The sequence below is a fragment of the Mesoplodon densirostris genome, chromosome 1 (genome assembly GCF_025265405.1).
Source record: "Mesoplodon densirostris isolate mMesDen1 chromosome 1, mMesDen1 primary haplotype, whole genome shotgun sequence".
NCBI classification, from domain to species: Eukaryota; Metazoa; Chordata; class Mammalia; order Artiodactyla; family Ziphiidae; genus Mesoplodon; species Mesoplodon densirostris.
In genome coordinates, this window is record NC_082661.1 from 101,431,161 (window position 1) to 101,575,339 (window position 144,179).

Genomic DNA, 144,179 nt, shown 5'->3' on the forward strand with positions numbered 1-144,179 from the left:
ACACTGATCTGTGTCTGTTTTTATGCTAATACCACACTGTTTTGATTACTATAGCATTGTAATATAGTTTGAAATTGGGAGGCATAATGCCTCGTACTTTGTTCTTCTTTCTCAAGATTGTTTTGGCTATTTGGGGTGTTTTGTGGTCTCATGAAAATATTAGGATTGTTTGTTCTTTTTCTGTGAAAAATTCCATTGGAATTTTGATGGAAACGACATTGAGTCTCTAGATTACTTTGGGTAGTGTGGAAATTTCAACAATATTCTTCTAGTGCATGAGCATAGAATGTCTTTCCATTTACTTGTGACTTCTTCAGTTTCTGTCATCAATATCTTATAGTTTTCAGTGTATAGATATTTCACCTGCTTGGTTATATTTTTTTCATAGGTATTCTTTTCGATGCAATTGTAATGGGATTGTTTACTTAATTTCTCTTTCTGATATTTCTTATTAGTGTATAGAAATGCAACACATCTTTGTAAATTGATTTTGTATCCTGCTACTTGACTGAATTCATTTATTAGTCTAACATTATTTTGGAAGAGTCTTTAGGGTTTTGTATATACAATATTAGGTCATCTGAAAATAGTGACAATTTACTTCCTTTCCAATTTGAATGCTTATTCTTTTTCTTGACTAATTTCTTTGCTAGGACATCTAATATTACATTGAATACAAGTGGCAAGATGAGGCATCCTTGTCTTGTTTTTGGTCTTAGAGGGAAATCTTTCAGCTTTTTATTGTTGAGTATGATGTTAGCTGTAGGCTTGTCATATATGGGCTTTATTATTTTGATATGTTTCCTCTATACCCTATTGTCAATACTTTTTGTCATAAATGGATGTTGAATTTTGTCAAATGCTTTTTCTGCATCTATTGAGATGATCATATGATTTTTATCCTCCATTTTATGAATGTGGTATATCATGTTAATTGATTTGCAAATATCAAATCACACTTGCAAGCCTGGAATAAATTCTACTTAATCATGGTGTATGATCTTTTTAATGCACTGTTGAAATTGGTGTCATAATATTTTGCTGAGAATATTTGCATCTATGTTTATCAGAAATATTGTCCCCACTTCCGGGTAAGATGGCGGAAGAGTAAGACGCGGAGATCACCTTCCTCCCCACAGATACACCAGAAATACAGCTACACGTGCAACAACTCCTACAGAACACCTACTGAACGCTGGCAGAAGACCCCAGACCTCCCAAAAGGCAAGAAACTCCCCACATACCTGGGTAGGGCAAAGCAGAGAGATTCCGGCAGAGAGGAGCGGTGCCGAGCGGCACTCACCAGCCCGAGAGGCTTGTCTGCTCCCCCGCCAGGGCGGGCGGCGCTGGAGCTGAGGCTCGGGCTTCGGTCAGAGCGCAGGGAGAGGACTGGGACTGGCGGCGAGAACTCAGCCTGAAGGGGGCTAATGTGCCACAGCTAGCCGGGAGGGAGTCCGGGAAAACTCTGGAGCTGCCGAAGAGGCAGGAGACTTTTTCTTCCCTCTTGGTTTCCTGGTGCGCGAGGAGAGGGGATTAAGAGCGCCGCGTAAAGGAGCTCCAGAGACGGGCGCGAGTCGCGGCTGAAAGCGTGGAGCCCAGAGACGGGCGTGGGACGCTGGGGCTGCTGCTGCCGCCGCCAAGAAGCCTGTGTGCGAGCGCAGGACACTGTCCACACCGCCCTTCCGGGAGCCTGTGCAGCCTGCCACTGCCGGGGTCCCGGGATCCAGGGTCGGCTTCCCTGGGAGAACGCACGGCGCGCCTCGGGCTGGTGCAACGTCACGCCGACCTCTGCCGCTGCAGGCTCGCCCCGCACTCCGTGCCCCTCCCTCCCGCCCGGCCTGAGTGAGCCAGAGTCCCTGAAGAGGCTGCTCCTTTAACCCTGTCCTGTCTGAGCGAAGAACAGACGCCCTCCGGCGACCTACACGCAGAGGCGGGGCCAAATCCAAAGCTGAGACCCAGGAGCTGTGAGAACAAAGAAGAGAAAGGGAAACCTCTCCCAGCAGCCTCAGAAGCAGCGGATTAAAGCTCCACAATCAACTTCATGTACCCTGCATCTGTGGAACACATGAATAGACAACAAATCATCCCAAATTGATGAGCCAGGAGTCAGTGCTGTGCCTCTGAGGTGGGAGAGCCAACTTCAGGACACTGGTCCACAAGAGACCTCCCAGCTCCACATAAGATCAAACGGCGAAAATCTTCCAGAGATCTCCATCTCAACACCAGCACCCAGCTTCACTCAACGACCAGCAAGCTACAGTGCTGGACACCCTATGCCAAACAACTAGCAAGACAGGAACACAACACCACCCATTAGCAGAGAGGCTGCCTCAAATCATAAAAAGTCCGCAAACACCCCAAAACACACCACCAGACGTGGACCTGCCCACCAGAAAGACAAGATCCAGCCTCATCCACCAGAACACAGGCAGTAGTCTCCTCCACCAAGAAGCCTACACAACCCACTAAACCAACCTTAGCCACTGGGGACAGACACCAAAAACAACGGGAACTACCAACCTGCAGCCTGCAAAGAGGAGACCCCAAACACAGTAACATAAGCAAAATGAGAAGACAGAAAAACACACAGCAGGAGAAGGAGCAAGATAAAAACCCACCAGACCTAACAAATGAAGAGGTAATAGGCAGTCTATCTGAAAAAGAATTCAGAATAATGATGGTAAAGATGATCCAAAATCTTGGAAATAGAATAGACAAAATGCAAGAAACAGTTAACAAGGACCTAGAAGAACTAAAGACGAATCAAGCATCGATTAAAAACACAATAAATGAAATGAAAAATACTCTAGATGGGATCAATAGCAGAATAACTGAGGCAGAAGAACGGATAAGTGAGGTGGAAGATAAAATAGTGGAAATAACTGCTGCAGAGCAAAATAAAGAAAAAAGAATGAAAAGAACAGAGGACAGTCTCAGAGACCTCTGGGACAACATTAAACGCACCAACATTCGAATTATAGGGGTTCCAGAAGAAGAAGAGAAAAAGAAAGGGACTGAGAAAATATTTGAAGAGATTATAGTTGAAAACTTCCCTAATATGGGAAAGGAAATAGTTAATCAAGTCCAGGAGGCACAGAGAGTCCCATACAGAATAAATCCAAGGAGAAATACGCCAAGACACATATTAATCAAACTGTCAAAAATTAAACACAAAGAAATCATATTAAAAGCAGCAAGGCAAAAACAACAAATAACACACAAGGGAATCCCCATCAGGATAACAGCTGATCTCTCAGCAGAAACTCTACAAGCCAGAAGGGAGTGGCAGGACATACTTAAAGTGATGAAGGAGAAAAACCTGCAACCAAGATTACTCTACCCAGCAAGGATCTCATTCAGATTTGATGGAGAAATTAAAACGTTTACAGACAAGCAAAAGCTGAGAGAGTTCAGCACCACCAAACCAGCTTTACAACAAATGCTAAAGGAACTTCTCTAGGCAAGAAACACAACAGAAGGAAAAGAACTACAATAACGAACCCAAAACAATTAAGAAAATGGGAATAGGAACATACATATCAATAATTCCCTTAAATGTAAATGGACTAAATGCTCCCACCAAAAGACACAGACTGGCTGAATGGATACAAAAACAAGACCCATATATATGCTGTCTACAAGAGACCCACTTTAGACCTAGAGATACATACAGACTGAAAGTAAGGGGATGGAAAAAGATATTCCATGCAAATGGAAACCAAAAGAAAGCTGGAGTAGCAATTCTCATATCAGACAAAATAGACTTTAAAATAAAGACTACTAGAAGAGACAAAGAAGGACACTACATAATGATCAAGGGATCAATCCAAGAAGAAGATATAACAATTGTAAATATTTATGCACCCAACATAGGAGCACCTCAATATATAAGGGAAATATTAACAGCCATAAAAGGAGAAATCGACAGTAACACAATCATAGTAGGGGACTTTAACACCCCACTTTCACCAATGGACAGGTCATCCAAAATGAAAATAAATAAGGAAACACAAGCTTTAAATGATACATTAAACAAGATGGACTTAATTGATATTTATAGGACATTCCATCCAAAAACAACAGAATACACATTTTTCTCAAGTGCTCATGGAACATTCTCCAGGATAGATCATATCTTGGGTCACAAATCAAGCCTTGGTAAATTTAAGAAAATTGAAATTGTATCAAGTATCTTTTCCGACCACAATGCTATGAGACTAGATATCAATTACAGGAAAAGAGCTGTAAATCATACAAACACATGGAGGCTAAACAATACACTACTTAATAACGAAGTGATCACTGAAGAAATCAAAGAGGAAATTAAAAAATACCTAGAAACAAATGACAATGGAGACACGACGACCCAAAACCTATGGGATGCAGCAAAAGCAGTTCTAAGAGGGAAGTTTATGGCAATACAATCACACCTTAAGAAACAGGAAATATCTCGAATAAACAACCTAACCTTGCACCTAAAGCAATTAGAGAAAGAAGAACAAAAACATCCCAAAGTTAGCAGAAGGAAAGAAATCATAAAAATCAGATCAGAAATAAATGAAAAAGAAATGAAGGAAACGATAGCAAAGATCAATAAAAGTAAAAGCTGGTTCTTTGAGAAGATAAACAAAATTGATAAACCATTAGCCAGACTCATCAAGAAAAAAAGGGAGAAGACTCAAATCAATAGAATTAGAAATGAAAAAGGAGAAGTAACAACTGACACTGCAGAAATACAAAAGATCATGAGAGATTACTATAAGCAACTCTATGCCAATAAAATGGACAACCTGGAAGAAATGGACAAATTCTTAGAAATGCACAACCTGCCAAGACTGAATCAGGAAGAAATAGAAAATATGAACAGACCAATCACAAGCACTGAAATTGAAACTGTGATTAAAAATCTTCCAACAAACAAAAGCCCAGGACCAGATGGCTTCACAGGCGAATTCTATCAAGCATTTAGAGAAGAGCTAACACCTATCCTTCTGAAACTCTTCCAAAATATAGCAGAGGGAGGAACACTCCCAAACTCATTCTACGAGGCCACCATCACCTTGATACCAAAACCAGACAAGGATGTCACAAAGAAAGAAAACTACAGGCCAATATCACTGATGAACATAGATGCAAAAATCCTCAACAAAATACTAGCAAACAGAATCCAACAGCACATTAAAAGGATCATACACCATGATCAAGTGGGGTTTATTCCAGGAATGCAAGGATTCTTCAATATACGCAAATCAATCAATGTGATACACCATATTAACAAACTGAAGGAGAAAAACCATATGATCATCTCAATAGATGCAGAGAAAGCTTTTGACAAAATTCAACACCCATTTATGATAAAAACCCTGCAGAAAGTAGGCATAGAGGGAACTTTCCTCAACATAATAAAGGCCATATATGACAAACCCACAGCCAGCATCGTCCTCAATGGTGAAAAACTGAAACCATTTCCACTAAGATCAGGAACAAGACAAGGTTGCCCACTCTCACCACTCTTATTCAACCTAGTTTTGGAAGTTTTAGCCACAGCAATCAGAGAAGAAAAGGAAATAAAAGGAATCCAAATGGGAAAAGAAGAAGTAAAGCTGTCACTGTTTGCAGATGACATGATACTATACATAGAGAATCCTAAAGATGCTACCAGAAAACTACTAGAGCTAATCAATGAATTTGGTAAAGTTGCAGGATACAAAATTAATGCACAGAAATCTCTGGCATTCCTATATACTAATGATGAAAAATCTGAAAGTGAAATCAAGGAAACACTCCCATTTACCATTGCAACAAAAAGAATAAAATATCTAGGAATAAACCTACCTAAGGAGACAAAAGACCTGTATGCAGAAAATTATAAGACACTGATGAAAGAAATTAAAGATGATACAAATAGATGGAGAGATGTACCATGTTCTTGGATTGGAAGAATCAACATTGTGAAAATGACTCTACTACCCAAAGCAATCTACAGATTCAATGCAATCCCTATCAAACTACCAATGGCATTTTTCACAGAACTAGAACAAAAAATTTCACAATTTGTATGGAAACACAAAAGACCCCGAATAGCCAAAGCAATCTTGAGAACGAAAAATGGAGCTGGAGGAATCAGGCTCCCTGACTTCAGACTATACTACAAAGCTACAGTAATCAAGACAGTATGGTACTGGCACAAAAACAGAAATATAGATCAATGGAACAGGATAGAAAGCCCAGAGATAAACCCACGGACATATGGTCACCTTATCTTTGATAAAGGAGGCAGGAATGTACAGTGGAGAAAGGACAGTCTCTTCAATAAGTGGTGCTGGGAAAACTGGACAGGGACATGTAAAAGTATGAGATTAGATCACTCCCTAACACCATACACAAAAATTAGCTCAAAATGGATTAAAGACCTAAATGTAAGGCCAGACACTATCAAACTCCTAGAGGAAAACATAGGCAGAACACTCTATGACATAAATCACAGCAAGATCCTTTTTGACCCACCTCCTAGAGAAATGGAAATAAAGACAAAAATAAACACATGGGACCTAATGAAACTTCAAAGCTTTTGCACAGCAAAGGAAACCATAAACAAGACCAAAAGACAACCCTCAGAATGGGAGAAAATATTTGCAAATGAAGCAACTGACAAAGGATTAATCTCCAAAATTTATAAGCAGCTCATGCAGCTCAATAGCAAAAAAACAAACAACCCAATCCAAAAATGGGCAGAAGACCTAAATAGACATTTCTCCACAGAAGATATACAGACAGCCAACAAACACATGAAAGGATGCTCAACATCTTTACTCATTAGAGAAATGCAAATCAAAACTACAATGAGATATCATCTCACACCAGTCAGAATGGCCATCATCAAAAAATCTAGAAACAATAAATGCTGGAGAGGGTGTGGAAAAAAGGGAACACTCTTGCACTGCTGGTGGGAATGTGAATTGGTACAGCCACTATGGAGAACAGTATGGAGGTTCCTTAAAAAACTACAAATAGAACTACCATATCACCCAGCAATCCCACTACTGGGCATATACCCTGAGAAAACCATAATTCAAAAAGAGACATGTACCAAAATGTTTATAGCAGCCCTATTTACAATAGCCCGGAGATGGAAACAACCTAAGTGTCCATCATCGGATGAATGGATAAAGAAGATGTGGCACATATATACAATGGAATATTACTCAGCCATAAAAAGAAATGAAATTGAGCTATTTGTAATGAGGTGGATGGACCTAGAGTCTGTCATACAGAGTGAAGTAAGTCAGAAAGAGAAAGACAAATACTGTATGCTGACACATATATATGGAATTTAAGAAAAAAATGTCATCAAGAACATAGGGGTAAGACAGGAATAAAGACACAGACCTACTAGAGCATGGACTTGAGGATATGGGGAGGGGGAAGGGTAAGCTGTGACAAAGTGAAAGAGCGGCATGGACATATATACACTACCAAATGTAAGGTAGAGAGCTAGTGGGAAGCAGCCGCATAGCACAGGGAGATCAGCTCGGTTCTTTGTGACCGCTTGGAGGGGTGGGATAGGGAGGGTGGGAGGGAGACGCAAAAGGGAGGGGATATGGGAACATATGTATATGTATAACTGATTAAATTTGTAAAATAAAAAAAAAAACCCAAAAAAAAAAAAAAAAGAAATATTGTCCTGTAATTTTCTTTTATTGTGGCATCCTTGTCTGGTTTTGGTATCAGAGTGATACTGGCCTTGTAAAATGAGTCGGGAAGTGTTCTCTCCTCTTCTGTTTTTTGAAAGAGTCTGAGAAGAATTGGTATTAATTTTTCTTTAAAAGTTTGGTAGAATTCACCAGTGAGCCATGTAGTCCTGGACTACAAATACTGATTCAATCTCCTTACTAGTAATTGTTCTGTTCCAATTTTCTATTTTCATGATTCAGTCTTGGTAGGTTGTATGTTTCTGGTAGGTTATATGTTTCTAGAAATTTATCCATTTATTCTAGGTTGTCCATTTGTTGACATATAATTGTTCATAGTGGTCTCTTATGATCCTTTGTATTTCTCTGGTATCAGTTTTATTATCTCCTCTTTCATTTGTTATTTTATTTCAGTTCTGTTTCTCTTAATCTTGTTAAGTCTAGCTAACATATGTCACTTTTGTTTATCTTTTCAAATAAACAGTTCTTATTTTCATTGATTTTTTTCTATTGTCTTTTTGGTCTCTTGCATTTATTTCTGCTTTGATCTTTGTTATTTCTTTCTTTTTACTAAAGTTGATTTTATTTGTCTTTATTTTTCTAGTTTCTGGAGGTGTAAAGTTAGGTTGTTTATTTGGGATCTTTCTTGTTTCTTGATGTGAGCATTTATTGCTATGAACTTTCCTCATAGAACTGCTTTTGCAGCATCCCACAAGTTTTGGTATGTGGTGTTTACATTTTCATTTGTCTCAAGGTATATTTTGATTTCTCTTTCAATGGTTTGTTTGACCCATTGTTTGTCCAGTAGCATGTGGTTTTATCTCCACATATTTGTGAATTTTCCAGTTTTCTTCTTGTAATTGATTTCTAGTTTCATACCACTGTGGTCAGAAAAGATGGTTGATATAATTTCAGTCTTCTTAAATTATTTTAAGACTTGTTTTGTGTCCTAACATATTATCTATCTATCCTGGAGAACGTTCACTGTGTACTTGAGAAGAATGTAGAGCCTGTTGCTTTTGGATGGAATGTTCTGCATATGTCTTTAAGTCCCTCGGGGGTAAAGTATCATATAAGGCTGATGCTTTCTTACTGATTTTCTGTCTGGATAATCTAGCTATTGATAAAAGGGGTGTATTAAAGTCTCCTACCATCATTGTACTGCTATCTATTTCTCTAGGTGTTAATATTCACTTTATGTGTTTAGGTGCTCCTTTGTTGGGTGCATATATATTTACAAGTTTATATCCTCTTGTTAGATTGACCCCTTTGCCATTATATAATGATCTTCTTTTTCTCTCATTAGAGTCTTTATTTTAAAGTCTATTTTGTCTGATGCAAGCATAGGTATCTCAGCTTTCTTTTGGTTTCCATTTCCTGGGAAGATGCTTTTCCATTTCTTTACTTTCTGTTTGATCATGTGCTTATATCTGAAGTGGGTGTCTTGTTGACAGCACATAGATAAGTCATGTTTTTTTAATCCATTTAGCCACTCTGTCTTTTGATTAGAGAATTTATCCCATTTACTTTTGAAGTCATTATTGATAGGTATGTCCTTATTGCTATTTTGTTCATTGTTTTCTGGCTGTTTTTAAGTTCCTCAGCTTTCTTCTCTTGCTCTCTTCCTTTGTGATTTGATGACTTTCTGTAGTGGTATGCTTATATTCCTTTCTCTTCATCTTTTGTGTATCTCCTATAAGGTTCTTGCTTTGTGTTTACAGTGAGGCTTACATAAAACAACTTATATTTATAACAACCTATTTTAACTAGATAGAAACTTAAGTTTGAATGCATTCTAAAGCTCTACATTTTCACTCCTCTCCATGATTTATGTTTTGATGTCACAGTTTACTTCTGTTAAATTGCTTTATATCTTACTTTGATTAGGGTACTGTTGTTTTTCAGAATCCCCTCCTAAATATAGGAAACACTTTAGGTGGGATGCCAATGTAAATTTTTAAAAATACTTGACACATTTATCTGTGCAAATATTCTCCCAAGTTATTTGAATTTAATAATATCAATTATAAGGAGCTACACTGAGTAACGTTACCTTTATGTTTCAAAATATAAATAAGTATGTTTTACTTTACTGGTGACATTGACTATAATTATAAAGTAAAATGAAATAACTTCATTGAGTGTTTTATATCAGGTACTCACTATGACTATCTCTATGCTGCAAACTTTATATTGATATGTATTGCAAAGAGATAGAATATTTAAGGTATCCATTATTTTCTCCTAGAGAATGTAAGACACAGTAAGATGTATATATGATGGATTTCTGCTTAGTATATTAAAATGCCTGTGGAAAATGCCACACATATATAATTTCCTTGTGCTCATGCTATAACCTGTTCTGTTCTCAATGGAGTTGGTTTTTTAGTCTCTCTAGTCCTCAATGACATTTTTGTTTTGTAAATGACTCTTCTGTTTAGGGTGTGTGCATCCTTTGTCTAGTATCTGTTGCAATGGCATTTTGGAGCAACTCGATATTTTTTTAGATCAGTATTATAGCACACATTTTCCTTTTGTGTTGGGTCTGGGATTGCTAGTGGGTATCTGAATGCATACATATGCAAAATACACTGTGATCAAAGGAAAATAATCACCTAAGTACAGAGTTAGAGTGAGACTCTGCATAACTGTTAACATATCATTTACAAACTCAAACATATATGAAGCATAATTGTCACCCATAATACATCTTAGATGTATATTGTCATTATTTTCCCAAACATTATAAACTATAACAATTGGACCACTCTCTTAAATAAGTATTTATCAAGCTCCTGCTTTAGAGAAGCTAAAGATGCCTTCCCTATACCCATTCTTAAAATTTATTTCATTTAGGAGTATGTAGAAAGAGATGTTAGAATACTAATAATTTTTGTCCCCCCACTCTCATCTCCTACTACCTTCATTCTCTTATATATTCCCCTGCTCATGGCCTTTGAGTGCAGTGGATTTCCTAGTATTTAATCCATCATTTTCCTGCTCAGTCTTTGAATCACTTGCTCTCTGTTCTTAGAATGTTCTTCCACATGCTTGCTGCATTATCTCTTTTACAACTTTGTTTAAGCTCCTTTTCATTGAGTCCTACTCTCACCTCTCTATTTAAAATTGCTATCTCTCCCACAAAATCCACTTTTTTCATCTCTCTTTCCTTGCTCTTATTTTTCCCACAGTACAACTTTTTAATACCTTATAAATGTTCATTGTATTTATTATCATTTTCTCCACTAGAATATTAACTATATGAGGACAAGTCTTTTTTTTGGGGGGGGGATTGTTTTGTTTTTCCAGTTTTCCTCAGACCTGTACCCACCTTGCCTAGAATAGTACTTGTCAGGTAGTAGATAGTCAATATATAATTGTGAAATGAGTGAATAATTACACTTTCTATTAATTAAGTACTCAAATGTAATAAAGTTGCATAGGACATGCCTGAAATGCCATGAATTCATAATTAGGGGGGAATTTACTCTACAGTAACTGTTTTAAATTTGTTTTATTGAAAAGATAATATTAAAAAGTTAAATTAGAACTTTATAATGCCACCATTTTAGTGAGCCTATGTTAACATTTGTATGTTATCTTTATCATGTACATAGTATGCTATTGAGGCAACATACCATATACAATTTTATGTTATATTTTTCCACTGTTTTTAATTTTTTTCCAGTTTTATTGCGATATATTTGACATAGCTGTATGTTTAAGATATACAGTATAATGAGTTGACTTACATATATATATTATTAAATGATTACCACAATAAGTTAACATCCATCATTTCATATAAACACAAGGGAAAAAAGGTTTTTCTTTCCGTGTGATGAGAACTTTTAGGTTTTACTCTCTTAACAGCTTTTAAACGTACCACACAGCAGTGTCAACTATAGACATTATGTTGTACATTGCACCCTGAGTATTTATTTAGCTTATAACTGGAAGTTTGTGCCTTTTGACCACCTCTATCCAATTCCTCCTTCCTCCATCCCCACCTCCAGTAAATACAAATCTGACTTCTTTTTCTATTAGTTAGTTTGTTTTTTAGATTCTAAAGATAAGTGAGATCATACAGTGTTTGTCTTTCTCTGCCTGACTTATTTCACTTAACATTATGTCTTCAAGGTCCATCCACATTGTCACAAATGGCAGGATTTCCTTCTTTTATATGGCTAAAAAATATTTCATTGTTTATATATACCACAACTTCTTTATCCATTTATTCATTGATAGATACTTAAGTTATTTCCATGTCTTGGCTGTTATAAATAATGCTGCAATGAACACGTGGGTGCCTATATCTTTTCAAGTCAGAGTTTTCATTTTCTTTGGAAAAATACCCAGAAATGGAATTGCTGGATTGTATGGTAGTTTTTTTTTTTTTTTTTAATTTTTTGAGCAACAATCATACTGTTTTGCAGAGTGGCTAAATCAAATTACAATCCCACCAACAGTGCCCAAGGATCCTCTTTTCCACATCCTCACCAGCATTTGTTGTTTCTTGTGTTTTTGATGATAATCATTCTAACAGGTGTGAGGTGATGTCTCACTGTGGTTTTGATTTACATTTCCCTGATGATTAGTGATGTTGAGCACTTTTCATGCACCAGTTGGCCATTTGTATATCTTCTTGGAAGAAATGTCTAGCCAGTTCTTTGCCCATTTTTTAACTGGATTATTTTTTCCATTGAGTTGTTTGAGTTCTTTATAGATATTTGGATATTAACCCTATCAGATACATGATTTGCAGATATATTTTCCCCATTCCACATGTTGTCTTTTTATTTTGTTGATTGTTTTTTGTTCTGCAGAAGCTTTTTAACTGATATAATCCCACTTTATTTTTTATTTTGTTGCTGTGCTTTAGGTATCATTGTTGTATTTATAGATTAAATGATCTATAAATTTTATTACATATTTTCTTTAAAATGTTCAAAATGATCTTAAGGTTATAAATATTTTACCAAGTTTCTGTAACATCATTTAATAAATCATGTTTTCTTTGATAACTTTAATTTTTTAACTTTATAAGTATAAAATAGAGTCTCAAAATTCTTTAATTTGCAATCCTTTATCATGGAGAATAAACATTTTTTATTTAAATTTGTCTAATTAGCTCAATTGTTAGTTTTTTCCCACTTAACTGTTGAAGTATTATAGTTTTATAACTTTCCTATAAATTATAGTAACAAAATTGATATATGAACACCTATTAACCCATTGATAGAAGTGTTTTCCTCTTCTATTGTGCTTTTTGAGTTTTATTATATTCACTCTAAGTTTTGTTTTTATACATTACAATCTGCCAATATTTTCCATCATAAATTTTCTGCTGTTTCAAGGTTGAGAATTTTTGTTGATTCTATTATTTGTCCCATTAAATTATATTTTATATTTCTCCTCTTATTCATGAGATTTAGTTAGGAGTAGGATATAAGACAGTACTTGTCAATGCAGAGATCAAAACTATATGCTATCAGACACATGTGGTTTGTTTATACAGATTAAAGCAGTCTCTGGTCTTGAGATCTTGGGAAGTATGTTTTTACAAGTGCCTGAGTTGACACTGAAGAACACTTGAGAACAACTGGCATAAGATGGATAGAACTCAACATTTGCCCCTAAATCACTGACTGTATTAAAATACAATTCTTTATTAAATAACATCCTACACTAACTTATATTAAAATTGTGTATAATCATCAGATATCAGGCTTTATATTTAATGGATTGCGTTCCGAGTTCTGTATTCTGCTAATTTATTTCTCTGTTTGCCTCTACAAAAGAGAAATTTTTAAATGTTTGATTTGAAAGAGTTTAATTTTAAACTTAGTTTCTGAAAGGAAAAGAGTCCAGCTGTCCCATATTTTCTTCCAAATGTCCTACAACATTGTCTTTTTATTTCCATTATGTTTTGTAAACATTCTGTCAAGTTGTAAAAATGTCTTCTTAAAAATTGTCATCTTGGTGTTCTTTAAACTTATATGTTTAACTCAGGAAATAGATATATATATTTTAATATTTAGTGTTTATATCCAAGAATATGATGTATGTCTATTTATTTTCAGATCTTTTGATAATTAAGTCTTTGCCCTTTTTAAAAAACCTGACCATCTTTAGTTTATATTTATGGCTTATTATGTATTATATATTATATATTATTTTTGATATAGTACATGGAATCTCTGTTTTTATTATATCTTATTTAGAGGTATTTTCATGATGTTCAGCAGTTGATCCCTTCTTTGGAATTTTATATGTAGTTCAGATTTCATACTATATGACAAGGCAGAGAAAAATAAAAATTTAGTGGTAAGAAAGAAGTTTATGTAAGTTCCTGGGTCATCCCCCACCCCCTCTTCCATATCTTTCCCACAATATCTCAATAGCCTATCCAACGATGATCATCGTATTTCCATAGAAATTAAGTTTTAACATATATTCAATCATGCAAGCTTTCCTTTCAGTCCCTCATTGCTCCTCCACTACACTAATTTAGTAAAGGGTTGTTTCAGTTGCCCATTGCAATTTTCAATCAGTACACTACTTTGGTAAATGATAGAGTATAGGATAAATTCAGTATATATGATGCTTCTTAGCCCATTGTTATACTGCATCTTTAATAAAAGCAGATGCGTTGGTCAGGTGATATATAAGCAGGGAATCCAACGTGAAATTATATTTTTGACTCGACCTATGGCTGTTGAATCTAGGAGGACGTCTGTCTATATGGGTGGTGAATATCTAAGTAGTTAATTGGTATGATAGGGGTGTTTTGAGGCTAATCTGTTTTGATGGGTGTTTGTTTTAGGTGAGGCGGGGAGAGTGGAATGCTATGTCTATTGTACATATGTACACATATAATATTGTTATGTCCTATTACCGCTGACTGAATTGCACACCATGGATTGTTGCTGCTGGTAAATAACTTTCAGTTGAAGTCCAGCTACAACTTGCTTGACTGTGTTAAGACCTTTTAAGGTCATAGCTGAGTCCAAACATCCCCCCTAAAAATTAAAAAGTACCAAATGCTTGAAATCACAGTTATGTGGGAACATGGGCTGATTAGTCCATCGAGATGTCTTATTTAAGGGGAAAGAGTGGGCGATTTTAGGTGAGATGGCCCTGAAGTAAGAACCAGATGTCTGATATAGTTCATCAGTAGAATCCCCTACAAGTTTTGGGCCCGGAGTGAGAAGAGGGACACCTGCCAAGCAGGTTGATGGTTTCACGCAGCCTGGTGATTAAGCTCGTGACCTAATGGACAGGATGTGCATGTTGACTGGAATTGATTTGACTTAATGTGCTATGTACGATTAATAATCTGTATGTACTATGTAATACTAATAATAAGATGTACATGCTTATAAGCATGGGGTAGATAATGTAATGCATGATTATACATATAATGTAATATGTACGTATGAGGTATATGTACTTATTAATGTGGTAGTACAAGTATGTATGATGTACATAATAGTTTGTGATAAAATGGACTGTTTGATACTAACACAGTTCTTAATAATTTTGTAAATGTCTTATAATATATTTTCAGGGAATAGTTTAAGTAGAATTTCAGTTTTGGGCACTGGCGGTGAAGCTTAGGGCTTCTTCCTTGAGTCTTACAGAGGTGTGTTTTTCTCCTCTTCTGGTTTACAAGACCAGGGTAATGTGATATACTACAAAGACTCTTCATTTCAGGAAATTATTTTCAATGATGCTAGTTACTGGCATTAGCACTAGAATTAAAAGAAAGTATAAAATAGATGCGAGTTGTCTGATAATGATGAGGGTGTGTTCTACAGGTTGCCCTCCAATCCATGTTAGTGTTAGTAGGTCTGCCACTAGCACTCAAAATAAAAACTGGCTAAGAGGTCAGAATATTATGCTTCTCTGTTTGAATGTGTGGAGTATTGGGATAAATGCTAGAATTAGTATTCAGAGTAATAGGGCTAAGACTCCTAGTTTGTTAGGGATTGTTCGTAGAATTGTGTATGTGAATAGAAAGTACCACTCTGGTTTAATGTGTGGTGGCGTGTTGAGTGGACTTGCTGGGATATAGTTGTCAGGGTCTCCTAGCAAGTTGGGTGAAAATAGGACTAGTATTAGTGAGGCTAGGATTAGTAGTAGGGCACCCAGGATGTCTTTGATTGTGGAATAGGGGTGAAATGGAATTTTGTCTGTGTCAGATGGGATTCCTGTGGGGTTGCTGGATCCTGTTTCGTGGAGAACTAGTAGGTGGGCAGTTGCAAGTGCTATAATGATGAAGGGGAGAATAAAATGAAAAGCAAAGAATGGTGTGAGTGTTCCTTTGTTTATGGAAAAGCCGCCTCAGATCCATTCGACAAGAGTGGTTCTGATGTATGGGATTGCTGAGAGCAGGTTTGTAATAACTGTTGCCCCTCGGAATGATATTTGCCCTCATGGTAGTACATAGCCTATGAATGCAGTAGCTATGACTGTAAGCAGTAGAATAATTCCAATGTTTCATATTTCTTGAAAAGTATAGGACCCATAATATAGGCCATGCCCTGTGTGAATGTAAAGGCGGATAAAGAATATGGAAGCTCCATTTGCATGCATGTATCGAATGACTCACCCGTAGTTAATGTCTTGACAGATGTGTGCTACTGATGAGAAGGTGGTTGTTGTATCTGGTGTGTAGTGTACTGCTAGTATTAGACCTGTTAGGATTTGTAGGATCAGGCAAATGCCTAGTAGAGAGCCAGAGTTCCATCATGATGAGATGTTTGATGGGGTTGGGAGGTCAATAAATGTATTGTTGATGATTTTTGTTAGTGGGTGAGTTTTTCGGATGTTGGTCATTGATATTCTTACAGTTGAATGACAACGATGATTTTTCATGTCATTGATCATGGTTGGGACCCGTGTGAGAATCATGATGACATATATTGTATTTATTTTAAGTGTTATTTTTATGATCAGTTCTGTGGGGTGTTCTTCAAAACCTTCACCTATTTATGGGGACTTTGGGTTGATTGTGAGTGGTGGTGTTGGGTGTGGGATCGTGTTGAGCTTTGGTGGTTCATTTTTAGGTTTGATAGTGGTTTCGATTTTTTTAGGAGGGATATTAGCTGTGTTTGATTATATGATGGCTATGGCAACTGAGCCATACACTGAGGTTTGGGTTTCTAATAAGACTGTTTTGGGGGCATTTCTTTCAGGATTGATAATAGAGTTTTTGATGGTATTTTATATTTTAAAGGATGAGGAGGTGGAAATTGTGTTTAAGTTCAGTGGGTTGGGAGATTGAGTTATTTATGATACTGGTGACTCTGGCTGTTTTGGTGAGGAGGCTATAGGGATTGCAGCATTATATAGTTATGGTAGTTGGTTGGTGATTGTTACTAGCTAGTCTCAGTTTATTGGTGTTGTGGTTATTATGGAGGTTACTCGTGGTAATTAAATAAAAGCATGCTAAGGGTGAGAGTAATGAGGAATGAGAGGAAGTATAGTTTGATAAGGTCTTTTTGGCTTGAGATTAGCATGGATCATTTTAGTTGAATAAGGGATGTGGTTTTTGGTAGAATGTTTTCTAGTTAGATTAAGTCTAAAAGGGAGGATGCTGATTTTTGGTTTATTAATAGGCTTAGGTAAGGAGGTAGACAGTGCATGATGGTGGGGAAATATCCTAAGAGACTAGAGAATTTAAGGGAATTTGAGGGGTAGATGAATTTTAAGTTTTGTGTGTTAAGGTTAATTTTGAGTGTTAGTAGGAAGCATAGGGTGGTTACTGCAAGGGCAGTTAGTTCTAGATGTAAGGGTATGGTTATTAGGGGGACTGTGGTTGGGGGGATGTTGTTGGAGATAATGAATCCAGCAGACACTTCCAATTAGTAGGTGTTTGATGGAGTTAATTAAGAGGGGGTTGTTTTCATTGATTGGGGTTTGGGGAGAGAAGTGGGGTTGGCCTAATAGAGAGAAGAAGATGATGTGGGTGCTATAGGCAGCTGTGAGGGAGGTGGCAATTAAGAGTTATTAACAGGGCTCAGGCGTTGGTATAAGACGTGTCGGCGGCTTCAATGATCAAGTCTTTAGAATAGAAACCGGTGAGGAAAGGCATTCCTGTCAATGCCAGACACCCGATAATAAGGGTTGTTGTGGTGAAGGGTAAAGCCTTGAATAGCCTTCCTGTTTTTCGAGTATCTTGTTCGTTGTTCAAGCTGTGGACAATGGATCCAGAGCATATGAATAGCATGGCTTTAAAAAAAAGCATGTGTGCAGATGTGCAAGGATGCTGTTGTTGATGGTGATCGTTACCATTATTTGGCCTAATTGGCCTGAAGTGGAGAAAGTGATCATTTTTTTAATATCGTTTTGGGTGAGAGCGCATGTAGCTGTGACTAGGGCGTTGAGGGCTCCTAAGCATAGTGCTGTTGTTTGAATAAGTTTGTTGTTTTCTGTTAAGGGGTAAAATCGGATAAGTAGACTCCTGCCACAACTATTGTGCTTGAGTGGAGCGGGGCTGATACAGGGGTGGGGCCCTCCATTGCTGAGGGGTGCCAGGGGTGAAGTCCAAATTGGGCTGATTTTCCGGCTGCGGCTAGTACAAGTCCTATAAAGGGGAGTTCTGAGGGACTTCGGTCGAGTATAAAAATTTGTTGCAGGTCTCATGTGTTTGAGTTAAACAGGAATCATGCTATTGATATAATGAGCCTGATATCTCCAATGGGGTTATGTAAGATTGCTTGAAGAGCAGCTCTGTTTGCATCTGCCCCTCCATACCATCACCCAATGAGTAGGAAGGATATCATTCCAACCCCCTCCCATCCAATGAAAATTTGGAAGAGGTTATTGGCAGTAACAAGGATTAGCATGGTGATGAGGAAAAGAAGTAGGTACTTAAAGAACTGATTAATGTAAGGGTCTAAGTGTAGGTACCATCTTGAGAACTCCATAATGGACCACGTAACAGATAATGCTACTGGTACGAATATTATTGAGAAGTAATCTATTTTGAAGCTAAGTGTTGATTTAAGGGTTTGAATAGTGACTCAATGTCAGTTTGAAATGATTATTTCTTGGCCTGTGTGGAGGAATATTATTGTTGGAACTAGGCTGGTAATAAAAGCACGTGAGACAGTATTTTTTACATATGATGGATATTTATCACTTTTGTAGAAATTTGTGTTATTATAATTGGGATGATTAGTATCAGTAGTGTGACCAGGGCAAAACAGGGAAATAGGTTTATTACTTTTATTTGGAGTTGCACCAATTTTTTGGATCCTGAGAACAATGGATAATGACTATCCTTTAAAAGCTTGAAAAAGCCATATTGTTAGGCATGGGGGCATGAATTAGCAATTCTTGCAATACTTTCTCAGTAAATAAGAAGTCTCAGTCTTCTGTTACTAGATTGGCAATCTAGTGGGGTTTTTTAAACTATATTTACAATACAGGGGGCCCAGGATGATTTTGGGGTTTAGTGACAGGAATAGGAGGGGTAGAATGTGGAGGGCTATAAGGGCCTTTTCTCGTGTGAAGGAGGGTGTAATATTATTAATATGGTGTGTGTATTTACCGCATTGTGTCATAATGAACATGTATATAGAATATAGGGCTGTAATTACAGTGTTAGTTCCTATTAAGATAATGGTGAGATTTGATCATGAGAAGGTTGTTATAGCTACAAATAGTTCCCCGATTAGATTGATAGTTGGGGGTAGGGCTAAGTTTGTCAGGCTTGCCAGTAGTCACCAAGTGGCTAGTAGTGGGCGGAGGGTTTGTAGGCCTCTGGCTAAAATTATAGTTCAGCTATGGACTCACTCGTAGTTTGAGTTTGCTAGGCAGAATAATATAGATGATGGGAGGCCACGGGCGATTATTAGAGTGGTGGCTCCTATGTGACTTCAAGGAGTCTGGATGAGGATAGCTGCAATAACAAGTGCTACGTGGCTGGCAGAAGAGTATGAGATAAGTGATTTTAGGTCTGTTTGGCATAGACAGATTGAACTGGTTATGATTATCCCTCCTAAGGAGAGCGTAAGAAAAGGGTATGCTATGAATTCTGTCAGGCAGTACCTATGGTAGTGTGTAAAACACTGGCTTCAGTTACTGGGTGTGCAAATACAAATCTGGAATAAATATATACCCCTGGCAATATACTGGTGATACCTGCTAGTATCGCCTGGAGCCATGGGCAACAGTACAGCTCTGGGCCAACTGTTAACTTCTGTGTTGTGGAACGAATATTTGTTTCCCCCCACCAAATGAATATCTTGAAACCCTAACCCCCAAAGTGATGGTATTAGGAGGTGGGCCCTTGGGAAGTAGTAAGGTTTGGATGAGGTCATAAAGATGGAAATCCCATGATGGGATTAGTCCCCTTATAAGAAAGGGAAGAGACACCAGAGCCTCTGCTTTTTGCCTTGCTAGAATCTAGGAAGAGGGCAGTTGTCTGTAGCCAAGACTGTAATCTACCAGCACCTTGATCTAGGACTTCCCAGACTCCAGAACTGTGGAGAATAGATGTCTGTTGTTTAAGCGCCCCAGTCTGTAGTATTTCATTATAGCAGCCACACTAAGACATTCTTAGTGGGTGACCCATGGCTGTCCTTCTTCTGTCTCTTACGTTTCTGTTGAAAAACAGAACAATCGTTACCACATTTCAGGCTTTTAAGTGCCTTAAATTAGTGGGATGCTTTTCTATCCACCAATTGTTTCAATGATTAAATGCATCCACACCACTCATCTCATGTACAGGAGAGACTTCTTTGAAAGAATGAATACAGGCATCCACTCACGAGTTCCAGTATACTTCTGAAGTTGGAAAAAGCTTCTTTTCAGATTATCAGCATGCCCCCTTTGATTTTTCCTTTTTTTTTTTTCTGCGGTACGCGGGCCTCTCACTGTTGTGGCCTCTCCCGTTGTGGAGCACAGGCTCCGGACGCGCAGGCTCAGTAGTTGTGGCTCACGGGCCCAGCCGCTCTGCGGCATGTGGGATCTTCCCGGACCGGGGCACGAACCCCTGTCCCCTGCATCGGCAGGCGGACTCTCAACCACTGTGCCACCAGGGAAGCCCCCGATTTTTCCTTTTTAAACCCACAAAAATTTTTATAACATAGCGCCCCAAAGTGAAATTTAATTTTCCAGTTATCTAAATCTCATCTTAAACTGTACTGTTAATCCACTGTCTATCACCTGTATTGCTAAAAATATATATACCAGGTAATTATTGTTGTTATCTAATTCTTCTGGATGCCATATAATTATTGTTATTATCTAATTCTTCTGCCCATTAAGCATATTTACCTCTTCCTTCTTTGGTCAAAGTACAGCCCTTAAACAGGGGCAATATAGCTGTTTTCCAAATTAACTGTTGCTACTCCACTCTTGAGCTACCATCTTTAGATTATGTGCTGGTTTGGCATCCTCAGATACTGATCATAGGAAAGGAACTATTTAGCTTTGGGGTTAGTTAACTCCTCAGGGGTATCTAATGTAGGACTCAAAGTCATGCCAGTTACCTGTTTATAAATGCAATATCTATTCCCAAGTGTAACCCCTGTAACAATGTCCTAAATATACCATATCCATTTGACAAGGTAACCCTTCTTTGTATTTCCTTTTCTATTGAAATGTTATTGTGACATAAACCATGACATTATGGGTATGATCTCAAATAATTTTCTCTTCTTCTGGTAATAGAAGTAGTTTCAAGGAAAGCCAAAACATAATCCACTAATTGTCTTTCAAAGGGTATATATGATAAGAATACATAATTAATTTTCTAGTCCAAAATCTTAGCAGTCAGCATGATGTTGAGTTACTGACACTTTTAATATCATTCAAACATTTAGGTCCTAAGAAGGGTGATCAGCTTTCCTGATTTGTCTGGACTGTATAAGTTTAGCACTGAATGCCAGTGCTAAAACCCACCCTAAGCTATAAAAGGTTTCAGTAGTCACTGTAGGAGGCTGAGGAAAAGTATAAAACCCATATGATGGGCCAAATATAGGGACTGAAAGAAACACTGTTTTGGGTGTCAAATGGGTATGGTATAGATTATATAACTTCCATAATCACAGTCACTGATTTTACCTAACTGCTAATATTGGTAACCATGATTTACAACTCACAATAATAAATAATCCATTGTTGAATCATTCGAAATGATGTGATTTAAGTGTGATATGATCACTTGTGGAGTAATTGTTGTGCCTTTTATTGCAATACTGCTAGTTTTATTTATAATATTGTGAATGTTGTGACAGTGTTTTCTGAGAGTTCAGATAATGAATATGTGGATGATTACAATACCAATGCCAGCAAGACTCAGATATCACTGACAAAGAAGGCTAACAACTGGGTTATTTTATTGGCAATGTAAGGACACATACAATGGCATTAGGACCAAAACAGAGCATACTGTATGATGTGCAAAAAAAAATTCAAAATTGGGCAGAGTGGAGAAGGAGGTATAAAATCACATAAAGGAGAATGAATCTCACAAGTCTTGGATGATATGGGCAAGTTCTTCTAAAGCAATGGAAACGTTTATTGTTTCCCCAAATGCTCAGTCCAAAATAGTGAGCACTGAATTAGCTTGGACATACCACATGAGTGAACATGCGTTATCATAGTGCTCTTTTCATTGCTTCCTTAAACAGGATAGAGTTGTATTTCCTGAGTCAAAGATTGTAACTATAATGTCCTATGGGCAAGCAAAAGAAGAAATTTTGATAACAGATGTGTTGGTGTCTTATAGTATTATACTTGGATGACTAGTGTCCCTGAAAATTCATATCTTTCCAAAACCTCAAAATATGAACCTCTTCAGAAGTAGCCTTTGCCGATGTAATCAGGTTCATTTAATCAAGTTAAAATTGGGTGTATTGGATTAGAGCAGGCCCTGAATCAAATGACTGGTGTCCTTATAAGAATGCCATGTGAGGACAGGCAGAGATTAGAATGATGCGTCTATAAATCAAGGAAAACTAGGGATTGTCGACAAACAGCAGAAGTTAGGAAGAGGCAAGGAAGGATTATTTCCTAGAGCCTGCCAAGGCAGCATGGTGCTGTCAGTGCCTTGGTTTTGAACTTCTAACCTCCAGAACAGTGAGAGAATAAATTTCTGTACTGTTAAGCCACTCAGTTTACTGTTATTTGTTATGGTAGCCATAGGAAACTAATACAGTACAGAGCTCATTCTGTCAGATCTCACCAACTATCATGCTTTCTAGGATATATAAAGTGATGTGTTGAATAAGCATCCAAAAATGTTCTCTCTAACTCTTAGATACTTTCACTTCAAAAAAAATGTAGTTTCAAATGAAATTCTTGTTTCTGTGAAGATTTTAGTGAAACCACAGAAAGCATATATCAAAATATTGCTAATATCTTTTCAAAATACAAACTAGACTTTGTTTACCTCTCTCCATATTTGGCAGACAGTGAAAACATAAATTTTGGCAAGTTCCATTCCATTTATAAATTTCATATCAGGGACAGTGAAAACATCTTAGCTGCTTAATGTCTTATACATGTAAAAAATACTGCTAAATAGGGGTGTGGTTTTCTCACCTGTGATATTGAGGCTTTTGTAATGTAAGTCATGGATAAATGTGGTATGTTTAGTAATGTTCCCCAAAGATACCCCGGTCCTAATCTCTGGAATCTGTGACTGTTACCCTATATGGCAAAGGAATTTTGTAGTTGTGATTATTAATCTTGTGATGGTGAGATTATTCTGGATTAGCCAATTAGGCTCATTAAATGTAATCACAAGTGTCCTCCTAGATGTGTTTCTACAAGAAGGCTTTCATTGTTGTGCGCCATAAAAAAGTGCTAAAATGTTGGCCTGCTGCATGGAAATGTTGTTCTAGAAATATCTGTAAAGTGTAGGAAAAATAATTTCCTTCTCTAATTTGGAAATGCAGTGAGGATGAGAATAGAGATTACAAGGCAAGATTATAATAAAATAGAAAGTTGCATGCTGTTTCTCTAAAATGTCTGAGAATTTTTGAGTCCATAAGTCTAGAAAAGAATGAACTAACAGCATCTAAATTGACCAATATTACATGTAGTCTGTGACAAAAATTCAAACTGTGGAAAACAATCAATTTTTTTGGAATAACATTGTTTCAGAATATTTTTTAATCACCAGAAAAGAGACAAGTTAAGTGGGACTTTTCAATTTCTTTACTAAAACTAATTTACCTAGAATGCAAATTAAATTTCACAAGATCAACTTTGTCTGTGCTTTAAAATAATTTTCCCTGAGAAAGAAAGGTTTAACTTTTTAGATAATATCCAATGTGCTTACGAATATTTTTAAAATGCTAGAATTTCAGACTTAGTCTATATAATGAGTTTATAGGTACAAACGGCCTAATTGGCAAACAGCTGATGATCTACCAAAATAAGTCCATGGATACAAAGTGGGCATTTTTGGAGTACTGAACACTAATTTCTTAATCTAAAAATCTGCTCTTGCTAGTAAATTGAATCCCTAAATATTTCATGTTCAAGTGTGTTTTTGAGATTATTTAGCTTGATGTTATCACATTAGATTGACATCAGGACTTGGCGGACTGTGAGCTTCATAAGGGCAGAGCTGCAAGTCAGTCAGTCAATTTTACATTTGACTATACTCAGTTTACCACTACTATAAGTTTCTTTAAAAAAAAAAAAATGGAGGGGCTTCCCTGGTGGCACAGTGGTTGAGAGTCTGCCTGCCGATGCAGGGGACACGGGTTCGTGTCCCAGTCCAGGAAGATCCCACATGCCGCGGAGCGGCTGGGCCCGTGAACCATGGCCACTGAGCCTGCGCTCCGCAACGGGAGAGGCCACAACAGTGAGAGGCCCGCGTACTGAAAAAAAAAAAAAAAGAAAGAAAATGGAATAGACATTTACCTGCTAAATGTCCTTCACACCTATACACTATTATTATAAACAGTGTTATTTGCTACCAAAAAAAAAAAAAAAGGATGCAGGCAATTCAGAGAAATATTATTTGAAAAATAAACTGAGTAAAATTATCTAGTATAATATAGGGGAGAAAGAAACTTATAGTGGCTGACAGACTCTAAGATGGCTGCTATGTTGCCCACCTCCCACTAATTCTCACCCCTTGATTGTGGATGGGACTTGTGACTTGTTTTTATTTTTTATTGACTTGCTTTTTTTAAGAGCAGTTAAAGGTTCACAGAAAAATTGAAGGGAAGGTACCGAGATTTCCCCTCTACCCACCACCCCTACACATGCACAGCCTTCCCTATTATCCACATCCTCCACCACAGTTGTATATTTGTTACAATTGATGAACCTTCATTGACACATCATTATCACCCAAAGCCTGTAGTTTACATTACGGTTCACTCTTGGTGTTGTACATTCCATGGGTTTGGACACCTCTATAATGACATGTCTCCGTCATTATGATATCATACAGGGTATTTTCACTGTCCTAAATTAAAAGCCTCTGTGCTCCACCTCTTCATCCCTCCCCTCTACCCCCAGTTGCTAGCAACCAGTGATCTCTTGATTGTCTCTATAGTTTTGCCTTTTCTAAAATGTCAGAGTTGGAATCATACAGTATGTAGCCTTTTCGGATTGGCTTCTTTCACTGAGTAATACACACTTAAATTTCCTGTATACCTTTTCATGGCTTAATAGCTCACTTCTTTTTAGTGCTGAATAATATTCCATTGTCTTTTTATACTACAGTTTACTAATCCAGTCACCTACTGAAGGAAATCTTGTTGGCTTCCAAGTTTTGACAATTATGAATAAAGCTGCTATAAACATCCATGTGCAGATTTTTGTGTGGACAAGAGTTTTGGACTCCTTTGGGTAAATAGCAAGGGTTGCAATTGCTGGATCTTGTGGTAAGATTAGGTGTTTAGTTTTGTAGGAAATGGCCAAACTCTTCCAAAGTGGCTGCGTCATTTTCCATTTCTACCAGCAATGAAGGAGAGTTCCTGTATTTCCACATTCTCACCAGCGTTTGGGACTGTCATTCTGCCAGATATTGGCCATTCTAATAGATGTATAGTAGTATCTCATTATTGTTTTAATTTGCATTTCTTTGATATGATTTGGAGCATCTTTTCATATGATTATTTTCCATCTGTGTATCTTCTTTGTTGAGGTGTCTGTTAAGGTCTTTGGCCCATTTTTGTTAGGATTATTTGATTTCTTATCACTGAGTTTTGAGTTCTTTGTGTATTTTCAATAAATGTCCTTTATCAGATATATATTTTTTGCAAACATTTTCTCTCAGTCTGTACCTCATCTTCTATTCCTTTGACAGGTCTTTCACAGAGCAGAAGTTTTTAACTTTAATGAGGTCTAACTTATCCTTTTTTATTTCATGAATTGTGCCTTTGGCATTTTATCTAAAAAGTCATTACCATGCCAAAGGTCATTTAGGTTTTCTTCTCTGTTATCTTACGTAGTTTCATAGTTTTGCATCTTAGATTTAGGTCTGTGATCCATTTTGACTTAAGTTTTGTGAAGGGTGTAAGGTCTGTATGCAGATTTACTTACGTGTTTATTCTTACATGTGAATATCTAGTTATTCCAGCACTATTTGTTGAAGAATCTATCTTTTTTCTAATGTGTTGCCTTTGTTCCTTTGTCAAAGATCAGTTGACCATATCTATGTAGGCCAATTTCTGGACTCTCTGTTCTGTTCCATCAATCTCTTTGTTTACTCTTTTGCCAGTACCACATTGTCTTGACTATCATAGATCTTGAGTAAGTCTTGAACTTGGGTAGCATCAGTCCTCCAACTATGTTCTTCTCCTTCAGTACTGTGTTGGCTCGTATGGGTCTTTTACCTCTCCATATAAGCTTTAAAATCAGTTTGTCAATTTCCACAAAATAACTAGCTGGTATTTTGTTGCGGATTACATTGATCTGTAGATCAAATTGGGAAGAACTGACAACACTTGAGTCTTCCTATTCATGAAAATGGAATTTGTCCCCATTTATTCAGTTTTTCTTTTTGTTCATCAGAGTTTTGTAGTTTTGCTCATATAGATCTTGATTTATACCTAAGAATTCAATTTTGGGGGTTGCATTGTATTTTAAATTTCCAGCCCCACTTGTTCCTTGCTAATAAATAGGAAAGTCATTGGCTTTTTTATAGTAATCTTGTATGCTGCCACCTTGCTAGAATTGCTCATTAGTTCCAGGAAGTTTTTTGTTGAATTTATTTTGGATTTTCTACATAGGCGATCACGTCATACGCAATCAAAGACAGTTTCATTTCTTCCTTCCCAATCTAACTTATATTTCCTTTTATTGACTTATTATATTAACAAGGACTTCTAGTATGATGTTTAAAAGTAGTGGTATGTGGGGACATCCTTGAATTGTACCTGATCTTAGTAGGTGAGTTTCAGGTTTCCCACCAGTAAGTACATTATTAGCTGTAGATTTTTTAATATATATTTTCTATGAAGTTGAGATAATTTCCTTATATTCTTAGGTTACTGAAAGTTTTTATCATGAATGAGTGTTGGATTTTGTTTCCTGCATCTATTGATATGATCATGTGATTTTGCTTTTTTTTAGCCTATTTATGTGATGGATTTTATTAACTGATTTTCAAATCTTGAACCTGCCTTCCACAGCTGGGTTAAATCTTACTTGATCATGGTGGAGAATTCTTTTTATACATTATTGGATTCGATTTGCTAATTGAATATTCTAAGGATTTTCCCATTTGTGATGAGCAGTGTACCTCATCCGGAATAATCAGCTACACACTGAAATTCATATGATTAACCAGAATTTGTAACTCAGTCTTAGCTAGACCTACCAATTGAGAATCAACATTATATCATCAACATTATGTGTGTGTGTGTGTGTGTGTGTGTGTGTGATTGTCTGTACTTCCAATTTAATCAAGTATACATCTCATCTCTAGGCTCTGGCAATAAGCCTGAGAATTTAAATATCCCTATGTAAACATACAATATTATAAACCCTAAAAGTATATTTGAGTTTGTCTCATGTGATTGTGCATTGGGTCTGGCTCCCCCCAACTCCAATTTTCTTAAAAAATTTGAAGTAGTTATTGAAAAGAAAGTGTTAGCCAAATTGAACACAGAATACTGATCTGCCTTAGCTTCTTACACAGTTTGAATAAACCACACATTGGGAAGAACTGATGCTATTGAAGGCAAACACTCCATGTAATCTTCTGTAGTCTGAAGTTAATCAGGGGACTTCCCTGGTGGTGCAGTGGTTAAGAATCCGCCTGCCAATGCAGGGGACACAGGTTCGAGCCCTGGTCTGGGAAGATCCCACATGCCATGGAGCAACTAAGCCCTTTCACCACAACTACTGAGCCTGCGCTCTAGAGCCCGCGAGCAACAACTACTGAGCCTGTGTGCCACAATTACAGAAGGCCGTGTGCCTAGAGCCCATGCTCCACAACAAGAGAAGTCACCACAATGAGAAGCATGTGCACTGCAACAAAGAGTAGCCCCCACTCGCCACAACTAGAGAAAGCCCGTGTGCGGCAATGAAGACCCAATGCAGACAAAAATAAATAAGTGAAAATAAATAAGTTAATTTTTTTTAAAGTTAAAGAAAATAAATAAAGTTAACCAGGATCCATCACCTTTTCTCCAGTAGCCATACTGGACTATTAAAAAAATTTTTGGGGGGTACTGATAGACTCTCATCTAATATATCCTTAATTAAAGCTGAAATTTACTGATACTCTCCAGGGTATCTGATATTGCTTTAAATTAACCATTTGAGTGTGTTGAGGTAATTGTAAAAGTTCTTATTTGGCATACACATTAAAATAGTACGAACAGATTTGAAAACAGTTCAACAGCAGATTTGAATGATATCCCTTTTCCAATGGTTTGGAAAAGGACATAGTCTCCCATTCAAACATCTCTCCCATTACAATAATATACTCTGCTGGGTAAGACAGCAATCAGAGATAATATTTGTTCTTAAATTCTTAAAGTCTTACACATACTTTGGAGTCTATTATAGTTGCATCACTATACCCTCTTAACATAATTCTATTGCCCTTTAGGTTTTGATTAGTGGGTTTAGTTATGACAGTGCTTTCTTCACCAGTGTCCAGAAATCCCAGTAAAATTTCTTCACAATACCTAGTCCATTTTATTAAGGCAAATGGACTTTGGTCCTCTGCTGGGGTTGTACTAAGAGATCCTAGCCATCCACTCAAATTATAACATCTCCTTTGCTTCACACCTTTTAACTGGCACTGTTTGGAAGGGACTGTAGGTTCCTTTGTGTTATTATCACTTTTTAAAATTAATCAAGGCTATAGCGAATTGAGTAAGTTCATTGTGGTCTTTGTGCAGTATTAGGGGTTGAGAGTAGCCAAACCACCTATTTTTTATGGCGATCCATTAATTTTTTAATAGCTACTCCATCTATCTCCTCTTTTTTAATGTAATTTTTAATTATCTGAACACTTCTACCTAGTTTAATTGTCCCAAGGATATTTCATCCATTTAATTTGTATTGTTTAGTTGCTCCTTAAATTGTAACTATTTTCCCATTATTCAACCCCATCCTGTGGAAGCTCAGCAAGGGTGTATTCCACAACATCTGTCACATCTCTCTGCCTTATGTGACTTTATTCTGACAATAGAGTCACATAAGGAGTCCAAGCAATTGGAAACTCTTTTGTCACAGCATCTAACATCACTTGGGTCAAAGGAATAGAATTAAGGAATACTTCAGTATCATCATAAAATTAATCCCTATGTGTTTGCTTCTTCCACATTTCAGCAGCCTCAGAAACAGTATTCCATTTAATAGCTTAGGATGGATTTGGACAATTTCTTTCTTAGGCTATATCTCTACTTTATCTCACTCAACAGGTTGGGAGTTTGTCTGGCTATATTTCCTGCAGAAGTTGAGATTAATGAAGATCCTGGGTAAGACCAAATATGCCTTTTCATTTGGTAATATGTAATACAAGGGAAATAGTTCCTTGATCACCAATGATCTATTTCAATAATGTCTTAAAAGTAATGTACTAATAGTGTTACACAAAGTGACTTGACTATTTGAATCAATATTCCCATCTTTTAGGTGTCTCTTAATTCCTGTCTCCTATAATCTATATATTCCTTTCAGTGATTTATTATTGGATGATGGCCACATGTTATTTAAAAAAATATGCCTACCTCTCTTTGGTGTCATGTGTGTCCTCTGAACACACAGATTCATGGGCCACAATTTGAGGGCCTTGGCAACCTTGAGATCTTTATCAGTTACTTTTATTTTCTCCAAAGCAACCAAAGTACCATATTAAGGGGCTGACTTCCTCCTTCTTTGAATTTTTAAAGATCCGTTTAGCTATTCCCCTCTGTTGTGGATCTACCACCTCTGATTCCCACTGATAAATGTTCCTTCCTTTCAGTTGTCACAGTGATTGAGTGAGGACCTCAAAGCAGAGGTTGTCAGGAAGCCATCCTGCCTTGGCAAATTCTCCATTCTGCCATTCCTCGTCCTTCTTTTTCCTAAACCAAGCCTTAGCAATTACTTACATTATAGAGTCAAGTGTATTACAAATAACCTGCTTACAGTGCCAGCTGTAGCAATTAATCAGATAATTGAAAGAACATCCATAGGGTAAACTCATTTATGGTGTTAATAAAGAAAACGTCCAAGCACAGCCTTTAGGGATTTTTCTCAGTTATACAGAATATGCTTCATTTTCAAACTATGTGATAAGTCTTGATTTCAGGGGAGTCAAAGCACAAGTTGACTCTGGGGTTTCCCATATTCCGCTGGTAAAGTACCTAAAACCAGGCTGTGTAAACCAGTTAAAGAAGGTCTAAACCATTAATTAATACATTTTTGGTAAACAATAGAGACAAGAGTATAGAGTTGTCTCCAGGGAAATTGTGAACTTTAAACAGGACATTAAAAGGACTAGCTAGCACAATTTTTGTTTTTATCTTGGCCAAGGGTTAGAACCAGATTTTCAAGTATTATCAAACTTAAGCATGGAGCTACCCCAGACCAGATTGAAGGCAAATCTATTTTTATATACCTTTTCCTAACTTGCAAAGATGTTTTATTTATCATAAAATAATGTTAAATTTTGTCAAATGCTTTTTTCTGCATATATTGAAATAATTAGTTTTCCTCCTTTATTTAGTGGCATGGGGACTCAAATCGATTTTTAAAAATTTTTATTAATAGACCTTATTTCTTAAGCAGTAATGAGTTTACAGAAAAGTGAACAGAAAGTACAGAGAGTTCCTATGTGCTCCATCTCTTGCCACCCAGTTTCCCACAGTAGCATACATCTTGCACTGCTATGCTACATTTGTTACAAGTGATGATCCAACATTGATACATCATAATTAAAATCCATGGTTTAAATTAGGGTTTATTCTTTGTGTTGCATAGTTTTATGGGTTTTGTCAAATGCATAATATCACGTATTCACCATTATGGTATCATACCGAATAGTTTCACTGCCTTAGTAATCTCCTAAACTTGACCTATTCATTCAACTTGACCTCTACTCCAACACCCACCCCAAACCATGGGAAGCTGTTCTTTTTACTGTTTACATTTTACAGAATGCCATATAGCTGGAATCATACAATATGAAGCCTTTTCAGACTGGATTCTTCCACTTAGCAATATGCATTAAAGGTCCCTCCGTGTCTTTTCGTGGCTTGAAAACTCACCTGTTTTTATCATGGAATAATAGTGCATTCTGTGGACATGCCACAGTTTGCTTATCCATTCACCTATTGAAGGACACCTTGGATACTTGGTTGCTTCTAAGCTTTGGTATTGTGAGTAAAACTGCTATAAACATTTGTATGCAGGACATAAGTTTCTTGGTTTGTTTTGGACATAAGTTTGCAACTTATTTGGGTAAACATCTAGGAGTACAATTGATGGATCATATGGTAAGATTATGTTTGTTTGTAAGAAACTACCAAACTGTCTTCCAAAGTGACTGTACCATTTTGCATTCCCATCAGCAGCATATGAGAGTTCCTGTTGCTCCACACCCTCTCCAGCACTGTGTTGTCAGTGTTCTGGATTTCGACCATCCCAATAGTGTAATAGTATCTCATTGTTGTTTTAATTTGCATGTTCCTGATGACCTATGATGTGCAGCATCTTTTCACGTGCTTATTTTCCATCTGTATATCTTCTTTGTTGAGCTATCTGTTAGTCTTTGGCCCATTTATTAATCAGATTGTTTACTTATTGTTGATTTTTAAGAGTTCTTTGTATCTTCTGAATATAAGATTGATTGATTTTTATGTTAAACAAACTTGCATTTCTGGGATAAACTCCACTGGGTCAAAATATATTATTCTTTTTATATATTGTTGGATTTGATTTGGTAATATTTTATTAAGGAATTCACATTGACATTCATGAAATTATTAGTATGAAGTTCATTTTTTGTGATGTCTTTTCCTGGTTTTGTGACCAGAGGAATCTTAGCAAAATGAAATATGTTGCGAAGTACTTCCTACTCATCTATTTCTGGAATGTATTCATCTTGGTTTAGTCTTTGTTCTTAAATATCTGATAAAATTCAACAATGAAGCAATTTAATATTGGAGTTTTCTTCGTGGGAAGATTTCAATTATGATTTCAATTTCTTTAATAGATACAGGAGAATTAAGATTTTTCTATTTCTTTTATCAGTTTTGGTAATTTATGTCTTTCAGGAATTTATCTTCTTCATTTAAGCTGTCAATAGTATTGGTGTAAAGTTGTTCTAATATTCTCTTACACTTTTAATTTCTGTAGGATCTTTAGTGGGGCCCACTGTTTCATTCTTGGCACTGATAGTTTTGTTCTCACTCCTTTTTTCTTAATCATTCAGTCTAGGAGACTGTCAATCTTGTTGATGTTTTCTAACAAATGGCTTTGGACTTTAAAATTTTTTCTCTGTTCATCTGTTTTATATTTTACTCATTTCTAATCTTGTCTTTATTTTCTATCACTCTACTTATTTGAGTTCATTTTCTGACTTCTTAAGGTGGGAGATTAGATAATTAATTTTAGTCTCTTTTCTTCTTTTTCAATAGAAACATTTAAAGTTATACATTTCTCTTTAAGTGCTTTAAATTTTCATGTTTTTTATGATCACCTACTTCAAAGTATTTTCTAATTTTCATAATTATTTTTTCTTTTTACCTGTGAGATATTTAAGTGTGATTTGTCAGACTTCCAAATATTTGGGGTCTTTTCTGGATGTTATATTTATATTGCTTTTTAATTTAATTCTATCAGAGTCAGAAAAGTTTCCTTGGGAGAGTCATTTGATTTTGAAATCTACTGAGACTTATTTTATGGTGCAGCATATTGAATGTGTTATATCTACTCTGAAAAAAATGCACATTCTGCAGTTATTGGATGTAGTGTTCTTTAAATGTCAATTTGACTAAAGTAGGTAATGTTGTCAATCAGATGTTCTATATCCTTACTCATTATTTTTATTAAGCTTCTCTATCAATAACTGACAGAAATGTATTAAGGTCTCCAACCATTATTGTGGCTTTGTTGATTTCTCCCATAAGAACTGTCAATTTTTGCTTCATATATTTTAAAGCTCTGTTATTAGGTGATATACATTCATAATTCAGAAAAGTATATTTAATGTGGTATGAATTTTGGAAACAATGGTCAAAACATTCTGCACATATTTATCAATTTACCTGTTATCTATCTACCTATATAAATATACATACACACATACTTACATGGAGAAAATGTGTATGGAAGAATGCACAAAATATTTGAAAAAGGACAAGAAGAAGGAAGATGGCAAGTAAAACATGCAATTTAGGAGAATTTTTTAATTGAAATTTTACCATACTTACATTGTAATAATGATAGAATATGCTATAATACTAGTTTAGAATTCAAATTATTTTAAATATTTTAAAATTATTTCAGTTAATAAATATATATATCCTTACTCTCATATAAATATTCAGACACCTGCACATGCAGTATGTACACACACGCACACGCACACTGTAATAAGAAGGCAAGATTGAATGTCATTTATTTATTTACCTGAAGAGATGTGGTTTCAAATTAGGAAGGATTAGTGTCTGCATTTTGGTTTGTTTCTATTGTTGCATATTTTAATTACTGTTAATGGTAAGATAATACAACTATTCTTAAAAATTAAATAATCATAAAAACTCATTTAGAAATATTTACTGGGTACCAGGCAATCTTCTGAATGATTTGTATTGTCTTACGAAAATAATTTTCGGAATAAAGAAATGCAATTAGGATAATTGTGTAACTTTTCCCTGTCTTGTATATTTTACCATGCCAAAAGAATAGAAGAAATAGTTGTATTTTTCTCAAATATAAATTTTCTTCTTTATTGTAAAACTGAATCAATGTCATAGTCATAAGAAACAATATTGATCTCTCCAAACTAGCTAAAATTGCCATTCTGAACAGCAAATAAATATGGCTTATGTTTTCCTAAGAGACTTGGTACTTTCCCTTAACTAAATAAGTAGCTCATAATTTGAAGATGGCATTTTATTGGGGGGGGGAAGTAGTATAAAGTCTCTTGCTATATATAGTTTTGCTTGGTAATTTTTTTTTTTATTTTAAAGAAGATGTTGGGGGTAGGAGTTTATTAATTAATTTATTTATTTTTGCTGCGTTGGGTCTTCGTTTCTGTGCGAGGGCTTTCTCTAGTTGCAGCAAGCAGGGCCACTCTTCATCACAGTGCGCGGGCCTCTAACTATCGTGGCCTCTCTCGTTGCGGAGCACAGGCTCCAGATGCGCAGGCTGAGTAGTTGTGGCTCATGGGCCTAGTTGCTCTGCGGCATGTGGGATCCTCCCAGACCAGGGCTCGAACCCGTGTCCCCTGCATTAGCAGGCAGATTCTCAACCACTGCACCCCCACCAAGGAAGCCCTTGCTTGGTAATTTTGAGTTTATTCTAATATGTGTGTACATGAATTTATTATTTATATTAAAATTCCAAATCCCCTCAAAGGAGCAAAAGCTAGAAAAAAATGTTTCTATGTCAAAATATACATGAAACAATTTAAATATTATTCATACCACTGCACTGGATTCATTTCATATTGGAAATCATCTTGATTCTTTAAAAATAAACTGAAAAATTTGATTAAATGGATTTTGAGTTAATGTCAATGCTCAAAGCAAAATGACCATATCTGAAGGACAGTATCACAACTACTGCAAATAGTAAAAATGTATAAATTTGGTATCCATTATTTTTGTAGAATACTAATGTAAACTAGCACATAATCTTTACTTTGATTAGTGCAAACATGTTAATATTTGGATTCATTTACGAATTCAACTCAGTAGAATTAAATAAATATATGTTGAACATCTACAATGTACAAAAACTAGGCTAAATGCTACAAAATATAGAGATGAGCAATTATAGTAAATATTAAATATAATGATAAGCACAGTCAATCGCATTAGATACTCAAACTGCTGTAGATACTTGGAGGAAGGGAAAAATCACATGAAGTTTGATGGGTCCAGAAATTCTGCAGTGTTAAAGAAATGATGGAGGGAGAAAGGAAACGAGGGGATGAGGATAAAGAAGAAAGCAGAAAGATTCTTACTCTGCCAGGATATTTCTTTCTTTATTAATATTCAGAAAAAAACTGAATTGTTGGTACTTTACACTTCATTTGAGAGATGAAGCTTGAAGAATTGAAATAACCTCCTTTCCACGATTCCATTGGTTGAGATGTTTGGAAACTTACAGGGGATCCCACACATATTCCTCTTCTAAAGTCCAGGACAATTTACAATCTATCTAGTTTTCTGTGTTATCCTGTTTCTTCTGAAACAAACCCCAAATAGTCAAGCTATTTCTGAGACTGTCTAGGGAGTGGAACAATTACCTATCAGTAAATACCCTTATTTCCATTGGACACAGATACACAGCCTCTTCTATCACTGTGCACCTTTTTTTGAAAGAGTTTTACAGATATCCCTTTGAGCCACTTTGAAAGGATAAAAAGATACAAATCAGAACAGGGTATTTTAAAGTTGGTATTTCTGACCCTTTTTTACACCCTTTCAGAAGATAGCTGTGGTAGGCAGCCTCTAAGATGGGGGGCAGTGATTCCCACCCTTTGATATTCATGCCCTTGTGTAATCCTCTTCCCTTCATGTGGGCTGAATTTACCAACTCCTTTCTTAGAGAACCAGCAAAAGTGAGGATGTGTCACTTCTGGGATCAGGTAATGAGAATATAACTTCAGTTACTTGAGGAAAACCAGATGCCACATCATGAAGCATCCCTTCATGATGCATTATCCCTTAAGGCAGCATGAGGAGGCCCACAGGGCAAGGGACTGAGGCCTGCCAACACCCATATCAGTGTGCTTGTAAATTGGATCTCTCCCCGCAGTAAGCCTTCAGATGAGACTGCAGCCTCAGCTAAGAGCTAGACTGAAACCTCAAGAGAGACCAAATTCAGAGGCACCCATATCAGTTGTGACCAGATCCAGACCCACAGAATCTGTGGCTAATAAATATGTTATTTTTAAATATTGAGATATTTTGGTACATAGCAATAGATAAACAATACAGTAACATAAAACATCTCTAGACACTCCCACTCTTTCATGTCTTAATGACACAACAATCTTCCCTCCAATCCAACTGTCCCAAATTGTCATAGAGCATCTAAACCTTCTGAACTCAAATAACATTTGAAGTCACTATTCAGTTACCCACATTAGGTAACCAAAGTCAGGAGTAACCATTGGAAATAAATTTGAAATGAGTCAAAATATATGAGAAAAAATATACTATCTTGGGGTTAAGAATGTAATTTGAGAAAATGTTTTGTTTTTATGCATACTTTATGGAAGGACACAGATAATTTAGTTCTTAGTGACCCAGAAAATTTCATTAAAAATCAAAACACTTTAAATGATAATATTACACAGATCTAGTACTTTTACCTTTAGTATCATTCATGTGCTTTTTCTTCAGTAGATGTTGGGATATTTGATATGTTATTGGTAGTGTATATTAACACAATTTAATACAGAATTTGAATTTTGTACAGTGGTGTATTTTATACTGAATATGGTATATGATAATACCAAATATAGATGAGACATACAGCTACAAGCTTTGGAAAAGAATAGAATTGTTAAATATGTTAATGTACTCATCCATTACTTTTACATCAAGTTCATTTTATCTTTTAATTATTCTGTGTCCTGAGTATTTTACAAGGCATTACACCAAGGTCTAAAGCATGTTTTGACTTCCATTTGGAGACAACAAAGGCCACTTTGTTCACCTTCTTCCTGAATCCAATTCTCCAAGACAAGGAAATGAGAAATAGAAAATAATAAAATTGATAAAATTAGGACAAAGCACACAGAAAGGAAGAAAAAAGAACTAAACATGGAGTAAAGTTGCCAACAGCAGAAATTATTGGATCAGAGCAGTAAAGAGAGACAGAGAGAAAATTGTCTCTGTGTATCTAGGTCAGAGTGAGAGGAGCACAGAGAATTACACATTCAGTGTCACTTTCTCAGAGGCCATTGCAAGGTGTCCTTGATTGAAATAGCAATGTCTAGAAAAACAAACAAGGGGATGTTCTTAAACCATATTTATCACAGAGGTGTGTCAGGGGAAAAGGGGCTGGGAAGGACCCATCCATACATACTGTCCTTGAAAGAAGCATGCTTTTAGGAGGCAGGATGAAGCAGCTTTAGGGAGCATGCAGCCCTGCAGTTTTCAATCTTGTCTGCTAAAAAAAAAAGAAAGAAAGAAAGAAAATGCCATGTCAGCATACAATAAGTCTGTGTAGGAAGATTGAGAATCAAGAGGACTGCTTGCTACCTCAAGGACAGAGAAATTTAGAAACCACAGAATAAAAATGTTCAAGCTGGGCTATTACAGCTCATGGACCTTTCCCCTTAAAATCATGTCTACAAAAAGCTGGACCATGGAGAACAGTCTCCATTCAGGGATGAGTGAAATCTAGAAAGGACTGAGCAAAGACACTCCAAAACAAATGGCCTGGAGTGGACGAACAAAAGACGAATTATATCACAAAGTAGATCAAATCTTAAAAATCAACAACGGAAACAAAGAACAGTGAAAGATATGGCCCCTCTGAAATAATTGCCCAAAAAAAGCAATGACAAGGTAACCTAAAGAGATGAAAAGTGAGCAAACTGGTTCCAGAAAATAAATGAAAAGGAAAAAGAAAATATGTAATGAAAATTCAAATAATATTAGCCAATAAAGCGGTCATTGGTCAAAGGTTTGAAAATATACAAAATCAAATTAGAAACAAAGACTGTAAAGAAAGAGAAAGATAATGAGCAATGTGCAAAACAGCATGTAACAAATCAGTGTTTTTAGAGGATAGAATAAATAAACCTAGAAAAATTCATATATATAATCAAAGAAAGAAATTATTTTAAAAGGAAGACTTGTATTATCACCTTAAATAGTCCATACTGTCCCAAAGATTATCAGTACCAATCCTGGTGAAGTTATAGAACTTCAATAACAAATAATAAAATTCTAAGGGAATTTAGATAAAAGATCAAGTCACTTAAAAAAGGGACAAAAAAATAGAGCTCATTGCAGACTTGTAATTAACACCATTCAGTACTAAAAACTGTGGGGTAAATGTCTACAGTGTTCTCAAGGCTATATCAGAAAGCACGACTCAAATATTTTATACTCTGTATGTGCCAATAATTCCATAATTTAGAGGAGGGACTCTGGGTCAGTATGACTGAGTTGAAATTCTTGGTCCACCAGCTATAGCTATATGAACTTGAACAAGTCACTTAAGTTCTCAATATCTCAATTTCCTCATCTCTAAAATGCAGACGATAGTCTTTTTTTCAAAAAAGTTATTTCTAGTATTTAATTAGTTAATACTTATAAAAGACTTAGTATGAAGTCAGGTGAGTATTATACATATGTTAAATAGTTAAGGAGCATTAAAATTAATAAAGCAAGAGCTCTCTGGAAAAATACCAGGAACTTCTACTTATCTATTAGCCAATAATAGATTAAATAGTTTCAATAAAATCAAGTATATAGGAGAAATAAATAGTGTATTTATAGTAAGATACAAAGAAAAAGATACATGTTTGTACTTATATATACTGAACGCATAGAATACACTTCACAAAATATAAAGGCAGTAACACTATCAGCTCTTTTGTAGTATCTGGCAAAAATGTTCAAATGAAAAATGAATACTATTATGCACTTAGCTTACAAGAAAAAGGAAAAAAATGGAAACAAAGGAAAACATTGAGTTTATAAAATACTTAAAAGAACAACAAAACATAACAAAGGAATGGAGAAGAAAGTAACTTTAAAAGATAAAAGCAAGCAAAAATTTATAAAATAGAAATCAGAAAAATGGCAAAGTTTAAGCACAAATTATATTAGAAAAATGAATGGCAGAATACAAAAGACTTATTTTTGACCACTTCTCTCAGCTCCATATGAGTTAATTTGAAAAGCTGGATTGGAAAAACTGTGTCTAAAAGAGATGGAAATCTAAAAGAAAATTCTAAGGAACTGTTTGAGAAAATTGTTAAGGAACTATTCTCCAAAACTCTTATGTCCAGATCTTTTACAGGTGTACTCTTTTTCATTAGGTAACAAACAGCTCCAATTATATTTAAAGAAAGGGGGAGGGGCAAAATAGGGTTATGGGATTAAGAGAAACAAGCTACTATGTATAAAATAGATAAGCAACAAGGATATATTGTACAGCACAGGGAATTATAGCCATTATGTTCTGATAACTATTAATGGAGTATAACCTGTAAAAATACTGAATCACTATGCTGTAGATGTGAAATTAATATAACATTATAAATCAATCTATGATCTAGATGAATTAACTAATTCATCTAGCTCATAGAAAAAAGGAAAAATTTGTAAAATGTTTTTCAGAAAAGTAGGAAAATACTGTCACCAAAAACTTAAAAATGCTAAAGAATAAATTGAAGAAAATTACTGACCAATGTTACTTAAGAATATGAGTCCAATAATGCTAAATGAAAAATGTATTAATACATAAGTATCATCAACTGATTGAATTTTATCTAAGGAATGTAAAAATTCTTCAGTATTAGGACATTTATTAGATTTACTGATTCAAAGGAAAAAAAAGCGAACTCACTAGGTGCTTTTCTGCATTAGTTAATGAAAACAAACACAATAAATATAGACACTCCACCTAAAATAAGGGTAAGATTTGGGAAAATAGCTTGTGATGTCTTTAAAAAATAATTGGGCAGTATATAAGAAATTCAAATACATTATTTCAGCTTAATATCATCATGAAGACTACTCCAAAAATATAATTATTTTGAATATTCTTGATAGGACTAGGTAGTCCAATTACACATGCAGTATATAAATAAGAACACTTTGGGCAGATAGTGTTGTTGTATTTGTCCAAAACTCTAAAGACTCAACCAGAATATGGTTAGAAACGATAAGAAATTGTATTAAAATGGTTAGCTACACAAGTAATAAAGTCAACCATTTGTGTACTGTAACAGAGAAAATCTAACAAGAAAAAAGATTTTATTTGCAACATTTCCTTAAAGAAAGAAAAGAGAGGGAGGGAGGGAGGAAGGAAGAGAAAAAGACAATGATAATATATTGTGGATGTGCTTAGGAATTGCAGATCTACAAAGGAAACTTGAAATATTTGTGTAAGACATAAAATAAGATTTGAGTAAGTGGAATCATAAACATTGTTTTTGCTTATAAGTTCTTCATATTTAAGTATGTCATTTCTCCCCTCAATTAATCTGAAATGTATGTATCATAGCTTCTGGAACTCAACAGTTCTAATGTTAAAATTCTTAACAAAAAATATATATTTTTTAAAAAGGCCAGGATAGTCTAAAGAGAAAAATGAGTAAAGGGTAAGTGGTCTCATCAGATAACTGAAAGATATTTAAAGCTTTAATAATTGAAACACCTTCATATTGGTGCAAAAAAATCTACAGACATTAATGGTACCAATTAGAAAATTAAGAAGTAAACACAAACAAGTATGGGAACATAACATATGATAAACTGCCATTACCAGTTAGTGAAGAAAATACAGATATTCTGTAAATGTTGGATACATGGCTAGCCATTAGAAAGAAATAATGCTGATTTTTAATTCCTCTTGAAACAAACATTAACTGCAAATGAATCAAAGATTTAAATATTTAAAATGGAATCTATAACAGTACTAGAATAAAACAATATATTTTTAAAAGATTCTTAGTTGAGGAAGTCCTTTATAAGCAAAAATTTTTTAATTTAGATGAAAAGATGCCAGGTATGAAGTAAAAAAGAGAAACAATATTCATCCATGTAATTGTAGATTGTGGTAGAGTACTTTTTTTTTACTCGTGTGTGTTCACTGCACAAATGTAACACTTATTCTATGGTTAGTTGCTTCTAATTTTTGACTATTCTGAGTAAAGCTGTTATGATATTCTTTTATGTGTCTTTGGTGGACATGTGCACTCGTTATTATATTCTTTTATGTGTCTTTGGTGGACATGTGCACTCATTTCCCTTGATAATCTGCCTAAGAGAGGAAGTATGTTTGGCAATACTTACTAAACAATATGGTTTTACCTGTTTACAGTCACTAACTATGAAAGAAAATTTCACTTGCTACAGAAATCCTTGCCAACATTTGGTATTGTTAAACTTTCTATTTTAACCACTGATGGATGTATACTGATATATCCTTGCAGTTTAATGTGTATTTCTCAGATTACTAATAATGAGCACCTTTTATATAATTATTATAATTTCAATATATTCTATTGTGAAGTGTCTCAAGTCTTTTGTCCATTTACTATTTAGATTTTTTCTCTTATTTATTCATAGAGTTTCTTTATACAATCTGAATATAAGTCCTTTTTCAGTTGTATGTATTGTAAATATCTTCTAATGCATGACTTCCTTTTCATTCTGGTAACGATATCTTTTGATGAACAGAAAGACTTAAATTTAACAAAGCCTCTTTCCGTTTGCTATTGATGTGAGAGTACCTACCTTCAAAATTAGCAACTTAGGGCTTCCCTGGTGGCGCAGTGGTTGAGTCCGCCTGCCGATGCAGGGGACACAGGTTCGTGCCCCGGTCCGGGAAGATCCCACACGCCGCGGAGCGGCTGGGCCTGTGAGCCATGGCCGCTGAGCCTGCACATCCGGAGCCTGTGCTCCGCAATGGGAGAAGCCACAACAGTGAGAGGCCCGCGTAGTGCAAAAAAAAAAAAAAAAATTAGCAACTTAAAACATTGTATTATTTCCTCACAATTGTGAAACTAGGGAGGGTATGGCAGTCCCTTGAAGTTGCATTTCTTGCTTGGTAACCTGCTTCTGGTAACACAAAAGCAGCACAAATGCCTTGTCCTCCACATTCTTTTAGTTAAAGTACATTACAGTCTACAGTTGTGCAAACACACCCGAAAAAAGATTCTCCTAGTAGCATAGTTTGTATTAACAAAATGCTAGAAACGAATCAAATGCCGGTTAATATAGGGCTCATTAAATGTATCAAAATACAATTGTCTAATGAAATACCGACTCTGCTTCTGCTAAGATAATGAAGTAGATCTAATTTGATGATGTAGAATGAGCCAAAATATATATTGGCTTATTTACTGAAAATTGAAAACTGCATGAGAGGAAACACTTGTGTGTGTGTGTGTGTGTGTGTGTGTGTGTGTATAACATGATCTCATTTTTGTTAAAAAATATAAATGTATTTGGGCATATTCATAGGCAAATTATGGTAAGATACACAAAATAATACTAACAATGTTTGCATATCAAAAAGAGCCTTGTGGAGTCTTCTATAGAAAAGAATCTTTCCTTTTAACCCCTCTTTGTTTATCATATGCATATATTAATTTTCCATTAGAATGTTAATAAAAGTATGTAAATGTGCCATTTCAACATATCAACGTTAGCAAGGTAAATAGTGCTAAATGTGTGTGTGTATATGCACACATGAATTACATGCCTGTCATGAATATGTTGTCATTTGTTGTTTTTGATTTTAAAGTTTAAAGTACTACCTATATGTTTCTGAGTACACAAAAAAAGAAAAAAACTTGATGGTGATAATAAAAACAAAATGAGAATCCCAGTAGAATTTCAACCTAATCAGGAACACCCTCAGGCAAAAATTAATTCTCTGGGAGGATTTTTTTAATGGTTTCAGAAACATACACAGATATTTGAAAATATTATATGTAAAAACACCCACAGGAAGTTGCATAAATTTCATGATGTCACAGAATATGTGATGGAAGTGATAGGAGGCATCACTGTATCTCCTAAGACAGCATCTGTCAGGAGTGAAGTTTGCCTGTTCTTGTTTACTGTGGACATTTAACCTTGACTTTCATAGCCCTGATAGGAACCACCCAGTCTTGCATTCCATATGCCACATTGTGTCACCTGGGAATTAACGAAGATGTGAAAAGGAATTTTTGAGACATTTATGATGTCTATTTATTTATTATGTTAAAAAAATCATTAAAATGCAGTATTTTGGGAGGTTCTAATGTCAACTACCAGTTTCCCCATTGGAATCTGGTATAAATATTGGCCAGTCTTAAGGATTTTCTGGTTGTCTTCCACCTTTCTATCCCTTGTGTACAATTGTGTTTTCTAATTTATCATTTAACTCATCTTTACTAAAATGTCAGATTATTTCTTACTACAGAGTACACAGGAGAGCATTATGCTCCATCACAGAGACTTTAATTATTACCACACCCTTGATTTGAGTCAGTCTCAAATGTCAGCTCTGTAAATACTTTAAAACACTTGTTTTTCTCATTGTTTTTGAGAATTTTTGAATAAGTAGACATTAATATTGATGAGATCTGTGAGGGTCTAGTCCTACTTTAGTACTCCAAAAGATTTTTTTTTAAGGTGTTGGGGGTAGGAGTTTATTAATTAATTTTTATTTATTTTTGCTGTGTTGGGTCTTTGTTTCTGTGCGAGGGCTTTCTCTAGTTGTGGCAAGCGGGGGCCACTCTTCATCGCGGTGCATGGGCCTCTCACTATCTCAGTCTCTCTTGTTGCGGAGCACAGGCTCCAGACGCACAGGCTGAGTAGTTGTGGCTCACGGGCCTAGTTGCTCTGCGGCATGTGGGATCCTCCCAGACCAGGGCTCGAACCCATGTCCCCTGCATTAGCAGGCAGATTCTCAACCACTGCGCCACCAGGGAAGCCCCAAAAGATTTTTTGAAGTCATTTGAATATTTGGGCTGTGGGGCTGGGGAGCAGGAGTGTGTTAATGATAATTTTTTTTAATATAAGAAACCTACAATGTGAATTGGTATTCAGATAAAATCATTGGAAATGCAGAGTTTTAATGCCCTAAATTTAGCCTGGAGCAGAGCTTCTAGGCAAGTTAGGGAAAAAATGGTTTCTATGGACATTTGCCTGTAGGCAAAGTCTTTTGTTACAGTGCTGAACCGGCAGCTGAGTCACCAATTAGGCTCTAGGAGCAATTTGCAAAGTACTAAGGTTTGACTGCATACCCCTCTTTCTCTGTAACCTCTTTCTAGAGCTAGGTGGGAAAAATAAAGTTATAGCCTTGAGAAAGAAAAATGTTCACATTCTACAGCTTTCAACTTTAGAAACTCTGAGCCAGTACTTGTGTGTTGCAGAAGTTTTGATTAGAAGAAAAAAAAAACTCAACACTTTCTGATTCCTGTGATCCTGTTTTTGCAATCACTTGCTTTATGAGGAATAAAGCTATTATTGCTGCTGAGTGAACCAGAAAAATCTAGACTCAGAGCCAGACATAACTTATGACATAAAGTCTAATGTCAAAATGAATTTTCACTTTTTTATTGCTTCATGTATTTTATTTACTGTAATAAACATATAGACCATGAAGACATAAATGTCACATCTTCTCTTCCTAAAAACAACACACTCTAGCCCCTTACAGTTGAAAAGAAATTACTAGTTAAAATGGCAACATTGCTGCTTTAATTTAAACAAAGAAACAGGTTGTTTGGATGCTGCTTTTGTTATTTAGTGTGGACAACAACCTATTTTACGCTTCAGTTACTCTACATTGCAAATGTGGAAAATAATGATATTAAGAACTGATGGAAATAATAAATTACAGATAAAATAATTATGATATAATCTGCAAACACAAAGTACAAAGGCAAATGTAGTAACAGCAGCTTCATGAAATATGTAGAGGGTCACGAAGGCACTTATGGAATTAATTGCCTAGTTCTGAATTGAATAATTCTGTGTAAGCACATTACTCACACAGGTAAGACAGATGTTCCTCAAGGCATCAGTGTAAATATTTAAATCACATATCCAATCCTTAGAATAAAGCAAGAGTAATAAGCAGTACAGAAATGTGTTTCACCCTTGGTTCCTAAGAATGCATGTCTTTTTAGCTTATTATTTATTTTAGGCAATTCATGTCATCAATGGGGGTAAAAGTTAAAAAAAATAGGAATAATTGAAGCCATTCATATAATACCCTGTTCTTACTTTCTATTAGTATTTTTCTATATTTAATTCTTAATATTATCACACATGATTATTTTTGCTTCACTTATATTTATGTTAAAATGAAAGAATATCCAAGACTATACTCACTGTAAAAACAAAAGGAATTTACAAAATATCTTGAGGAAGAAAAAAAAAGAGCATTGATTACAAAAACCAATACCCAATGCAGCTTTATAAACCAAACAACAAACCTTTGAAAATCTCTGATTTTCTGAGTCTATAGATAAGTTAATATGAACATAGACAAGAAAGAATAAAAGAGAACAGCACAAAGAATAGGGAAATGTAAGAATTAGAAACTGGGCACTGAATGATCATAAAAGCTGAAATTGATTGAAAATTTTGTTAGTGCTATGCAGCGTGCTTTGAATGCAAAATTTCTAAATCCCTACATCCCAGCACTGTGGATTTCATTATGTAATTATGTAACCAGGACAAACTATGTTCAGTAAAACTAAAAAACTGGCCTTCAGTTTATTCAGCCAATAGGAGTCAGCACCAGCATCTGAAGGCAAGTTGGCCTCAAGCACAGTGCATGCCTTGCTGCTGGGCTCTTCCTCAAGTTTAAGGAAGGTTCCTGGGCTTATTAGAGAAGAAGAGATAAGTCTCCCAGACAGGAAGAACCTGATCTGGGAATCATCTGACAAAAAAATTCTGATGAATTATATACCAGGATACTAAGTAAAGTTTCAGATAAAGTTACTAAGTGGTTGCATTACTATTGGAAGAATCATGAAGAAGAGAAAGAAGAAAAGATGTAGCTTGTGTTTTCCAAAAGACAAAGAAATTAAATTCTGTTAATTATTAGCAGATGTGATTATACAGGTCCTGGTTAAGTTTCTAGAATTAGGTACTTAAAATTTGTGTGCTTAGAAAATGAAACCATTAATCACTAGGAGTATTAATGGCTTCATTTAGTACATGCCATTATGACTAATTTTCTCTTTTTTCTTATGTGAAATTAGCAAGACATTTGTCAAGGCTTGTCATATAACCTAGTGGATAGGAACAGAAATATGGGTGACACAGAAGTTTAGAGAGGCATTTTTTCATAACATTTTAGCCAATAATATGAATAAAGACATTGAATACATTTTGCAAAATTTTCAAATAATAATGGTCATTAGTGACAGTAATTTAAATCCAAAGGAGGTGCAATGCAATAGAGCAATCTGCCTAGTAGAATGAACTTAAAAGTGGGTAAATAAAAATTCTTGCATTTGGTTCCCAAAAGGATGGAAGAAAATAAAATTTGATTGGGAAACAGTACCTGGGAATTGAGAAGGCATGACATCTGAATGTTAGTTACTAAACTCAATGTCAATCTCAATTAATACCCAACATATTGGTATAAAGTACCAACCTGTATAACTAATACAATGCTAGCCTAATTGAATAGAATTGTAGTTGTGTTAGATTGCAAGATTCCAGAATATTGATTTGGGGTTCGAAATGACCAAAACTTTCCTTATTGCAGAGCTATCCAAAGATGAAAGAAATTTCCTCTGTAGGTCGTGTAGTCTTAACTATGGCAGTTATCAAAGTGCACTGGTATATTCTCCTGGTATATTCTCTGGTGAGAATATATCCAAATAAACAATCCACACATAGTGGGAGATGGTATTGGATTGGCCAAAAAGTCTGTTTGGGTTTTTCTGTAACAATTTATGGAAAAACCCGAACAAACTTTTTGGCCAAGCCTGTATTTATGTGTGTGTATATATATATATATATATATATATATATATGTATATATATATAAAGCTAAGCACTTTATTTTATTTTTCTATTTAAAGTGTATAATTCAGTGATTTTTGGTACAACCAAAATTGTACAACAAAGTTTTTGCAACCATCACCACAATCAATTTTAGAACACCCTTATTACCTCTCCCCAAACCTTGTATCTGTTAGCAGTCACTTCTCTCTTCCCCTTCATACACTCCCCGCCTCCTCAAGTCCTAGGCAACCACTGGTCTACTTTTTTTGTCTCTGTAGATCTGTCTGTTCTGGATATTGTGTATAAATGAAATCATATAATATGTGGTCTTTTATGACTGGATTCTTTTACTTAATATGCATTTTCAACGTTTATCCATGTTGTAGACTGTGTCAATACTTCATTTCCTTTTTAAAAAAAATTTATTTATTTGGCTGCATTGGGTCTTTGTTGCTGCGCGCAAGCTTTCCCTAGTTGCGGTGAGTGGGGTTTACTCCTTGTTGCAGTGCACAGGCTTCTCATTGCAATGGCTTCTCTTGTTGTGGAGCACAGGCTCTAGGCACGCGGGCTTCAGTAGTTGTGGGTCATGGGCTCAGTAGTTGTGGCTCTCAGGCTCTAGAGCACAGGCTCAGTAGTCGTGGCACACGGGCTTAGTTGCTCTGCAGCATGTGGGATCTTCCCGGACCAGGGCTTGAACCTGTGTCCCCTGCATTGGCAGGCGGATTCTAAACCATTGCACCACCAGGGAAGCCCCCATTTCCTTTTATTGCCTAATAATATTCTGTTAACCCACTCATCGGTTGATAGACATTTGGATTGTTTCCACTTTCTGGGAGTTCCACCATTCTTATGAATAATGCTGCTATGAACATTTGTGTACGAGTTTTTGTGTGGACATATGTTTTCAAATCTCCAAGTATATACCTAGAAGTGGAATTGCTGGGTCTTATTGTAATTCTATGTTTAACCTTTGCGAGGAACTGCCGAAGTGTTTTGCAAAGGAGCTGCACCATTTTAAATTCCCACCAGCAGTATGTAAAGTGCCAGTTTCTCCACATTGTCATCAACACTTGTTATTATATCTTTTTTATTATAGCCATCCTCATAGGTGTGATGTGGTATCTCATTGTGGTTTTGATTTGTATTTCCTTGATGGCTAATGTTGAACATCTTTTCATGTCCTTATTGGCCACTTGTATATCTTTTTTGGGGAAGTGGCTACTCAGATCTTTGCCCATTTTTAATTGGATTGCTTGTCTCTTTCTTGTGGAGTTGTAATTATTTATATATTCTAGATGTTAACTCCTTATCATATAAATGATTTGAAGTTATTTTCTCCAGTTTTGTGGGATATCTTTTCACTTTCTTGATGGTGTTTTTTGCAACACAAAAGCTGTTAATTTTAATTAGATTTTTAAAATTAATTTTTATTGGAGTATAGTTGATTTACCATGGTGTGTTAGTTTCTGCTGTACAGCAAAGTGAATCAGTTACACAAATACATATATCCACTCTTTTTTAGATTCTATTCCCATATAGGTCATTACAGAGTATTGAGTAGAGTTCCCTGTGCTATACAGTAGATTCTTAGTTGTCTATTTTAAATATAGTAGTGTACATATGTCAATCCCAATCTCCCAACTTACCCTCCCCCCACTTTCCCCTTTGCTAACCATAAGTTTGTTTTCTACATCTGTGACTCTTCCTGTTCTGTAAATACATTCATTTGTACCATTTTTTTAGATTCCACGTATAAGCAATATCATATAGTACATGTCTTTCTCTGTCTGACTTACTTCACTCAGTATGACAGTCTCTAGGTCCATCCATGTCGCTGCATATGGCATTATTTCATTCTTTTTTATGGCTGAATAATATTCCATTGTGTGTGTATGTATGAATATATATGTGTGTGTATATATATATATATATATATATATATATGCCACATCTTCTTTATCCATTCCTCTGTCAATGGACATTTAGGTTGCTCCCACATCCTGGCTATTGTAAATAGTGTTGCAATGAACATTAGGGTATGTGTATCTGTTTGAATTTTGGTTTTCTCCAGATATATGCCCAGGAGTGGGATTGCTGGATCATATGGTAGCTCTTTTAGTTTTTCAAGGAATCTCCATAGTGGCTGCACCAATTTACATTGACACCAGTGGTGCAGGAGGGTTCCTTTTTCTTCACACCCTTTCCAGCATTTATTGTCTGTAGATTTTTTGATGATGGCCATTCTGACTGGTGTGAGGTAATATCTCATCGTAGTTTTGATTTGCATTTCTCTACTAATTAGTGATGTTGAGCATATTTTCATGTGCCTCTTGGCCATCTGTATGTCTTCTTTGGAGAAATGTCTATTTAGGTCTTCTGCCTTTTTTTTTTTTTTTTTTTTTTTGCTGTACGCAGGCCTCTCACTGTTGTGGCCTCTCCCGTTGAGGAGCACAGCCTCCAGGCGCACAGGCTCAGCAGCCATGGCTTACAGGTCCAGCCGCTCTGCGGCATGTGGGACCTTCCCAGACTGGGGCACAAACCCATGTCCCCTGCATTGGCAGGCGGACTCTCAACCACTGCACCACCAGGGAAGCCCTTCTGCCCATTTTTTGATTGGATTAATTTTGTATTTGATATTGAGCTGCATGAGCTGTTTGTATATTTTGGAGATTAATCCCTTGTCAGTCAATTCATTTGCAGATATTTTCTCCCATTCTGTGGGTTTTCTTTCATTTTGTTTATGGTTTCCTTTGATTTGCAGAAGCTTTTAAGTTTAATTAGGTCCCATTTGTTTGTTTTTGTTATTTTCATTACTCTAGGAGGTAGATCCAAAAGGATCTTACTATGACTTATGTTGGAGAGCGTTCTGCCTATGTTTTTCTCTAAGAGTTGTATAGTATCCAGTCTTAATTTAGGTTTTTAGTCCATATTGATTTTATTTTTGTGTATGGTGTTAGAAAATATTCTAATTTGTTCACATGTAGCTGTCCAGTTTTCCCAGCACCACTTATTGAAGAGACTATCTTTCCTCCATTGTATATTTTTGCTTCCTTTGTGGTAGATTAGGTGACCATAGGAGTGCGGGTTTATCTCTGGACTTTCTATCCTGTTCCATTGATTTATCTTTCTGTTTTTGTGCCAGTACCATACTGTTTTGATGACTGTAGCTTTGTAGCATAGTCTGAAGTCAGGGAGCCTGATTCCTCCAGCTCTGTTTTTCTTTCTCAAGATCACTTTCACTATTCAGGGTCTCCTGTGTTTCCACACAAACCGTAATTTTTTAATACTAATTCTATGAAAAATGCTGTTGGTAATTTGATAGGGATTGTGTTGAATCTGTAGATTACTTTGGGTAGTATAGTCATTTTGACAATATTGATTCTTCCAATTCAAGAAACCAGTATATCTCTCCATCTGTTTGTGTTATCTTTTATTTTTTTCGTCAGTATCTTATAGTTTTCTGAGTACAGCTCTTTTGCCTCCTTAGGCAGGTTTATTCCTAGGTGTTTTATTCTTTATAATGCAATGGTAAATGGGATTGTTTCCTTTATTTCTCTTTCTGATCTCTCGCTGTTAGTGTACAAGAATGCAAGAGATTTCTGTGCATTAATTTTGTATCCTGCAACTTTACCAAATTCATTGATGATCTCTAGTAGTTTTCTGGTAGAATCTTTAGGATTTTCCATGTAAAGCATCATGTCATCTGCAAACAGTGATAGTTTTACTTTTTCTTTTCCAATTTGGATTCCTTTTATTTCTTTTTCTTCTCTGATTGCCGTGACTAGGACTTCCAAAACTATGTTGGATAAAAGTGGTGAGAGTGGACATTCTTGTCTTGTTCCTGATCTTAGAGAAAATGCTTTCAGTTTTTCACCATTGAGACTGATATTTGCTGTGGGTTTGTCATATATGGCCTTTATTATGTTGAGGTGTGTTCCCTGTATGCCCACTTTCTGAAGAGTTTCTTAAATCATAAATGGGTGTTGAATTTTGTCAAAAGGATTTTCTGCACTGATTGAGATTATCGTGTTTTTTATTCCTCAGTTTGTTAATGTGGTGTATCATATTGATTGATTTACATGTGTTGAAGAATCCTTGCATCCCTGGGTTAAATCCCACTTTATCATGGTGGATGATCCTTTTAATGTTTTGCTGGATTTGGTTTGATAGTATTTTGTTGAAGATTTTTGTGTCTTTGCTCATCAGTGATATTGGCCTGTAATTTTATTTTCTTTTTTAAATATCTTTGTCTGGTTTTGGTATCAGGGTGATGTTGGCCTCATAGAATGAGCTTGGCAGTGTTCCTTCCTCTGCAAATATTTGGAATATTTTCAGAAATATAGGCGTTAACTCTTCTCTAAATGTTTGATAGAATTCACGTGTGAAGCCATCTGGTCCTGAACTTTTTTTGGTTGGGAGTTTTTAAATCACAGTTTCAATTTCAGTACTTGTGATTGGTCTGTTCATGTTTTGTATTTCTTCCTGGTTCAGTCTTAGAAGGTTGTACCTTTCTAAGAATTTGTACATTTCTTCTAGGTTGTGTATTTTACTGGCGTATAGTTGCTTGAAGTAGTCTCTTATGATCTTTCTATTTCTGCAGTGTCAGTTGTAATCTCTCCTTTTTCATTTCTAATTTTATTGATTTGAGTCCCTTCCTTTTTTTCTTGATGAGTCTGGTTAAAGGTTTATCAATTTTATCATCTCAAAGAACCAACTTTATTTTCATTGATCTTTGCTATTGTTTTCTTCATCTCTATTTCATTTATTTCTGCTCTGATCTTTATGATTTCTTTCCATCTACTACTAACTTTAGGTTTTGTTTGTTCTTCTTTCTCTAGTTGCTTTAGGTGTAAAATTAAGTTGTTTATTTGAGATTTTTCTTGTTTCCCGACGTAAGATTTTATTGCTATAAACTTCGCTCTTAGTACTGCTTTTGCTGCATCCCATAGATTTTTGTTTTCATTTGTCTCTAGGTATTTTGGTTTCTTCTTTGATTTTTTTCAGTGATCCATTGGCTGTTTAGTAACATATTGTTTAGCCTCCACATGTTTGTGTTTTTAACATTTCTTTCCTGTAATGAATTTCTAATCTCATAACTTTGTGGTCAGAAAAGATGCTTGATATGATTTCAATTTTCTTAAATTTACTGAGGCTTGATTTGTGGCCCAATATGATATCTATCCTGGAGAATGTTCCATGTGCACTTGAGAAGAAAGTGTATTCTGTTGCTTTTAGATGGAATGTCCTATAGATATCAGTTAGGTCTTTCTGGCCTAATGTGCCATTTAAAGGCTTGTGTTTCCTTATAAATTTTCTGTCTGAATGATCTGTCCATTGGTGTAAGTAGGGTGCTAACATCCCCCACTATTATTGTGTTACTGTTGATTTCCTGCTTTATGGCTGTTAGCATTTGCCTTATCTGTCGAGGTGGTCCTATGTTGGATGCATATATATTTACAATTGTTATATCTTCTTCTTGGATTGATCCCTTGATCATTATGTAGTGTCCTTTCTTTTCTCTTGTAACAGTCTTTATTTTAAAGTCTATTTTGTCTGATATGAGTATTGCTACTCCAGCTTTCTTTGATTTCCATTTGCATGGAATATATTTTTCCATCCCCTCACTTTTGGTCACTATGTGTCCCTAGGTCTGAAGTGGGTCTCTTGTAGACAGTATATATATGGGTCTTGTGTTCATATCCATTCAACCAGTCTGTGTCTTTTGGTTGGAGCATTTAATCCATTTACACTTAAGATAATTTTCAATATGTATGTTCCTATTGCCATTTTCTTAAATGTTTTGGGGGGTTTTTTGGTAGGTATTTTTTCTTCCCTTCCTCTTCTCTTCTCTTGTGGTTTGATGACCATCTTTAGTGTCATTTTTGGGTTGCTTTTTCTTTTTTGTGTGTGTACCTATTGTAGTTTTTGTGTTTGCTGTTCCCATGAGGTTTTTTTTTTTTTTTTTTTTTTTTTTTTTCCTTTTTGCGGTATGCGGGCCTCTCACTGTTGTGGCCTCTCCCGTTGCGGAGCACAGGCTCCGGACGCGCAGGCCCAGAGGCCATGGCTCACGGGCCCAGCTGCTCCGCGGCATATGGGATCCTCCCAGACCGGGGCACGAACCCGTATCCCCTGCATCGGCAGGCGGACTCTCAACCACTGCGCCACCAGGGAGGCCCTCCCATGAGGTTTTGATATAGCAGTCTATGTATGTACACAGTTGTTTTAAGTTGCTGGTCTCTGTCCCACCTAGAGAAGTTCCATTAGCATTTGTTTTAAAGCTGGTTTGGTGGTGAATTATCTTTGCTTTAGCTTGTCTATAAAGCTTTTGATTTCTCCGTTGAATCTGAATGAAAGTCTTGCTGGGAAGAGTATTCTTGGCTGTTGGTTTTCCCTTTCAGCACTTGAAGTATATCATGACGCTCCCTTCTGGCCTGCAGAGTTTCTGCTGAAAAATCAACTGATAACGTTTGGGGATTCCCTTATATGTTAATTGTTGCTTTCCCCTTGTTGATTTTAATATTTTTCTTTGTCTTTAATTTTTGTTAATTTAATTCATATATATCTCGGTGTGATCCTCCTTGGATTCATCCTGTATGGGATTCTCTGCACTTCCTGGTCTTGAGTGAGTGTTTCCTTTCTCATGTTGGTGTAGTTTTCGGCTATAATGTCTTCAAATATTTTCTTAGGCCCTTTCTCTTTCTCTTCTCCTTCTGTGACCCATATAATGTGAATGTTGTTGCATTTAATATTGATTGTCTCAGAAGTTTCTGAGACTGTCCTCATTTATTTTCATTCTTTTTTCTTTGTTCTGTGGCAGTGATTTCCATCACTCTGTCTTCCATCTCACTTATTCCTTCTTCTGCCTCAGTTATTCTGCTATTGATTACTTCTAGTATATTTCTCATTTCAGTTATTGTATTGTTCATCTCTGTGTGTTTGTTTTTTAAATCTTCTAGCTCCTTGTTAAACATTCCTTGTATCCTCTTGATCATGCCACCATTCTTTTTCTGAGATTTTGGATTATCTTTACTATCATCACTCTGAATTCTTTTTCAGGTAGATTGCCATCTTCTCTTCATTTAATTGTTCTTGTGGGTTTTTATCTTGTTCTTCATTTGCAACATATTGGGTTGGCCAAAAACTTCCTTCAGTTTTTAAGTAAAAATGAAAGACACATTTTTCATTTTCACCAATAACTTTATTGAACAATGTATTCACCCTTTTGTTCCACTACCTTCTGCCACTTTTCAGGCAACTTCATAATTCCATCTTCCCAAAACTTTTTATCTTTATGAGCAAAGAACTGTTCCAGGTGCCTTTTACAGTCCTCCAGGGAATTGAAATTTTTTCCATTAAGAGAATTCTGTAAAGACTGAAATAATTGGAAATCTGAAGCTGCAATGTCTGGTGAATACAGACAGAGTAATCAGAACTTCCCAGCCAAGGTGTAACAGTTTTTGCCTGGTCATCAAAGAAACATGCAGTCTTGCATTATCCTGATGGAAGATTCTGAATTTTCTCTTGACTAATTCTGGACGCTTTTCATCGAGTGCCGCTTTCAGTTGGTCTAACTGGGAGCAATACTTGTTGGAATTAATCGTTTGGTTTTCCAGAAGGAGCTCATAATAGAGGACTTCCTTCCAATCCCACCATATACACAACATGACCTTCTTTGGATGAAGACAGGGGTTTGGTGTGATTGATGGTGGTTCATTTTACTTGCCCCATGACCTCTTCCATTCCACATTATCATACAGTACCCACTTTTCATCACCCATCACAATTTGTTTTAAAAACAGAAAGTTTTCATTATGTTTAAGTAGAGAATCACATGCAGAAATACTGTCAAGAAGGTTTTTTTTTTGCTTAATGTGGAACCCAAGCATCAAAATGATGAACATAACCAAGCTGGTGCAAATGATTTTCAGTGCTTGATTTAGATATTTTGAGTATGTCGGCTATCTCCTGTGTCGTATAACATTGATTGTTCTCAATCAATGTCTGGATTTGATCACTATCAACTTCAACTGGTCTGCCTGACCATAGAGCATCGTCCAGCGAGAAATCTCCAGCAGGAAACTTTGCAGACCACTTTTGACACGTTCAATCAGTCACGGCACCTTTTCCATACACTGCACAAATCTTTTTTTGTGTTTCATTTGGGTTTTTACCTTTCTTGAAATAATAAAGCATAGTATGCCAAAAATGTTGATTTTTCCCTTCCATCTTCAATATTAAAATGGCTACACAAAAATTCACCAATTTTGATAATGTTTTTAAAAATGCATAATGATATGACAGCTATCACAATATAATCTAACAAAATTGTTTTGAATGAAGTTAAAGACAACTAAGCTCTACTAGAGCCATCTTACGGGGAAAAAATGAAGCTTTTGGCGAATCCAATATTTCTGTGTTGTCTCATTTTGTCTGACTTTCTGTGTTTGTGGTCTCCTTTCTACAGGCTACAGGATTGTAGTTCCTCTTGCTTCTGGTGTCTGCCCCCTGGTGGGTGAAATTGTTCCAGAGGCTTGTGTAGGCTGCCTGTTTGGAGGGACTGGTTCCTGCCGTCTGGTGGGTGGAGCTGGGTCTTGTTGATCTGATGGCTAGGGCCATGTCAAGGGCTGTGTTTTGAGGTGGCTGTGAGCTCAGTATGACTTTAGGCAGCCTGTCTTCTGATGGGTGGGGCTGTGTTCCTATCTTGGTGGTTGTTTGGCCTGAGGCCTTCCATCACTGGAGTCTGCAGTTTTTTGGATGAGGCTGGGTCTTGGTGCTGAAATGTGGACCTCTGGGAGAGCTCACTCTGGTCAGTATTCCCTGGGTCTTCAGCTGCCAATGTCCTTGCCCTCACAGTGAGCTCTAGTTGACCTTCACCTTCCCAGGAGGCACTCCAAGACCCCTAGGTAGGTGGAACCCAGGTTCCTATGGAGGTATTGCTTCATGCTGGGTCCCAGTGTACATGAGACCTTGTGTGTGCCCTCCAAGAGTGCAGTCTCTGTTCTCCCAACCCTGTGGATCTTCTGCACTCCATCCCTGCTGGCCTTCATGGCTAAATGCTCTGGAGGTTCTCCCGCCAACTGCAGACCCTCAGAGGGTCTTCAAGGGCCATTTTATGTGGGAATGTCCCTGTGTAGCCTACGTGAGTTTAATATTTTTTGGTGCAAGTGTTGTTTTTAGTATACATGTCTGCTATCTCTTTCCTTAGTGTATGGTGGCCTTTATCCTCTTTATAGGAGGTGTGATGACCAGAGCCTGTACTGGTTATTGAGCAGGGCCTCCCCTTTTCTCTGTGGTTGTTACTGCCCTGTCAGAGGCGGGGTATCCTCCCTAGTTGTTGGAGTAGAGGCCCCCAGATCTATTTCTAGCTGTGTTTCTGATCTGTGGTGCAAGGTAGATGCGATTGGAGCACTCCCACTGGGAGAGAAGACACTGAATATTCCTCTGGAGCCGTTCACCTGTGGGTGTGCTCTGTTGTGTCACTTTTCACCCATTGTGTGCGCTCTCAGATTATGTTGTTGTTGACACTGCTCTCAGGCCCACCTTAACTGTGGGTATGCTGGCAATTGGCCCTGGTGTCTCTCAGACATTATTTTCACGAGGGCACCAGCATAGATCCACTGAATTCAGGTCCCAGGAGTGCAATAATTATGGATCTGGACCTGCTGTTGATGCTATAGGGCAGCTCAGGCTCTGGCCTGGCCCAACCCCCCATGTGTATGTGCCCATAAAGTCTACAGCTGCTAAAGCTAGACCAATCTTGGCTGTGGGAGTACTTGTCCATTCAGATGTTCTGTATGCGCTGAGTTTACAAAGCCGCTTGCGGGGGTCAGTGCATGGTCTGCACAGCTGCAAGGAGAGATTTCAGCTTTTCTTCCTTAGTTGCATGGCCCCTGGGGCTCAGTTGTGGTTTCAGCCCCACCTCTGCTTGTGGGCCACCCACAGGGATCTGTTCCCGAGGCTGCCCAGGATCACACGAGACCACCCTGGTGAGAGGAAGGGGTACAGAGGTGTCAGCGACCTTGGCCGTGGGAGCCCCAGTGGGGATGGGGCATGTGAGGTAGCGGGCAGCCATGGGCATGAGACAGGCAGCCCTGGTGGGGACCCTTCCTAGTGCCCAGTTGCAGGCACGAGAGAGCTGGCCCCAGCAGAGGCCCTTCCTAGTGCCTGGGGAGGCAGCGGCTGGTGCATGGGGAGAGAAGCTGCAGTGGTGGCCCCACCCCTTGCATGACACTCAGCATTGGTGCTTCACTTCTGTGGTGGTCCGGGTTTCCTCCACAGGCATTCCCAGTAGCTGATTTCCTCACTCCAGTCCCCTCAGGTTGTCTCCTCACAGCCAACAGCAGTTCTCTCCCTTAGGTCTGCTCTCCAAACCCCACATTCCAGCACCCAGAATGAATACTACTTGTTGAGTTTTATTTGAATTAATTGTACTGCTCTATTTTCTTTGAAATATTTAATGATTTAAATTTTCCACTTCTGTGAACCAGAGTTCTCGATGAGCCAAAAAAAGTGACAGTATATTTTTAAAAATAAATATATTTATTTATTTATTTTTGGCTGCATTGGGTCTCTGTTGCTGCATGCAGGCTTTCTCTAGTTGTGGTGTGTGGCTTCTCATTGCAGTGGCTTCTCTTTTTACAGATCATGGGTTTCTCTCTGGTTGCGGCATGTGGGTTTTCTCTCTCTAGGTTGTGGCACGCAGGCTCCAGGGCACATGGGCTCTGTAGTTTGCGGCACGCAGGCACTCTAGTTGAGGTGCACAAGCTCAGTAGTTGTGGCGCAGGTTTAGTTGTGGAATCTTAGTTCCCTGACCCAGGATCGAACCCACATCCCCTGCATTGTAAGGTGGATTCTTTACCACTGGACAACCAGGGAAGTCCCTAATTATTTCTTTTTATTGGATGGAATAATTAAAATTTACTCTCTTACCAAGTTTGATGATTATAATACACTTTGCTGATTTATTGGGTTGGCCAAAAAATTCATTTGGGTTTTTCTGTAAGATGCTATGGAAAAACTGAATGAACTCTTTGGCCAACCCAGTAGATCTCTAGGATTTATTTACTACTCATTGCAAGTTTGAACCTTTAAAGAGTGTTTGTCCTATCCTTCCACTCCCACCCGCCTACCTCCTGGTAACCACCGTTTTACTCTCTCTTTTTACAAGTTTGGCTTTTTTAGATTCCACATATAAGTGATACAATACAGTATTTGTCTATCTCTGTCTGACTTATCTCACTTAGCATAGTGTCCTCAAGGTCCATCCATATTGGTGCAAATGGCAGGATGTCCTTCTTTATCATGGCTCAATAATATTTCTCTGTGGGCCTGTGTGTGTGTATACATACCACGTCTTTTTTTATCCACTCATCCATTGATGGTCACTTAAGTTGTTTCCATATTTTGGCTAATTTGAATTATGCTGCAGTAAATGGGAGTGCATATATTCCATCTATATTCCATTTCCATTTCCTTTGCTGGACTATATGGTAAATCTATTTTTAATTTTTTGAGGAATATCCATATTGTTTTCTATAGTGGCTGCACCAGTTTACATTCCCACCAACAGTGTTCAAGTTTTCTCTTTTCTCCATGTCCTTGCAACACTTGTTATTTCTTGTCTTTTTGATGATAGCTATTCTAACAGTTGTGAGGTGGTATCTCAGTGTGGCTTTGATTTGCATTTCCCTGATGATTAGTTCTGTTGAGCATCTTTTCATGTACCTCTTGGCCATTTGGGTGTTTTCTTTGGAGAAATGTCTCTTTACTTTCTCTACTCATTTTTAAATTGGATTCTTTTATTTTTTGTCTGTTTGATTTTGAGTTGTATGAGTTCTTGATATATTTTGGATGTTAACTCCTTATCCAATATATGGTTTGCAAATTTTTTTCCCATTCCATATGTTACCTGTTCATTTTGTTGTTTCTTCTGCTGTGTAGAGCTTTTAAGTCGATGCAGTCCCTTTTGTTAATTTTTGCTATTGTTGTTTGTGCTTCTGGTGACATATACAGAAAGTCATTGATGAGAACAATGTTGAGTAATTCTTCTCTATGTTCTAGGAGTATTATGCCCTCAGGTCTTATGTTTAAGTCTTTGATGCACTTGAATTAATTTTTGTGAGTTATATAAGGGATCAAATTTCATTGTTCTGCATGTATTTACCCAGTTTTCCCAGCACCATTTGTTGAAGAGACTGTCCTTTCACCATTGGATGTTCTTCACTCTCTTGTAAAATATTAATTTTTTGTGTATTTGGGAGTTTAATTGTTGCTTCTCTATTCATATTCCATCGGTTTATGTGTCAATTTTTATGCCAGTACCATGCTGTTTTAATTACTGTAGCTTTGTAGTATGGTTTGAAATCAGGATGTATAATACCTTTGTCTTTATTCTTCTTGCTCAGAATTATTTTGGCTATTTGGGGTCTTTTGTGGTTCCATAAAAATTTTAGACTTTTTATTTAATTTCTGTGAAGAAGGCCGTTGGAATTTTGGTAAAGATTGTGTGAATATATAGAGGGCTTTGGGTAGTATGGACATTTTAATAATATGAATTCTTTCAATCCATGGATGTGGGATGTCTTTTCATTTTTTTGTGTGTCATCTTTGGTTTCTTTCAATAAAGTCTTGTAGTTTTCATTTTACATATCTTTCACTTCCTTGGTTAAATTTATTCCTAGGTAATTTTATTGTTTTTGATAATATTGTAAATAGGATAGTTTCTTTAAATTTTTCAAAAGATTCATTATTAGTGTATAGAAATACAATAATTTCTGTATGTTGATTTTACATCCTCCAACTTTAATGAATTCACTGATCAATTCCAATAATTTTTTGGTTGTGTCTTTGGAATTTTTTATATACAAAATCATATCATCAGATAAAAATGTCAGTTTTACTTCTTCCTTTCCAATTTGGATGCATTTTATTTCTTTATCTTGCCTAATTGCTCTAGCTAGGACTTCTAGTACTATATTGAATAAGAGGGGTGAGAGTGGGCATTCTTATTTTGTTCCTGATCTTAGAGGAAAAGCTTTCAATATTTCTCCACTGAGGATGTGAGCTGCGGGTTTGTTGTATATGACATTTGTTATGTTGAGGTATGTTTCTTCTATACCTTATATGTTTTCTGCACCTACTGAGGTGATCATGCAATTTTTATCTTTTATTCTGTTAATGTAATGTATTATATGTATTGAATTGTGTATGTTGAAACATACTTGCATCCCAAGGATAAATCCCATTTGGTCATGGTGTATAATACTTTTAATGTGTTCTTGAAATTAGTTTGCTAATATTTTGTTGAAAAATTCTACATCTATTTTCATCAGGGACATTGGTCTCTAGTTTTTATTTCTATTGTTTGATTTTGGTAGTGTTCTTATCTGGTTTTGGTATCAGAGTAATGCTGAATTATAGAATGAGTTGGGAAATGTTCTCTTTTCTTCAATTTTTTGGAAGAGTTTGAGAAGCATTGGCATTAATTCTTCTTTAAATGTTTGATAGAATTCACCCGTGAAGTCATCTGGTCCTGGGGTTTTCTGTGTTGGCAGATTTTTGATTACTCATTTAACATCTTAGTACTCATTATTGGTCTGTTCAGATTTTCTATTTCTCCCTGATCTAGTCTTGGTGGGTTGTGCGCTTCTAGGAATAGATAACATTTTTCCCCTAGGTTATCTAATATGTGGGTATATAATTGTTAATAGTACCGGCATACCTCATTTTATTGCCCTTTGCTTTATTGCACTTTCCAGATATTACTTTTTTTTTTTTTACAAATTGAATGTTTGTGACAACTCTGAGTCAAGCAAGTCATGTCAGTGCAATTTTTTGCAACAGCATTTGCTCACTTCATGTCTCTTTGTCACATTTTGTTAATTTTCACAATATTTCAAACTTTTAATTATTATTATCATCTTTGTTATGGTGATCTGTAATCAGTGATCTTTTGATGTTACTATCTTAAAAAGATTAAGATTTATTGCTAAAGTATTTTTTAGCAATAAAGTATTTTTAATTAAGGTATACACATTTTTCAGACACAGTGCTATTGCACATTTAATAAACTACAGTATAGTGTAAACATTACTTTTATATGCACTGGAAAACCAAAAAATTATGTGACTCACTTTATTGTAATAATTGCTTTATTGGAATGTTCTGAAACTGAACCTGTAATATCTCTGAGGTATGCCTATAGTCCCTTATGTCCCTATGTATTTATATAGTATCAGTTGTACTTTTCTCTTTAATTTCTATATTTATTTGAGCATTCTTTTTTTCTTGGTGAGTCTGGCTAAAGGTTTCTCAATTTTTTTACCTTTTTGAAAAACAAGCACTTTGTTTCGTTGATCCTTTTTATTGTTTTTCTCATCTCTAGTTCATTTATTTCCATTCTGATCTTTATTATTTCCTTCCTTCTGCTAAATTTGGGCTTACATTGTTCCTCTTTTTTTACTTCCTTGAGGTATAAAGTTAAGTTGTTTACTTGAGATCTTTCTCGTTTCTTGAAGTTGGCATTTATTGCCATGAACTCCCCTCTTAGAACTGCTTTTGCAGCATCTCATAGGATTTGGTAAGTTGTGTTTCCATTTTTATTTGTTTCAAGAGGTTTTTTTAAATTTCCATTTTTATTTTTTGTTTAACCATTGGTAGTTCAGAAATGTGTTGTTTAGTTTCCACGTATTTATAGACTGTCCAGCTTTCATTTTGTTTTTGATTTTTTGTTTCATACCATTGTCAGAAAAGATAGTTGGTATTATTTCAGTCTTTTAAAATTTGCTAAGACTTGATCTGTTCCCTATCAGATGATCAAGCCACTTGAGAATGTTCTATATATGTCTGCTAAATCTCTTTGGTCTAAAGCATGGTTCAAATTCCAATATTTCCTTTTAGATTTTCTTTCCAGGTGACCTATCCATTGCTGGCAGTGGGGTATTGAAATCTCCTACTATTACTGTATTGCTCTCTAATTCTTCCTTCAGATCTGTTAGTATTTGCTAAATACATTTAGGTGCTCCAATGTTGTGTGTGTATATGTTTATGATTGTTATATCTTCTAGATGTATTGAATCCTTTATCATTATATAATGACCATTGTCTTTAGTTACCATTTTTGGCTTCAAGTCTATTTTATCTGACATAAGTATGGTTATGCCCACTTTATTTTGGTTTCCACTTACATGGAATACCTTCTTCTTTCATTTACTTTGAGCCTATGTGTGTCTTTAGAGCTGAAATGTGTTTCTTGTAGGTAGCAGAGATCTCCGTAACTAAGCTTTTATGACTTTTTTGCTTCTTACAATTCAACAGGCTGGCTATTAGAAACCTTTCTTTTGTATTCCAGAAGGTGGTGCTATAGCTCAGTTTTGTAGTTTCTCCCTTGCCTATTATCTGATCACCCTATGTGTCTACTCCAGTTCCCTCTTAAGGATGCACTTGAGAGCTTGCAGAAAGAGCCAGCAACAGAGTGCAGTGGTGGGGAGATGTGGGTTTAACACTTGGTGATTTGGGGGTACCCAGAGGCTGGTAGGGAGATCCTTGAGTGTGATACTCCCAGAGGTTGGTGGGTAGACTTCCTGCTGAAGTCCTGAAGCAGACCGCAGGAAATATATTCCTTTAATGCCCTTCAATATTCTTATCGGCTTCCTTCTCTTTCTCCTCCTTCCCCTCAGTCATGGAGGTTCCTCCTCGGAAATCAAGAGCTTCTGGAAGCAAACAGGTTTCTCCAGATGTAACCCACACACCTGGGGTGGCTGGGCAATCACTCACAACTTTTGCTTCCCACCTCCTCTGCAGGAGGGGTCACCACTATAGCAGCCAAAAGCTTAGCCCCTTGCAGTGTTGCCCTGGTAGCAGGGTGGTGTGTTCCTCCCTCTCCTCTGTGTCCAAACTGACCTCTATCTTGATGCATTGGGGTGCTAGGCTATACTTTTATAAATTCTCTCTTGTCCATAGGTATCTGCCCAGTTTTACGCTCTCCAATTTTTTCTTTTTTTTTTTTTTCCTACTCAAGCCCAGTTTGGGGTGGGGGGAGTGGAGCAAGTTCACTGAATCCCTTGGATCCACAGCCTGTACAAAGTTCTTGTTTAGCTTTGGATGCTTTTGTGGGCTAGGAACCTCCTAGGTCCCTTGGTGTAAAATGCAGAGGCATTTTTGTTTGGTTATGGATATCTAATTAGTTGTTTAAAAAAGGGAGAGAAAAGAAGAGAAATGACTTAGACCACCATGAGGCTGACATCATTCCTAATAAATCCTCCAATTTTATAATTCATGTTTTAGAAAAAAAGATTTCTGGTAGATGTCATCTGGAGAAGTCAAGATCACATAGACAATGTACATTATCTTTTTTAGTAAATCTGTAAAATATGATTTTGATTTACTTCATTTATAATTAACAGATTTTTGAAATGAGATTTCTGTACTTCATTCAATACAGTAAGAAAACTCTTGGTTCCTGTTTTATAAATGAAGGAAGTCAAAGAATCATAAATGAATGTCTACTGTATGTTGACAGATAGGATATATTTATTGTCAGAAAGCTTTGGCAAGTGTTCAGAATTCTGGAAAAAAAATTATACTCCTGACCTAAGGTAAATAGAATGAGCAATAGATAAGAAAATGTACAGTATGTATGTGTTTATGGTAAACTCCCCTCTGCCATACACATACAATTAAAATTAAAAGTCACACTTTCTGGCCTATAAATTCCTGCTGAAAACTAAGCTTATAATCTTATGGGGGTTCCCTTGTATATAACAAGTTGTTTTGTCTCTTGCTGATTTTAAGATTCTCCCCTTAAATTTGACATTTTAATTATAATGTGTCTTGGTGTGGGTTTCTTTGGGTTCATCTCATTTGGAACTCTCTGTCCTTCCTGGATCTGAATGCCTATTTCCTTCCCCCTGTTAGGGAAGTTGTCAGCTATTATATCTTGAAATAAGTTTTCTGCTACTTTCATTCTCTCTTTTCCTCTGGGACACCTATAATGTGAATGTTAATCCATCTGATATTGTCACGTTATTTCCTTAATCTATCTGTGCTTTTGCAATTTTTTTTTCTTTTCTTTTAGCTGCTCTGGGTGAGTTCCAATGCCCTGTCTTCAAGTTCATTGATCCTCACTTCTGCTTTGTCTGGTCTGCTATTGAACCCCTCTATTGTATTTTTCAGTTCATTTACTGTATTCTTTAGCTCTGTGACTTCTATTTGCTATTTTCTTATATTTTCTATCTCTTTGCTTAAGTTCTCATTGTAGTCATCTGTTCTTTTCCATAGTTAGTGACCATCTTGTTGACCATTACTTTGAACTCTTTATTGGGTAAATTACTTATCCCTGTTTCATTCATCCCCCCTCCCCTGCACCTGGTTTTCATCTTTTTCTTTCCCTTGGGACATATTCCTCTGTTTCTTTATTTCCTTTGACTCTCTATGTTGGTTTCTATGCATTAGATAAAACAGCTGCCTCTCCCAGTCTTGAAAGAGTGGCTTTGTGTAGGAGATTAATCTTATTGCTCTATCCTGCCCTCGCTCTTATTTTTCCCTCAGACTTGTGTGATTGCCAATGCAGTCTATTTTATTTTTAATGGCTCTCACTAGTTGAGGTTGTTCAAGACTTGTCATTGTCCCAGAGGGGAAGATCTCATTCAGCATCTAGATTCAGGCTGATAGGAAGCCAGGCAACAGCTATTAAGGTATGCAAATATATACAAACCTGAGGGGCAGCAAGTATGAGTATCACTACCAGAGCCATGCAATCAAGGGTGTTGTCTGGTTACCAGTGACAAAAATTGGGGCCCCTTTCCAGGTGATACACATGAGTTGTAGCAAAGCAGAAGGAGAGTGCAAGGATGGCTTCCACTAGTCTATGTTAACTGAAAGTAGCTCCAAAGACCTCTAGATGTGTGCCACACCTGAAGCCTGTGCCTCAGGCTGAAACTCCAGAACAAGCACAGAAAGACTTTGGGTGTGTAGAACAGTCTCTCTGATCATTACAGTCCCATGGGACCCAGGAACATAGGCTCCCCTGGCCACCAGAGCCAGGTATTCATGTGGCATAGCTTGGGTGGCAGCCACAGAAACCAGGGCATCAGACACTGTACAAGTTCTCCTCTGGGAAGTACAGTTGCTCTGGAGCATGACAGAGAATGCAAAGACAGTGCCCACTCTATAAGGTCCCTGGAAAGGACTGTATTAGCTCTTATCTGTATGTTCAATTAGAACATGTCCCTCAGGCTACAGCTGTGATGTTAAGCTAAGAAAGACTGAATTCCTGGGTCCATTGCCTCTTGCTGTGTCCTGTGGGTAGTAGCCATTTTTTTTAAGTGTTTTAAGTTTTTACTTTATTACAGGCCTTTCTATTTTTAATCATTACATATGTCTTCAACATTTCATGTTTCTGCTCCATTGTATTCCATTATGATTCTCATCTGTCCACCATAACTTCAAGTCGTGTCTAGTATTTTCTATTTTTTAAAAAATTTTATTTTATATTGGAGCATAGTTGATTAGCAATGTTGTGTTAGTTTCAGGTGTACAGCACAGTGATTCACTTATACATGTATGTATTGTTTTTCAAATTCTTTTCCCATTTAGGTTATTACAGAATACTGAGCAGAATTTCCTGTGCTATACAGTAGGTCCTTGTTGGTTATCTATTTTAAATATAGCAGTGTGTACATGTCAATTCCAAATTCCTAATCTATCCCTCCTTCTCACCTGGTAACCCTACATTGCTTCTCTAAGTCTGTGAGTCTGTTTCTGTTTTGTAAATAAGTCCATTTGTATCATTTTTTTAATTTTAATTTTTAATTTAATTTAATTTTTAATTTTTTAATTTTATCATATGTAAGTCTGTCTGACTTACTTCACTTAGTATGATAATCTCCAGGTCCATCCATGTTGCTGCAAATGGCATTATTTCATTCTTTTTAATGGCTGAGTAGTATTCCTTTGTATATATGTACCACATCATTATCCATTCTTCTGTTGATGAACATTTAGGTTGTTTCCATGTCCCGGCTATTCTAAATAGTGCTGCAATGAACATTGGGATTCATGTATCCATTCAAACCATGTTTTTCTCCAGATATATGCCCAGGAGTGGGATTGCTAGATCATATGGTAGCTTTATTTTTAGCTTTTTAAGAAACATCCATATTGTTCTCCATAGTGGCTGTACCAACTTACATTCCCACCAACAGGGTAGGAGGGTTCCCTTTTCTCCACACCCTCTCCAGCATTTATTATTTGTAGATTTTTTGATGATTAACATTCTGATTGTTGTGAGGTGATATCTCATTGTAGTTATGATTGCATTTCTCTAATAATTAGTGATGTTGAGCATCTTTTCATGTGCCTCTTGGCCATCTGTATGTCTTCTTTGGAGAAATGTCTATTTAGGTCTTCTGCCCATTTTTTGGTTGGGTTGTTTGTTATTTTGATATTAACCCACATGAGCTGTTTATGAATTTTGGAGATTAATCCCTTGTAGTTTGCATTGTCTGCAAATATTTTCTCCCATTCTGTGGGTTGTTTTTTCATTTTGTCTATGGTTTCCTTTGCTGTGCAGAAGCTTTTGAGTTTAATTAGGTCCCATTTGTTTATTTTTGTTTTTATTTCCATTATCCTGGGAGATGGCTTGAAAAAGATCTTGCAATTTATATCATGGAGTGTTCTGCCTATGTTTTCTTCTAAGACTTTTATAGTAGCCGGTCTTACATTTAGGTCTTTAATCCATTTTGCATTTATTTTTGTGTATGGTGTTAGGAAGTGTTCTAATTTCATTCTTTTACATGTAGCTTTCCAGTTTTCCCAGCACCACTTATTGAAGAGGCTGTCTTTTCTCCATTGAATATCCTTGCCTCCTTTGTCATGGATTAGGTGACCATAAGTACATGGGTTTATCTCTGGACTTTCTATCCTGTTCCATTGATCTATATTTCTATTTTTGTACCAGTACTATACTGTTTTGGTTACTGTGACTTTGTAGTATAATCTGAAGTCAGGGAGCCTGATTCCTCCAGCTCCATTTTTTTTTTTTTGCGGTATGCAGGCCTCTCACTGCTGTGACCTCCCCCGTTGCGGAGCACAGGCCCCGGACGCACAGGCTCAGTGGCCATGGCTCACAGGCCCAGCCGTTTCGTGGCATGTGGGATCTTCCCGGACCGGGGCACGAACCCGTGTCCCCTGCATTGGCAGGTGGACTCTCAACCACTGTGCCACCAGGGAAGCCTCAGCTCCATTTTTTTTTTCCTCTAGATTGCTTTGGTTATTTGGGGTCTTTTGTATCTCCATACAAATTTTAAGATTTTTTTGTTCTAGTTCTGTGAAAAATGCCATTGGTAATTTCATAGGGATTGCATTGAACCTGTAGGTTGCCTTGGGTAGTATAGTCGTTTTGACAGTATTGATTCTTGCAATCCAAGTACATGGTATATCTCTTCATCTATTTGTATCATCTTTGATTTCTTTGATCAGCACCTCATAGTTTTCGGAGTACACAGCTTTTGTCTCCTCAGGTAGGTTTATTCCTAGGTATTTTATTCTTTTTGATGCGATGATAAGTGGAATTCTTTCTTTCATCTTTCTGATCTTTTGCTGTTAGTGTATAGAAGTGCAACAGATTTCTGTGTATTAATTCTGTATCCTGCAACTTTACCAAATTCATTGATGAGCTCTAGTAGTTTTCTGGTAGCATCTTTAGGACTTTTCATGTGTAGTATCATGCCATCTACAAACAGTGACAGTTTTACTTCTTCTTTTCCAATTTGGACTTCTTTTATTTCTTTTTCTTCTCTGATTGTCATGGCTGGGACTTCCAAAACTATGTTGGATAAAAGAGGTGACAGTGGACAGCCTTGCCTTGTTCCTGATCTTAGAGGAAATGCTTTCAGCCTTTCACTATTGAGAATGATGACAGCTATAGGTTTGTCATATATGGCCTTTATTATGTTGAGGTGGGTTCCCTCTATGCCCACTTTCTGGAGAGTTTTTATCATAAATGGGTGTTGAATTTTGTCAAAAGCTTTTTCTGCATCTATTGAGATGATCATATGGTTTTTATTCTTCAGTTGTTGATGTGGTGTATCACACTGATTGATTTGAGGATATTGAAAATTCCTTGCATCCCTATGATTAAATCCCACTTGATCATGGTGTATGACCCTTTTAATGTATTATTGGATTTGGATTGCTAGTATTTTGTTGAGGATTTTTGCAACTTTGCTCATCAGTGATATTGGTCTGTAATTTTTTTTGTGTGTGTGGTGTTTTTGTCTGGTTTTGGTATCAGTGTGATGGTGGCCTCATAGAATGAGTTTGGGAGTTTTCCTTCCTCTGCAATTTTTTGGAAGAGTTTCAGAAGGATAGGTGTTAACTCTTCTCTAAGTGTTTGATAGAATTTGCTTGTGAAGACATTTGGTCCTGGGCTTTTGTTTTCTGGGATTTTTTAATTCACAGTTTCAATTTCAGTACTTGTGATTGGTTTGTCCATATTTTTCTGTTTCTTCCTGGTTCAGTCTTGGGAGATTGTACCATTCTAAGAATTTGTCCATTTCTTCCAGGTTGTCCATTTTATTGGCATACAGTTGCTTGTAGTAGTCTCATATGATCCTTTGTATTTCTGTGGTGTCCATTGTAATTTCTCCTTTTTCATTTCTAATTTTATTGATTTGAGCCCTCTCCCTTTTTTTCTTGATGAGTGTGGCTAAAGGTTTATCAATTTTGTTTATCCTTTCAAAAAACACGCTTTTAGTTTCATTAATCTTTGCTATTGTTTTCTTCATTTCTGTTTTGTTTATTTCTGCTCTGATCTTTTCAATTTATTTCTTTCTGCTAACTTTGGGTTTTGTTTGTGCTTCTTTCTCTAGTTGTTTTAGGGGGTAGTAGCTATCTGAGATTTTTTTCTATTGGTTACAGCCCAGTGGGAGCCAGAAACATAAGCCCCACTGGCCACCAGAGCCAGGTGATATACAGATGTCCTCTAGCCACAGGCAATAATCGGGGTGCCAGGCAAAGGTATAACTTTTTTTCTGGATGATACCAGTGTGCTGGAGTGAGGCAGAGGCAGAGTGAAAAGATTGCATCCACAAGCCTCCTTTCCCTGAGAGCACCACCATAGCGCTCTTAGTCATGTGCCAAAGTAGAAGGCTGCCCCTCAGACCAAAGTCCCTGGGCAAGCAAATAGGCTTCTTTCACAGAAAGTTTGAGGGTATGTTTCTCTGCTGTCTGTGCAGGGCTCTGGGCTGGTAGTCTGCCAAGGACTGTCTCTCTGATTGTTCCAGTACCATGGGACCCAGGATCACGAGCTTCCCTGGCCTCCAGGGCCAGATATCAAAGCATATGCTCTTAGTGGCAGCCATAAAAACTGGGGCACCTGATATAAAAACCAGAGAACCAGATGCATGTGAAAGCTCCCATCTGGGAGATACTTGTGCTATGGAGTGTGGCAGAGAGGGTGCCTGAACATGGTGCCCACAGGCTGAAGCAGGGCAGAGGGAGAGTGTGAAGGCTGTGTCTGCTCGGGGGGGGGGGGGGAAATAGATGGAGCAAGGCAGAGGGAAAGCATATAAATGGCACCCACTGGGGGTGGGTGGTTAGATGGTGCCCCCTGGCTGGAGTGAGACAGAGGGAGAGTGCAAAGATGGTGCCTGCCAGCCATCAAGTACCCAGATGTGTACTAAATTAGATTCCTGCTCCTCAAGCTGAAACTTTAGGATTAGCAAATGAGCCTCTTTCACCTGAAGTCTGGGCATCTCTTGATCGACTGCCTCTGCATTGATCCCTGAGTTGGGTGAGTTCGTGCATGAGCCCCTTATTAGCCATTTCTCACTTCACTATGGTCTCGTTGCTCTCATGGATATGAGTCTCATTTGTTTCAAAGCTAGATATTTTGGAATCTCATCTCTTAGATGCAGGTCTTAAAAGATGGGCCACCCAGTGTGTAGTTCAAACCCTTTACTCCCCAGGGGAACCTTCAGGTTTTGAGTTCCCTTTTGAGTGTGGGTCATAGCACTGGGGGTGGGATTCATAGTGAGATTGTGTTCCAGCCTCTCCTACCCACTTCAATGTGGGCTTTTTCTCATTTGCCTGATGTGTAGGAGTTGCTCAGCCAGTTTTTAAGATTTTTCAGAGGAAGTTTGTTCCATGTGTAGTCACAGATTTGGTGTGTCCAAGGCAGGAGGTGAGTTCAGAATTCTGCTATGTTGCCATGTTGAACCAGAACCCAGCACTTTGATTATTAAAATACAGACAGTTATCAGGAATGGAGGGACTAGGAACAGAGATAGCTCCTAGTTGTCTGCACACCTAAGTTCTACATGCCATCCAAAAACAGCAGTAAAGTCATTAGAATCGCCACTTTTCATCATAAATTAAGGTATTCATAATCATCTCTTGGTACACTAGGTCTAACCATACAAATATCTAGCCAACCAATTCTTATCTTCAATAAATTCTCCTTTCAAAACATCTCAAAAACCTAGTTAGACAGTCAGGTTTAATGCCCTTCCACAATATAAGTCATGGTATTATCCTTTAACAATTTAGCTTTTTTATTTAAGACTTTTTTTTTAAAGATCAAATGAGTATTTCAGTTACAGAAATATGCTCTAATCTTCCAAAATAAAATTAATTTACATAATAGAAAACTCTCTTTCCATGGTTTGAAAATACTTTAAAAGTGAAGTCCTGTTAAATATATGGAGTTCCAAGGATACCTAGAACATTAAAATTTGGGGAAAAATAGGTTAATAAATTAAATTTTACCTGTTTTTCTGGATAATGTAAACATTTTATATAAATGTAAAAATGTCAGTTTTTTTTTTTTAAATCCATGATTGCAACTGGAACAGATAAATACTTGCATATTTCGACAAGGAGCTGTCAACATTAAGCCCTATTTATTGGTGGAATTTAATTAATTAACTTGCCTTATCTCAAAATTGAAAATTATCTTGCCTTTTACTTTATGGTTTTGTTTTAATATTTAAATAAGCTAATTATAAAAATTTTATAACCAGTCTATGCTTGTTATTTTGAAATTTAATACTGTTGAGTAACAATTTAGTCAAATTAAAATCCTCGGGCTTCCCTGGTGGCGCAGTGGTTGAGAGTCCGCCTGCCAATGCAGGGGACACGGGTTCGTGCCCCGGTCCGGGAAGATCCCACATGCCGTGGAGCGGCTGGGCCTGTGAGCCATGGCCGCTGAGCCTGCGCGTCCGGAGCCTGTGCTCCGCAACGGGAGAGGCCACAACAGGGAGAGGCCCGCGTACTGAAAAACAAACAAACAAACAAACAAACAAAATCCTCCACATTCAGTATAAACCAAAGAAATATAACTGAAAAATTAGAGGCTCTGAATGTCTAAGCAAGAAATAATTATGTTGTATACAAAGAAAATACATAATATAATTAATTACTAACTTTATAAAAAATCTTTAAAACTGAGAAGAACTTCTCCCTATGATAAAAAAAATAGAAAAATGGGATAGTGAGACAGGGGTTGGAAGAGAGGGGCAGAAAGAAAAGAAGAAGTGCAAAAAGTGTAACTACTTCTAGATTTCCCTCAACCAAAGTTGATCTTACCTTCTCTCCTTGTAAAAATAGGTCCCTCATTTTAGAAAGTGGAATTTGAGAGAGAATAATCCATAAGGATCAACAGCATCCTCTTTCATAATCCCCAGAAATTAGGGGGAACAGGAATCTTCTATATATTTATGAAGATTTAGTTGTGAAGGCTTCAGGAAATGTTAAATATTAGGAAATATGAGTTATATATGTTGTATATGTTAAATATTAGGAATAAGAGTTATGAAAAGAAAAGTCATAGAAGGAATTTTGAAGTGTGGGACAGTAGAAAGGTGGGAAAATCTGGATAGGATGTCATGGTAGGGCTGTGGTCAATTAGAGAACAGTGAAGTGAAAGTTACTGAAGGTCTTGGAGACAAACAGACCTAGAATATATAAGTGAGAGTGAAATAACTCTCATAACTATTTTGTCTAGAGCCACCTACTTTGGCCACTGTGCCACTTTTGAAATATAGGTTTTCATTTCTATTTATAAATACCTAGATTTTAATTCTGAAATACTTCCAACATACAGCAAGCTATGCCACACCTTTCAGGGCCAACTAGATTACCAAGGTTACTGGAAGGAGAACTTCAGGCAGGTTCAAGGTTGTTATTATCGAACTAGCAGAAGCCATGCAAAGGATTTATGAGGGAAGAATCAACATGACTGGAGGCAGGTGCCCAGTTTCTTCCTAGAGCCTCACAGAGGTGCGCACAAAGTTTGGTCAGGACTGCCTATGTGGTGGGAAGAATCTGATAGACCTGAAGAGTCCAGAGTCAGGGGCTTGCTGTATTTTACTCCAATCCACTAATCTTACTTCATCAAAGTTCCTCACCATTCAACCACTATTTGTCATTCATAAATAAGTATAATCAATATAGACAAAGTGGACAGCCAGGTGCACTGGGCCAAATTCTACCCGCTGCAAAGATTTCTCTTCCCATGACCCTTTAAAGGTTTTAATGCTACAGACTTCCATTTTCGTTTGGTGATAGCGTATCACGTAGCGCCATCTAGAGGACAGGTACATTTTTTTTCCTTAGTCACCCAGTCACAGGAACTTTCCATGAGGCCATTGATAAGGGTTGAAAAAGACAAGGCAATAAAACAGGGACGAATATATGCACTGGGAGTGCAAGCTACCTGCTCATGCAACCTAGTCATGTTTTCAGGACATTCTTCAGGACCTCCTTTTCTTCTGGGCATTGGGGACTCAGCAGTGACTACGGAGTTTACCTCTGTGAGATGCAGACTGAAAAAAAATTAAAAGGACATATTTTGTGTACAGTAGTGAGTGCTAAGGAGAAAATTTTAAAATAAATAAATAAATAAAATTAAAGCAGGTAGAGGAAATGATGAGTTGTTTAGGGTTGTAATTTCATATAGATGGTGAGGGAAGGTGATAGTTGTATAAAGAGAATGAAAAAGGAGGTGTAGGAAAATGCTATGTGGACATCCCTGGGAAGAAGAATGTTCCAAGCAGAGAGAGAACCTGTGCAAATATGCTGAGGTAGGAGCATGCCTAGATTATTAGAGGAGGCCCATGTGCCTGGAGCACAGTAAAAAAGGAGAAGAGTGGAAAATTATGAGAACACTGCTAATGGCAGCATGATTATTTACCACCTTATACACTTTTATCTCTCTGGGTGTACTAGGAAGCCATTAGATAGCTTTGAGCAAAGATGTGACATCGTCTGACTTACGTTGAAGTAGGATCATACAGGCTTCAGTATTCAGAATAGACTGAAAGGGATCAAGTTAGGAGACTATTGCAATTATCCACGAGAATGATATGGTAGCTTGGACCAGAGTGGTTAATGGTGTAGGTGGGAAGCAGGGTTAGACTCTCAGGCCAACAGAATTTTTTGATGACTTAGATGTGGTTTGTAAGAGAAAGAGAAGAAATATGGCTTAAAGAACTGGAAGGAACTAAGAGGAGGAACACTTTTAGAGCCAGACTGGGGGGATGGGAAATCATATCAATTCTGAACATATTAATTTGGGGTACTACTAAGTCAGTTGTATATATGATATAGCTATACATAGGATAGGAATTGGGAATTAACAGCCTGGAGATGTTTAAAACTATGAGACTGTGTGAGATCATCTAGTGAGTGAGCAATCCAGGGAGGAAAAAGGTCTGCAGACTGAGCCCTGGGTGTTCCACTGTTAAGGTCAGAGACATGAGCAGGAACCAGTATAAGTCACTGAGATGCAGTAGCCAGTGAAGAAGCCAGAAATCCAGGAGTGTGTACGTCTCACAAGAGTGTCAGGGAAGACTGAGTAGAGTCACATGTTAGATTGTTAAATTTCATTCTCCACATCTCCTAATCGCTTTCATATTATCCATCTAGTTATGACTCTATGCTGAATTCTAGATAATTTCCTCAGGGTCAGTACAGCAGAGTGGTTGATAGCACAGGTCACAGAGCCAGTTTGCTTGTCACTAACAAATTCCAGCCAGCAAGACTATACTAATGAACATACTTATAATAATAAAATTAGTAACAAACAACAATAAAAAATCATAGTATAGCAATGACCTTTTTAGCATTTGTAGGCTTGGTAAGCACTCTATAGGCATTAGTTATTATGTAGCTTCCAGGTCACTAATTTCCTATTCAGCTGTTTCTAATCAATTGTTTAACTTCATAAATGTTTAAATGACAATTTTTAATTTTTGAAACTTATACTTAGTTCTTTTCAAATACTCCTATTACTTAAATTTGCTTTTTAGTTTTATAACTTCATTTTTATATATTTTTAAATCATTTTAAACATACATTTTCATAATGTCTAACAGTTTGCTTTATTACCTAAATTTCTGAGGTTCTATTCAACTGGCTCCTCATGGCTGTGACTCTCTTATATGGGATAGTTTTGTTTGAGTGTGTTATAACTTTGGACTGTGAAAGCTTGCCTTCTGGGCTTTATTTATAGGGATCCTGTAGGGTCAAAGAGATTTTGCACTTGCTTTTCCCTAGTACCCCAAGCCTACCACTGTCTTCTGGGCCAACACTTATGTCATAGTGTAGGTTTCTTACTGTAGGGTTTCCAGAACCATTTGGTTAGTATATACCAAGGGTCCCCAACCCCAGGCCATGGACCGGTACCAGTCTGTGGCCTGTTAGGAACCAGGCCGCACAGCAGGAGATGAGCGGCGGGCAAGCGCGCAAAGCTTCATCTGCCGCTCCCCATCGCTCGCATTACCACCTGAACCCCCCACCACTGCCGCCCCCCACCGTCTGTGGAAAAATTATCTTCCAGGAAACCAGTCCCTGGTGCTAAAAAGGTTGGGGACCACTGCTATACACTGAACCAAAAGCCCAGCAGATAAAGATCCATTGTTTTGGATCATTATCCAGGTATCTTCCTCATCATCTGCATGTGCAATTAGGCAAACTTTCTCTGTGTACCCTCTTCACATGAATGGAGGCTCTGAGGGTCTCAGCTTTACATGGGAGTCTAAGTACTAAATCCCTGCTTAGGTTACAAAGAGCAATAACTAAGATCTCCCTGCAGCCCACTGCCAGCTCATTTTCTTATAATCTACGTTGAGGTTCTATTTTGTTTCTTTTGCTTGGGGATTTCCCTTTCTTCCCTGTGAGAATGCCTCTTAAATTTTATCCATTTGTAGCAGGGTTAGTTTTTGTCAGTCGGGGTCAGAGATTGAAGCCATGTTATCTATTTCACCATATTACCAAAGCCAGAATTACTCTACCTAGGTTGTCGAGCCTGGGATTTTATGTTAAGATTATGTATGAAGATTGGTCAGAGCTATACTGAAGGCATACACAAAAACATGTTACTCAAATCTACATAGTTGGAAAGCAACTTGTAGTTTGTATATACTTTCAGGTCAAGGTGAAAATCTCCACGAATGCCAAAGACACGAAGACATGATGGTATTATTATTTGACTATTGAATCCTTATTTTTCTACCCTCGTAAGCAGGCATTTCTTTACCCTTGCACATGGCTTTCCATTATGCTTATAGGAGATAAGCTAGATGAAACAAAAATGAATATAGTCTCAGTAAAATAGCTAAATTAGTCCTGCTATTTTGTAAAGTAAAACTACCAGAAGCAGTTTTAGTTTCTATATCATAATCCTGATTCTGTCCTGGTATTCTTATTTTAAAGTAGTTTGTGACATTATGACCCTGCAAAAGTTACAAGTCGCACAGGTTATACAGTTATAAAGATTAAGCTGCAAGGAAGAAGGAGCTGAGATAAATCTGACTAATTGAATTTTGCTTTATCAATCATCTTTAGAATGCTATGCTTGCTTATGTTGAGTTTTCAATTCAAATAGCAAAGATAATTTGGTACTGAAAAGCAGCTGTCTTTGACTTGGCATTAAGAAGATCCATGTAATTCACTATGCTATTTGCCTGCTTAGGAAAGCAAAAATGTGCTAGTAGAACAACAACAAAAACTGTTACAGCCCTGTCGGTTTTGTTTTAACATGGTTAATGTTTAAGTGCAACACAAACAGGAATCAGGACAAGAATATGATTTTGTTTGCTATAAATGAAGTCTTTGTTTTTGAGCATCCATATTGCATTTGATAAGACAATATGTATTTAGTTCTACTGAGTAACTACAATTCCAATTTTATGAATGTGTTCATTTTAATTCAAATTATCAGGTAGGCAAATATATCTGAAAAAATAACATTGTGAAATATTGACATTTATTGATCATATAACCATAAGTTACAAAATTATTCCATAAATAAAGAGTGAAGGAACTTATTTAAAGATATGAATGTTGCAAATTTGACATAGCACCACCACATTACTTTGAGAAGGGAAATATAAAAAAATATAACCTGTGACAATCCAAGGATACTTGAATCCTGTTTATATTGTTTTATACATACTAAATTTGATTTTTCAGCTCTAATTAGGAAAAATATTGTTTTCATGACTCACTTTTCTGCCAAATATGTTATTACTTTAAGATTAGTCTAAACAGTCCTACATAATTCCCAAGTCATTTATACTTATTATTCTTGTGCTACTTACAATAGACCTATTAGTTCAGTGAATTTAACTGTCAGGATTGTTATAAATCAATGCCTTATGTCAAGTGACTAGCCAAGTGGCAAACCAGGGATAGCTGGGAATTAGACAAACCTAGTTTCTAGGCTGCAGATCATCACCCCATGTCATATGGTTTTATAAAGGAAACTATAAAATAGTGTATATAACATCCTATCATGCCATATGTTTTGCATGTATGTATTTTTGTAGTACTTACTTTCAGTGTTTTGCCCAGTACTTTTATATGCATATTCATATCATTTGATAAATCAGAGGAAACTCTGACTTAAAGCAAATTTAAAAAATTAAAGCAAAATTAATGCTCAAAAATTGTTAAATAATACATTTTCAAGGATTAGGGCTTATGTGTATGTATGGGGTATCTATTTATAATACATAGATATTAACTATGTTCATTTTCCTGCTTATTTTTTGTCCTCACTATTCTATATAGCTCATACATTTCTTTTTGCTTAAAAAAACAAATTTAAAAAATGAGATGGGAACTGTATTTGATTAAATGCTGGGATTTCTTGGTAAGGAAATAATTGTTTGGATTTTCAGCTCAGTAGAACTTCTCTATTTATCCATTACTTTTTCAAACAGTTCTTTAAAGCTAAACAGGATTTTTTTTTCCTTCACATTGCTTTTCAATATTGTCAGAAATGTTTCCATAATGAAGAGAAAATTACTTCAGTAAAATTTTCATCTTTATTACATCTCATGTACCATTCAAGTTAATGAAAAACTATTTAACTATTACTTCAGCTCAACAGTAATTCAGCTTTCCTCATTATTGCTGGTATATAACTGCATCATTGTAGCCAATATTTTTTGCTTCACAATGATGCATCTTGAAAAAAATACAGTTTTCCTTTCAGAGAAGCTGTACCATTGCTGCAATAAATTCCAACCCAAGAAAGCAGTCATTCACAGGCTTAGTATTTCATCCATGTTGTAAATGTCACATGCCATAGCATCTGAGGTCAGGCATTCTGTGAACACTGAAATTATAGTTATATAACACTTCAACATACCAAACTCAACAAAATAAGGTAAGCCATTCTCTTCTTATACAATAGAAAATTTGAATGAAGAATTGAACTTTAATTTTAATGATGAAAAATAGCAAAAACGGTTTCTGCCGTGCTATTTGTGAAGGCGACAGGTCTTCAGAAGTATGGGGTGTATTTGTTGAATCTGACAGCATTGGTTTGAGGTGTCTGGTTCCAGGCCAGGGATCTCTGTGTGACCTTTCAGGCCCGACTGTAGGCAATTACACAGGCTCTGCCTTACAGGTCTCATGGGGAAAGCTGCTCCCTCCTCACCAGACTTGGTGTGCAGCCCGCATATTAGAGTTTGCTGGAGAGAGTCAAGTTCAGGACTCGAGGTCCCACAGGCCAGCCATGTTCAGACACATACCTGCTTCCTAGCCTTGGTGCCTCCATTCAGAAGCCTCTTTACTGGGGCAACTGGCCGAGGCACTTTTCAGGTGTCTCTGCCAGGACCTTCTTAGTGGGGAACCTTGACTAAGACACTTTTCTCCAGTGGCTCAGTACTTCTCCACTCTTAGCCCTTCCCTTCTCCCAAGCCCCTCAGTTCCATAAAGAGATAGGGGCTGTCTGTTTGGGGATCCTTGGCAGTTAGACGATGCCTCCTGTCTGCACTGTGCGTCACTGAACCCTTGCCTTGCTGTTCTATGAGACGTAGAACACTGGGGAACTGGCACCTACTTTTGCCTCTTGTTATGCTGTTACAGTGAGTCAATAGGCGTGCTTGTTACCTCCGGTTTGACTCGGTATCCTAACTGACCACTTTGACATCTGAGAGCTCCACATGCTCATATCTCTTCTCTGTTCATTGGGTGGTTTTCCTTAGACAACTTTTTTTTTTTTTTTTTCTTTTTGCGGTATGTGGGCCTCTCACTGTTGTGGCCTCTCCCGTTGCGGAGCACAGGCTCCGGACGCGCAGGCCCAGCGGCCATGGCTCACGGGCCTAGCCGCTCCGCGGCATATGGGATCCTCCCAGACTGGGGCACGAACCCGTATCCCCTGCATCAGCAGGCAGACTCTCAACCACTGCGCCACCAGGGAGGCCCAACTTTCTTTTTATGAAACTAATGACCAAGTAACACAGACTTTTTTATACACTGAATTTTCTAATGGCGAAAATGTCCTCTCCTAAGAATACAGATAAAACTACTGGCTATCTAGACTCATATTTATAGACAAAGCAAAGAAGAATGATATGTCAGTTAGTCTATTTGAATATAACAGCCTATAAAATAAACAGTCATGGAAACCATATTCATTGATATCTCATTGATGTGGCAGTACTTCCTGTGTTCACAATTGTCGGGTTTTGGTTTCCATGACTGAATTTTAAAATATGTGGCTTTCTGTAATAACAATGTCATATTCACAACCTAACAATTAATATAATGAAAATGTTGAATCTTTCCTCCTGATACTTTAGGCATCAAATTAATCTCTTGAGAAAGAAGTTGTTATTCAAGCTACACTAGTAAAGAGACCAATATTATGTGCGGGAAAACAAAGTTTCATTGTCTAACATAAGTCTAATTAGGGAGTTGAGCACTTGAATCAAGTGAGGCATGGAAATGGATTATACAGCATTTACATGTGGAGCACATTATTTTTTTTTTATTTTTTTTTTTTATTTTTTTTTTTTCCGGTATGCGGGCCTCTCACTGTTGTGGCCTCCCCCGTCGCGGAGCACAGGCTCCGGACGCGCAGGCTCCGGATGCGCAGGCTCAGCGGCCATGGCTCACGGGCCCAGCCGCTCCGCGGCATATGGGATCCTCCCAGACCGGGGCACGAACCCGTATCCCCTGCATCGGCAGGCGGACTCTCAACCACTTGCGCCACCAGGGAGGCCCTGGAGCACATTATTTATCAGTAAGAGTGATAAATGCTGCTTTAAAGGCAAACTCACCGAAGCTTAGTTGAACTTTGAGCTGTTAAATTTTTCTTCTTTTTTGATAATTCAAATGACAGAACATAACTTTACCATTATAGCTTGTGTTAAGTTAAACAGTTGAGTAGTTATCCCAGTGAAAAAACACATTGACCATAAAATTTGAATCTTATAAAGCTTTATTTTCAGAAACACACCATAGATATAGTTAAATTTAACAAAGAATCTGTGAAATACTGATGAAATAAAGCAAGTATTCAGACACTGCTAAACTCCATAGATGAGCTAATTAGGAAGATAGCTTTGGTAGAAATGAAATGTTCTGTAAAACTAAAACAGCTGCTTTGTATAATGCATATGTCTAACGAATAATGGATTGCTGTATTCTTTTTCAAATAATTTTTTCAAAAAAGGAAAAGTTTTAGCTTCTTTAGACTTTTACCATGTGCATAGCTGGGCTGAATATTTTAGCACTACTTCTGACTTTTGAACAGATAGAATCTTACACTACAATTACTTGATCATTAAGTATTATATATAAAATGTGCCTCTGTGATCTAGCACAAAATGCTCTGGGAGCAGAAACAAATGCTCTGCCATTTAGGAGATGGTAAGTGGAATTTAATCTGACTTTAGCAGGAGGTTAAGGACTCCTCATACTTACAACAGAAGTAGTGGCATAAAGAAACTTTCGTAGTTTTAGACATAGCCACTACTATATATTATCAAACCTGTCCATTTTCTTAATCAGAATTTTACCCTGGCAAACTAAAATAAATAGATAAATACAGACATTTGGGAAACTCAGATTCCTTCACTTACAATCTACATATCCATCAACTTAAGCTCTAGTTATCTTTTCATTTTCCCCTTTCCTTCTTTTCACATTTGTCTTTTCCTCAATTTCTTTCTTTCTAACTCAGACTACTAACCTATTGTTGGGTTGTGTTTACATGTGACTTCACAAAAATAATCCTTCTGCAAATGCCTGTAGGGCTAGTTAAGGAGAAATGTATTCCCTATGACTGTATAACTATATTCTAGGAATATGCTTAAGTCTTGATAAGGCAGCTCAAAATACAGTGTTTTGACATCTCAATTCCAGGAAACCATGTGAACCATTGAACTTATCTGTATCAAGGAATGCTAAATAGTACATAATTAAATGCTAATGCTCTATATTTGGCATAGAGTCCATTGTTTATGAAGTGCTTTATAATATTGTGGCTCTTAAGAGTCTCATCAGGTTAAAATGATGTCCATCATCCCCATCCCTACCCTGCTACCTCTGGCAAGTGCCATCCAGGTTGGTGAAAGCCAACCTGCTCTGCTCTTTACTCTTTTTCCCAGTCTACCTCCTTAAAGCAGAAGAGTCTGATGCCTGGACTAGCCCTACAATCTCTCTTCTCCTGCTACATTGGTAAAGTGAAATAGGAGGAAGATGGGGCAGAAGTGGCAACTATCTCAATTCAACTGCCCATTGAAGGACGCTTCTATTCATTGTCACTGTCTTTAGCTAATACTGTCTGGGCATCGATGACCTCCATGTGGCAAATATAAAATGCTGGCTCTATCTTGGAGAGTTCCTGTTACTCCTTTGAAAGATCCTAAGGTAGTTCCTAGACATAGGAGTGCCACTCTTAAGGCAGTCATGGTAGTGCTTGACTGTGGTTGGACTAGTTCAGCTTCTTTATAAAGACTTGTCTGGTCCCAATTTTTGAGGCTCATTTTAGAACTGAGGCACATAAGTCCTCTTTGTCCTCAGGAGTCAGTGCCAATTGAGGAAACCCTGAAAATCCTACTAAATGTCTTGTTTGACAACTATAGTTCTTTAAAAGCACTCTGACATGATGAAACCCACGGACTGCTGTGACTCCGTTGAGGATGTTACAAGATGTCTGTGTGGTGGTTAAGGCAGGGGCACGAGCACCACGGGGGAGCTTCAATGACCCAGTTAATTTTCAAGGAATGCTTTAAAGGAACTATAGAGGATTGAAAGGATTAATGAGTTAAAGAATTATATCACTTAAAAAGTGTGTGTGTGTGTGTGTGCGTGCGCCCACACACGTGTGTGGAGAGAGACCTAGAGTTAGGAAGCCAAAAAAATTACAAAGAGAGAGAACAATTAATGTAACAGTGTTTCACTATAGACTTGCCAGTTAGCTCCAGAATTGGTGTTTGGGGAATGTAACAGTCTATTTCAAAGTCAAGCGGTACGGAGTTCTCATTGAATTATAGTATAATTGAAGATATGGCAATTTCTGAGATACTACTAAATGCTTCAAAGAGACTAAAATAGGCAGGAATCGATTTTGAGATAGATAGATTTTTAAAAATACCTAGGGTAGGAAATAGAAGATTAACTGTCATCATAATAGATCTTTTATCTTAGTGGAAGACCTTGTGGAGAAATAAATGAAATGTTTTAAGTTTTGACCAAATAAAATATGCACATGATTTTAAAAAAATGGAGCATACTTACTTGACATAAAAGCAACTGTCCCTTCCCTATTTTTTTCATATTCTGTCCTGTTCCTTGCAGGAAAAGAATACTTTGTATTCTCTTGGATCTTTCTTCTGAAACCTAATTTTATCTAAAGTGTATTCTCTTAAAGATATTTTAAAATCAATTTTAACCATTACCTATAGACTTTTTACTCTAAAAAAAAAGAGAATATAGCTCAACTACAAATTTCCTTATCCTCCCTTCCCTTCTCCATTCTTCCTTTTTCTTTTTTATTCGTTTATCTATGATAAATTTTTCCACTGCAGTTACCATGAGGTTCTGATATAGCAGTCTATATGTATACATGATTGTTTTAAGTTGCTGATCTCTTAATTTCAAGTGCATTTCAAATATCCTGCATTTGTACTCTCCTCCAATCTTGATTACTGGTTTTGACATCACATTTGTGTGTGGATGATTTCCTACCTTTATTGTATGTTTGCCTTTACCAGTGAGTTTTCCCACTTTGTAATTTTCTTGTTTCTAGTTGTGGCCTTTTCTTTTCTGCCTAAAGAAGTTCCTTTAGCATTTCTTGGAATGCTGGTTTGGTGGTGCTGAATTCTTTTAGCTTTTGTCTGTCTGTAAAGCTTATGATTTCTCTGTCAGATCTGAATGAGAGCCTTGCTGTGTAGAGTATTCTTGGTTGTAGGTTTTTCCCTTTTATCACTTTAAATATATAATGTGACTCCCTTCTGGCCTGTAGAGTTTCTGCTGAAAAGTCAGCTGATAACTTTATGGGGATTCCCTTGTATGTTATTTGTTACTTTTCCCTTGTTGCTTTTAATATTTTTTCTTTGTCTTTAATTTTTGTCAATTTGATTACTATGTCTCAGCGTCTTCCTCCTTCGGTTAATTCTATTTGGGACTCTGAACTTCCTGGACTTGGGTGACTGTTTCCTTTCCCATTAGAGGTGAGTTTTCAGCCATTATCTCTTCAAGTATTTTTTCACACCCTTTCTCTCCCTCTTCTCTTCTGGGACCCATATAATGTGAAGGTTGGTGCATCTGACTTTGTCCCAGAGGTCTCTTAAACTATCCTCATTTCTTTTCATTCTTTTTTCTTTATTCTGTTCTATGGCAGTGATTTCCAGCACTCTGTCTTACAGCTCCCTGATTCGTTCTTCTGCCTCATTTATTCTCCTGTTAGATTCCTTCTAGTGTATGTTTCTCTTCAGTTATTGTATTCAACTCTCTTTGGTTGTTCTCTATATTATCTACCTCTTTGCCAAGAACTTCTTGTAACTGCTCGATTTGTGCATCCATTCCTTTTCTTGTTTTTTTTTAAACATCTTTATTGGAGTATAATTGCTTTACAATGGTGTGCTAGTTTCTGCTTTATAACAAAGTGAATCAGTTATACATATACATATGTTCCCATATTTCTTCCCTCTTGCGTCTCCCTCCCTCCCACCCTCCCTATCCCACCCCTCTAGGTGGTCACAAAGCACCGAGCTGATCTCCCTGTGCTATGTGGCTACTTCCCACTAGCTATCTATTTTACGTTTGGTACTGTATATATGTCCATGACACTCTCTCACTTTGTCACAGCTTACCCTTCCCCCTCCCCATATCCTCAAGTCCATTCTCTAGTAGGTCTGTGTCTTTATTCCTGTCTTGCCCCTAGGATCTTCATGACTTTATTTTTTTCTTAGATTCCATATATATGCATTAGCATACAGTATTTCTTCTTCTCTTTTTGACTTACTTCACTCTGTATGACAGACTCTAGGCCCATCCACCTCACTACAAATAACTCAATTTCGTTTCTTTTTATGGATGAGTAATATCCCATTGTATATATGTGACACATCTTCTTTATCCATTCATCTGTTGATGGACACTTAGGTTGCTTCCATGTCCTGGCTATTGTAAATAGAGCTGCAATGAACATTTTGGTATATGACTCTTTTTGAATTATGTTTTTCTCAGGGGATATGCCCAGTAATGGGATTGCTGGGTCATATGGTAGTTCTATTTTTAGTTCTTTAAGGAACTTCCATACTGTTCTCCATAGTGGCTGTATCAATTTACATTCCCACCAACAGTGCAGGAGGGTTCCCTTTTCTCCACACCCTCTCCAGCATTTCTTGTTTGTAGATTTTTTGATGATGGCCATTCTGACTGGTATGAGGTGATATCTCATTGTACTTTTGATTTGCATTTCTCTAATGATTAATGATGTTGAGCATTCTTTCATGTGTTTGTTGACAATCTGTATATCTTCTCTGGAGAAATGTCTATTTAGATCTTCTGCCCATTTTTGGATTGGGTTGTTTGTTTTTTTGCTATTGAGCTGCATGAGCTGCTTATAAATTTTGGAGATTAATCCTTTGTCAGTTGCTTCATTTGCAAATATTTTCTCCCATTCTGAGGATTGTGTTTTTGTCTTGTTTATGGTTTCCTTTGCTGTGCAAAAGCTTTGAAGTTTCAATAGGTCCCATTTGTTTATTTTTGTTTTTATTTCCATTTCTCTAGGAGGTGGGTCAAAAAGGATCTTGCTGTGATTTATGTCATAGAGTGTTCTGCCTATGTTTTCCTCTAAGAGTTTTATAGTGTCTGGCCTTACATTTAGGTCTTTAATCCATTTTGAGTTTATTTTTGTGTGTGGTGTTAGGGAGTGTTCTAATTTCCTTCTTTTACATGTAGCTGTCCAGTTTTCCCAGCACCACTTATTGAAGAGGCTGTCTTTTCTCCACTGAATATTCTTGCCTCCTTTATCAAAGGTAACATGATCATATGTGCATGGGTTTATCTCTGGGCTTTCTATCCTGTTCCATTGATCTGTATATCTGTTTTTGTGCCAGTACCATACTGTCTTGATTACTGTAACTGTGTAGTATAGTCTGAAGTCAGGGAGCCTGATTCCTCCGGCTCCATTTTTTGCTCTCAAGATTGCTTTGGCTATTCTGGGTCTTTTGTGTTTCAATACAAATTGTGAAATTTTGGGTTCTAGTTCTGTGAAAAATGCCAGTGGTAGTTTGATAGGGATTGCATTAAATCTGTAGATTGTTTTGGGTAATAGAGTCATTTTCACAATGTTGATTCTTCCAATCCAAGAACTTCGTACATCTCTCCATCTATTTGTATCATCTTTAATTTCTTTCATCAGTGTCTTATAATTTTCTGCATACAGGTCTTTTGTCTCCTTAGGTAGGTTTATTCCTAGATATTTTATTCTTTTTGTTGCAATGGTAAATGGGAGTGTTTTCTTAATTTCACTTTCAGATTTTTCATTATTAGTGTATAGAAATGCAAGAGATTTCTGTGCAGTCATTTTGTATCCTGCTACTTTACCAAATTTGTTAATTAGTTCTAGTAGTTTTCTGGTAGCATCTTTAGGATTCTCTGTGTATAGTATCATGTCATCTGCAAGTAGTGACAGTTTTACTTCTTTTTTAGTTTGGATTCCTTTTATTTCTTTTTCTTCTCTGATTGCTGTGGCTAAAACCTCCAAAACTATGTTGAATAATAGTGTTGAGAGTAGACAACCTTGTCTTGTTCCTGATCCTAGAGGAAATGGTTTCAGTTTCTCACCATTGAGAACGACGTTGGCTATGGGTTTGTCATATATGACCTTTATTATGTTGAGGTTAAGTTCCCTCTGTGCCTACTTTCTGGGTTTTTTATCATAAATGGTGTTGAATTTTGTCAAAAGCTTTTTCTGCATCTATTGAGATGATTATATGGTTTTTTTCCTTCAGTTTGTTAATATGGTTTATCACACTGATTGATTTGCATATATTGAAGAATCCTTGCATTCCTGGAATAAACCCCATTTGATCATGGAGTATGAACCTTGTAACGTGTTGTTGGATTCTGTTTGCTAGTATTTTGCTGAGCATATTTGCATTTATGTTCATCAGTGATATGGGCCTGTAGTTTTCTTTCTTTGTGACATCTTTGTCTGATTTTGGTATCAGGGTGATGGGGGCCTCGTAGAATGAGTTTGGGAGTGTCCCCCACCCTGCTATATTTTGGAAGAGTTTGAGAAGGATAGGTGTTAGCTCTTCTCTGAATGTTTGATAGAATTTGCCTATGAAGCCACCTGGTCCTGGGCTTTTGTTTGTTGGAAGATTTTTAATCACAGTTTCAATTTCAGTGCTTGAGATTGGTCTGTTTATATTTTCTATTTCTTCATGGTTCAGTCTTGGAAGGTTGTGCTTTTATAAGAATTTGTCCATTTCTTCCAGGTTGTCCGTTTTATTGGCATAGAGTTGCTTGTAGTAATCTCTCATGATCCTTTGTATTTCTGCAGTGTCAGTTGTTACTTCTTTTTCATTTCTAATTCTATTGATTTGAGTCTTCTCCCTTTTTTTCTTGATGAGTCTGGCTAATGGTTTATCAATTTTGTTTATCTTCTCAAAGAACAAGCTTCTAGATTTATTGATGTTTGCTATCATTTCCTTCATTTCTTTTTCATTTATTTCTGATCTGATCTTTATAATTTCTTTCCTTCTGCTAACTTTGGGTTTTTTTTGTTCTTCTTTCTCTAATTGCTTTAGGTGCAATGTTAGATTGTTTATTTGAGATGTTTTCTGTTTCTTAAGGTAGGAATGTATTGCTATATAACTTCCCTCTTAGAACTGCTTTTGCTGCATCCCATAGGTTTTGGGTCTTCATGTATCCATTGTCATTTTTTTCTAGGTATGTTTTGATTTCCTTTTGATTTCTTCCGTGATCACTTGGTTATTAAGTATTGTTTAGCCTCCATGTGTTTGTATTTTTTACAGACCTTTTCCTGTAATTGCAATCTAGTCTCATAGTGTTGTGGTCAGAAAAGATACTTGACATGATTTCAGTTTTCTTAAATTTACCAAGGCTTGATTTGTGACCCAAGATATGATGATCTATCCTGGAGAATGTTCCATGAGCACTTGAGAAGAATGTGAATTCTGTTGTTTTTGGATGGAATGTCCTATAAATATCAATTAAGTCCATCTTGTTTAATGTATCATTTAAAGCTTGTGTTTCCTTATTTATTTTCATTTTCGATGATCTGTCCATTGGTGAAAGTGGGGTGTTAAAGTCCCCTACTATGATTGTGTTACTGTCAGTTTCCCCTTTTATGGCTGTTAGTATTTTCCTTATGTATTGAGGTGCTCCTATGTTGGGTGCATAACTATTTACAATTGTTATAACTTCTTCTTGGATCGATCCCTTGATCATTATGTAGTGACCTTCTTTGTCTCTTGTAATAGTCTTTGTTTTAAAGTCTATTTTGTCTGATATGAGAATTGCTACTCCAGCTTTCTTGTGATTTATTTCCATTTACATGGAATATCTTTTTCCATCCCCTCACTTTCAGTCTGTATGTGTCCCTAGGTCTGAAGTGGGGTCTCTTGTAGACAGCATATATATGAGTCTTGTTTTTGTATCCATTCAGCCTGTCTATGTCTTTTGGTTGGAGCATTTAATCCATTTACATTTAAGGTCGTTATCGATATGTGTGTTCCTATTACCATTTTCTTAATTGTTTTGGGTTTGTTGTTGTAGGTCTTTTCCTTCTCTGTGTTTCCTTCCTAGAGAAGTTCCTTTAGCATTTGTTGTAAAGCTGGTTTGATGGTGCTGAACTCTCTCAGCTTTTGCTTGTCTGTAAACGTTTTAATTTCTCCATCAAATCCGAATGAGATCCTTGCTGGGTAGAGTAATCTTGGTTGTAGGTTTTTCTCCTTCATCACTTTAAATATGTCCTGCCACTCCCTTCTGGCTTGCAGAGTTTCTGCTGAAAGATCAGCTGTTAACCTTACGGGGATTCCCTTGTGTGTTATTTGTTGTTTTTCCCTTGCTGCTTTTAATATGTTTTCTTTGTATTTAAGTTTTGATAGTTTGATTAATATGTGTCTTGGCGTGTTTCTCCTTGGATTTATTCTGTATGGGACTCTCTGTGCCTCCTGGACTTGATTAACTATTTCCTTTCCCATATTAGGAAAGTTTTCAACTATAATCTATTCAAATATTTTCTCAGTCCCTTTCTTTTTCTCTCCTTCTTCTGGGACCCCTAGAATTCGAATGTTGGTGCATTTCATCTTGTCCCAGTGGTCTCTGAGACTGTCCTCAGTTTTTTTCATTCTTTTTTCTTTATTCTGCTCTGCAGTAGTTATTTCCAGTATTTTATCTTCCAGGTCACTTATCCATTCTTCTGCCTCAGTTATTCTGCTATTGATCCCTTCTAGAGAATTTTAAATTTCATTTATTGTGTTGTTCATCCTTGTTTGTTTGCTCTTTAGTTCTTCTAGGTCCTTGTTAAACGTTTCTTGTATTTTCTCATTCTATTTCCAGATTTTGGATCATCTTTACTATCATTATTCTGAATTCTTTTTCTGGTAGATGGCCTGTTTCCTCTTTATTTGTTTGGTCTGGTGGGTTTTTACCTTGCTCCTTCATCTGCTGTGTGTTTTCCTGTCTTATTTTGTTTAACTTACTGTGTTGGGGGGTCTCCTTTTCGCAGGCTGCAGGTTTGTAGTTCCCATTGTTTTTTTGTGTCTGTCCCCAGTGGCTAAGGTTGGTTCAGTGGGCTGTGTAGGCTTCCTGGTGGAGGGGACTAGTGCCTGTGTTCTGGTGGGTGAGGCTGGATATTGTGTTTCTGGTTGGCAGGACCACATCTGGCTGTGTGTTTTGGGGTGTCTGTGGACTTACGATTTTAGGCAGCCTCTCTGATAATGGATGGGGCTGTGTTACTGTCTTGCTATTTGTTTGGCATAGGGTGTCCAGCACTGTAGCTTGTTGGTCATTGAGTGAAGCTGGGTGCTGGTGTTGAGATGGAGATCTCTGGGAGATTTTCAGCATTTGATATTACGTGGAGCTGGGAGGTCTCTTGTGGACCAGTGTCCTGAAGTTGGCTCTGCCACCTCAGAGGCACAGCACTGACTCCTGGCTGGAGAACCCAGAGCCTTTCATCCACACGACTTAGAATAAAAGGGAGAAAAAATAAGAAAGAAAGAAAGAGAGAGAGAGAGAGAGGATAAGAAAAATAAAATAAAATAAAGTTATTAAAATTAAAAAATAACTATTAAATTTTTTTTAAGTAAAAAAAGACGGACAGAATCCTCAGACAAATGGTAAAAGCAAAACTATACAGATAAAATCACACACAGAAGCATACACATACACTCACAAAAAGAGTAAAAGGGGAAAGAATAATATATCTTTACTCTCAAAGTCCACCTCCTCAATTTGGGATGATTCATTGTCTCTTCAGGTATTCCACAGATGCAGGGTACATCAAATGGATTGTGGAGCTTTAATCCTGTGCTCCTGAGGCTGCTGGGAGAAATTTCCCTTTCTCTTCTTTGTTCGCACAGCTCCTGGGGTTCAGCTTTGGATTTGGCCCCGCCTCTGCATGTAGGTCGCCTGAGGGCATCTGTTCCCGCTCAGACAGGATGGGGTTATATGAGCCGCTGATTTGGGGGCTCTGGCTCAACTCATGCCGAGGGGAGGGAGGGGCACGATGTGGGGTGAGTCTGCAGTGGCAGAGGCAGGCGTGACGTTGCACCAGCCTGAGGCATGCCATGCGTTCTCCCGGGGAAGTTGTCCCTGGAATCCAGGACCCTGGCAGTGGCGGGCTGCACAGGCTCCCAGGAGGGGAGGTGTGGAGAGTGACCTGTGCTCGCACACAGGCTTCTTATTGGTGGCAGCAGCAGCCTTAACATCTCATGCCCGTCTCTGAGGTCCGCTCTGTTAGCCGTGGCTCGTGCCCTTCTGGAGCTCCTTTAAGAGGTGCTCTTAATCCCCTCTCCTTGCGCACCAGGAAACAAAGAGGGAAGAAAAAGTCTCTTGCCTCTTCGGCAGGTCCAGACTTTTCCCCGGACTCCCTCCCGGAGAGCTGTGGTGCACTAGCCTCCTGCAGGCCGTGTTCACGCTGCCAACCCCAGTCCTCTCCCTGCGCTCCGACCGAAGCCTGAGCCTCAGCTCCCAGCCCCGCCCACCCCGGTGGGTGAGCAGACAAGCCTCTCGGGCTGGTTAGTGCCGGTCGACACCGATCCTCCGTGTGGGAATCTCTCTGCTTTGCCCTCCGCACCCGTGGCTGTGCTCTCCTCCGCGGCTCCAAAGCTCCCCCTTCCGCCACCCGCAGTCTCTGCCCGTGAAGGGGCTTCCTAGTGTGTGGAAACCTTTCCTCCTTCACAGCTCCCTCCCACTGGTGCAGGTCCTGTCCGTATTCTTTTGTCTCTGTTTTTTCTTTTTTCTTTTGCCCTACCCAGGTACGTGGGGAGTTTCTTGCTTTTGGGGAAGTCTGAGGTCTTCTGCCAGCATTCAGTAGGTGTTCTGTAGGAGTTGTTCCACATGTACATGTATTTCTGATGTATCTGTGGGGAGGAAGGTGATCTCTGCATCTTACTCTTCTGCCATCTTGAAGCTCTCCTGTGGATCCATTCTTTTCCCGAGTTCTTGGATCATCTTTACCATCATTACTCAGAACCCTTTCTCGGGTAGATTGCCTATCTCCACTTCACTTAGCTGTTGTTCTTCTGGGGTTTTATCTTGTTCCTTTGTCTGGAACATATATATTCGTCATCTCATTTTGTTTAAATTTGTATTTGTATTTTTATGTATGTAGTAGCTTAGTTACATTTCTTGAGCTTGGAGAAGTGGCCTTCTGTAGGGGATGTCCTGTGTGTCCCAGCAGTGCACCCCCATTTTGTCACCCAAGGGCCAGGGATCGGCTGGTCCCAGGGTAGGTTTTGACCTGTATTTGTGGACTCAGTTCTGCAGGTTGCAGGATTATAGTTTCCTTCCTTCTGGTGTCTGGTGGGTGAGGCTGGTTTAGAGGCTTGTGCAGGCTTCCTGGTGGGAAGGACTGTACCTGCTCACTGGTAGGTGGAGCTGGGTCTTGGCCCTCTGGTGGGCAGGGCCATGTCAAGGGTATGTCTAGAGGCAGCTCTGGGGTCAGGAAGTCTTTAGGTGGCCTGTTTGCTGATGAGTGGGGCTCTGCTCCCACCCTGTTGTTTTTTGGCCTGAGGCGTCCCAGCACTGGAACTTACAGGCTGTTGGGTGAGGCCAGGTCTCTGTGCCAAGGACCCAAGATATATGCCTCCAGCCGGTGGTCATGTAGGTCCCTGCTATGTCTGCCACCAGCTTTTATGTCCCCAGAGGGAGCCACGGCCACCCCCCGACCTCCCCAGGAGACCCTCCAAGACCAGCAGGTAGGTCTGGCCCAGGCTCCTATGGAGTCACTGCTTTTGCCCTGGGTCCCGGTGTGCACAAGACCTTGTGTACGCCCTCCTGGAATGGAGTCTCTGTTTGTTCCAGTCCTGTGGAGCTCCTGCAATCAAGCCCCACTGGCCTTCAAAGCCAGTTTCTCTGGGGCTCCTCCTCCCCATGCCAGACCCCTAGGCTGAAGGGCCCAGTGTGGGGCTCAGAGCTCTCACTCCTGTGGAAGAACTTCTGTGATATAATTATTCTCCAGTGTGGGGGTCACCCAGCCAGGTGGTATAGGATTTAATTATATCATGAGTGTGCCCCTCCTACCATCTCCTGGTTTCTTCTTTATGTCTTTGGATGTCGAATATCTTTTTTTGGTAGATTCCAGCCCTTTTTATCAATGGTTGCTCAGCAGTTAGTTGTGGTTTTGGTGTGCTCCTGAGAGGAGGTGAGCTCAGTGTCCTTTTACTCTGCCATCTTGTCCTGAGTCCTCCATTCTTTCAATATAGTTATGTCAGTATTTGTAATTCCACTCTTTAAAACCTTCAAGTAAATTTACTTGGTACCTATATGTAATGTACTTGCACATCTGTTTCTTATTCAATAAATTATGCAGAGTATCATGGAAGACACTATTGGATGTCTAGATAGCAGCTATTTCCCCCTTTCTTGCTTGGTTTACAGGATAATATTTTCTACTGATCTCCCTTCTACCCTTTCATTCTGTTTAGGATTATCCCATGTAAGGATGCTGCTAGAGCTATGGCTGACCTTGTGGGGTAAACCACTAATGCACTAAGGATGGCCAAGAAGAAAGGTAGACCCTGGTCCTTGATAACTTGAATGAGTCTCAAAAAAAAAAAAAAAAAAAAGCTCTGGGGATGCTTAATTCCAAACATTTTGTTAAAGAAAATAATAAATGACCGTATGGGTTATGTCAGGTTCATTTGACTAGTCTCTTACTTTCAGCTGAAAATACTCCTGATGCATGATCACTTGATGCCCTCATTCTCTTCTGCCCTCCTTGCCTTCCACTTTCCAATTTTATTTATTTGCTCTCTTATTTTACCCTCTCAGAGTGGAATAACAAAGATATAAATATGAGAAATATTTGATTGAGAGGTGATTTCCATAAAGGTCAGAGAATATCCATAATTTAACAGAGATTTAACACATGTAAATTAAGAAAGAGAAAACCAATAGGAAATTAAGCCAGAGAAAAGATTAGGAGATAGTATAAGCAAAGCTAAATAAATACAGTACCCCATTTGGATCAACAGTAAAATAGCATTTATGTAGTCATTTAAAAAATATGAATTCATATGAATTCATTTAAAAATGTGAAAGGGGAGGGAAATAAGGATGAAAGCTAAGGAATTAGGACAATGCAGGAACAAAGAAACAATGAAACAGATTAAGGAGTCAGAAATAGACCCAATAGTGAATGAGGTTTTAATGTGTGATAGAGATGATTTTCCAAGTCTGTGGGGAACAGTTAAATCATTTAGTAAATGTGCTGGGAAAACTGATTAATAGTTAAAAAATCAAAGTGGATTATTCAGTACACACATGCATGTATACAAATAATCGCAGTAAAATTCAACCTAAATATTTAGAGTAAAGTATGAAAATTGTAGAAAATATAGGAGAATATCTTTCTGAAAGTGGGGCAAAGAAGGACTCTATTGGCAAGAATCAAGATAGCATAAACCAGTAAGGAAACATTTAATACATTTGACTACTTTATAATTAAAATTAAAATCTTCTGGACACCTGAATCAGCTTAAACGAGTTAAAAGCAAATCCATCCACAGGGAAAAGATATTTGTTACACATATAAATAAGTAAAGAAATACACAGAAAAGATTTGACAAATCAAATTAAAAACAACAGAGATAACTCTGCAAAATATCCAAAGAGAAAAAAACAAAAACAAAACAAAAAATTCTAAATGTATTTGAGAAGAATGGCTAATATTACAGTAGTCAGAAAGAATACTTCTCCATTACTTTCTTTCCTTGAAGCACTGGACCTTTCCCCCATGTGCCCTGCCATCCTCTGTTATAGGCAAATCTCCAAAGTAAATTACTCCCCTGTGTTTTCATCCTCCCCTAGATTGGCTTCGCAGTAATTCTCCATCTTTCGGATTAAGGCCTCAGTCCTACCCATGTAACTGACCTCTTTTGTTTATTATACCATTAGGTCACCTGGATTCACATAGCTCAGGTATGTCCGTCAGGTCTAATTTTGAGAGCTAGGTGCCTTTCTAGAATTGGTTCCTTAGCCTCCAGTGAGCAAAATGTGTCCTGCTACCCGGTTCTTTTTCTCCCTACTCAAACAGCAACATCTTTGAGAACTGCATCTTCAACCTCAACTGCCAGGTGTATTCTTATCTGATTCATCGCTTTGGCATATCTTTAAGATTACTGGACACATTCTGCAAAACAGGAGCTCTTTAATATGTATTCACTTGTTGCTTCTTCTATATAGGGAAATATATTCTATAACATACACTTGTGTTTGCGGATATGGGACTACAAAATTCCACAATAAGACAAGTTTTATAATGTTTAAGAATATAATAAGTATGAGCTTTTGTTAACTTTGCTATGTAAAGACAGGGTTTTTTCCCAATAATAGCACCTTCCCTGTAACTCTCCCATTATTCTAACCATGAAAATATAGGGGAAACATTAAGACCAAAAAAATAATTCAAAATTTTTTTTCAAAAATTCTGTCTTCCCATTTAGAAGACGTAATCATATATTCCAAAAAATAGTTGTAAAATAGATATTGAGTCTCATTCTTAGGTAGCATAATGCCAATGACTCTAAAACTGAGACAGATGGCTCTTCATTACTCTATGTAAAGACAGTCTCTTGGATATAAAGTCGACAGCAGATGCTTCAGGAGATTTTTTTTATGAGACACAAAACAGGGGAGATGTTCATAAAAGGCTCATTATCTTATTAAAGGGCAATTAAGCCATACCAAGCATTTATTAAATAAAATATCTTAAAGAGTTAATTATATATCTTGAAAAAAGTGAGTTTTTGAACGTTTTAAGTCACCTTCACATGGCTCATTTATTAGATTAAAATAGTCTATTCACTTTTAAGGTTAAGTAAGAACAAAAACCCACACTGAATTTCATTTTGCATTCCTTGAGATTCTAATGATTAGTGTGCTCTGCTGTGATGCCAGTATGCTACAATATTTAAAGTTGTGCTCAAAAGGTTATATAGATTATGTGCAAATTATAGACAACACTGTCTAAAACTTAGTATTGCCCAAGCTTGTTAAATCTTGTAGCTAAAGTTGACTGCTGAGTGGATTTTTTAAGGCTTATGTCACATCTATTGGTCATTAATTTTTCCTATTTGAAAAGTGAGACATTTAAGTGCAAGCTACAAAACACCTATATTTCTGCCAACATACAGCATGATAATTCCATGAAAGCAAGTGATAGCTAACATCTGGGCTAAACTCAACCACACTGCTTAACCTTCAGAGTAAGTTGAAAGAAAGAGGCCAGTTCCACTCTTAAATAATAGGCTGTAAATTAATCACACATTTACAAATCAGGCCAGTTGTAAAATTTTAGAGAAATTTACAAATTCTCTAAAAGAATCAAACATCATATGCAATCTTTTCTGGCAAGTGTAAATGTATAGAGCATTTCTGCAATTAGCTGCATACTGCAGTGTTGTACCTTTAAAGACTCTTTTCCACTGCACCTTTTTGTCAAAGAAAGTTATTAGTTTCCATTCTCCCTCTTGGTTTTGTTAGCATGTTCCATATTTTTTTAGTTGTTTAAAAATTTGTCCAGGATATCCCAGTCTTCTAATAAACTATTTCTTAAAACATGGGTTCTAACACCTGCATCAACGAGAATCATCTCATAACTTAATAATTTCTATGTATCTCGAGTTATCGTTAGGGGCACCTTAATATCTGGCAATGATTGCTCCAACATTCATTATGAATCAGCAGTCAACATACAGGTGTTGGTAAGGCTTTAATTTGCTCAAGTTGTTTTTATATTTAAAGGGTCTTATTTTCCATTGCTCTGTAAATTCTCAATTATTCATGGGTACTTTCACATTTGAAGTGCCATGCTTCCACATTACAGGGATAAAAGTCCAAGGGACATGAGTTTTTTTTATACCTAATAAGATTTTTAACTTGCTCAAAATCAGCCAGGCATAGAAAGCTCATTAACAGATACTGGAAGGAAAATGAGCTGAGGAAATGACTTTCAGAGAGAGAAAAAAAAAAAAAAAAAGATAACTGCCACTATGTGTTTTCTAGAGATTATAGAAAATCGAGTTTAGATAGCTCTGATTTCTTCTAAAGTTTGGGAATTCAGCACTTTCAATTTAGCTAGGATTCAGATCAACACACAATATTGACAGGGCTAATATACACAATGTGTCAGGCCACAGATTTTAAAGACTACTTTGATTCACCCTGAAAAACTCTGGAAGAAGCAACCTATAAAGCTTGACAATGATCCCAGAATAGCTACAGTAGCTAAAAACATTGCTGTCCCTACAATGGGAACACACCCTTAGAGCACTGTAAATGTAATAATAAGTTTCTAGTAATAAAAGCATGGAAAAATACATAAAAAGCTGCTTCACAAATTATAGTAAACTCTTTTTTACCTGTATGTGTCTGGTATTTTGAAATAATCCCTGCACTAAAAATAACAACCATTATCCTCTGAAATTGTTCCATTCCAGTGCTAAAGCTTATGGAGTTTATGAAATTTTTTCCTTCCTAGTTTACTAGGTGAGATATATGCACCTGAAAATGTAATATTGGTTACAAGAACAAAATTCATACTCACAGGATTAACAAATCATACCTAAATTGACAGCACCCTCAAGTGTTTTAAGAAATTTGCATTCTTGCTTAAAGTCTGATATTTGATTGAAGAAAGTCTAAACATAAGTAGAAGAATAGGCTATAAAAGAGTAATCTTCTAATTGGGACAACAAAAAGTATAAACCCAGGAAAATAATTCAGTGAATGTGTAAGGTATGCGTGCACGTGTCAGCCTTTGTATGCTACTGGTCTTTTAGTTTGTGTTAAGGAAATGTTTATGCTGTATAATTTAAAGATTTATTGAAATCAAAGCCCATATATATTTAGTGGAATGGCTGCAGTACAATTTACAGCACTTGAATCTCAGAATACTAGGGTAGCAATGCAGTGATCTAGTAAAGTAATATTCTAGCATTCCAGATGTCTAGTGGTATCTCTACGTGTATTTATATCTGTTACTAATGATCTTGTGTGTGTATGTGTGATTTTTCTAGTACTCGAGAGCTGAGTTCTGTTGATGAAAAAAATTAATCAGTCGATCTAAGAAAGAAATAGAAAATTGTATTTGAGCCAAGTTGAGGATTATAACCTGGGAAGAGCCTCTCAGAAAGCTCTGAGAACTGTCCTGCTCCTGGGAGGTCAAAGCACAGTTATACAGGTTTTTGAGACAAAGGGCCATACATTAAAATGATGTAGATACTTTGCACAATCCAGGTCTGCAAGTACGAAACGAATAGTGGGTTATGGGTCACCGTGGCCCCTTACAAAATTAAGAAGGAAGGTTATCTCCTAAGGAGTTGTCCTGTTGGTGCTAGGAGAATGTTGTTCTTTATAGTTGAGCAAGTATTTCTGCTGATGGGGAGGTCTGGTCGATGCATAATACAGATACCTAATGCACAGTAGAGGGGAGAGAGGAGGCCAAAGGACAGAGAAAAATTTTTATGTTTAAATCTTCCTTGACTTGCCATAGAATACAAATTTTTATTTTATGTGTTCAAAATATAGCTCTAATTTACTATGTAACCTGGGTTAATTTCCTTATGCTTCCATTTCATCAGTAAAACAGATAATAATGGTACCACACTTCTATGATTGTTAGGCAAATAAATGAATATATGTAAAACCCTTTTGCTAGTTTTACACTCTCAAGAAATGTTGGTTGCTATTTTTATTATTACTTTGTTGAAGCTTTTTGCCTATAATATCCCCTGACCATCTATGCTGAGGAATCTGGTAGAGCAGTGTGGCCAGATGAAATGAGGAGGAGTTGTGATCCTGGATCTCTGTTCTCTTAGGGATGTCAGAAAAAATTACTAAGGATTATTTTATTAGCAGAAGGTTTTGAAGATAGGGAGCTATCTTTAGTTATCTTTATGTCCCTAATACTTAGTGTGGTACTCGATAATTAATTTTTGCTTCGTCAGTGTCTGATAAATGACAAGCTGTGAGCATTTATATAATGGACAAAATAGTCTGGGTAGTATATCAGGGAAGACTCATGGTATTAGTCTCAGAAGCTCTGCATCCAAGTCCAAGACAGGGTAATCCAAAAGGACAGCCAGATCCCACATAGAGAAAGTGAACAGCCAAGGAGACCACAGTAACAGGCTCATTGCCACAGCAGGCAGTAAGGATCTCTCTCTCTTATAAACTGTCCTTCCAGTCCTGTGATGGCAAACAGGCAAGATGTTGTAGAACTGGCAGCAACAGCACCTGGAATCATGTCAATCTTGAAATAGAATTGGCAGAAAACAGGATTTAGACAAGCAGGAAGACAAAGCAAAGGCCAAAAAGTCACTCTGTGAAAGGTAGACCTATCCAAGCTACATTTCTCAGACCTGAAAGGAAAGAGGCAATACAGTTTTGTATTCCCCAAAGTGATTTCTGGCTAGAAATATCTTGTTTGGGGAGTGCTATTTTGTTGGGAGTGCTTGGCTTTACACCTTGTAGAGAGTAGGGCTGTTTTATGTGAATGCATTGGGTGGGCCAATTCTCTGGGAGAAGCAAACTGAATAATTACTGAGCATTTGATAAATCGCAGGCACTAACTTGAGAGATTTCTCATTGCATCATTTAATTCAATCGTAATAATTCTGTGAGTTAATGTCCTTTAAAAAATTTTACTGATAGCATTATCACTACTTAATTTAACGTTTAACAAATAAAGAAGCACAGATACATAATTTGCCAGACATCAAATTGTCACTGATAATTAAGATTCTCCATAAATATTTTGGAATGAATGAGCTGTAAAACTGATATTTTCTTCTTTCTTGTGGTTTACCTACAGAAAAAGCCATTTTGAGTTAGTTCAATAAAGATTTTTTGGTCTGATATGATTAAACTGAATTCAGTTTAGCACCTGTTTCATGTGTATTTCATGAAATTTTAGAAACTTTGAAGAACTTATTGGTGACAAAGAAATGATTCTTTGGAAAGAAATCTATGATACACAAAAAGGGTACGTTGAAAAAGGTTGAATAGAGGCATTGCATGAAGAAAGGTAAGTACAAATCAGAGTCTGTAAATGTCCATTTCACAGGTACCATTACAAACGAGGAACAAAGAATGTAGTTAAAGATTTCTTATTCTTTCAGTTATAGAACGATTTGTTTAAACAGCCACTAAACATAGTAAAAGATATTACTGGCTCTTACACAGCACAAATGAAAATTTGCATCTTCTATAACTCATTGAATATTGAGGAGGAGGAGGGGGAAAGGATCCTTTGAGAGAGAAAGAGAGAGATTCTCCCAAGACACTGTCATCTCTGTATCAATAAGGTTTAAACCATTGTCATCTCTGTATCAATAATCCCCGAAGTTCTCCTAGATTTATTTTTATATTTATTCTCTCTCTCTCTCTCTCTCTCTCTCTCTCTCTATATATATATATATATATATATATATATTTCTATAGAAACAACACCTTTAAAATCATGGTTTCATCATTCCTGATTTGTATATGCTAAATTTATCTCTTGGTTGAATATCTTTATCAAATAATTTTTCTTTATCAAGAAAGGTTTATACATGTCTACATTTGTTAAATGTATATACTTAGGAAATACTTTATATTCATGTTTTTTAAATTTTAATTATTTTTAATTGGGATATAATTGACATATAACAATATATTAGTTTCAGGTATACAACATAATGATTCAATATTTACATATATTGCAGAGTGATCACCACAATAAGTATAGTTAATATTCATCATGTTACAAAGTTTTTCTTGTGATGAAAACTTTTAAGATTTACTCTTAGCAACTTTCAAATCTACAATACAGTATAACCATACTCACCATACTGTACATTACATCCCCATGGCTTATTTATTTTATAACTGGAAGTTTTTGATCTTCTTCATCCATTTCACCCATCATACCCCACATCTAGCAATCACCAGTCTGTTATCTGTATCCATGAGCTTGGTTTGGTTGTGTCTTTTGTGGGGTTTTCTTTAGATTCTGTATGTAAATGAGATCATGTGGTATTTGTCTTTCTCTGACTTATTTCACTTAGCATTAATGCCCTAGGATCCATCCAGATTATTGCAAATGGCAATGTTTTCTTCTTTTTTTCAAGGCTGAATAATATTCCAGTGTGTGTGTGTTTATATCCCTATCTATCTATCTCTATATCTCTATATGCTTTCTTTATCCATTCATCCATCAATGGAAACGTGGGATGCTTCCATATCTTGGCTATGGTAATTATACTTCAGTGAATTGGGAGTGCAGATATCTTTTTGATACTGTTTTGGTCTTCTTAGGATAAATACCCAGAAGTGAAATTGCTGAATTATACGGTAGTTCTATTTTTAATTTTTTGAGGAACGTCCATATTGTTTTCCATAGTGGCTGCACCAATTTACAGTCCCACCAACAGTGCACATTCCTTTTTCTCACGTCCTTGCCAACATTTGTTATTTCATATTTCATTTATTTCATTTGTCTTTTCAATAATATCCATTCTAACTGGTGTGAGGTGATATCTCACTGTGGTTTTGATTTTTATTTCCCTGATGATTAGTGATGTTGAGTATCTTTCCATGTACCTGTTGGCCATCTGCATGTCTTCTCTGGAAAAATGTCTGTTTAGATCCTCTGCCTATCTTTTAATGGATTGCCTGTTTCTTTGTTATTGAGTTATATATGCAAAAAATAAGTAAAGAATTCATAGATCAGATACATCATTTGCAAATATTTTTTCTCATTCAGTAGGCTGTTTTTTCATTATGTTAATGGTTTCCTTTTCTGTGCAGAAGCATTTTAATTTGATGTAGTCCCACTTGTTTATTTTTGCTTTTGTTGCTTTTGGTGTCAAATTCAAAAAAATATCAAGACCAATGTAAAAAGCTTAATGCCTATGTCTTCCTCTAGGAGTTTATGGTTTCAGGTCTTATGTTCAAGCCTTTCATCCATTTTGAGTTAATTTTTGTTAATGGTATAAGATGGTGATCCAGGTTCATTTTTTACATGTGACTGTCCAGTTTTCCCACAGTATTTATTGAAGAGACTACCCTGTTCCCGTTGTATATTCTTAGCTCCCTGCAAGCGTAAGTCTCACTGGCAGCCAGAGCTAAGTAATTTAGAGGTGTTCCCTGCGTGCAGCCACAAAAATTGAGGTGTCAGAAGAGTGTACGAGCTCCTTTCTGTGAGATACTGGTGAGCCATAGTGATTCAGGGAAAGAGAGCAAAGACAGCACCCACTAGCTTTCATCCCTGGATAGCACCTCAGTAGGCATCTAATTGTGTGCCAAAGGAGATGCCTGCCCTTCAGGCTTCCAGGACAAGTCAATAATAGTCCTCTTTCACAGAAAGACTTTGGATGTGTTTCAGTCTGCCGTCTGTACTGTGCCATGGAGGTGGCAGCCAGCCAAGAACTGTCTTTCCATTTGTACAGTGCCATGGGACTCAGGAATTCAAGCCCCACTGGCCACCACAGCCAGACATTCACAGGGCATCCCCTGGGCAGCAGCTACAAACTGGGGCACCAGACACGTGTACAGGTTCCCTTCTGGGAGATGTTGGCACTCTGGGGCATGGCAGAGGGAGAGCACAAAGATATCGCCCATCCTCTGAGGCCTCTGGAGACGATTAAAGTTGGCCCTTACATATGTGTTGAAGTACAACCCTGCCCCTCAGACTGTACCTAGGAATATTAGCTCCTAGGCCTCTTTCATAGAAAGACTGGGCATTTCTGTCTGCTGCCTCTTGCTGTGCCCTGGAGTTGGTAACCAGTTAAGAATTCTTTCTCAGTTTCTTACAGGCCTGTGGGGGTCTGAGAGCATAAGCCCCTCTGGCCACCAGAGCCAGGCGACATAGGGGTGTCCTCTGGGCAGCAGCCACAAAAATCAGGGTACCAACAAGGGTACAAGCTCTTTCTGGAAGATAGCAGTGAGCTGGAGTGAGGCACAGGGAGAGTGTAAGAATGGTGCCTGTGAGACTTTATCCCCGGAGAGTATTTCAGTTGGCTCCTAAATGTGTGTCAATTAGATGCCTGCGCCTCACATCAATGCTAGAAGCAAATAACCTCTTTCACAGAAAGTCTGGGTGCTTTTTGGTTGGCTGCCTCGGTGCTGGGCTTTAGGGCAGGTGAGTCTGAGTGTGAGAGCCCTTTAAGAACCCTTTCTGCGTTCACTCTAGCCCTCTGGTTCTCATGGATGCAAGCCATGTTAGCTTTCAAAACTAGATGCTTTGGTGTCTTGTTTCTCAGGTGGAAGTCTTCAAAGTTGGAGTGCTCAGTGTGTAGTTCACACCTTTTGCTTCTCAGGCAGAAGGTGGGGTTTGGAATCCCCTCCTGAGTGTGAGTCACCATGGTGGGGTGGTGGGGATTATGCTGAGTTTGACTCAGCCTCTCCTACCCACTTCGATGTTTTCCTTCTCACTTACCTGCTACGCAGGAGCTGCTCAGCTAGGTTTTTTTCTTCTTCCTCAGAGGATATTGCTCCATATGTAGCATAGATTCAGTGTGTCTGTGGACGGAGGTGAGTTCAGGGTCTTTATACATCGTCATCTTGAACCAGAACTTCCAGTCATAGTTTAAATGAATAAAAATATGAGTGTTATAAAATTTTTAGGAACACTCTCTATATAGCTCAATGGTTGGCTTACATCAAATTTACTGAGGAGAATCCTGGAGCCAGTTATTTTATGCTTCATCTTTACAAGTAATTTAATTTTTCTATCTGAATACCATAGGTTTCTTTCTTTATCCTTCAAGTTCAATAATGTTATCAACATATGTGTCAGTGTTCATCATTTTAAATCAACTTTTCCTGGAACAAATTTTGCATTTTTGGTTTAGAAAGTCAATTCTTCTATTATTTCAGGAAATATCTTATTCCTTTTGATTTTTAAAATATTCTCTTCTTTTAGAAATCCACTCATTTGTTTTCCTATGTTTTTTCCATGTCTATCATCTCATTAAGCACAGTTATTAAAATGTTTTTAAGTAATTGGTTTGTTTTTCATAGTCACCTTGTGTTTGTCCTTATTCCTATCTCTCTTTTCAGTAGTATTTATTCTGTTTCTTTCTGGTTCAAATGTAGTTTTCATTTCTGTAGTGGTTTTATTTTATTTCTCTGTTTTCTGTGTTTTGCTGATTCATATTTTATCTGCTAGTATGTCTCCTCTCTTTTTTAATCACTACTGCAATCTCCTTTTTATATTAGAATTTTTCCTTTAGTTTATTTAAGGGTATGTAGATGTATTTGTGTGAAATGTTTTCTGTTACCTGGACAGAATTATTTTTTCTGAGGTGTGTTAAATCTAACAATTCATCTGAATTTTCATTGTCACTCCTTCCTTTTCTACTGTATCTGTGCATATGTTCTTCTTTGTCTCCACTTCATCTTTGAATGAGATAATTCTATATGGTACAGCTGTTTGTTCAGCAGTGGTTAAGGCAAGTAGATGGATATTGATCTGTGATCACAACTTCAGGAAGAAAATGCTGAGAATTCAGCTTTTGGCATTCCACCCTCAGGACAAGCAGTCACCCAGACAGAAGATGTTACTTCTCAGTGAAGCTTGTAGTGCTTGGGTATTTTGTATGATGGTTAGTGTTGATTTCTGTTTAGTCAATTCCATCCCCTGCTGTAAAATTGGATGCTACTCATATTCTAGCCTCTATTACAATTCATCACCATAATGCTTTTCTTGGCCTAGAAATAGAGATGGTGCATCAACAATATCCTTCCTTCTTTTATCCATAATGTTTTACTGGGTTTCAGAAGAAATGTAGTATAAACAGGCTACTGCTTTACCAACAATTTTCTTTCTTTCTCAGTTTGGCCACTGAATATATCTTTTCTGAATTTCACTTTATAAATTTAATCTAACTCACTTGGTTGTATATATAAATCACAGTTTAATTACTATTTCCATGAAACCAGAAGTAAACTTCTTGCTTTGCATTGATTCTTTCACATAAAGCATCAATTACCTGACGACCATTGGGGAAAGGTCTGTGTCACTTTCACTGCAATGGATTGTTCACAGTAGGTTTAAATGAAGTTGCGACTTACATGCCATAATGCAAAATTATGAAAAGTGTTTAAAATAGAACTCCAAATTGTTTAAAGCAAGAAAAATTATTTCTGGATATACTAATAGCAATATTCACACTCTTTTACTGAGTTACTATACGATTAAATGAACTAGCAACTATCTGCTATCGCATTAGTCTTCCATAAGAAAAGGAGAGCATGCTAAAATTAAAATATACAACTTCTAAATATCATTTGCCCAAACAATGTGAAATTTACTTTATTCCTTTCTCAAAGGTTTCCTTGTATCTTTTAAAGGCAAAAGGTACAAAAATGTTTCCTCAGTGTCTTATTTCCATTAGTCAATGCTTAATTTTTCAGCTTTGCTGAAGTAGTGTTTTGCTTTCTTGGCATATCAGACCATTTTCTTTGATTTTTGCATGAGCACATCTGCCTTTCAATTGTAAACCCTCAGTGATAGATCTTTAAAATCTGATTGTGCTCTCATTCAGTATATCATGATACTAATTTTTTTCTTCCTATCTATCTATCTTAAGAAATTTCTTCCTGGCAATATAACTTTGAAATCATCCTTAATATAACAGCATCTTACATGTTTTCAGTTGTTTCCTATTTTCATTCAGCTGTACGATTTAAACTTTTGGAAATACACAAATGCTCTGATATAAAAAAATGAGCATCTTTTATATGTTAAGACTGCTCTGTATCAAAAGTGGCTGGACAAAATAAGAATGTTGCATTAACAAGTGTTATAAGAAACTATAAATATTAGAAACTGCTGAAGGTAAGGAGCAATGAGATAGAAACATTATTTGAAAATGATGCCTAAGCACTTAGAAAACACACTGTTTTCTGCGGTATAAACCTTGGTTCTCAGACCTACAAATAAAAAAAAATACATACAGCCATAGGTCACTGGTTATCTCTAGGAGGCTAACTCATTTATAATATGTTAACGCTGCTGTCTTCAGCTGCCCCCAATCAAATTAGTTTCACATGAGCTCTTCTAGTTTAATTCTTCTAACATTTCTCTGCTTCATGGAAAATAGATGACTTCTCTGACTTGCTAGTTTGAGGGGCTGGGCATGCTTGTGCCACTTTCTTTGAGCTGCCAGCATGTGTCCAATGCTATCCTTCGCTTCTTTTTGCCATAAACTATGCAGGGGAAGCTCTATAGAGGATGGTCTGCATCCTGACACCATTGCCTTAACTGGAAGGGTAAACCTGTGTAATTTTTCAAAATACAGTAATCCACTTGACTGCAGATATATGCCCCATTTTCCAATACTAACTTTATTAATTTAAAAAAGTCATATTTGATCTCTCATCTGCCTCACTCTGTTGGTCTTATTTCCCAATTGATTAGAAATTGGATGATGAAATTAGTGCTATAAAACTCTAAAACCTATGTATTAACCAAAATGCTAATTAATTGCCTTACAGAGAGAAATAAAACAGCCAGGCAAAAGAGAATACTTGTTAGCTGGTATCATCTTTTCCTATAAGAAAAATTATGTGGGAAATCCTATGATTATTACATGATTTTATGTTAAATAAATAAACAATCAATCAGGGTAAGGCTTACTGGGTAATCTGGATGGCTACCATCATCAACACACAAGTTTGATGCATCTATTTTCTTAAAAAGACATGCCTGTCAAGAGGTCTAGATGCTTAACTCTACTGGTCATTATAGGTTCTTTACTAGAACTGCTGAAGATACTAAAATTTTCTTCTTTGCCACCCTTTTTCTAGCTTCTAGGTAAATATTCAAATCATTCCCTTCAGGTAAAGGAATCTTTCTTCAGACAGGGTATAATATATTTGAACATGCTACATAAGCGGACCTTCTATGAGAGTTATATCTTTTCAACTACATACTAGACAACATGAATAGGATTTATAAATATTTTAAAATTAATTTTTAGTGGAGAATAGTTGCTTTACAATGTTGTGTTAATTTGGGCTTATATATTTTTAAATCTCCTGTGGCAAAGATGGCTAGTTGTCTGCCAAAAACTTTTGCTCCTTAATCATTGTGTACAATTCCTACTGATAGCAACTGCCTGAGTAGACAATATTATTTTCCAATCTTCCTTAAACATCTTATGTCCATGTGACTGGGTTCTGACCAGTGGAACGTGGGCCAAAGTTCTTATAGCAATTCTAGCCCTAGCCAATAAAAACCTCTTATAAGATCCTATAATCCTGATTTTTGCTCAGAATCAAGCCTTCCAAGGTGACATCTGGAGCTTCTGCTGAAGATGGTAGATCCCCCATCATTTGGGTTCCCAAATGAACATATAAAGAAATGCTTCTAGAGAGTGATATCACCAAGATTGTGACCTAGTCACTCCTGACTTTGCTCCCCAGCACAAGAAGAACAACTAACAACTATTCATAGGCAAGACATTAATGAAAAAAATCCTAGAACATGGGACTGAGGAGGAAGCACCCCCTGCACCAGAGACCAAGACAGATTGCATTAGAAGGTAAGAAAAGTAGCTGTATGCTGACCACGTTGCCCCTCCCTCAGGCCAGCATAGCGTCACACGGAATGGTTGTCCCTGAGCCTGTGGTTCCTCCAGAGAAGGAGTACCCAGGGTAAACATCCATCTCCCCCAGCATTGTCGGTCACTTCTTGGGAGCCCCCATTCTGGTACTGCCCCATGGGGGAATCTGACAGGCTTTACTGCTGGGAATCTAATTATGACAGAGGAGGAGGAAAGGGCTTCCAACAATCAGCACTCAGATCTTGGCAGACCAAGTTCCTACCTGCAGTGCCCAAGTAGTAATCCCAACTAGCAGCTTTGCTCATCTGCAGAGCCAAGATGTTGGTGCAGTCTGACCAGGGAACTTGGCAGGGTGAAGGTCAGCCTGATTCGGGTCCTCAAACCAAGAGCCTCTTGGCTCTGGAGCCTATTCGGCCCCTGCCCAGGCAGGGGAGCTAATTCATAGCCCCATCTATTGCTGAGTATAGCTCCCAGCCTCATCTGACTGTAAAGCCATGTAGCCCAATAATGCTCAACTGAAGAGTCCAGCAGGCAGAGTTAATTGTCCACAGAGCAAAGCTAGTAGCCCCACTTGCCCAGGGAACTTCGGGTGCAGGTCAACTTCAGTCAAGAGCAAAAAGAGCCTTACTGATTTGGATCCAGTTCTCCCACGCTGCCCTGGCAAGAAAACTAATTCATAGCCATGTTCATTGCTAAACCCAGCTTCAGGCCTCCCAACCAGGTGATCTAACCAGAGCCCACCCAGCAGATCTGTTTAAAGTATAAGATGAACAGAGAGCACAGCCTGTGGCTTGCCCCACCTGCAGAGCAAAACTGGTGGTTTCTCTGGCCAGGGAATTCAGTGCATAGTTTTGCCTGATTTGGGTCCCCAAACAAGAAGCTGTGCAGGTCCTGGGGACAGTTCTGCTGCCCTGCCAGGGCAGGTAAGCTAATTCATAGCCCCCAACTACTACTAAATAAATATAGAACCCAGTCCCAACTGTCTAAATCTCACCAAGCAAATGCAGAAACCATACTTCAGCCTTGCTTGGGCAGGGAAGAAAGCCAGCAATCCTATCTAAATCTCCTCAGTTAGCAGATATCCCACTCTGACCTCAGAGCTCAGACAGTTGCCTCACCCAAAAATAGTCCCTGACATCAAGCCAAACCTGCCCAAGGGAATTACCTGTGGACACATCCAGAAACTCAAACTGAGCTGACTGGTTAAAAAACAAAACAAAACAAAACTGTCTCTGCCACAGTGAACCTGTAAAGTCTGGAAGAGGATAACACACACTTACTCAAATTCACAGATACCAATGAAAGAAGTCAAGGACCATGAAAAATGAGGTAAACATGACACCACCAAAGGAAACTAATAAGGCTCCAATAACTGACCCTAAAGAAAGAGGTATATGAAGTGTCAGACAAATAAATAGTTCAGACTAATCCTCTTAAACTTTACTGAAATACCAGAAAATCCAGACAACCAAATTAGGAAAACAATGCATGAACAAAATGAGAAGTTCAGTGAAGAAAGAGAGACCATTGGGGGAAAAACCCCAGAAATCCCAGAGTTTAAAAATAAAATGACTGAAGAACTCAATAGCTTCAAGAGCAGACTCAATCATGCAGAAGAATCAGTGACCTAGAACACAGGATGTTTGAAATTACCCAGTAAGAGGAGCCAAAAGGAAAAAGTGAACAAAGCCTATGGAACTTATTGGACACAGCCAAAAGAAATAATATCTGCATTATGGAAATTCCAGAAGGAAAATAGAAAGTGTATTTAAAGCAATAATGGCTGACAACTTCCCAAACCTGGGGAGAGAAATGGACATCCAGACACATGAGACTCAAAAGTTCCCAAATAGGGCAACACCTAGACACATTACAATTAAATTGTCAAAAGTCAAAAACAAAGAAAGAATTTTGAAAGCAGCAAAGGAAAAGAGACACTTAAATAAAAGGGAGCCTCCCTAAGACTTGGCAGATTTTTCAACAGCAACTTTTCAGGCCAAGAAAAAAATGGAATAATATATTAAAATGTTGAAACAACCCCCACCCCACCACCAACCAAGAAATCTATATCTGGCAAAACCATCCTTCAAAAATTAAGGAGAGAGAAATACTTTCCCAAACAAACAAAAGCTGAGGGAATTCATTGCCACTAACTCTGACTTACAAGAAATGCTAAAGGGAGTTCCTTGAGTGGAAATAAAAAGTACACTAATAGTGGGGGACTTTAACACTGCACTTTACATCAATGGACAGATCATCCAGACAGAAAATCAATAAGGAAACACAGGCCTTAAATGACACACTAGACCAGATGGACTTAACTGATATTTATAGAACATTCCATCTGAAAGCAGCCAAATATACTTTCTTCTCAAATGCACATGGAACATTCTCCAGGATAGATCACATCTTGGGCCACAAATCAAGCCTCAGTAAATATAAGAAAACTGAAATCATATCAAGCATCTTTTCCAACCAAAATGCTCTGATATTAAGAATCAACTACAAGAAAAAAAACTGTAAAAAACACAAACACATGGAGGCTAAACAATATGTTACTAAACAACCAATGGATCACTAAAGAAATCAAAGAGGAAATCAAAAAATACCTCGAGACAAATGACAGTCCAGAACCTTTGGCATATAGCAAAAGCAGTTCTAAGAGGGAAGCTTATAGCAATACAATCTTACTTCAGGAAACAAGAAAAATCTCAAACAACCTAACCTTACACCTAAAGCAACTAGAGAAGGAAGCACAAACAAAACGTAGTAGAAGCAAAGAAGTCATAAAGATTAGAGCAGAAATAAAAGAAATAGAGGCAAAGAAACAATAGCAAAGATCAATGAAACTAAAAGCTAGTTCTTTGAGAAGATAAACCTTAAGCCAGATTCATCAAAAAAAAAAAAAAGGAGAGGACTCAAATCAATAAAATTCGAAATGAAAAAGGAGAAGTTTCAATGCACACTACAGAAATACAAAGGATCGTTAAGAGACTACTATAAAAAACTATATGCCAATAAAATGGACAACATAGAAGCAATGGACAAATTCTTCCAAAATGAACCAGGAAGAAACAGAAAATATGAACAGACCAATCACAATTACTGAAATTGAAATTGAAACTGATTTTAAAAATCCCAACAAATAAAATTCCTGACCAGATGGCTTCACAGGAGAATTCTATCAAACATTTACAGAAGAGTTAACACCTATCCTTCTGAAACTCTTCCAAAAAACTGAAGAAGAAGGAAAACTCCCAAGTCATTCTGTGAGGCCACTATCACCCTGATACCAAACCCAGACAAAGATATCACAAAAAAAGAATTATAGGCCAATATCACTGATAAACATAGACATGAAAATCCTAAACAAAATACTAGCAAACTGAATCCAACAACACACTAAAAGGATAATACACCATGATCAAGTGGGATTTTTATCCCAGGGATGCAAGGATTCTTCAGTATCTGCAAATCAATCAGTATGATACACCACATCAACAAATTGAAGAATAAAAACCATATGATCATCTCAATAGATGCAGAAAAAGCTTTTGACAAAATTCAACACCGATTTATAATAAAAGCTCTCTAGAAAGTGGGCATAGATGGAACTTACCTCAACATAATAAAGGCCATATATGACAAATCCACAGGTAACATCATTCTCAATGGTAAAAAGCTGAAGGCATTTCCTCTAAGATCAGGAAAAAGGCAAGGATGTCCACTGTCACCTCTTTTATCCAACATAGTTCTAGAAGTCCTAGTCATGGCAATCAGAGTAGAACAAGAAATAAAAGGAATGCAAATTGGAAAAGAAGTAAAACTGCCACTGTCTGCAGATGACATGATACTATACATAGAGAATACTAAAGATGCTACCAGAAAACCACTGGAGCTAATCAATGAATTCGGTAAAGTAACAGGATACAAAATTAATGCACAGAAATCTCATGGATTCCTATACACCAATGATGAAAAATCTGAAAGAGAAATTAAGGACACTCCCATTTACCACTTCAACAAAAAGAATAAAATACCTAGGATTAAACCTACCTAAGGAGACAAAAGACCTGTATGCAGAAAACTATAAGACACTGATGAAAGAAATAAAAGATGATACAAACAGATGGAGAGATATATGTTCTTGGACTGGAAGAATCAACATTGTGAAAAGGACTATACTATGCAAAGCAATCTACAGATTCAATGCAATCCCTATCAAAATACCAATGGCATTTTTCAAAGAACTAGAACAAGAAATTGCACAACTTGTATGGAAACACAAAAGACCCCGAATAGCCAAAGCAATCTTGAGAAAGAAAAAAGGAGCTGAAGGAATCAGGCTTCCTGACTTCAGACTATACTACACAGCTACAGTCATCAAGACAGTTTGGTACTGGCACAAAAACAGAAATATAGATCAATGGAACAGGATAGAAAGCACAGAGATAAACCCACGCACCTATGGTCACCTTATCTTTGATAAAGGAAGCAAGAATATACAATGGAGAAAAGACAGCCTCTTCAATAAGTGGTGCTGGGAAAACTGGACAGCTACATGTAAAAGAATGAAGTTAGAACACTCCCTAACACCATACACAAAAATAAACTCAAAATGGATTAAAGACTTAAATGTAAGACCAGACACTATAAAACTCATTCAGGAAAACATAGGAAAAACACTCTTTTACTAAACCACAGCAAGATCTTTTGTGACCCACCTCCTAGAGAAATGGAAATAAAAACAAAAATAAACAAATGGGACCTAATGGAACTTAAAAGCTTTTTGCACAGCAAAGGAAACCATGAACAAGATGAAAAGACAACCCTCAGAATGGTTGAAAATATTTGCTAATGAAGCAACTGACAAAGGATTAATCACCAAAATATACAAGCAGCTCAATATCAAAAAAACAAACAACCCAATCCAAAAATGGGCAGAAGACCTAAATAGACATTTCTCCAAAGAAGATATACAGATTGCCAACAAACACATGAAAGAATGCCCAACATTACTAATCATTAGAGAAATGCAAATCAAAACCACAATGAGGTATCAACTCACACCAGTCAGAATGGCCATTATCAAAAAATCTACAAACAAGAAATGCTGGAGAGGGTGTGGAGAAAAGGGAACCCTCTTGCACTGTTGGTGGGAATGTAAATTGATACAGACACTATGGAGAACAGTACGGAAGTTCCTTAAAAAACTAAAAATAGAACTACTATACGACCCAGCAATCCCACTACTGGGCATATACCCTGAGAAAACCATAATTCAAAAAGAGTTATGTACCCCAATGTTCATTGCAGCTCTATTTATAATAGCCAGGACATGAGAGCAACCTAAGTGTCCATCAACAGATGAATGGATAAAGAAGATGTGGCACCTATATACAATGGGATATTACTCAGCCATAAAAAGAAACGAAATTGAGTTATTTGTAGTGAGGTGGATGGACCCAGAGTCTGTCATACAGAGTGAAGTAAGTCAGAAAGAGAAAAACAAATACCATATGCTAACGCATATATATGGTATCTTAAAAAAAAAAAAGGCTCTGAAGAAACTAGGAGGAGGACAGGAATAAAGATGCAGATGTACAGAATGGACTTGATACGGTGAGGGGGAAGGGTAAGCTGTGACAAAGTGAGAGAGTGGCACGGACCTATATACGCTACCAAATGTAAAACAGATAGCTAGCGGGAAGCAGCCACATAGTACAGGGAGATCAGCTTAGTGCTCCGTGTCCACCTAGAGGGGTGGGATAGGGAGGGTGGGAGGGAGATGCAAGAGGGAAGAGATATGGGGATATATGTATAGCTGATTTGTTATACAGTAGAATCGAACACACCATTGTAAAGCAATTACACTCCAATACAGATGTTAAAAAGAAAAACAAATTGAAGAATAAAAACCATAGGATCATCTCAATAGATGCAGAAAAAGCTTTTGACAAAATTCAAAACCAATTTATAATAAAAGCTCTGTAGAAGGTGGGCATAGATGGAACTTACCTCAACATAATAAAGGCCATATATGACAAACCAACAGCTAACATCATTCTCAATGGTGAAAAGCTGAAGGCATTTCCTCTAAGATCAGGAACAAGGCAAGGATGTCCTCTGTCACCTCTTTTATCCAACACAGTTTTTTGGAAGTCCTAGACAGCAATCAGAGAAGAAAAAGAAATAAAATGTATCCAAATTGGAAAAGAAGAAGTAAAACTGTAACTGTTTGCAGGTGACATGATACTATACATAGAAAATCCTAGAGGCTACCAGAAAACTACTAAAGCTCATCAATGAATATGGTAAAGGATACAAACTTAATACACAGAAATTCCTTGCATTCCTATATACTAAAAATGAAAGATCAGAAAGAGAAATTAAGGAAACAATCCCATTTACCGTCACATCAAAAAGAATAAAATACTTAGGAATAAACCTACCTAAGGAGACCAAAGAGCTATACACTGCAGACTATATAAGATGTTGATAAAAGAAATCAGATATGACACAAGCAGATGGAAGGATATACCATGTTCTTGGATTGCAAGAATCAATATTGTCAAAATGACTATACTACCCAAAGTAATCTACAGATTTAATACAATCCCTATCAAATTACCAATGGCATTTTTCACAGAACTAGAACAATTCTAAAATTATATGGAAAGACAAAAGACCTTGAATAGCCAAGGAAATCCTGAGAAAGAAACACAGAACTGGAGACTCCCTGACTTCAGTCTATACTGCAAAGCTACAGTAATCAAAATAGTATGGTACTGGCACAAAAACAGAAACATAGATCAATGGAGCAGGATAGAAAGCCCAGAAATAAATTCACACACCTATGGTCAACTAATCTACAACAAAGGAAGCAAGAATATACAATGGAGAAAAGAAAGTCTCTTCAATAAGTGGTGCTGGGAAAACTGGACAGCTACATGTCAGAGAGTGTTCTAATTTCATTCTTTAACACCGTATGCAAAAATGAACTCAAAATGGGTCAAAGACCTAAATGTAAGGTCAGATGCTATAAAATTCTTAGAGGAAAACATATGCAGAACACTCTTTGACACAAATCGCAGTATGATATTTTTTGAACCACCTCTTACAGTAATGAAAAGAAAAACAAAAATTAACAAATGGGACATAATTAAACTCAAAAGCTTCTGCACAGCAAAGAAAACCATAAACAAAATGAAAAAACAACCCAGAGAATGGGAGAAAATATGTGTAAACAAAGTGACCAACAAGGGATTAATCTCCAAAATATACAAACAGCTCATGCAGCTCTACGTCAGAACAAACAATCCTACCAAAATAGGCAGAAGATCTAAATAGGAAGAAGATCTAAATAGACATTTCTCCAAAGAAGACATACAGATGGCCAAGAGGCACATGAAAAGATGCTCAACATCACTAATTATCAGAGGAATGCAAATCAAAACTACAATGAAATCTCACCTCACCAGTCAGAATGGCCCTCATTAAAAAAATAAACAATAAATGCTGCAGAGGGTGTGGAGAAAAGGGAACCCTCCTACACTGTTGGTGGCAATGTAAATCGGTATAGCCACTATGAAGAACAGTATGGAGGTTCCTTAAAAAACTAAAAATAGAACTACCATATGATCCAGCAATCCCACTCCTGAACATATATGTGGAGAAAACTTTAATTAGAAAACATACATGCACCTCAATGTTCACTGCAGCACTGTTTACAATAGCCAAGACATGGAAGCAACCTAAATGTCCATCGACAGAGGAGTGGATAAAGAAGATGTGGTACATATATACAATGGACTATTAGCCACAAAAAAAGAACAAAATAATGCCATTTACAACGGCATGGATGGACCTAGAGATTACCATACTAGGTGAAATAAGTCAGAGAAAGACAAATATCATTTGATATCACTTATATGTGGAATCTAAAAAAATGATACAAATGAATTTATTTACAAAAGAGAAACAGACTCACAGACTTAGAAAACAAACTTATGGTTACCAAAGGGGAAAGGTTGAGGGGAGGGATAAATTAGGAGCTTGGGATTAACATATACACACTACTATATATAAAATAGATAACCGATAAGAACCTACTGTATAGCACAGGGAGCTCTACTCAATATTCTGTAATAACCTATATGGAAAAGAATCTGTGAAACAATGGATATATATATATATATATATATATATATATATATATATATATATATATATATATATATATATACTGAATCACTTTGCTGTACACCTGAAACTAACACAGTATTGTAAATCAACTATAATCCAATATAAAATAGAAATTAAATTAAAAGCACAACAACAAAAAACAGAAGAAACTAATGTAAGTTTTTAGTCAAAATTAGATTCTGTAATATGGTAATGATGGTGCATAATTTAGTTACAAGTTGTTTAAAAGTTAAAAACAAACATGGTAGAAATAACCGTAACTACAATAATCTGTTATTGGATACACAATATAAAAGTATGTAAAGTGTAACATCAATACCCTAAAATGTGAGGGGGAGGTGAATGTTTAGAAATGCTATCCATGTTAAATTGCTATTAGCTTAAAATAGCATGTTAATATAAGCCTCATGGGAACCACAAAGAAAAAACCTGTAGTAATTACATAAAAGAGCATGATACATCAAAGCATACTGATGCCAAAAGACATCAAGACACAAGAAAAGAGAGTGGGATAAGAAGCAAGGAGCAATGAATCTACAAAACAGCCAGAAAACAATGAACAAAATGGCAAAAGTAAGTCCTTACAAATGGATAACTACTTTAAATGTAAATGGATATAATTCTCCAATCAAAAGACATAGAATGGCTGAATGAATCAAAAAAGAAGATCCAACAATATGCTGCCTATAAGAGACTCACTTTAGCCTTAAAGACACACATAGAATGAGAATGAAGTGATAGAGAGTGAAGGGCTGGAAAGCAGATGGTAAACATAATAAGGAAGGAATAGCTATACTTAGGTCAGACAAAAATATACTTTAAACTAAAAATGGTAAAAATAAACATAGAAGGTCTTTATAATGATAAAGGGGTTAATCCATCAAGAAGACATAACAATTGTAAATATTTATGCACCCAACACTGGAGCGCCTAAATATATAAAACAAAACTAACCAAGCTAAAAGGAGAAATAAACAGTAATACAATGATAGTTGAGGACTTTAAATCCCACTCTCAACTATGGATAGATCATCCAGACAGAAAATCAATAAGTAAACAACAGATCTGAACAACACTATAGATCAAATGAACATGACAGACATATACAGAACACTATCTGACAGCAGCAGAAGACACATTCTTCTCAAGTACACATGGAACATTTTCTAGGATAGATCATATGTTAGTCCGTAAGTCTTAGCAAATTCAAGAAGATTGAAATCATATGAATGTCTTCTCTGATCCTGTGGTATTAATAAAAATTAGTAACAGGAGGAAGACTGGAAAACTCACGAATACATGGAAATTAAACAACATTCTCCTGAAAAACCAATAGAACAAAAAAGAAATTACAGGGGAGGTAGAGCAAATTGAGCCCAACGTTAGCAGAAGTAAAGAAAGAATAAAGATTAGAGCAGAAATAAGTAAACCAGAGAACAGGAAAGCAATAGAGAAGATGAACAAAACTGGGGTTGGTTCTTTGAAAAGATTAGCAAGAAAAAAAAAGAGGACCCAAATCAACAAAATTACAACTGAAAAAAGAGACATTACAGGTGACATCACAGAAATACAAAGGATCATAAGAGCCTACTGTGAACAAATATATGCCAACAAACTGGAAAATCTAGAAGGTATGGAAAAATTCTTGAAACATACAATATGCCAAAATTGAATCAGGAAGAAATAGAAAATCTGAAAAGAAATAGAAAATCTGAAAAGACCAACTACTGGTAAAGAGATGGAATCAGTAATCAAAAATCTCCCAACAAAGAAAAACTCAGGACCAAGTGGCTTCACTGATATATTTTACCAAACATTTAAAGAATTAACATTAATCCTTCTCAAAATCTCCCACAAAATCCCAGAGGAAGGAACACTCTCATATTTATTTTTCAGAACCTGCATTACCCTGAGACCAAAGCTAGAAAGGGATACTACTAAAAACAAACAAACTGCAGGCCAATAACCCTGATGAATATAGATATAAAAATTCTCAATAAAAACTAACAAAATGAATTCAGCAGCACATTAAAAGGATCCTTCACCATGATCAGTGAGATTTAACCCTGGGATACAAGGATGGTTCAACATATACAAATCAGTATATGTGTTATATTGTATTAATGTAATGAAAAAAATATTTCAATAAATGCAGAAAAAGCATTTGACAAAATTCATTACCTGTTCATGATAAGAACACTTAACAAATTAGGTATAGAAATAAAGTGCCTCAACGTAATAAAGCCTATATATAACAAGCCCACAGCTTACATCTTACTCAATAATAAAAGTTGAAAAACTTTTCCTCCAAGATCAGGAAAGCACAAGAGTGCCCACTCTCACAACTCCTATTCATTATAGTACTGGAAGTCCTAGCTCGAGCAGCCAGGCAAGAAAAATACATAAAGCATCAGAACTGGAAAGGAAGAAATAAAATTGGCTATATTTGCAGCAGACATGATTTTATGTATAGAAAATCCTAAAGTCTCCACCAAACTGTTATATCTAATTAATGAATTCAGTAAAGTTCCAGGATACAAAATTAATATACAAAAATTAATAGCATTTCTCTCCACTAATAATATATTATCTGAAAAAGAAACAAAGAAAATGATCCTATTAATAATAGCATTAAAAATAATAAAATATTAGAAATAAGTTTAACCAAGGAGGTTAAAGATCTCTACATCAAAAACTACAAGACACTGATGAAAGAAATCAAAAAAGACACAAATAAATGGGAAGGTATCCTGAGTTCATGAATGGGTAGAATTAATATTGTTAAAATACCCATACTACTACAAAGCAATTCCTACCAAAATTCCAAAGGCATTTTTTTACCGAAATAGAAAAAACAATCCTAAAATTTATATACAACAACAGACCACAAATAGCCAAAGAAATCCTGAGAAAGAAGAATAAAGTGGGAGGCATCATACTTTCTTATTTCCAGCTATATTATAAAGGTATAATAATCAAAGAATTATGACACTAGCACAAAAGCAGACACATAGACCAATGGAACAGAGTTTAGAACCCAGAAATTAAACCATACATGTATGATTAACTAACATCTGACAAGGGAGCCAAGAATATCCAATGGAGAAAAGACAGTCTCATCAATAAATGGTGCCAGAAAAACTGGATATTCACATGTAAGCTAGACCCCTTATTTTACATCACTCACAAAAATTACCTCAAAATGCATTAAGACTAAAAGATAAGGCCAAAACTACAGAACTCCTAGAAGAAAACAAATGGTCAGCTCTATTACACAGGTCTTGGCAGTGATATTTTGGATATGACACCTAAAGCACAAGGAACAAAATAAAAAATAGTAGGACCACATCAAACTAAAAACCTCTGCACAACAAAAGAAAGGATCAACAAAATGAAAAGAATCTATGGGATGGAAGAAAATATTTGCAAACCATATATCTGATAAGGGGTTAATATCCAAAATAAAGAACTTATACAACTCAATATCAAACCAACCAACCCACCAACCAAACCAGAACAATCTGATTTAAAAAATGGGTAAAGGACCTGAACATTTTTCCAAAGAAGGTTTATGAAAGCCAACACATACACGAAAAGATGCTCAAAATCACTAATCATAAGGGAAATACAAATCAAAACTACAATAAGGTATTACCTCACCACCTCACCAATGTTGTCCTCAAAAAGAGAAGAGATGATAAATGCTGGAGAGGATGTGGAGAAAAGGGACCCCTCATGCACTGGTGGTGGAAATGTAAATTGGTACAGACACTATGGAAAACAGTTTGGAGGTCCCTCAGAAAGTTAAACATAGAATTTCCATATGATCCAGCATTTCCACTTCTGGGAATATAGCCAAAGAAATTGAAAACACTATGTCATAGAGATAGCTGCACATCCATGTTCATAGAAGCACTATTTACAATAGCCAAGACATAAAAACAAAGTAAGTGTCCATAAGTGGATGACTGGATAAAGAAGTTGTGGTATAAATAAGTCAGTACAAAGAAGTATTATTCAGCCATTAAAAAAGAAGGAAAGCCTGCCATTTGCAACAACATATATGGACCTTGAAGGCATTATGCTGAGTGAAGTCAGACAGAAAAAGACAGATACTGTATGATCTCATGGAATCTCAAAAAACCAAAACAAAACAAAACCTTATAGAAAAAGAGATCAGATTTGTGGTTACCAGAGAAGGTGGGTGGGAAGAGGGGGAACTGGATAAAGGGGGTCAAAGGGTACAAACTTCCAGTTATAAAATCAGTTAAGTACTAGGGATGTCATGTACAACATGGTGACTCTAGTTCACACTGCTGTATGGTATATTTGAAAGTGAAGAGAGTAAATTCTAACAGTTCTATTCACAAAGGAAAAATATATATTTACACATATATGATGATGGACGTTAACTAAACTTACTGTGGTAATAATTTCAAAATATGTGTAAATCAAATCATTATGCTATATACCTTAAACTTATACAGTGCTATATGACAATCATATCTCAATGAAACTGGAAAAAAACAAAAATAAACATCAGCTTTCATAAGGCACACTGTAATCATGTACCATCTAATAAAATATAAGGAAATAAAAAAATCACTTCTAAGGTATCCCTGGCAAAAATGTATCACCTGAATCTAATCATGAGCAAACTTTAGACAAACACAAATAGAGGCTATTCTACAAAATAATAGTCATGTAATCTTCAAAGATTCCCTGGCCACGAAGGTCAAGGACTGAGGAAATGTTCCAGATTAAAAAGGACTAAAGGGACCTGACAACTAAAGTAATGTATAATCCTGGACATTTATTGGGACAACAAAACTTGAATGGGTGTGGGGATTCGATGACAGTAATGTATATGAGTTAATTTCCTGATTTTTTTATTGCATCATTATTATGTGGGAAAATGTCCTTGTTTGTAGAAAATGCACACCAAAACATTAATGCTATTCTTGGAACTGAACTGACCATTGTTTCAAAATAAAAAGAAACAGGAAAACCATCTATCAGTCTTTTCCTCCACTCTTCCTCATATTAACTTCTGTAAGCCACTGAGATTTTAGGGTTGTTTTGTTATAATATTAGTCAGGCTATCTTAACAAATTTGCCCCTTAGCTTTACCACTGACAGATTATTTATTAGTGTGGGACTTGCTGCACCTTAGCCATTATTGATCCCAGTCGAGACATGCCAATTGCTTCTAAATTCATCCTCATAATGTCTGTAACCTTACTTTCCAAGTTTCAGGTTCCTTGCTGTCACTAGTATATACTATAGAAAGGGTCAGTCAACCAGAGCCTGCAGGCCAAGTCAGCCAACTGTCTATTCTTGCATGACCCACAAGCAAAGGATGGCTTTATATCTTCAAATGGTTGGGGGGAAAAATCCAAAGAATAATAGTTTGTAACATGAAGATTATATAAAATTCAATTTTCAATGCCCATAAATACAGTTTTATTGGAACACAATCATGTCCATTCATTGACATATTTTTCTATAGCTGCTTTCATACTACAACAGCAGAGAAAATATTTACTTGCTTGATGTTTTACCAGAAAAAAAGAAAGAAAAAATGTGCTGAAGCCTGTTCAACAAAAAACAAAAAAGTTTCTCAAACCAAGATTTTATTATTAAGAGGCTGGATAGCTGCTAAGAGCAGAGGCTCTGAAGCCTGAGACCTGGCTCCTCCATTTACCAACTCTGTAATCTTGGGAAATTGACATACTATTTCTGAACAGCAATATTTGATTGGTAATAATAATAGGACACAATTCAGAGGGTTGTGAGAATTCCATGCGTTATTATAGGGCAGGCCCTTAGACCACTGCTTAACAATAAAATTAGCATTTTTTCTTTTTATATTTACTTTTTAATTTAAATTGTGTAGTATCATTAAACATACATGTTATTTTCAACATTGATCTCCAGAAAAACAAAAATAACTCTCAAAATTCAAAGATATTATATAACAACAATCTAGTAATGTAAATTAATTCATAACTTTGTTTATATTAAATCCCAATGAAAGATTAAGGGGCAGTGACAGAGATAGTCTTAATCCTGAAAATACTACTTAAAGCATAGGGAAGGATAAGAAAAAAAATTTATGTGGTGGTTGAGAAATTAAAAATAACAGGAAGATAATAGCATTTCTTCCTAATACTATAGTGGACGGGTTAAGTTTAGACACAAAAAATGAGTCTATAGTCTGTGTATTCCTGAACCCTTTTGACTTAACCCTTAAAATCCACTAACAAAAGTAATATATTTCAGATGCTGGAATATAGAGAAGAAATATGATACATTTTACATTTTTCCCTCCCATATATATTAAGAATTTAATGTTTTTAATAAGAGAAAACATTTTCTCCAATATATTAAATTAGTTGAACACAAGGATTTTACCAATGCATGTAGTTAAGAGTCTCCTGGAACAGTATATAAAGTCTTTTCATATTTTTTCTCCAAGTTTTTATAAGATTTCTGCAGGCAAGTTAACAGTTTAGATATTTAATAAAAAATAGATTCAAAGAGCACCAACTTCTAGCCTTTCTAGGAAATTTAAGGTTAGATATGAATTTGGTTGAGTTGGCATAAATTTGCCTAAATTCATAAATATATTTACATATTTATATTTTCCTTCTGGTTTTAGGTTCACTCTAAAGTTATGTTATACAGCAAAGGAAACCTTAAACAAGATGAAAAGACAACCCTCAGAATGGGAGAAAATATTTGCAAACAAAGCAACTGACAAAGGATTCATCTCCAAAATATACAAGCAGCTCATGCAGCTCAATATCAAAAAAACAAACAACCCAATCCAAAAGTGGGCAGAAGACCTAAATAGACATTTCTCCAAAGAAGATACACAGATTGCCAACAAACACATGAAAGGATACTCAACATCACTGATCATTAGAGAAATGTAAATCAAAACTACAATGAGGTATCACCTCCCACCGGTCAGAATGGCCATCATCAAAAGGTCTACAAACAATAAATGCTGGAGAGGGTGTGGAGAAAGGGTTGGGAAACATTTTTGTTGTACAGGCTTCAGCACATTTTTTCTTTCTTTTTTCTGGTAAAACATCAAGCAAGTAAATATTTTCTCTGCTGTTGTAGTATGAAAGCAGCTATAGAAAAATATGTCAATGAATGGACATGATTGTGTTCCAATAAAACTGTATTTATGGGCACTGAAAATTGAATTTTATATTTGCACTGTTGGTGGAAATGTAAATTGATACAGCCACTATGGAGGTTCCTTAAAAAACTAAAAACAGAACTACCATACGACCTAGCAATCCCACTACTGGGCATATACCCTGAGAAAACCGTAATTCAAAAAGGGTCATGTACCACAACGTTCATTGCAGCTCTATTTACAATAGCCAGGACATGGAAGCAAGCTAACTGTCCATTGACAGATGAATGGATAAAGATGTGGCATGTATATACAATGGAATATTACTCAGCCATAAAAAGAAACAAAATTGAGTTATTTGTAGTGAGGTGGATGGACCTAGAGACTCATACAGAGTGAAGTGGGTCAGAAAGAGAAAACAAATACCATATGCTAACACATATATATGGAATCTAAAAAAAAAAAAAAAGGTTCTAAAGAACCTAGGGGCAGGATAGGAATAAAGACGCAGACGTAGAGAATGGACTTGAGGACACAGGGAGGGGGAAGGGTAAACTGGGACGAAGTGAGAGAGTAGCATGGACATATATACACTACCCAATGTAAAACAGATAGTTAGTGGGAAGCAGCCACGTAGCACAGGGAGATCAGCTCTGCGCTTTGTGTCCACCCAGAGGGGTGGGATAGGGAGGGTGGGAGGGAGATACAAGAGGGAGGGGATATGGAGATATATGTATATGTATAACTGATTCACTTTGTTATAAAGCAGAAACTAACACACCATTGTGAAGCAATTATACTCCAATAAAGATGTTAAAAAAAATAAAGTTATGTGATAATATTCATGGAATTTTCTTTTTCACTTGCAACACTGTTAGCAATCTGAGATTAAAGTGATAGTCATAAATTCCATTTGTTTAATTTCTTAAGCCATATACATTTGTTGTGTTATTACAGTAACTTTGACAAGTCCATAGCTCCTTTCATGTGTAGTACTTTTATACTTTTACGAGGAAATAATCTACCTCTATATCCTGACTAGCACATTTAAATAAAACTCATCTTAGTTTTATTTGTTCTTTTCTATTTCCCCATCATCACACATCAAAGTTTAAGGGCTGTAGTTTGATATGGGTAAGAAACTTCACACACACACAAAAATACTGTATGTTCCATTTATATGAAATTCAAAAACAATCAAACCTAATCGGTAGTAACAAAAGTCAGAATTGTGATTACCTCTGATGGTGAATGGGTGTAGGCGTGAGTGGGTGTAGGTATTGGCTGGAAAGAGACACGAGGGAACCTTCTGGAGAAATGAAATTTTCTCTATCTTTAATCTGGGTCTAATTACAGGTGTGCATATATGTAAAAATGTATCAAGCTGTATACTTAGTCATTGTGTATTTTAATAAAATCACTATATTGTTTAAAAAGAGAAAGTGAAAAAGGGTAATATCTGTCTTGTCCTACAGTAGAGTTTTAGAATTGTAGCTCATCAATAGAATTGGAAACAGTTGTGTACTGAGTGAATGAAAAGAGGCCAAGTCATGGAGTAAGATTCCACAGAGGGTGGGAAACTGGAAATCACCCCAAGGGCCACTGATAAGTGGTGAGAACATTAGCAAAATACTCAAAGTCTAGCTTTCCATTGTTCTTTATCAACCCTCTGAAATCGCCACAGCTTTTTCTTACTCCTATTGCCATCCTAAACATAAAAAACATTTGGGAAAGCAGGCAACAAACAGGAACAGCTGTTACTATTGGCACAGAAGAAAGGAAGAGCTGCACAGAACCGGCAGCAAGTAGTAGAACGGCCATAAGACCAGGACAACAGCAGCAGTGCGCCCAACGATGGCAGAGAACTGAATGCCAGGAAGGGCGACCAGCAACATTTCCACTTTCGAAAGCTACTAAGAAAACTTAAACACAGATAATGGTTCTTAGTCAAGTCATGGACACATAACCGATAACTCAAATGCCCTTTTCATAAAACCATGCCCAAGTTCTTGGTATCCCAAAGCAGTTAGATATTCTAACCCCAATATTTTTACTAACATCTTTTAGCTTACTAAAGTACTTAAGAGTTTACTAAGTAAATCTTAGGTAAGATGAAATACTTGTCAGCACATTTGCTGGCTTCTTTGTATTTCTCAGCAATTTCAGGTAGCTTGGATAAGTAAGCTGTGAACTTTGCATTCACATGCCTGACAAGGATAGGAGTAGAAGAGACAAAACCCAATTTAAAAAAAACCAAACAAACATAGCAGGAAAACTTTATCCAAAAGAAAGTTGGTGTTGACTAGACTTTAAATAAAAAGCAATATTAAAAATAGAGTCATATATTGATAATTGTTTTTCCAGTAAGAAAAATTAATTCTAAACTCCTATGTATCAAATAATAAAGTTTGTAAACACCAGCTGATAGAATTACGAAGAGAAGGTCTCAGATTCACCACACCAAGAGGATTTTAACACAGCTTTCTTGGATAGATCCATTTGCCCAAGCCAGAAAGTATATAGAAAAATTAAAGAACAAAATTAATAAGCTTAATACAATAGGCATATAAAGAACATATTCCTCGAGAATTATTTTAAGCACAGATCAAGCATTTATGAAAATTCATATAAATTTCTACAAATTCAAAATGACTGTTATCATAAAACTCCATGCCCTAAATTAATTTAAAATAATTTAAAGAAAAGTAGAACTTCCCACCTAGCTAGAAATTTAAGAATGCAAATCTAAATAAATCCTCATTCAAAGATAAATCATACTGAGAAGCAACAAATTTTAGATGTAAATCATAAAGAAATACTTATAGAATTCAGCTTATGAGATACTTGAGATAAAATAAACTTTAAGTCAAAAGCATATTTTAAATGCTAATTTTAGAATACAAATGTATAAAGGATTAAAATAATAAGCTAATCCACTAATATAAGAAGAAAGAAAAAGATCAGAATACATCAGAATATAACAAGGAATAATAAAAAAAGAAAAACAAAAATTCATGACATAGCAACCAAAAGAATAAAAGTCAAAAGAATAAACGTTTTTTTAAAGACTAATATTTAAAAACCTATGATGAGAGTGATAAAGAGAAATGTATTCTTATAAATTTGAAAGCTGTAAGAAATGAACAACTTCCTAGAAATATAAGATGCATCAAAACGGGCTAAAGAAGACACTGACAACTTGAATAGTACAATAAGCATTTAAGAATGAAGCGATAACTAAGTATCTTTCTCTCACCAAAACCCATAGACCTAAGTGATATTACTTACCAGGATTACCAAATACTCAAAAGACACATAACTTCAACTCTATTATGACTCTTTCAGAGAATAGAAAAAAAAAGATATATCTTCTATATCTTCAACTCATTGTATAAATCCAGCATAATCTTATCAACACCATGAAAGGACATAAGAGAATGAAAGAATAGAGGTAAATTCCATTAATCAATACAGAAACAAAAATCCTGAGTAAATAATCAGGAAGGTGAATCTTCCAATATATCAAATCAAGATATACCATAAGCAAGTTGGATTTATCGAGGGAATCCATGTTTGGTATAACATTAGAAAGTGATTCGCTAATTAATGGATTGAGAAAATACAGTTGAATGTCACAAAAACACTCCTGAAGAAGTAACACACAGAGAAGAGATTTACTTAGCATAATTACCACACCACAGAAATGAACCTAAAATGTTATGAATACAGAGACAGACAAATAAACTAATGCAACAGAACAGAGTATCCAGAAAAAAAGACCCACAAATATATGGAAACATGGTCAGTGGTGTTTGAACAAGTAATTAGCCATGTTGAAAAATAAATTGGGGACTTCCCTGGTGGCACAGTGGATAAGAATCCACCTGCCAATGTAGGGGACACGGGTTTGAGCCCTGGTCCGGGAAAATCCCACATGCCGTGGAGCAACTAAGCCTGCGCACCACAACTACTGAGCTTGCACTCTAGAGCCCGCAAGCCACAACTACTGAGCCCGCGAGCCACAACTACTGAGCCCATGTGCCACAACTACTGCAGCCTGCATGCCTAGAGCCCATGCTCCACAACAGGAGAAGCCACCACAATGAGAAGCCCACGCACCGCAACAAAGAGTAGCCCCCACTCACTGCAACCAGAGAAAACCTGCGCACAGCAACGAAGACCCAATGCAGCCAAAAATAAATAAATTTTTAAAAAAAAAGAAAAACTGGATCCTCATTCATACCATACCCCAAAATCAATTTCAGGTGGATTAAAATCAATGTAAAAATACAAAACCATAAAGCTACTAAAAGACAATAGAGTAGAAGGTGCATCTGATATTGGGGGCAGAGAAAACGTTAATAAAATAAATGTAAAAACACATAAACAAAAAAAAAACTTACAAGTTCCACTACATTAATTAGAACTTATGTTCATAAAGGACAAGGCAAACTTGGTGAAACATCTGCATCACATAAAACTGAAAAGGACTGTTATGTAGAAAATAACGTTTTAAAACCTACAAATGAATACGAGACAGACAATCCCCCCCAGAAAAATGGGAAAAGATACTTCTTTTATAAAAAGAGAAAATAAGAAAAGACAAATGACCAATAAATATATAAAAGATGCATCACATTATGAGCTCTCAAAGGAATTAAAAATTAAAATCATAGTGAGATCAGAGTTTATACTCACCAGCTAAGCTAAACAAGATTTCAAAATTTCACAAGGTCAAATAATGGCAAAGATGCAGAGTAACTAGAACTGTTACATAATGCTAGGAAAAGGTAAATTGTGCAACTACTTGGAAGTCAATTTGGTGCTTTTCCGTTAAAGGTGAAGTTTAAAATTTTTTTAGTTTTCTTTCAACAGACAGGCTTACACAGATGCAAAGACACTGAAACCAGACAGCTTCTGTTTGTATCACGGTCCTTTCACTAATTAGCTGTGTAATTTGGGAACACCCACAACCTCTCTCTGCTTCAGTTTCTTTATCTGTAAAATAAGGACTTAGAACACTGTCATACAGTAAACATTCAATAAATGTTAGCTGTGCTTGCATGGAGAAATAAAAATCATTTTAAAACAATATTAATCAAAGGATACACCTGTTAGCTTTGAGAAAAATATTTGTTAGGCATGACCTTTAAATTTGTAATGAAAAATTATTTTGTAAACTACCCTGACAGGCAAATCTATCTGTGGCACAAAAAATTCTGATAAAACTAAACTTAGGAGCTGGGAAAGTACAGTATTTAACTCCACTTATCACAAAGAAGTACAAGCAAGTTCTTAGAATTGAGGGGACTACAGTCATTTACTGAGCAAATGCCACAAGCTCACCACCCCAAAAGATTTCACAACCTGTGAGACTAAGAGGATAGTCTTTATAGCAGAGCTTAATGAAGCCCTTCTGTTTGGTACATTAACTCAAGCGTATGACTACCTGCTAGGAAGCTGAGTCCCTGACAATCTCAGGCACATGCAGATGAATGTCCCCAGTGCTTTGCATCCTTAGCTATAGATTATAAAGACCTGGGAGTTAAAAAAAAAAAAAATCTCATGCCCAGGCCATACCCACACCAGTTTAATCAAGTTCTTGGGATGGAACCCAGGAAGAAGTACACTTGAAAATCTTGGCAGGAGATTCCAAAATGCAGCCAAGATTGAGAACCACCATGTTAGTACAAGTCCCCATCACTCTACCTTGAAAAACCCAATCAGTGCCCCACGTGGGCATAATTTTACTTGACCCTTGATAAGCTAGCCAGTCTAGAATTGACGGTCTGAAGCTCTAAAGGTTCGTTGTTTTTTTTTTTCTTTTTCTTTTTTTGGTATATAGATTAAGGTAAAGCCTTTAAAGACCAGAAAATGAACAAACCACTGTGGAACCTGTGGTTTCACCTGAGGTTAAAATCCTGTGTAGAGTCATACAACTGAGGACAGTATCAGTCAAAAAAGTATTATATCAGCGTGCATTGCCCTCACCTACCACAGAGACCTGAACGATCATGTCATAGTCATGAAACTACCTACAATTCACAATGATGTCTGAAAAGCACTCTTCATTCAATCTCCATGAGAAGTGCACCAAACAGGCAGAAAAACAGTAGTGGGTCTATTCCATTCATAGAGGACAAGGTCTACACAGACTCTCTGAAAAACAAAAACAGTTCACATAGAAGAGTATCTTAGTAATGCATTCTATTGTCCTTACTGATGTGGTATTGTTAGAAGGTAAGTTCCTAACTGCATTATACAATATCAACCAAAAGTCTGTGGGCACCAACTATAGATACCTGCATTACTAGACTTCTGTATTTAGACATAGGCGTATTTCTCTTTTTTAATTGGGGTATAGTTGTTTTACAACGTTGTGTTAGTTTCTGCTGTACAACAAAGTGAATCAGCTATATGTATACATATATCCCCTCCCTCTTGGACCTCCCTCCCACCACCCCCATCCCACCCATCTAGGTCACCAAGGAGCACCAAGCTGAGCTCCCTGCACTATACAGCAAGTTCCCACAGCTATCTGTTTTATGCATGGTAGTGTATATACATCAATCCCAATCTCCCAATTCATCCCACCTCCCCTTCCCCCCTCCCCGTGTCCACATATTTCTTATACTTAAATTATAAGCTGGCTATTATTTTCTTTGAGACATTCATTTGCTTATTTTATGGCACTTTCAAAAAGGTTAAGCTGATACTTTTTTAGCACAGACATACAGTTTTAGACATATTTTATTATTTAGTTCAGTTTTCTGAAAGAGACTATTTTTTTTCTAAACTAATTCTTTATACACATGCTTAAACCTAGCTCAGATATTTCTGTTTACCATTCACTTTGAGGATTTTTTCCCCTGCTATGCTCTATGATTTAATTCTTGTCTTCATATCTCAAACATGTTAACAAGGAAGCAAACACTATCAATTATTGTGATTCTTATGGTGAAAAATTCATCTTCATCTATTAGCAAGCCTAAACATCTAGTGATTTTGAGTAGAATGATTAACAAGCATATTTCTCTTCTTGTAAGGGGGAAAAAAGTACAAGAATGATTAAAGACACAGGTAAGAGCAGATCTTAACTATACTGGGAAAGAAAAAATATAAGAGATTGGGAAAGAAGAGTTATAAATGTATATAGTTTTCTAGAGATGTAATTGGTAGATGGAATTTCCCATTTACTAAAAGACACATGAATCCAACCAATGTATAAAATCTCCTTATGTTATTGGCAAGAGAATTAAGCTATTTGAGTGAATTAAGGTAGAGCTGGGCCAGAAGACAAGGGTAGATTAGTTTTAATATTGGAGATAATGAGCAGAATTGGTTTAAAACTGAACCAGCAAAACCCATAGCAAAAGGCATACATAAAACCAAGGAAACAACTAATGAGATGGTGTATAGATGCTGTCGATGCCCACGTAGGTCCCCTTTACCAGGCTGATGTACCCATATCCAGCTGTGAATGTTGCTTACTCATGGCTCACAGCCACCCCTTTCTCCAAAGAATTGACCTAGGACTTGGAATGTTCATCAACCCTTCATCTCCCCTTCCCAGCAGTTCAGTTGACAGGAGACAAAAAGGCTGCCCCTTATCCTCAACTCCTCACCTCACCAGCTTCAAAGCTGGATCAAGTCTATGGCATCATTCAGCTCCAGAGTCCCCTCTGGGACCAGAATAAAGCTAGTCTCACATTATTTACTTACATTTTTTCCCTTTCCTACTTCCCTTCGACTGAGAACTCTCCTAGTAAACCACCTGAGTAAGAATCCCCACCTCAGGCTCTTTGTCTGGGGACGCTAATCTAAACTCTCTTAAGTTCTGTAGTCTTAGCTTGCATGGAGTGAGGGAGGTGGCAGTTAAGAGGAAGTCATGGGGTTACTTTTTCTTAGATTTATTTAATTAATTAATTAAGTTTTTTGGCTGCGTTGGGTCTTTGTTGCTGTGCGCGGGCTTTCTCTAGTTGCGGCGAGCAGGGGCTCCTCTTCCTTGCAGTGCGAGGGCTTCTCAATGCAGTGGCTTCTCTTGTTGCGGAGCACAGGCTCTAGGTGCGCAGGCCTCGGTAGTTGTGGCACGCGGGCTTCAGTAGTTGTGGCTCACGGACTCTAGAGCACAGGCTCAGCAGTTGTGGTGCACGGGCTTAGTTGCTCTGCAGCGTGTGGGATCTTCCCGGACCAGTGCTCGAACCCATGTCCCCTGCATTGGCAGGTGGATTCTTAACCACTGCACCACCAGGGAAGCCTGCTCATGGGGTTTCTTGTGGCTGGGGATGAGGTATGCCAGGATCCATCCTCTTACTATACAAGAAAATGTAAATTACCTATTTCCACACTCAGTGTTTTTCTTACATCATAAGGCTACTGGCAATGGGCCTGTCGTACTCTTCAAAGATCCTACCCTTGATTGTGAACATGGGTGACCAGCCCTTGTGGACAACCAACCTCTAGCTCCTGACTGGGCATGGGAATGACAACTCTATAATGTGGCAGAAACATACTTGCCTTTTACATTACATGGCTCTCAGTTCATAAGGCTTTACATTTCAGCGACTTGCTATGTTTTACCTCAGGGTCCTCAGTTATGAAGTAGTGATTATCTGGCCTGCCCTCACCAGACAGTTCCTCAAGACTTATTTGTCGACCTTTACTTTGTAGGACTCACTGACCAGGATGTGTTCTCAGGATTCCCCACCCCATGGGAGAGAACATAGCCAAAGGCCTACGTGGACTTGGTAAGTTCCACAGACTTCTATTAAAGAATCAGAATGATAATGTTGGCAGATAATTCTCTGTTCTACACCAGTTCAAACTCAGCTGTAAGGTGCAGGCCAAAAGAAGATACTACATGAAATTGACAGCTAGGTATTGGGTTGCCAAATTTAGCTAATGAAAATCTAAAACACCCAGTTAAAATTGGAATTCAGATAAGCAATGACTAATTTTTTTTAAATATAAGTATGTTCAAATGTTACAGGAGACACATTTATACTAAAAAATTTTCATTGTTTGAAATCTGAAATTCAGATTTAACTAGGAGTCCTCTATTTTCTCTGCTAATTCTACCCAGCGGTACACCTAGAAGGAGGTGGATTCTAACTATAGGAGCTACTCTTCTACTGCAACCAACCTGCCACAAATTGATGGCAGACGATGGAGGATGCACTGGCCTCCCCGTGGAGGCCAGCTCAGCCTCCCAGGCCTCTGGATATGTCCATGAGACTATCATACCTGAGACAACCCAGGCGTCGTCTCTTTGCTGTAGGCCACCAAGCCAAGTCTTGAACAGTCCACGTGGCTAGAGGTGCAGGATCCAACACTTTTCCACTAAAATTTCTGTCATTCACAACACTCTGGAGGGTGACTCAGTAGCACTTCATCAGCCTCTCCCATCAAAGTCTTTCTCTAAATGCCTTCACAAAGAGCTCTCTGCTCAAGCTCAAGTGGGGATACAGTAATGGATGTGAGCAAAAGGGTGAGGTCCATTATCTTCGGATTTCCTGCTAATGTTGTTATTTTTCTCCACTTGCCCTCCACTAAAAGTGTGATGTCCTTCTTGCCTATCTTGTGGACTGTATCAAACACATTGGCCAGATCACAAAGTCCAGTCTAAGTTCAGATACTGGTAAAAATGATGACTGAGATTTGTTTGTATATGCTTTCATTTCACTACTGAAAAATAAGCACAAATACATACAAAAGTTCACAGATATCTGTGATTTGGGCTTCTGGTGCCTGACTCATTTGCTGCTAAGGTGCACCCAACATGTGGCGGTCTTAGCATCCCAGCAGCATGTGCAAGCTGACCTTCCACCACGCACAGCCTGCTTTCCAAGTGAACACATTGCAGGTCACAAAACTTCACCAACCTGAAACTGACTCTGGCCTCCCGAAGGGGATGGAGAACCATGAGAACACATCTCCAAGAGTGAGTTACAAGATGTGGAGCAAGATAGAGCCCCCATGTACCCATTTTATGTGTGATGTATGATGAACTAAGAATTAATGGACGTAGAGAATTTGTAAAGAGTATCTTTATATCACTTTTTTAAATGACATACAACCAGTAGGAAAATAGGTAAATTGTAAAGACAGGCAACTCACAGAAAAAAATACAAAATTGACTCAATGGCAATAGGCATAAGCAAAAACTAAGGGATTGAAAATTGAAATGCCTATACTTAGAAGCATTTTCATCCATTAGATTTTAAAAAATTGAAAAGACATGTAATAACCAGAATTGACAATGATGAGGAATAAGAAGCACTCTCATACAGTACAGCTGAAGAAAGTATAAAATGGTAATGCCTACTTAAACAGCATCTTTTTAAAAAATGTTGATATCCATCAATTTAGTGATTCCACTTTTGCTATATATCTTAGTGAAACTTTTGCATACGTACAAAGAGGAATGAAAAGGAACAATAACCTTATGAAACAATAACCTGTATGAAATAACCAAAGGTTGTAAACAATCTAAATCATCATCTAGAAATATAATAAATATATCAACACTATAGAATACTAGGTAAATTTTAAATTATATGTGCATACATATATTGATAAATTATCTAAAATATATTGTTAAATAAAAAGAGTAATTTTCAGAAAATAGGGACTTGATTCTATTTATGTAAAAGTAAGCAAAATCAAAATATACTTAGTAAGTAGAAAAAGATTCACATGGATAAAGACCAACTAATACTAATAATATTTGAAAAGAAAGTGCAATTAGGGGAGAGGAAAAGGAAGTTTTCACTCTTACTTTGTATGTTTGAAATTTTAAAATAATTGTGGATTTATTTATTGTATAATTATAAATGCACAAACACAGACATACATATATATGGTGGAATAAGAACGACCACAAATTTTTTTAACATTCTCCCCTTTGACAGGTGGCAGCTGTGTACTTTTCCCTTGGTTCTGGGCTCAGTCTATTGAGCTGTACTGAATAATAGAATACGGCAGCACTGTTGCTGAAATGGTTTCCAGGCCCAGGTCTTAACACATTGGCCACTTCCACTTCTGCTCTCTTGGAACACTCGCTCTCAGGTTGTTTCCTATGTGAAACTAGCCAACAGGCTGTGAGAAGCCTAAGTCATGGGGCGTCAACAGTCCCCAGCCAACAGTCAATATCTACTGCAGGCCATGTACATGAGCCATCTTGGATATTCAGTCTAGATGACCCTGCAACATATGACTACAATAGCACTAAAGACTGCAAACAAGAATTGCTCAGCTGAGCCCAGTCAACACACAGAATTATGAGAGATAATTATACAGTAAGTCCACTACATACGAACAAGTTCTGTTCCGAGAGTGCATTCATAAGTCCAATTTGTTCGTAAGTCCAACAAAGTTAGCCTAGGTACCTAATTAACACAATTGGCTATAGAGTACTGTACTGTAATGGGTTTATAATACTTTTCACCCAAATAATACATAAAAAACAAACACAAAAAATAAAACATTTTTAATCTTACAGTACAGTACCTCAAAAAGTGCAGTAATACCAGCTATATCACCACTGCTTTTACGCTTGCTTCCAGACATCCTGGGCTTGAAATAAAGATACTGTACTACTGTACTCTACACAGTACTGTACACTGAAGTACCCAAAAGCACAACCACTTGTAGAGGATGCATGCATGTGACAATGTATGTCAGACACGTGAACTAACTTATGTGATTGGACATGCCAACGCACATTTGTATCTTTGAAAGTTCGCACCCTGAAGGTTGCGTATGTAGGAGACTTACTGCAAATTGTTGTTTTAAGTCACTCAGCTTTGGGATGGTTTATTACCTGGTAATAGATAACAAGAACAATATAAACAATATGCTTTAAAACACTCAGTAATATACATTTAGGACTTTAAATAATGAAGAAGAATATAAGATATCAAATCTATGTATCTGGGGAAAGTTAATAAACATAAGTCAAAGTAAAATTTTATCTTCGCCACCTAGCACAATCTTTGAAATGTAGATGTTTCATAAATACAGTAAAATACAGACACAGGAGAGCTGTATAGTCAAGGAAAGGTTGAAAGAGAGGAGGGTATCTAACCTAGGTGAAAATGAAAAGTATGTTTTCTCTAGGATTCATCAACGTCCCTTCAGCAAGTCAGAAACTACATATTCTAATTTATTTCACACATGTTGTGTTGTAATCATCTATTTGTATATAGTTAACACTTCACCTAACAAAAGAAAGGAAGATATCAACAGTCATGTTTTGCCCCATGCCTTCAATTTGCCCAGAAAAGTTTATATGCATAGTTTTACATAAACATAAAAATGTTGCCAATAAAATTATGAAAATATTTTAATGAGTAAACCTCAAGGACTTTGCTTGAAGATGTGCATTTCAAGCACAATTCTTCTTTGTAGAAGACCATATAATAATTGTGATATTACAAACTAAACAATATTATTGTCTTCTTCAAATGGAGGGAATGTTACCTCCTAAAGAGTTGAGGCTCACCAAAAGAGTTTTGAGTTCACTGTTCTGAGTATCATAATATTTTTATCCTGAATAACTGCAAATGTGTACATTGTATTTCCAGATTGCCATTGTTAAAAATAATCCATTTTGGGGGGACTTCCCTGGTGGTGCAGTGGTTAAGAATCCACCTGCCAGTTCAGGGGACGTGGGTTCGATCCCTGGTCCAGGAAGATCCCACATGCCACGGAGCCACTAAGCCTGTGCGCCACAGCTATTAAGCCTGTGCTCTAGAGCCTGCGAGCCACAACTACCGAGCCCGCGTGCCACGACTGCTGAAGCCCACGTGCCTAGAGCCTGTGCTCTGCAACAATTGAAGCCACCACAGTGAGAAGCCCATGCACCACAACAAAGAGTAGCCCCTGCTTGCCACAACTAGAGAAAGTCCACTCGCAGCAATGAAGACACAACACAGCCAAAAATAAATAAATAAATAAATTTATTTTTTAAAAGGTAGAAATAAAAAAAAAGAAAAGAATCCATTGTTTGTTATTTTAAAGAATGTTGAAATTGGGAGGATACTACAAGGTAATACTGAGGAAGATGAAGAGCTGCACATGAAGAGAGGCATGACCTCACAGTCACTGGAATGGCCTACAGTTTGGGGAATAAATCTTAGGGCCACAGATGAAACAATAAAAAGTGCATTTCATAATATCTGCACTAAAGTAAATTATCATCAGTCTACAAAAAGAATGTCACACGTATTTGAAAGGAAACCGAGAAACCACTGCTACTAGATAATACACATAGGGCAGCTGCTCTCAGTGTAGCCCTCCTATCAAGAATAACCATAGTCGTTGAATAAAATAAAAATAAAACAAAATAGCAAACAAGCAATGACAGTCACAGACTTTTATGGCATTACAAAGCAATCAAGCCTTCAGAATTTGAGGGGGCACAATCTCAGAGAACAGGCAAAATCATTGAAGTGAACTGACGTTTTCTGTTCATTTTCCTTGAAGTATTTCTTTATTCTTAATCCACATGCATTAAGAGAAGAATCCAAAATTAAAGTGGCATCTAAGAAACTGAGTTAAGCAGAGCTTTCAGGAATCTCACAATACTGGGAAAGAATAGTTGGAATTTGGGCTATTAAAGCAGCCAGGACTTTTGGGGCCAAGATCCTAGGAAAACAAGGAAATAATGGAGAAGAGAGAGAATATTCTGAGCTGCATTTTCATTTGAGATTTGTAGATGCTGAAGTTTCATGGGATGAGAAGCTGAGATTAGCAAAATGGGGGCAAAGAGGCTAAAAATCTAGGCAGAGCCTCTAGCAAACTTATATTGCTAGAGAAACAAAAATTAAAGTTTGGGCTTCCAGAAGAAGACGGCCTGCTTTCAGTTGAGACCCAAGGAAAATTCTCACGCAATACTAGTGGGAATGTAAATTCTTCCAATGACCTTGCAGAACAAGAATGGGTATTTGTTTTGGTACAGGGAGATTCTGCTTTACAAAGTCACTCAGGGATCCAGGCTGCCAGTGGCCTTAACATCTGCAAAATGTGGCTTCCAGGAACTCCCTGGCCCAGGTCCAGTGGTTAGGACTCTGTGCTTCCACTGCAGGGGGCACGGGTTCAACCCCTGCTTTGGGGAACTAAGATCCCGCATGCTGCTCGGCATGGTCAATAAAATAAATTGCTTTAAAAAATTAATGTGGCTTCCAAGTGGAATTCACCTCTTACTCCACTGAAGATTGGGTAATAGAGATTATAGAGGGAAAACAGAAGGTTTGTATGGGCTAGGCCTTATAAGTGGTCAATATCACTTCCAACCACATTCCATTGGCAGGAACTCAATTATATGACCACCTTTCATTGCAAGGGGAATTTAGCTCTGAACCCTAGAGGCAGTTAAATTTATTTGATGAATAGCCAGCCAGTCTCTGCCATGGCCCATTTCTCATCATTTACACATATATAAAATAGCATTCCTTGAACAATGCTTGACATAAAAAATGACTAGTAGATATTTCACATCTTAATTTTATTTTACTGCATACAAGTAAAATTACTCTATGAACACCATTCTCTTAGAGTGGGTAGGTGCCGTATACTAAAAAAAAAAAAAAAAAAGTCTAGGTTCAAAACGTTCCTCAAGCTTTTTGCTTATTTAACAGGAAAATTTAATAGATACTCCTTCAGTTCTCACTTTATGAACACCAATGATAAATTTGTTACAAAAAGAAGGAAATTCTACAAGTTAAAAAACAAATGATATAAGTAGCTATTAAAGATTGTAAACTGCTGTGTAGGATGGGTATTCACAGCCAGTAATGTAATGGAAGCCTTAAAATGGAAGTTCTCATGGCATTCTGGGCATTAACCCTTTTCAAAAGCTAAACAAATGCTTTGTGATTAATACCTAATTTGAATATGCCATGCTAAACAATCCTAAGCAGTTGCTTTTGAGAGAAACTGTCATTTTCAGTCAATTTATTTTATTATGCTTTTGAAACTTACCCACTAGTGTTGAAGGATATACCTAACCCTGAGGATGCAGTCCTAATTACTGTGTCTTTCACTAAGATTTTCTGGGGAAATTAGAATGTGCTTTCTGCACAGGTATTAACTTATCAAGCTTTATTTTAGCAATCAAGGAATTGCAAATAAGCACAAGGAGAGGTCACAATTAAGCAGAAAATGTATTAATTCTTGTGTCCTCCATTTATCATGGAACTTACATTATAAATTTCATCACAGTACATAGAAACCTTTTCTTTTGTGATTGTTCACCTTGTCTTTGGTCAGGTTTAAACAAGAATTGAGAATTATTCACCCATTTTATCAGTCCTTAATTCAATCTTAAACATTTAAAAATAACTTGCCCTCTAATTTATATAGTTTGTTCAATTAATGTTGAGAGATCAGCCAAAGAAGGAGGTAAAACTCTCAGCTAACATTTGTTAACTTGGCTAATGTCTGGTAAGCACTCTCTCCTTGTGCATTACATATATGGTATTTGTTTTATGTCTCAAATTTATCACACCTCCTATGTAAGATGGGTATTATAAGGACTGACATTTAAGTGCTTTGTCCAGTGTGACTTAATTAGCACCTTTCCTTCTGACTGGACCTTGCCTTTCTAGTAATTAAATATTTGAAGTATCATCTCTGGGAATTGCTATCCCATTTTATAGAAATACGCATTTTAAAAGAAAAGCAGGGGTGCCTTCAAAATGATGGAGAAGTAAGATGTGGAGATCAACTTCCTCCCCACAAATACATCAAAACTACATCTACATTTGGAACAACTCCTACAGAACACCTACTGAACACTGGCAGAAGACCTCAGACTTCCCAAAAGGCAAGAAACTCCCCATGTACCTGGGTAGGGCAAACGAAAAAAGAAAAAACAGAGACAAAGAATAGGGATGGGACCTGCCCCTCTGGGAGGAAAGGTTTCCACACACTAGGAAGGCCCTTCATGGGCAGAGACCACGGGTGGCGGTTGGCAGGGGGGAGCTTCGGAGCCACGGAGGAGAGCACAGCCACAGGGGTGTGGAGGGTAAAGCGGAGAGATTCCTGCACAGAGGATCGGTGCCGACCAGCACTTACCAGCCCGAGAGGCTTGTTTGCTCACTTGCTGGGGCGGGCATGGGCTGGGAGCTGAGGCTTAGGCTTCGGAGGTCAGATCCCAGGGAGAGGACTGGGGTTGACTGTGTGAACACTGCGTGAAGGGGGCTGGTGCACCACAGCTAGCTGAGAGGGAGTCCGGGAAAAGCTCTGGACCTGCCTGAGAGGCAAGAGACCACTGTTTCAGTGTGCATGAGGAGAGGGGATTCAGAGCACCACCTAAATGAGCTCCAGAGACGGGTGTGAGCCATGGCTCTCAGCGTGGACACCACAGACAGGCATGAAACGCTAAGGCTGCTGCTGCAGCCACCAAGAAGCCTGTGTGAAAGCACAGGTCACTATCCACACCTCCCCTCCTGGGAGCCTGTGTAGCCTGCCACTGCCAGGGTCCCATGATCCAGCGACAACTTCCCCGGGAGAACGCATGGCATGCCTCAGGTTGGTGCAACGTCACACTGGCCTCTGCCGTTGCAGGCTCACCCTGCATTCCATACCCCTCCCTCCCCCAGCCTGAGTGAGCCAGAGCCCCCTAATCAGTTGCTCCTTTAACCCCCTCCTGTCTGAGTGAAGAACAGACACCCTCAGGCGACCTACACACAGAGGCAGATCAAATCCAAAGCTGAACCCCAGGAGCTGTGGGAACAGAGAAGAGAAAGGGAAATCTCTCCCAGCAGCCTCAGGAGCAGTATGATTAAACCTCCACAGTCAACTTGATGTACCCTGCATCTGTGGAATACCTGAATAGACAACGAATCATCCCAAATTGAGGCGGTAGACTTTGGGAGCAAATGTAGACCTGAAGTTTGCTTTCTGCGTCTAACTTGTTTCTGGTTTTATGTTTATCTCAGCTTAGTATTTAGAGCTTATTATCACTGGTAGATTTGTTTATTGATTTGGTTGCTGTCTTCCTTTTTTAAATTTTATGTATATATATATTTTTTTCCTTTTTCTCTCTTAGTGAGTGTGTATGTGTATATGCTTCTTTTTGTGATTTTGCCTGTATAGCTTTGCTTTTGCCATTTGTCCTAGGGTTCTGACTGTCTGTTTTTTGTTTTTGTTTTTTTTAGTATACTTTTTAGCACTTTTATCATTGGTTGATTTATTTTTTCCTTTGGTTGCTCTCTTTCTTTCTTTCTCTTTTTGTATTACTTTTTAATTTTTTTATTTTTAATAATTTTTTTCTATTTTAGTAACTTTATTTTTTCTTTCTTCCTTCCTTCCTCCCTCCCTCCCTCCCTCCTTCTCTCTCTCTCTCTCTCTCTCTCTCTCTCTCTCCATTTTCTTCTGAGCCGTGTGGCTGACAGGGTCTTGGTGTTCTGGCCAGGTGTCAAGCCAGAGCCTCTGAGGTGGGAGAGCTGAGCTCAGGACACTGGTTCGCTAGAGACCATCTGGCCCCACATAATATCAAATGGCGAAAGCTCTCCCAGAGATCTCCATCTCAATGCTAAGACCCAGCTCCACTCAAAGACCAGTAAGCTGCAGTTCTGGACACCCTATGCCAAACAACTAGCAAGACAGGAACACAAACTAAACCATTAGCAGAGAGGCTGCCTAAAATCATAATAAGTTCACAGACACCCCAAAACACACCACCGGATGTGGTCCTGCCAACCAGAAAGACAAGATGCAGCCTCATCCACCAGAACATAGGCACCAGTCCCCTCCACCAGGAAGCCTACACAACCCACTGAACCAAAGTTACCCACTGGGAGCAGACACCAAAAACAATGAGAACTATGAATCTGCAGCCTGTGAAACAGAGACGCCAAACACAGTAAGTTAAGCAAAATGAGAAGACAGAGAAATACACAGCAGATGAAGGAGCAAGGTAAAAACCCACCAGACCAAACAAATGAAGAGGAAATAGGGAGTCTACCTGAAGAAGAATTCAGACTAATGATAGTAAAGATGATCCAAAATCTTGGAAATAGAATGGAGAATATACAAGAAACGTTTAATAAAGACCTAGAAGAAACAAAGAGCAAACAAACAATGATGAACAACATAATAAATGGAATTAAACATTCTCTAGAAGGAATTAATAGCAGAACAACTGAGGCAAAAGAACGGATAAGTGACATGGAAGATAAGATAGTGGAAATAACTACTGCAGAGCAGAAAAAAGAAAAAAGAATGAAAAGAATTGAAGACAATCTCAGAGACCTCTGGGACAACATAAAACATACGAACATTCGAATTATAGGGGTTCCAGAAGAAGAAGAGAAAAAAAAGGGACTGAGAAAATATTTGACGAGATTATAGTTGAAAACTTCCCTAATATGGGTAAGGAAATAGTCAAGCAAGTCCAGGAAGCTCACAGAGTCCCTTACAGGATAATTCCAAGGAGAAAGGTGCCAAGACACATATGAATCAAACTATCAAAAATTAAATACAAAGAAAAAGTATTAAAAGCAGCAAGGGAAAAACAACAATTAACATACAAAGGAATCCCCATAAGGTTAACAGCTGATCTTTCAGCAGAAACTCTGCAAGCCAGAAGGGAGTGGCAGGACATATTTAAAGTGAAGAAAGGGAAAAACCTATAACCAAGATTACTCTACCCAGCAAGGATCTCATTCAGATTTGATGGAGAAATTAAAACCTTTTCAGACAAGCAAAAGCTAACAGAATTCAACACCACCAAACCAGCTCTACAACAAATGCTAAAGGAAGTTCTCTAGGCAGGAAACACAAGAGAAGGATAAGACTTACAATAACAAACGCAAAACAATTAAGAAAATGGTAGTCGGAACATACATATCAATAACTACCTTAAATGTAAATGGATTAAATGCTCCAAACAAAAGACATAGACTGGCTGAATGGATACAAACACAAGACCTGTACATATGCTATCTACAAGAGACCCACTTCAGACCTAGGGACACATACAGACTGAAAGTGAGGGGATGGAAAAAGATATTCCATGCAAATGGAAATCAAAAGAAAGCTGTAGTAGCAATACTCATATCAGATAAAATAGACTTTAAAATAAAGACTATTACAAGAGACAAAGAAGGACACTACATAAAGATCAAGGGATCAATCCAAGAGGAAGATAAAACAATTGTAAATATTTATGCACCCAACATAGGAGCACCTCAATACATAAGTCAAATGCTAACAGCCATAAAAGGCGAAACTGACAGTAACACAATAATAGTGGGGGACTATAACACCTCACTTTCACAAATGGACAGATCATCCAAAATGAAAATAAATAAGGAAACACAAGCTTTAAATGATACATTAAGATGGACTTAATTGATATTTATAAGACATTTCCTCCAAAAACAGCAGATTACACTTTCTTCTCAAGTTCTCAAGGAACATTCTCCAGGATAGATCATATCTTGGGTCACAAATAAACCCTTGGTAAAATTAAGAAAACTGAAGTCATATCAAGTATCTTTTCTAACCACAACACTATGAGACTAGATATCAATTACAGGAAAAAATCTGTAAAAAATACAAAAACATGCAGGCTAAACAAAAACTACTAATAATAAATAACCAAGAGGGGCTTCCTTGGTGGCACAGTGGTTGAGAGTCTGCCTGCTGAAGACGGGGACATGGGTTTGTGCCCCGGTCTGGAAAGACCTCACATGCCGCAGAGTGGCTAGGCCCATGAGCCATGGCTATTGAGCCTGGGCATCCAGTGCCTGTGCTCCGCAATGGGTGAGGCCACAACAGTGAGAGGCCTGCATTCCACACACACAAAAAAGAATAATAAATAAATAAATAACCAAGAGATCACTGAGGAAATCAAAGAAGAAATCAAAAAATACTTAGAAACAAATGAAAACGAAAATGTGATGACCCAAAATCTATGGGATGCACCAAAAGCAGTTCTAAGAGGGAAGTTTATAGCAATACAATCCTACCTCAAGAAACAAGAAACATCTCAAATAAACAACTGAACCTTATACCTAAAGCAATTAGAGAATGAAGAACAAAAAAAACCCAAAGGTAGAAGGAAAGAAATCATAAAGATCAGATCAGAAATAAATGAAACAGAAATGAATGAAATGATAGCAAAGATCAATACAACTAAAAGATAGTTCTTTGAGAAGATAAACAAAATAGATAAACCATTAGCCAGACTCATCAAGAAAAAAGGGGAGAAGACTCAAATCAACAGAATTAGAAATGAAAAAGGAGAAGTAACAAGTGACACTGCAGAAATACAAAGGATCATGAGAGATTACTACAAGCAACTCTATGCCAATAAAATGCACAGCCTGGAAGAAATGAACAAATTCATAGCAAAGCACAACCTTCCAAGCCTGAACCAGGAAAAAATAGAAAACATAAACAGACCAATCACAGGCACCGAAATTGATACTGTGATTAAAAATCTTCCAATAAACAAAAGCCCAGGACCACATGGCTTCACAGGCGAATTCTATCAAACATTTAGAGAAGGGCTAACACATATCCTTTTCAAACTCTTCCAAAATATAGCAGAGGAAGGAACACTCCCAAACTCATTCTACAAGGTCAGCATCACCCTGATACCAAAACGAGACCAAGATGCCACAAAAAAAAAAAAAAAAAAAAACTACAGGCCAATATCACTGATGAACATAGATGTAAAAATCCTCAACAAAATACTAGCAAACAGAATCCAACAGCACATTAAACGGATCATACACCATGATCAAGTGGGATTTAATCCCAGGGATGCAAGGATTCTTCAATATGCACAAATCAATCAATGTGATAAACCATATTAACTAATTGAAGGAGGAAAACCATATGATCATCTCAATAGATGCCGAGAAAGCGTTCAACAAAATTCAACACCCATTTATGATAAAAACCCTCCAGAAAGTAGCCATAGAGGAACTTACCTCAACATAATAAAGGCCATATATGACAAACCCAAGGTCAACATCATTCTCAATGGTGAAAAACTGAAACCATTTCCACTAAGATAAGGAACAAGACAGGGTTGCCCACTCTCACCACTATTATTCAACATAGTTTTGGAAGTTTCAGCCACAGCAATCAGAGAAGAAAAAGAAATAAAAGTAATCCAAATCGGAAAAGAAGAAGTAAAAATGTCACTGTTTGCATATAACATGATACTATACATACAGAATCCTAAAGATGCTACCAGAAAAGTACTCGAGCTAATCAATGAACTTGGTAAAGTAACAGGATACAAAATTAATGCACAGAAATATCTTGCATTCCTATATACTAATGATGAAAAATCTGAAAGAGAAATTACGGAAACACTCCCATTTACCACTGCAACAAAAAGAATAAAATACCTAGGAATAAACCTACCTAGGAGACAAAAGACCTGTATGCAGAAAACTATAAGACACTGATGAAAGAAATTAAAGATGATACAAACAGACAGATATATGATGTTCCTGGATTGGAAGAATCAACATTGTGAAAATGACTATATTACCCAAAGCAATCTACAGATTCAATGCAATCCCTATCAAACTACCAATGGCATTTTTCACAGAACAAAATATTTCACAGTTTGTATGGAAACACAAAAGACCTCAAATAGCTAAAGCAATCTTGAGAAAGAAAAACGGAGCTCGGGGAATCAGGCTCCCCAACTGCAGACTACACTACAGACTACAGCTACAGTAATTAAGACAGTATGGTACTGGCAGAAAAACAGAAATATAGATCAATGGTACAGGATAGAAAGCCCAGTGATAAACCCATACACATATGGTCACATTATCTTTGATAAAGGAGGCAAAAATATACAATGGAGAAAGACAGCCTTTTCAATAAGTGGTGCTGGGAAAACTGGACAGCTACATGTAGAAGAATAAAATTAGAACACACCCTAACACCATACACAAAAATAAAGTCAAAATGGATTAAAGACCTAAATGTAAGGCCAGACACTATAAAACTCTTAGACGAAAACGTAGGGAAAACACTCTATGACATAAATCACAGCAAGATCCTTTTTGACCCACCTCCTAGAGGAATGGAAATAGAAATAAAAATAAACAAATGGTACCTAATGGAACTTAAAAGTTTTTACACAGCAAAGGAAACCACAAACAAGATGAAAAGACAACCCTCAGAATGGGAGAAAATATTTGCAAACAAAGCAACTGACAAAGGATTAATCTCCAAAATATACAAGCAGCTCATGCAGCTCAATATCAAAAAAACAAACAACCCAATCCAAAAATGGGCAGAAGACCTAAATAGACATTTCTCCAGAGAAGATACACAGATTGCCAACAAACACATGAAAGGATGCTCAAGATCACTAATCATTACAGAAATGCAAATCAAAACTACAATGAGGTATCACGTCACACTGGTCAGAATGGCCATTATCAAAAAAAAATCTACAAACAGTAAATGCTGGAGAGGGTGTGGAAAAAAGGGAACCCTCTTGCACTATTGGTGGGAATGTAAATTGATACAGCCACTATGGAGAACAGTATGGAGGTTCCTCAAAAAACTAAAAATAGAACTACCATATGACCCAGCAATCCCACTACTGGGCATATACCCTGAGAAAACCATAATTCAAAAGAGTCATGTACCACAATGTTCATTGCAGCTCTATTTACAATAGCCAGGACATGGAAGCAACCTAACTGTCCATCGACAGATGAATGGATAAAGAAGATTTGGCACATATATACAATGGAAT

At 37.0% G+C, this 144,179-nt stretch overlaps 2 pseudogenes; both read right to left on the reverse strand.

Moving 5' to 3' along the window:
* Positions 1–15,398: 15,398 nt before the first annotated feature.
* Positions 15,399–16,532, reverse strand: LOC132494802 (cytochrome b-like; annotated as a pseudogene).
* A 584-nt stretch (positions 16,533–17,116) lies between these two features.
* On the reverse strand, positions 17,117–57,083 carry LOC132488405 (NADH-ubiquinone oxidoreductase chain 5-like; annotated as a pseudogene).
* Positions 57,084–144,179: the final 87,096 nt, after the last annotated feature.